Below are 124470 nucleotides of genomic sequence, written 5' to 3' on the forward strand. Positions count from 1 at the left end.
ATAAAGCTTGAGCAGAACCTCCTGTGACTTGTACTCCACACATCAAGGCGCTATATAACCTGACAATCTGTTTGCCTTCTTAATGGCTTCTAAACACTGTTGGGAAGTCAATAGCTTAGAGTCCACTATGACTCCTAAATTCTTCTCATAAGGTGTTCTCTCAATTTTCCGACCGCCCATTGTGTATTCAAACCTAACATTTTTACTTCCAATGTGTAATACTTTACATTTACTGACATTAAATTTCATCTGCCACAAATCTGCCCAAGCCTGTATGCTATCCAAGTCCTTCTGTAATGATATAACGGATTCCAAATTATCTGCTAATCCACCTATCTTGGTATCGTCTGCAAACTTAACCAGTGTTACTTATATTCCTATCTAAATCATTTATATATATATATATATATATATATATATATATATATATATATACAGTATAATAAAAATAGCAGTAGCCCTAGCACTGAACCCTGTGGAATACCACTCTTAACATCGGCCAGTTCTGATGAGGTTCCTCGCACCATCACCCTCTGCTTCCTGTGTCTGAGCCAATTCTGCACCCATCTACAAACATCATCCTGAATTCCCACTTCTTTTAATTTGATGCCCACCCTCTGATGTGGCACCTTATCAAATGCTTTCTGAAAGTCCAGATAAATAATCTCATCTGCTCCACTTTGATTGTATGCTTCTGTTGCTTCCTCAAACAATTCCAGCATTTAGTAAAACACGAACTCCTTATCCTTAATAATTCCTTCCATTCATTTTCCTGTGATGCACATTAAGTTTACTGGCCTATAGTTGCTTGGATCTTCTCCGTCACCCTTTTTATATAACGGGATAATATTTGCCATTTTTTAATCCTTTGGAATTTCACCAGTGTGACTTTCTAAAAATATATGTCAAATCTGTGCTTGCTAGCCTTCTTAAGAACTCGAGGGTAAATATTATGTGGTACTGGATATTTCTTTGATTTCAGCCTATTTATTCTGAGCAGCTCTACTCCCTCTACAATTTCCATATCACTCAGTACCTCCTTAGTAGTCCCTGTTAACACTATTATCCACTTGCCCACTTGTGATGACCTCAATGAAATGCAAGTTTAGAGTGTCCGCTATTTCACTGTCTGTATCTTTTAATTCCCCTTTAATATTTTTGATGCACTTGACCTCCTCCTTGACTGTTCTTTTACTATTAAAATACTGAAAGAATCTCTTAGGGTCGTCTTTCGCCTTATCTGCTATCTTCTTCTCCAACTGTCTTTTAGCCTCCCCGATATATCTTCTTAATGGTTGCCCTCATGTTCTCATACGCTCTACGAATCACTTTAAAGTCATTAGTCTTATTCAGCTGTTTTTTCCTTTGCAGCTTCTTTTTTAAATCTTTATTAATCCACCATGGAGTTTTTTTTTTTAATTTCCTATTAATTCCAATTTTAGGTATGTATCTGTCCTGCGTTAAATGTCAAACATTTTTAAACCTGTTCCACTGCTCCTCGACTGTCTCCACACTTAAAAGCTTATTCCAGTCTATCCTACTTAGACTTTGCCACATTTGCTCAAAATTAGCCCTACTAAAGTTCAAATTAACAATTTTAGTCTTTGCATCTGCACTCTTCCAAAATACTGAGAATTGTATTATAATATGGTCACATGACCCTAGTGGTTCAATCACCTCAACACTCTTGGGTATATCCTGATCATTTCAAAATAAAAAAAAAGCAGACAGACTTCACCCCATGTTGGTGCTTTAACATACTGCGTTAAAAAAACTCATTGATTACATCTAAAAACATCTGCTCTTGTTTTCCGCTATTTGCAAGGTTATCCCAGTTATTATTCGGGTAGTTAAAGTCCCCCGTGACTATAATATGCCCCTTGCCTTTGCTCAGGTATTTCAGATTTTTAATAGCACACTTGTGATCGAGGTTGATGTTTGCAGTTGAGATTAGCTTTCCATTGATGAAGGTAGCTTTGGCACACTTGTCAATCCCACATATCATTGTGATGCCATCTGAAAACTTTTACTAATTTTAGCTGCTCCTCCAGTTCCAGGAGTTGTACAATTTCAAATCATCAATAAAAAGGAGGCGAGTAATTATTTGGTTTCCTGGATTATTGCGAGAGCGTATATTAAATCCATGGCCAAAGATCTTTAGGAGGGTACTTCTTGGGTTTAGTGCTAAGCAGAACAGCAGGGGAGATAATGAATCACCTTGAAAGATTCCTTGTTCTATTTTTATGTTTGGGACAGTGATCCATCAATTCTCATTGTGAAGTTGTAGAGTTGATTGCCAGTGAGCCATAGTAGTTGAGATGAAGTTTATCACAACCTGGTGGTCTTTGTATAGGCATAGGCATTTTAGTATCCAGGAATGAGGTATGCTGTCAAATGATTATTTGTAACCTATCCATGCCACACTCAGGTCTTTGGCTTTTTTGCAGAACTCCATGATGACTTTGTTCAACAGCAGCTTTGGTTCCATAAGACTTTCTTGTGTTTTCCATTTGTTCTACTGCCATCAAACTGTTCTGGTCCAGATGTGTGTAAATTCTCTCTGTCTATCACTGTAAATAGTTTGCAGATGGTGGAAAGGGAGGTTATTGGGCAGTACTTTTTTGGAATATTTGTTTGGTTGGATTTTGTGAGTAGAAAGGTTATCCCTGTTGTAAGCCACTCTGGTGCAGCCTCTGGTTTCTGCATTATTGCATTTGTGCAGTCTGCCATATCCTGGTGCAGGGATGTTAGGTGCTTTATCCAAAAATTCAGAACAACATCAAAGCCAAGTGCCTTCCAGTTAGCAGCAGAACTTGTGTTTCTTACCTCTTCTGCTGTTACTTCACTCCATGGCAGTTCTTTTGCTCCAGTGATTTCTATTTCCATCTGTAGTTTGCTTATCCATTTTGCTTGCAAGTTGTGTTCTTGATCATCCTCATAGATTTTTTTTTATATAACACATATTTTATTAAAATCAAATAACATTCCACACAAGCAAGTCAAGTTTGACAAAACTAGGTTCAAAACAAATCCTTCTGCTCCAAAATTCTTCGGCCTCTTCTTTGTCTGGTGCTCAAGTTACTTTCAGAGCATCTTCCCCACTTAACTTTTTGGGGTTTTCTTTAAATAGTCAGTTCTGTACCCTCTCTTTGTGTTTTTGTTTGTAACTTCTTAATTTTTGTGCCTTCACCATAACTAAGTTTATTGTTTGCAATTGTGAAAGTGAGGTCCTTGTATGTTAATAAATAAATTCTGTAATTTCAGCTGTTCTGTTTTTGTTAGAACTTCATGTGATGTCACTCCTTCCATGTAAGCTTTAACTATTGCCACCTCTTCTTTAATTTTTTTCTTCAGTTCTCTTCATCAAAGAAGGAGTATAGTTGGGCTTTTGCGTCTTTGCTTTTATTTTTCTGTGCACCATTACTTTAGAGGTGCTGTGTTTTGCTGTACAATACTAGATCCTGTTTGCTGCAGTTAAGTCCAGTTTGTGTTTTTGGATCTGCTTTATCTTCACAATGGCATCAGTTACCTTGCTTATTGTAGTTTGCACAGTTCGGATTAGTGCTATCATTAGTAACCTCTCTCTATTGTGGATTTCTATGGACTTGTCTGTGTTAATTAGGTCCAGGAGCTCCAGTTTAATTTTCTGAACTTCTTGGCCCTCTAATTATGGTGTCACTTCTGCTCTTTCTTGGTCATTTTTATTAGCTTGTCTGCTCTTCTTCGACTCTTTACAACTTTCAGTTGTTTTTTCTTTTACTCCCTGTATCATTGGGGTTGGGTTCACTTGGGATTTTTGGGAATACATTTTTGGCTTTTTGAACTTCTATCCCTTCCAGTTTTAGCTCTTCCAAGACTTCTTTCTTTACTGACTGAATCTCACAATGTGGGAATCGATTACCTTTTAGGACATTCCACTTTTGGTGTTAAGCATTTTTCGTGTGTGTTTATTCATATTTGAGTGTTTGCTTGTAAAATTGTTGACAAATATGCCTGTTTCCGCTTCGTTGCTTAATTTGCCTGCTGATGCTTTCAAGTTGGCAAAAAAGCTGTACCATGCAAGATCTTCTTATCACCCCAGGTCTTCTCCCTTTCTGTTCTCATACCTGCTGGATTTGAGTTTTTTCATGAATGACCTCTTCTTTTGCTCTAATTTGGAGATATTCTAATTTCTCCCGAGTTATTCGCCTTCTTTCTTTAATTATTCCAATTAGAGATCTTAAATTTGCATCTGTTATATTACTTAACTTAGAACTTGAGATTATATTTCTGGATTGTAGTTTTATGCGAGTCCTCTTTGCATATCCCTTTGTTGGAAATTCAGGGTTTGTTGCATAAAAGTAGCAGTACATGATCTCCTCTTTATCGTCACTTGACCAGTGGACTTTGTCTAGACCTCTTAATTTTTTACTCAAGGTACCTTTATGTGGTCTAGTCTGTTCCATTGCGGTGGGACCAGTAACATTGTCCATCTGAACTGTCACCACATTGGAGGGCTTTTCTTCATCTGAAGATGTTGCACTATCGCTATCAGCTACCCTAAGGTTGAGGCAGGGGGTGGGCACCTTCTCTGCAGTGTGAATTCTACTGTGTCTCTGGAGATTGCTTATTTGTAAGAATTCTCTTCCACATTCATTACAGCAAAATGGCCTCTCTCCTGTGTGAATTCTGTGGTGTCTCTGAAGACTACTCTTGTAACAGAAATGTTTGCCACATTCATTACAGTAATATGGCTTCTCTCCAGTGTGAATTCTTCTGTGTTTCTTAAGACTACCCAGTTGTGTGAATCGCTTGCTGCATTCAGAGCAACAATACGGCTTCTCTCCAGTGTGAATTTTTCTGTGCCTCCGAAGATTTTTAATTCGTGAGAATCCTTTGCCACATTCAGAACACTGATGAACCTTCTGTTGCGTTTCACTCAGGTTAAACTTTTTCCTCTGTTCCTGGTTGACACTGGCAGAGCTGGAATTATTTATCTGAAGTTGACTAGCAGTCCCATCTACTGCTGTTGTCAGCTGCGATCTGTACTGAACAGAGGTCTGAGACGAGGAGGATAAGAAGAAGCTGCCATTGTCTTCTAAAACTGCAAAAAATATATGGAGTTACTTTGGAAGGAGATGATGTCAAGAGACAGTCATGTATTGTTAAAATTAACCCAAATTCATTTTATTGATTGTGATTTGATTGTTATCCAAAGTGTGAAAACAAAAAAAGCATACCGAGCCACAGAGGAGTAAAAAGCGACTAGAAATGAATTGTTCTAACTGTTAGCCACCCTGAATTAATATTTAAATCAAACTTAGACAATCTAAATAACTTGGTAATGCAGAAGGTTATATGAGAAACAATAATGATATCTGAGGACCAGGCACCAGCAAACCCATTGTGTGACTGGACCTTTGATTGGATCTTTTGAACCTTTCAATTTCTCGGAAGAGGATACAGATAAAGATAAATTGGGAAAAGCGTCATTTGGAATTTTAACGTGGCTACTGGACACAACCCACAAGGAGACAAAAAGACGTACTCTTAAACAAAAACTGTGAAACTGTAATCCAAATTAGATGAGAGGAAAGTGCAATAGCTGTGGTCTTAGATGAGATCCCGATTCTTCAAGTGACATTTAAATGTTGTGATAATGGTGACCAGCCAGAGCACTTCTGCCTGATGGGAATTGTAGTCTCTTCATTCGGAGTGGGTGGTGAGGAGAAATCAATATTGTCACTATATCAATATTGATCAATAATACTGTCAATATTAAACAATTCTCACCCTCAGTCAATGGTGTAAATTTCACTGGTCAAAAAAACAATACAGATCAACAAAATCTACCGGAGAGGCGTCAAATGACACAAAAATGAAAACTTAAAATTTATACTTATTTTATTGTGAGCATTCAACATAAGCAAAAGTTTTCTGGGTGCCACAAGTACATTTGTGCTGTACACATTTTGTTTAATTTTCTTCCTAATTTTGCATGTACTCGGGTCCCAATCCAGTTGGGTCGTCATATGGAGGGAGTGGCAATGCGCAAACAGTCCATGCCCCCAGCCTTTGCATGTTATTGATATTTTTACTCTGCCTAGCACGAAGAGCTCAAGATTATCTCTGTCACTAGCATGTCATTTCAAACACACATTACAAAACTATCCAAAACTTGTTTTTTCCATCTTAAAAATGTTAGAAAAGCAAGATGTTTTATAAATATGCAGGAAAATTAGAAATTAATGCATGCATCTATTTCTAGTAGGACTGACTGCTGTAATGTGTTATTCAATGACTGTTCAAATTGTTCTTTATGCACCTTTCAGTTAATTCAAAGTGCTTCTTCAAGAATCCTTACAAGAACTAGAGGGTATGAACACATAACTCCAGTTCTTAAATCCTTACACTGGCTCCAGGTTAAGTTTAGGGCAGATTTCAAAATCCTCCTTGAATGGCCGAGGCCCTGTGTACTTGTTTGAACTTATCATGACTTACAAACCAGAACGCACATTAAGATCTCACGATGCCAGTCGGTTTAAGATTCCAAGGACAAATAAAATAACAGTGGGAGGTCAAGCATTTATTTACAGGGCCCAGAAACTGTGCACTGATCTACCTACTAATATAAGGGATAACATATCAGTCTCACCTTTTAAATCAGGCTGAAGACTCACAACTTCAGTTTAGGACACCCTGACTAGAGCTGCTGATTAGCGGTGCATACTTTATCTCCGTTTGTTAGTCTTCTGTACAAAAATATAATGTGATATTTATAAACCGTTACTAACTCTACTCTAATCTGCCTCTCTTCTTAGAATCTTGATGTGGCCCCTTGGTGCCACTGCTCTACTACCAAACTGTCATTAAAAAAGTCATCTCAGATAAAAGGAGATTGGAATCAATGGATGGAAAGGTTCCTTAATCAGACTGGATGGCTGCACAGAATGCCCATGCTGCTAGTTGGCTGAAATCTCCAGGATTCTGACTGTGTCTGGCTTTGTCTTTGACTTTCTCTTTTAAAATTCAGATCTGCTCCACTGTCAACTGGCCATAGCTCAACAATCAGGGCTCCAGACAAAAATGGCTCTAAAAAAAAAAGAAAAAAAATGGAACCAGTAGCTTTGATTTAGGTGCCAAATTACCAGATATGTGAAATGTGAATCTTTCAGTCTCTTACCTGTCTAACCTCCATGTATGATTGCCTTATTCTTTTCCTTCCGTGAAGTGAATCTTTCCCCATGTACTATTGTATCCATCTTGATGGTTTGGGTAGCTGAATCTCAGAATAACTTTCACGCTATGCACACTCATTTAGAACAGTGTTATTTTATTCAGGCTCCGAGTCTGTGTCATCCAGTGTAATTCGGTCAAGTTTTCCTCTTGTATTTTAAAAGATTGCTGGCTCACTTTAAACATTTTGAAGACATTTAGCTGCCCAGTGTTCATTTTGCAAAGCAGCAGATAGGGGGCTTTGGTCCAGATGGGGAAATAAGTGTCCCTTCCAGTGTAGTGTAGAAAAAAGTGACAATAGATTGTTTCTAAATAGGTTTAGCTCAATGTTAGATCTCCAGTGTTCATTTTGGACCGCTATTTAAATGAAAAAGTCATCTCAATGACAAAGGCTCACCTATCCTATCCAGTGGATGAAAGAGATACGTTAGGAGCAGATGATGATACAGCACATTGCCGCACCCACCACATGACAAATCAACTCAAGATCCCAGATTAGGACCCGAGTGTAGCCATGCAATGGGTGACACCTAAGCACCACACTAGTTCAGATGGAATGGAACCAGTGTGAGGTTTGTTATTGGGGCTGGAGTGCCAATTCTGCCACCAACCCCCAGGTTTTTCCCTACAGGTTGGAGGGCCTACATGCAGGGCTGGATGCAGATTAACGTTATACCCAGGACGGGATGAGACGGAGTGGCACATTAAATAGGAAATTGATACAGAAGACTGCCTGCAATCTTTTAAAATGCAAAATGAATACTGGAGAGCTAAAATTGTGTAAGCAGCTTACAGGGGGCACATATTGCTACAGCAGAGGCTCAGCTATGGAAATGAGAGACTCCTCTGGTGGAAGGAATAGACAGGCACAGTAGATATGAATGTGCTATGGAGACTGTCTGATAGGCTCATCACAGACACTATGCGGTATTTTAACTACTAAGTGTTCATTTTGTGACAGGACACAGCAGATAAAGATTACCAATGAATGCTTTCTAGAAGTTTTAAAAAAACATTTCATCAGTTTTAATCTGCCATGATCAGCAGTGAAAGTAATAGACAGGAAAATGAGTTTTATAGGATAATGGCATCTGCTGTGATAAGGCGATAGTGCTAAATTTAAAGGGGTGGTCACAACAGGGAAAGCATTTTCTTTCTTTTCTTTTTTTGTCTTTGATAGAACTTCATCTATCCATTATCCAACCTGCTATATCCTAATACAGGGTCACGGGGTCTGCTGGAACCAATCCCAGCCAACACAGGGCGCAAGGCAGGAACAAATCCCGAACCACATCAAGATTCTCAGAAGAGAGGCAGATTAGAGTAGGGTTAGTAATGGTTTATAAATATCACATTATATTTTTGTACAGAAGACTAACAAACGGAGATGAAGTATGCACCGCTAATCAGCAGCTCTAGTCAGGGTGTCCTAAACTGAAGTTGTGAGTCTTTAGCCTGATTTAAAAGGTGAGTCTGATGGTTATCTATACTAATAAAAGGCAAAGCCTTCATTGACTCACTCACTCACTCACTGACTGACTGACTGACTGACTGACTCATCACTAATTCTCCAACTTCCCGTGTAGGTGGAAGGCTGAAATTTGGCAGGCTCATTCCTTACAGCTTACTTACAAAAGTTAGGCAGGTTTCATTTCGAAATTCTATGCGTAACGGTCATAACTGGAACCTCTTTTTTGTCCATATACTGTAATAGACTGCAGCTCGATGGCCGTGGGAGGCGGAGTTGCGTATCGCGTCATCACACCTCCCACGTAATCACGTGAACTGACTGTGAACGCAGTACGTAGAAAACAAGGAAGAGCCCCAAAGAGCGCTGAAGAAAACATTCATTACACAACTGAGAAGACAGCGAAACAATAAGAAGCAAGCGAGTGACGCATACAAGCATATTCATAAGTGCAGCTACTGCGGAAACAAAGCACGGTGTAAACCGTAAGTTTAAATTAAAGTTTATAGAAACGCTCCTGCTGCCGTTTGCAATATCATATTCGCGACATACAAGTTTAATGAGAAGACACGAGGTATAAACGAGACTTTGGATCACTTTGTAACAGAGTTAAAATTGCTATAGCGAGAAACTTTTAAGTGCCGGGTCTTAGCTAACATTAAATAAAGCCGTGGACATCGCAACATCACACAAGAGAGCGGCTCACGTGAACTGACTGAACGCAGCACTAGTGATCACTTCGATGAATCAAACCTGTTCAAAAAACACATTACACAATTGATAATGTAGGAAAAGAATATGAAGCGACTGACGCATACAGACATATTCATGAGTGCAGGTACTTTGGAAACAAAGCACCGTGTAAACCTAAAGTTTAAATTAAGTTCATAGACCTACAAAAGGTTGCCATTGATTTGAGGCAAGATTGCTTTTCTCCTGTACAACTACACGTTGCATTCTCAACAGTAAGCCTGCACGGCTTGGTCATATTACAACCGGAGTGCTGAACTGACAACGTGGTATACAAAGAGAACTATAACAATCGTAATAAACGAACAATAAAACAGCAGAGAACCCGTGGATTAAATAAAAAGGCTGCTTCCTTGGCGAAGCAAGGAAAAAGGATGGGCTTATATGGCGTTCGTTTATAAAACAGCGGAGAAACTGTGTAAAGGCTGCTTCACAAAAAAACAGCAGAGCGCCTTATATGAGCAGGCAGTCAGCTAAAGAAGGGAATCAATAAATAACTATATTCGTAATAAACGAACAAAAAATAACAGAGAATCCGCGGATTACATAAAGGAAATGGCTACCTGAACAGAAAAGTGAGTCTCGAATAGCTACACAATAACTATAACAATCGTAATAAACGAACAATAAAACAATACAGAACCGCTAAGCAAGGAGAAAGGACGGCCTTATATGGCGTTCGTTTATAAAACAGCGGAGTGGCTGTGTAAAGGCAGCTTAACAAAAAAACAGATCCTTAACAAATTGTTATTGGTATATTTTCCCTCAATTTAAAAAGGTTTTCTTTTCTTCTTAAAAAAAAATTTAAAAGCAGTACTTCACCGCTGCGAAGCGCAGGGATTTGGCTCTATATATATATATATATATATATATATATATATATATATATATATAATGTGTATATATATATATGTAGATATGTATATATATGTGTATATATATGTAAATATGTATATGTATATATATGTGTCTGTATGTGTGTATATATATATATATATATATATATATATATATATATATATATATATGTATGTATGTATGTGTGTATATATATGTATGTGTATGTATGTATGTATGTGTATATGTATATGTGTGTGTGTATATATATATATATATATATGTATATATATGTGGATGTGTATATATGTATATATATGTATATGTAGATATGTGTATATATATATATGTATATATATGTTTACATAACCTCTTTAACACACTACTTCTCCGCTGCGAAGCGCGGGTATTTTGCTAGTCCCTTATATTAGCAGGTAGATCAGTGCACAGTTTCCAGGCCCTGTAAGTATTTAAAAACAAACTATTTCATTCATTCACGCGGTTTTAATCACTCATATGACACAGGTGAAATTTGAGTTCAACAACTTAGCCTTTCCTATGAAAAACGTTCTTTTCATTTTTCTTTTTTCCCCCACCAGAAAAAGAGCAAGGCACCACGTATGGCAAGAAAGTGGAGGAGTACATTTGTTTTAACGATTTGTCTATTAAATGAGTTTAGTTTGTACAGATTTCTTAGGTGTCAAGTAATGAATTCTCCACATACTGTGTGTATGTTATATATATATATATATATATATATATATATATATATATATATATATATATATATATATATATATGCAGCTGGAGATCCACAAAGGGAGAAAATGAATCACATATCATAAAGTACTTTTTATTCCTGAGCTTTCAGCCCCTACCAGGGGCCTTCATCAGAGGATAATGCTTAGACTTACAAGAATCAAAGGCAATAAATAGCAAAAGTGACATGGAGGTGGGGGGGGGGGGGGGGTTGGAGTGGGGGGCCAGCTAAGTCAGTGTGATCAGGAGGGGGGGTATTGGTTGTAAATATTTTATTTATTATGAACATGTTCTTCTTAAGTTTGCTTAGTTTTATCAATAGGACATGCATTTAACTGGGACAATGTACAAGTAAGATTTAAGGCCAGTACTAAAAGTGCCAGAGAGCTGGGCGAATCTTGGCTATCAAACGAGAACGCCATCAACAGACATTTGGACATAAATCCAGAATATGCAAACTTAAGTAGAACATGTTCATAATAAATAAAACGTTACGACCTGTAACCAATAAAGCCCCCCTCCCGGCCACCACGCCAGTGAATTATGCTATATACAGTAAAGTCTTGCTTACTGCCATAAACGGGCCGGCAGAACATCAGATAAGCAAAAATGTCAGATTAATGGGAGGTGTTAAGAAAAAGCCTATTAAACGTCAAACTATGTTATAATTTTACACATCACGAACCTAATAGTCAAGTTTTACAACAAAACAGAAAAAATTAACTGAAAAAATGAACTTACAGTTACAGAATTGTCAGAAGTTAAATACAGTATGTACTGTACTTAAAAAGTTCAGTCCTGTGATGATTTAAAGAAATTTTTGATCGTAGTCTGCTTTCCTGACGAGTGACGTTTCTTCGCTGCCAAGTCTCGCCATCTTTGCAGCATCATTATGTCGATTCCTGTAGCTTCTTGTTGTTGCTCAATGTATTTAATTGCAGTTTCTAGATCCTTAACTCCGTCACTCATATAGTCAACATCCGTATAAGCGTATACTGTTTACTACAGCATTGTAACTGTGTGTGCGTGTGTGCTGTGACGTGTGAGTCCCCGTCTTGGACACGAAAACACGAAGCTGAGTTTCAGTACTTTAGCAACACCAGCTTTATTCAGCTTGAAACAGCAACAGCGCGGTTATTTATCGTAGCGGGATCTGCTACTCTCCTATACACAGACACAGCAGTCAGGCAGAGTCGTGGCCAAGTAGTACTGTGCCCTGCGCGTTTATAATGTTCCTTGTATCACCCATTGACGGCAGGCGCTTATAGCATGTCCGCGATCTTTTCGGATTCGCTTTTACGGTGAACTGCTACAGAGCTGCGATTGCTTTGGGACGCTCTTCAGCATGTCATCCCGTTGGGTGCAATCCCACAAGAGTTTAGAAACTCACTCACACCAGCCATGATTCTTTTCAAAGGTAAAGTGCAGGTTAATTTGTTTTATGTATTTTTACCTGTTTGTTTATTGATTTTTAAAGTTTGTCCTGTTTCACGTGGGCGGAGCCACGGGGGACAGCTAGTTAATTATAATTATCACTATTATTTATATTTTACGAAATCTGGTTTTCTATGTTTCTTTGATGAGATCCCGTTGAAGACTTTATTGGTAACAGAACATATAGTGCGGACACCAAATTGACTCAAGTAACAATGAACAAAGTGGTATTTATCAACACCATTTTAACCAAGTTTACCATCCACCATCTATCACAGAGCATCCCAGTAAAACGACAACTAATGCACCCTTAAAATGCCAACTTTATGACATCGCTATGTTCGAGAAAACAGCGGGCAGGCGGCTGTGTGTACATCTTTACTAACGAACAGGGCCGGCACTTTGCATGGGACTATGCGTTAAATCAAAAGAGAATCGGCACGCAAACTAAACACAAGGAGATCGGCGATAATCACACCTTAGGACGTGTGAGCCAAATCAGAAGGAACAACCGAATTCCACGAGGCACAGATATCTTCATAACAGGGGGACCTACAGGATGGGCAGATGAATTTAAAATGTCTTGCGCGTCTTCTTTGCATTTTGACTGCCTGTTGCGTCATTTTCAGCCCTTTTTTCATCATTCCTGCACAAGCCCAACAAGTCTCTCCTTGAAATTCACCATTTGAAATACACGGCCGCTGCATCAGCTGCACCATGTAGTTCAAAATATTTTCACATGCGCGCGCCTCCAAGTCTAACACCATTTTCGCCAGCTCATCCAGGCTTCATCAGTAACTGTCCCTCACGCTCGGTGTAAATGTAAACCAGCTTTTAGTAGAATGCGGCTCATGGATCTTCAAGGATGAACCCACCCACCGCCGAAATGAACCGGCTCAGATGTTCAACAGCAAAAAAAAAAATGCATCTGTTACAATATACGGTTCTATTCAATAAGGGCGCGCACAAAAAGGCGACCTTCAAAAGGGCGACCTCAATTGGGCGCGGAGAATAAAAGCGCACATAAATAAAAGTGATCTTCAAAAGGGCGACCTCAATTGAGCGCCGAATAAAGGCGCGCGTAAATAAAAGCGAGCTTCAAAAGGATGACCTTCGGAGCAAATTAAATTAATTGTCCTTGATTATGCTAATAGACTGCATCTCGAATATCTACGTGGCATTGCACATAATCTACAGCTTCAAGTGTAACTTGCTTTCACCTTTTTATACATTCAGTCATTGCCTTAATCTAATTTTCTGTAATTCTGAAAACAACGAAATATGTTCAGTCATTGCCTTAATCGAATTTTCTGTAATTTTGAAAACAACGAAATATAGAGAGCTTTAGAAATAGTTCGTTAGAAGTAGTTCGTTAGAAGTTCATGCATTAATTAATTGGATGTTTTAATATTCTTGCTTTCACCTTTTTATATGTTCAATCATTGCCTTTATCTAATAAATGTTCTGTAATTGTGTTGCGTTTGCCTTTATTCGCTGCGCCCAATTGACGTCACCCTTTTGAAGCTCGCCTTTATTTATGCGCGCAGTTATTTGGCGCTCAATTGAGGTCGCCCTTTTGAAGATCGCTTTTATTTATGTGCGCTTTTATTCGCCGCGCCCAATTGAGGTCGCCCTTTTGAAGGTCGCCTTTATGTGTGCGCCCTTATTGACGGATACCACAATATACCGTATATACTCACGTTTCAGTCCCCCCGCGGATAATTCAGGGCTTGATTTTACGGTATAGTTTCTGGTATTTTATAATGTTGGTCGTATAAGTTGAATACGGAAAACTCACGCTATTGGTCCAAGAGATTACGATATGCTAACACCCACCGGAAAGAGTAACCACGGAGCACACAGCCTTTATTTTCTGTGGGGGTGCGGCAATGCGCTTTATCAGCGTGTGTTCCTAACCGCTCTCTCTCTTGTGCCCACGTGACCAAACGGTGATATCAAAATGACGTTTGCACTGATTTGTGTTTTTTGTATCTCACACCTTCATGCACCTTCATCATAAGAGCACCCCTTATCTACGATGGAGCATGCGATCAGAACAACATATGAAGCTGGTTTTAAATTAAACGTCATTGAAGTGGCAAAAGTAATTGGTAACTGTGCTGCTGCAACAAAATTTGACGCGTCTGTGAAACTGATGAGAGATTGGAGGAGGCAAGAAGATGTAAAAAAAAAAAAAAAAAAAAAAATTAAGGGTCGCATTTTTGAAAGGGCATATTTTATAAGTCGGGGTCCGATTTTATGATCGATTTTTCAGGTTTCAAAACCCGACATAAGCGCGAGTTTATACTCCAATTAGTTTCAAGTTTAAATGATTTCATTCACCACTGGCGATCCTAGAAGTGGTAATCGCCAAAGCCTCTTTTTGGTGGCGGCCATTTTGGTCGCAGACCGGAGCCCTGTTACAATTAATGAGATATAGATGCTGTGGGTTTCCATTCATGTTAATCAGCTTTCACTTTATTTTCTCTCTGTTTCAACAAATCTGCACCTTTATATGTATTACTTCTGTATTTAGTAATTAGCATAATTCATACTTGCACTTTACCTGAGAGTTTGTCATAGCGTGCTCAGAGAAGAGTGCGACACAAAAACAAAACTATATCATAAAAGCAGATTGTGGTGACGTCTCTAATGGAGATATGGCCATCTGGAAACACAAGCTCCAGCTGACTACTTTAATGGAGAAAAGAAAACTCATGGGGTCTATGGTCAAGATTAAGACACAAAGTCGCAGTGATCTGATGATCTCCTATCCTGGACCCCCTTAGACGTTTATTGAGCTCATAAACGCTTACTGAACTTTATGTTATGTTCAAGGACCCCAGAATCTCTGGAGTTACTTTGATAAACACAAATGGGGTCTTGTACTCCCTAACAAGAGTTCATTTTAAACTTGCTAAGCCTGTAATTTATCGAAAAACACCTTTGTCTGCTTTTCATTATAAAATATTCTGCTCAAAAAACTTAAAAGAGCACTTTTGAATCCGAGTATAGCATCAAGTCAATGAAACTGGTGGGCTATTGATCTGGTCAGTGAAGTAGCTGAGGGGCTTGTTCATCAGTTTCAGCTGCTTTAGTGCACTAGAGGGGTAACAATGAGATGACCCCCAAAACAGAAATGAATGGTTTCACAGGTGGAGGGAGGCCACTGGCATTTTTCCCACCTCATCTGCTTTGTCACTCATTTTGCATTTGGCTACGGTCAGTGTCACTACTGGTAGCATGAGGCCATACCTGGACCCTACAGAGCTGGCACAGGTAGTCCAACTTCTCCAGGATGGCTGGCACATCAATACATGTTATTGTCAGAAGGTTTGCTGTGTCTCCCAGCACAGTCTCAAGGGCATGGAGGAGATTCCAGGAGACAGACAGTTACTCTAGAAGAGCTGGACAGGGCCCCTCGTAGAAGGTCCTTAACCCATCAGCAGAACCCACCGGTATCTGCTCCTTTGGGCAAGTAGGAACAGGATGGGCACTGCCAGAGCCTACAAAATGACCTCCACCAGGCCACTGCTGTGAAAGTCTCTGACCAAGCAATAAGAAACAGATTTCATGAGGGTGGCCTGAGGACCCAATGTCCTCTAGTGGGCACCGTGGAGCTTGATTGGCACTTGCCGTAGAATACCAGAATTAGCAGGTCCACCACTGGCACCCTGTGCATATCACATATGATAGCAGGTTCACCCTGAGCACATGACAGACATGAAAGGGTTTGTCGAAGCTGTGGAGAACATTATTCTGCATGCAAGATCGTTCAGCATGACCACTTTGGTGGTGGGTCAGTGATGGTAAATCTGGGGGGGCATATCCATGGAGGGACGCACAGACCTCTACAGGCTAGACAACAGCACTTTGACTGCCATTAGGTATCGGGATGAAATCCTTGGACCCATTGTCAGACACTATGCTGGTGCAGAGGCTCCTGGTGCACGACAATGCCTGGCCACATGTGGCGAGAGGATGAAGGAATCGATACATTGATTGGCCCTCACACTCACTCGCCTGACCTCAATCCAATAGAACACCTCTGGGTGGGACATTTTGTTTCGGTCCATCCGACGCCTCAGACTTTCCAGGAGCACAGTGATGCCCTGGTCCAGATTTGGGAGGAGATCCCCCATGACACCATCCATCATCTCATTAGGACGTTGTCAGGCATGCATACAAGCACTTGAGCGCCATACAAACTACTGAGTACAATTTGGAGTTGCTGCAATGAAATTTCGGCCAAATGGACACGCCTGCCTACTGCATCATTTATTCCCTTTGATTTCTTGGGGTGTCTTTGAATTCAGCCTTCTGTAGGTTGATCATTTTCATTTCCATCAAATGATGTGGCTGTCATCCTTTCGTTCCTCACACATCACCATATCAGTCCATATAAGTAGAGATAGCCAGCAGGATTTTTTTCCTATTGAAATCTGATGGGTTTTCAAAGTGTTCCTTTAATTTTTGAGCAGTTTATAAAACCTCATTTCAGTTTCAACCTTCACATAAAAAAGTACAAGATGGCCGTTTCAGACCCCAACAACCTACCGTAAAATTGAACTGTATTTTTATTTTACACTTACCTTCTCCAGAATAATCTGAAGGTGGTGACTGATCTTCCCGAGTTCTAACAGAGTTCTTTGGGTCAGACTGTAATGACTCAGCCCTCAGTCTAAAGTCAAAACCATTCAGAATTTCCTGTTTGTGTGTCCCAATGCTGATGGGCGTCTCCTCTGCTTTTTCTTTAATGTCCACAGTTCCCAGTTCATAATCCTCATCCTTAATGCACAGACTCTCCTGTTTGGGGTGGACAGACTCCCATTCACAGTCCTCTTCTTTAATATTTACAGTCGTTACCTCCATGGTGTTTATCTCAGCCTCACATGTCTCTTCTTTAATATTCATCTTGCAGTTACAGTAAATGGCAGCTGCGTCTTCCTCACTGTTAAAAGAACAGAATTTAACTCCATGAAAACCACACCATTTGGCTCTAAAAATATTTAACTTTGTTTTTTAAGTGCCTTATCAGCTAAGGTTTAGGTCACATCAGACAGTTTAGAAGAATCATGCTATTGCAGATGGACATGAAGAGTGACGAGTTACTATCACATTGTCAGGTTTACAACAAACTATAAAGTGTGACATGAGGGTTCAACAGGCGTGAGGAGGACCACCTCACACAGTTCCGAATCACCACTATTCACTATTGGCTTCCAGGTATCGTGTTTAAAAGTCAAAGTGCTGAATGGTAGGCCACTAGATTTGTTTCATGCATACGTTTAACTTAAGACGTGCTTATTGAATTTCTAGGATAACTTAATGGAAGTAAAAGAGCAGTGAGGGGACATCATGAGAAACTTACACTGTGACAGTCAAGCAGATGTTATTTTAGATGGCAGGAAGAAGCCATCATCAGGCACTTTTCAGGGTAAAGAACACAATACATGGGGTAACAGAACTGACCAGTACAATAAAAATAAAGGCAGCAAGTAGAAAGAAATCCAAAGGAGTTGGAATTCCACCTCACAGATTTAAAAAGTGAGCAACCAAATTAGTTTAACACATCAACTAATGAGAGGACATTCTGAGTAACTGAAGATTTTACACCAAGTTAAGCCAGCAGGTTACTTGCAGGGATGCTCATCTGCCACAGGGGGGTCTCCTAACAACGTGTTGTGTTCCTGTAATGGAGCTCAAGACAATGAGATACCAGAAAAGGGGCACACGCTTTAGTAAACTAACACCTGGCTGAGTTTTATTTAAACGTTTAACACAAATACTTGGGGGCCGTGCAGTTAGGAACCCTGCCTCGGTGAACAGCCCAGCCGTAGCTTTTTAAAGTGAAAGGACCCCCTTAATCCTTTTTTTCTTAAATATGAATGACTTGCATACACCACAATGACAGAAATGCTGACTTCACTGTTGTGAGACTCATGGCTTTGAGGTATTTTGCTTAGCAGAAGGTTTACAAGATAAGACTGTAATCACACACGTGTGCATGGGAGGCAGCTAAAGGGCTCAAAAGAAGGTAATTCCCAGTCAGACCAGGGGGTGGCAGAATGCAATAATCATTTCTCTTCTCTCCCTGCAGACCAAATGCAGGAAATTCCACCTGACTCCCATGAGGTCACTCCTGGCCCCACCCCAGAAGACGTCACTTCCAGACCAACAGGAGAGCCCACCTCCCAATGACGTAATCTCCACATCCCAAGAAATCGCAAACCTCATTTCCAGTTCCGGTCCCTCCTCTTCCTGGTTTGCAACTACATATACGCCAGATTTCCTGACCTGCTCTGTTCTGTAAAGACCATTACATTAAACGTTTATCTCGCATCAGCAGCCAATTATACAGGAGGCTGCCCCAAACCTCTCTATTTTGTGATTATTACCACACTGTCCATAAATAAATAAACAAATATGAATTATGGAGTGGAGTCACATCAAGTCAAGTTGGGGAGCGTGCACTGTTACAGTGCATTGCCACTCCACTACACAACAAAACAATTCGGGATCCCGGTTTGCAACCCCCCAGGAAGACACGCGGTCCAGTCCCACCCTCCATAACTGACGCTCCCTCACAATGCAGGTAATGTGCCTCATTCGGGACTCCATGAGCAACTGTTCAGTCGACACAAAGTCTAACCTACGGTACCCAAGGATTTTCCGGAGAGACACAGTACCAAAGGAGTCCAGTCTTTGTCTCAGGTCACTGGATTGCGTCCATGTCTCATAACCATATAGCAAGACAGGAAGCACCAGGACTCTAAAGACTTGGACCTTCATCCTTTTGCATAGATATCGGGAACACCACACACTCCTTTTCAGCGACCTCACCATGCTCTCCCAATCAGTCTACTGACTTGAATTATGGAGGACAGCAGCTAAATGGTACAAGTCTTAATGAATGTTGGCAGGCTTCTATTTAAAGTCTCTAAAGCAAAATGTGAGCTCTGTTTTCAAGAACTCGCACTGAAGTTTCGCATTTTCAGATTAGATCTTGTAGAAGTAAACACTTCCACACAGACACAGAAGTTCTTTGTTAAACTTTAGGAGAGTTATGACCACCTCTAGAATACTGATGACTTGGACGGGTGATGAACCAGCTGATCTGGTATACAAATTAAATTCTTGCAGCACTGATAAAAGTAAATATAGTTTAGTTTTTAAAAGTTATCTTCTTTTTATTATTTACCTTCTTCCCTATGGCAATATTTTCGCAAATATAACATTAATTTTCACTGTTATTCTGATGACACCCAACTCTACCTTGCTAGTAAACCCACCTCCTCTTTTCCACCACCCTGGCTTATTGACTGCATTTCTGAAATTAAATCCTGGTTTTCTTCAAATTTTCTTAAACAGTGACAAAACGGAGGTTCTCCTCATTGGTTCAAAATCATCATTATCCAAAACCAATAATCTTTCTCTTATTATTGATAACTCTGTTGTTTCCCCATCATCTCAGGTCAAGAGTCTGGGTGTCATCCTCGACAGTACTCTCTTTCCAATGTCACATTGATAACATCATCCGGTCTGCTTACTTCCACCTACGTAATATTAATCGCATTCGCCCCTCCATCACTCCTCATACCACTGCCATTCTTGTTCATAGTCTTGTCACTTCTCGGATGAACTACTGCAATTCACTCCTCTTTGGTCTCCCTAATAAATCTCTTCATAAGCTTCAGTTAGTCCAGAATTCTGCAGCACGTATCATCACTCAAATCCCATCTATTCAACATATAACTCCGGTCTTGCAGCAGCTTCATTGGCTCCCGATTAAGTTTTGAACTGATTTTAAGATTCTGCTATTAACATTTAAGGCCATTCATAACCTCGCCCCTCCATATCAGTCTGACCTTCTTCATGTTGCCATTCCATCCCGTAACCTTAGATCCTCTTCCTCCACCCATCTGACCGTCCCTCCCGCCCGTCTAACCACCATGGGGAGCACAGCATTCAGCCGTTCTGCTCCCAAGCTCTGGAATTCATTACCTGCAGAGCTCCGAAACATCAAATCATATTCGTTTTTCAAATGCAAACTTAAAACGCATCTGTTTAAAATGGCTTTTTCTTTTTCCTTCTGATTACAATGGTTTTGTTTGGTTTTAATTTTTAAATTTTCTGATTTTTAAGTTGTTTATAAGTGTCTTTTATTTATTTATTGTTTGTTTGTTCAGTGTCTTTGAGTTCTCTGAAAGGCGCCTTGTATAAATAAAATGTATTATTATTATTATTATTATTTAGTGTATGCTAAAAACGTGCGTGTAAAAAGCCATGTGAAACAGGGGTGGGAGGAGAAAAAAAAGTTGCGTCTTGTCCTGTGTTTGCTGGGCGGCGGTGTGAGTGACTAAGAAGATGAACTGTCATCAGTTTAAATTGGAGAGGAGAACACCGGCTGTTGAATTCATCCCAGTAGCAGAGCCTTGGAAAGCTTTTCAAAAGATGAGAGGTGTGCCTGTGTGCACAATTAATCCTATACTTCACTCTGAAAAAGTCCATACAAGTACTGGAATCCATCAAAACCGTCGCAATTGTTCTTTGTACTGTGATTTGGATTATTGGTCCCACCACTCACTTCTACTACCACCTCTAATGATTTCAACCTTGATATGCTGGGGGGGGGGGGGGGGGGGGTTTGTGTGCCTCAATAATGCTTAGACCTCAGCTGTCTGTGCCCCCTGATAAGGTGGGTTCACAGCAAATTGATCTAAGGGGAGGGGCCAAACAAAGAAAACTCATGAATATTCTAATTAAATAATAGAGTTCCTCCACTGATTGTGCATGTCTTTACAACTGGACTTCAAAATACTACTTATGGTATATAAAGCCTTAAATAATCTGCTCCTTCCTATATTTTGGTGTGCCTGTTCCTCTACATTCCGGTAGAGGTCTCTTTATTATTCCAAGAGCATAAAAAAGTGGTGAGGCAGCCTTCTGCTGTACTTTACCGAATCAGATACGTCAGGCGAACGCTGTAAAAAAAACTCCTAAAAGCCAACTTTTTTAGTTTGGCTTTTTCAGAGGTACAGTTTAGGGGTCTTGTTCAAAAAGCTGACGCAATAAGCCCCTACTACAAACACTGAATTTAAGGTTTGTGAGGGTAAGGCCAGGTACACCAGGGTCCCTAATCTTAAAATAGTGTAAGGGTACCTAATCTTAAAGTTGAACCCTGGTGTATACTGATGGTGTCTGCTGTTTGAACAAGACCCCAGTTTAGTTCTACTCTTAATAAGCTAGATGTGCGTAGAATTGTCATCAAAGAACCTGCAATCCTTATTAATCTTTATTTTTCTCTCACTTTCTTTTTATTTTCTTGGTGTTCTGTGCCACCACATTTGGTGTTTGAATGAAAGCAGATACCCCAGCTGGTCATCCTGTCCAACAGACATGTCATTTCGAGATTGTTAAAATAATCTAAATTTAAGGACTTGGTTTCTCTTAATTATATACCGTCTTATGAACACATGTGCATTGTTTTTATTATCTAGTGCTGAATTTGTGTTTCACTGTATATGAAACCACATCTTCTACAGAAAACACTTTGAGCTACATGGTTTGTATGCAAATGTTTTATTGAAATAAAACTAGTTGTTGAAGTTTGCCAATTATTCGCATTTTCCGTTCCATCTCAAATTATGAGCACAGAACCCCAGAATGCAAATGTTTTATTTGTGATTGGTCTGAAAATGTCAATGTCAATTTATTTATACTGTATAGCACATTTAAAACAACATAGGAATGCTGTGGGCAAAGTGCTTTACAATAACAGAAAAAAAGAAAACATACAAATAACAAATAGAAATAAAATATATGAACATAAAAAAAAAATAATAAATATAAGTAAGATTACATAATCACAATGAGGAAACTATCAGTATTACTGAAGGTCACGGAAAGCAAGTGAATAGAAATGAATCTTTAATCTTGTTCTGAACAGTTTAATTGTAGACGACTCCTTTATGTAATAAGGTAAAGAGTCCCACAGGCGAGGAGCAGCAGCTGCAAACGCTCTGCCCCTCTTAGTTTTACACTTAGTATGAGGGACAACAAGAGACAACTGACCAGAAGATCTAAACACTCTAGATGGCTGGTGTAAAGCACACAATTCAGATAAATAGGCAGGAGCAAGCCCATGTAAAGATTTAAAAAACTAGTAAGGGGTAGAGGAACTTTTTTTTTGTTAATTAATGTGCGATGCATCCAGGGTGCATCTTGTACGAAATGGAAAAATGGAAGAGTGAGCATCTCTGAGGTTTGAGAGAAACGTTTACGTGAGACGTCAGCTGTCCGTGTCTTTGGCACAAAACCGTGAGACCCACCGAACCCTGGATGAGTGAAGACAGAGAGAACAACACAAAATCGGCTCGTTTTTGCCATAATTGCGCTCTGATGTTAGTAGGAGAGGGAAGCTGTGTGTGTGTTCTCTTTTAACTTTTTTTGGAAAGGTAATGTCTGTAAAGTCATATCGCTTTATGAGAGCATCTTTGACTTAACTGCATATTGTGGTAGTTTTTTTTTTTTTTTTTTTTTTTACACTCTTAAATAAACAGAAAACCGGATATCAAAGCGCAGTGTCTGTGTGAAATCGGCTTTGTTGAAAGAACTGGGCTAGGCTATCCGACAGAAGTAAGACACGGCAAGGACGACAATGAATTGCGAGTGTCACTGAAAACACAGAAATTCAGTCAAGCGGAATCCTGTCCAGTTGTGATTCAAGGCGCCTGCTGTAACTCAGACTGACACGAAGAAAAAAAAATCTGTAAATTGACGGTCCCAAACTCCGATCACTTACCTCTTGCTACGAGCGATGCGATTCTTTTAAAGTCGATTCACTCTACAGCATTTCTCGCTAAATGCACAGCCTCCCGTTTACTGCTCATGTGCTTAAGACACGAGACGCACGCCGACTTTATTTTTGTCGCGTTTGGTGACGTCACATGGTACGCCGGGAAGCTTTAGCGGGCTCGCGCACTATGCTCGAGACGTAAAGTGGAAGTGCCGTCTGTGTTTATTAAATAGGAGAATCCGCCAGTTTGTTTAAGGGCTTATCTGCTTATTCTAATTCGTGCCCTTTTAACAACGTACTGAAGAATATATGTCACAGAGAAACCAGAATGAATGATGATAAAATCGAACAGTAATTGAAAACTGATTTAAAATCTGAGTAGAATACAGAAAGCAAAGTTCGCAGTTTTAAACACAGCCTATATATGGATTTTAACCATTTCAGACTTTCAAGCATGATCAAGCTTTCTGTCTCAAACTAAAATGTTCACATGGGACACACTTTTTATACTACCTAGCACGTTACTTTACAAATCGCTTTTCCTAATCGTTCATTCAAGGTGTTAAAAGACAGGAGAGATGATAAGGATCGGCGGTATCGCGCAGGTTCCTGTAAATCAGAGCGAGTAAATGCGAGTGCACAACGTGAGACGCGCGAGGAGCGCGCCAGGGTCAGTTTTCTCGTTCATTATGTCTCTTAATGGCGTCACAGGCCATTTACCTGTTCGCTCGCGCTGGTTAGACGAAGCTGCGCGTCCCCGCATGTCTGTCAGCTCTGCGCTCCATAAAATCGACGAGCGAAATATTAGGAAATCAGCATTAAACAGCATTACCACACAGCAGCTGCTTCAATTATTATAAATCTATTTACAACCGCTTTGGATAATTCCTCGAATGTAGTACAATACAGCCATAATCTAAATGAACTATTTAAGGCTCTGTGTATACTGTCTGAATTACTCCGGTAGTAAATATCCAGTTGTATCCCAACACACCTGCTTGGTGACACATTTAAAAATTTCCATTGAACACCTTAAATAAATCCTCGAGTTTAGTATTATTTCAAAGCATAGGCATATATACTTAAAGACTGCAACATTAGAGAGAGAAAGTCTGCCCATATAAATAAAAACATCTGCTGGCTAAGCTGCACTCTCTCCCTCTTTTTATATATACATATATGTGTGTGTGTACATCTAAGAAGCGAAAGTCCGTGATACGGTTCACATATTTATAGGTAGAAATCTTCAAAGGGATAAAATAAATCATGTATCTTATAACAGTCTTTACTTCCTGAGTTTTCGACACCTATCAGGTGTCAGTTTTTAAGCCACCTGCAATGCCCACTGTACCACATACGTAACATTACGGCGTCTCTTCCATGTGGCCCCATGATCTGCATATAATGCCAGAACTAATTCAGCACCAGATGGTTCAACAATATTATTAATAATGATATTAAATAATACAGGGCTAATGACACTGACCTGCGGTGCGCCATTATCAACTGCAAATCCCAGTGATAATTCCTACCCAACCCTGACTTTAAATGAATGACCACACAAGAACTCTCTGTATGGTGGCTTCACCCCTTCTGACAGCATTTTATGCCCCGCCCCCTTTTGACAGCTTTTTTTTTATATATAAAAAACGCTACTGATTTTTTATAATAGGAGAATATGCATAAATTTTTAAAACAAACTCAGTGTACGAATGTGAAAGTATGACATTGGATTACCCACTTTATGACAAGAAAGAGGTGCCTTTTTGTAATAATAATAATTAGTGACATTTAAACAGTGCTTTCCTGAATACTCTAAATGCTTTATGTAGAGTCTAGACTGTAGAAGGTCATAGACAGTAGGGAGACACCAAGATGATGTGACAGAAGCCATTCTTGCACCAGTGCACTCAGCACACATTAGTTATTAGGTGGTGAAGGGGCTGTGAAAGACAATAACCAATCAGAGACAGGGGGGGATTAGAGGGCCAGAATGGTAAAAAGCCATAGTGGGCAATTCAGCAAGGACATTGTGGTACACCCTACTATTTTAGAAAGATGGCCAGGGATCTATTATGACCAAAGACAGCCAGGACTTCAGTTTTATGACTCATCTAGTATGTGAATTTCCCCTTGGGATTAATAAAGTATCTATCTATTGTCACAAAAACGAGACATTACTCAGATAGAGGGTTGGGGCAGCCACCCGTATAATGTGGTATCCCGGCTGCAAAGTCGTTCTGTCACAAAATAACAACACTGAAGTGCAAACAACTGAGTCCAAAACAAGACTGAGGAATTAGGAAAGAGGGCAGGGTTTTAAAGGGGAAGACAGGAAGTGAGGTCATAAGGATCAGGGATGTGTTCGTTCTCCATTGGACCGAGCCCGGACGTGACGTCAGAGGGGTCGGAGCCAGTCAGGTCTCATTCCATTGGCTCGGTCCCGGAAATGATGTCACGAGAGCCAGGTGGAATCTCCCGGGAACGGTCTGCAGGCAAGAGAGAAAAAGAGTCAGTGCACTCTGCCTCCTCCCGGTATGTCTCAGAACTGCTGTCTCTCAAGCCCTTTAGCTGCCTCCCATGCGCACGTGTGTGACAAGGCCCCCCCCTCAGCCCAGACCCGTCGGGTCGGGCGACCCTAACCGAGAGGTCGTGAACCCCGGAAAGAGCATCAGCGTTGGCATGGAGAGAGCCACGACGATGAATGAGCGAAAACTTGTATGGCTGTAGGTCAAGAAACCACCTGGTGACCCGTGGATTCGACTCCTTGTGCAGGGCCATCCACTGTAGGGGTGCATGGTCCGTGACAAGGGTGAATTCCCGGCCCAACAGGTAGCACCTCAGCTGAGCTATCGCCCACTTAATCGCCAAGGCTTCCCTTCCCACCGCTGCATACCTGGTCTCCCGGTCCAACAGTTTCCGGCTCAGGTACATGATGGGGTGCTCCACACCATCGATGCTTTGGCTCAGCACTGCTCCCAAGCCTGTGTCCGAAGCGTCCGTCTGGAGAATGAAAGGCAAAGAAAAGTTAGGTGCCATCAAAATAGGTGCGGACGTAAGGGCCTGTTTCAAGTCACTAAATGCAGCGCCTGTCTTCTCAGTCCATGCCACAATGTTCGGGGCCCTCTTTCTTGTTAAATCAGTCAAGGGCGCCGCTCTCTCTGAGAACTGAGGTACAAACCAGCGGTAGTACCCCGCTAACCCGAGAAAGGCTTGGACCTGCCTGTGTTATTGTGCCTTACTGGCATTACCTATAAGTAAATAAAATTTGTCAAGTGTCCTCTGCAGTGTTGAGAGGCATTTGTTTGGGGAAAAAATCAGAGTATAAAGAAAGGAAACTTGCCTTTTCCTTTTGTATAGAATGCAGATGGACATCTTCACTGACCTTATTAGCGCCTTTTGGAGAGTGTCGCGGTAGGTCTCGTGTAATATGGAGAGACAGCCTTGCCATTAACCGTCCGGGATGGCATTAACGGTTTTCCACTCTTGCGGGTGCTTCCTGCGACCCCATAACTCTAAAAAGTGTAAAAGAAAGGGTGAAGCGTCATAATATTTTACCGCGGTTTCGAAAAGGGATCCCATGTGTGTAGTTGTCTGGGCAGTAGCTCAGGAGAAGGACGTGAAAAGTTAAAAGTGCTTACTGTAACTTAAGGCAGAAGCGCAGTTGCGTCTCAAAAGCCGGCACAGCTATGCGCGCGCGCGCGCCGGCTGCTCGATTTAATATAGCACTTTTGCAGGGCAAGAGACGCCACTTCTCGCCAACGAGTTCTCGTCATCGCGCGGTTGTAGAGGGATGACAATGGACAGTTTAATTGGTCGGTACAAGGGCACCGATTATAAAAGGAACGCATTGCCCCAGAGCATGGAGCTTTTCTGATTAGACCCTCTAGGAGAAAGGTACTCAGTAGAACGACTTGGATTTACCAAACATTACGGCTTGTGCATTGTTTTTGTAAATATTTATTTTTGTAAAAATATCTCTGGAATACTTTTTGGTGGAGGTATTTATTTGGGTTATGGGTTTTGGTGCACTGTTTATTTTTGTATATAGTCACTATTTTTGAACATCATTTATTTACTGTTTTTGTGTGTCTTTTGCCGTGTTGAACTGTGTTTTAATATATAAATTCCGCAGGACATTATTTTTGTTAAGTGCACCTGTAAATAAAACTTCTTTATTTTTAAAAACCCAACCCTTTTTGTGTCCGTGTCTCCCTGTCATCCATTATCATCCAGGTCACGCTCTGTCCCATTTACTAGACATCCAGAGTGTAGGCTGGTGTTTTGATTCCCACTACACGGGGTGTCACACTGCCGCTTGGTTCACGGACGGGGCCATTTCAATATGGCGTCTACTTTGGAGCACTGTGGCCTCACGGTACCCCGACCCACCAGGTAGCCTAAATACTTGGCTTCGGTTAATCCGAAGAAGCATTTCTTGGGATTAATCCTGAGCCGGCCTCACCAAGTGTCCGCAATACCGTTTGGACCTGCTGTAGGTGTTCCTTCCATGTGCCGGAATAGATGACCACGTCATCCAGGTAGGCAGCACTGTATGAGTTATGAGGTCGGAGCACTTTGTCCACCAGACGCTGGAAGGTTGCAGGGGCCCCGTGTAACCCAAATGGAAGGACACGATACTGCCAGTGTCCACTAGGGGTACTAAACGCCGTTTTTTTCCTTAGCGGAGTCCGTTAAAGGAACCTGCCAGTACCCTTTCGTCATGTCAAGCGTGGTCAAATATCGAGCCTGCCCAAGTCTCTCAAGGAGGTCATCCACTCGTGGCATTGGATAGGCATCAAATTGGGAGACTTGATTAAGCCGGAGGAAGTCATTGCAAAACCTTCAACTCCCGTCCGGCTTACCGACCAGCACAATGGGACTGGACCAGGGACTATAACTTTCCTCAATTACTCCTAGTTCCAGCATCCGCTTGATCTCAAGCTCCACTTCAGCCCTTTTTGCCTCGGGAAGACAATACAGGCATTCTCGGACAATAACCCCGGGCTCTGTCACAATGTTATGCTCAACCAGAGAGGTCTGTCCGGGGTACTCACTGACTACCTCCTGAATGGCCCGGATAACTGTATCCAGCTCCTGCCGTTGTCGGGGACTCAAGTCCGCCCCGAAGTTAAGGCTTGGGGTATGAGCGAAGAGCGAGCGGGGCTGGCCGGAGGAGGGATCAGATCCCTGTCCTTCCACGGTTTCAGCAGATTCACATGATAAACCCGCTCCTTTGGCCGACGATTCGGCTGACTCACCAAATAGTCGAACCAGTCCCTTCCTCTCCTTAACTTCATAGGGGCCTTGCCAATGGGCGAGCAACTTCGAGTGGGAGGTAGGAACTAGGACCATGACTCCCGGAGTGACGTGCCACGATTATAATAACGGGCCTGTGCTGTCTGAGCCTCCTCCACATGACTTTTAAGGAGGGGCCGTATCTTTCCAAATCTATTGCGTAACTGCGCGATATACTCTAATATGTTTGTCGAGGGAAGAGCCTCTTCTTCCCATCCTTCTTTTAAAATATCCAATATGCCCCGGGGTTGTCGCCCATGCAGTAATTCAAAAGGAGAGAACCCCGTGGAGGCTTGAGGGACTTCCCGATAGGCAAAAAGGACGAGGGGGAGGAGCTGATCCCAGTTCCGTCCATCCTCGCTGACCACCTTACGTAGCATCTGTTTGAGAGTCTGATTGAACCTCTCGACTAAACCGTCGGTTTGAGGATGGTACACTGCGGTCTTTAAATGCTTTATTCTCAGTAACTTGGCAGTCTCCTTGAACGTCTCCGAGGTGAAAGGTGTCCCCTGGTCTGTCAAGACTTCCTTGGGGATACCTACGCACGAAAAGACCCCTAGTAACTCCCGTGCGATTGCTTTAGAAGTAGCTGAGCGCAAAGGAACAGCTTCGGGGTATTTCGTAGCATAGTCCACGAGGACTAAGATGTACTTGTGTCCTCGGGTTGAGGGCTCTAGAGGTCCGACTATATCGACCCCAATTCTCTGGAAGGGAACATCAATCAGGGGAATGAGAATGAGAGGAGCACGGTTCCTTCTTGGAATTTGTCGCAGTTGACACTCCGGGCAGGAAGCGCAAAAGCGACGAACCTCCTCATTGACTCCCGGCCAGTAGAAACGGAGTTTAATCCGCTCCAGGGTTTTTTCAGTGCCCAAGTGGCCACCTAGGAGATGGGCGTGTGCTAACTCACAGACCTGCCGCCTGAAGGTCCGTGGGATTAGCAGTTGCTTTCTCTCCTGCCCGTCATGCAATGCTACCCGATATATTAGGTCATTTTCCAACACAAAGTGAGGACCCTGTGGCATGGACTGGTTGGTGCGTTGGCCGTTAACAAGGACTACTGCATTATTTGCATGTTTCAGGGAGTCGTCACTCCACTGCCTCCTTTTAAAGGGTTAAAGGAGGCCGGCGTCTCTCTAAATTGAAACCTTAAAAGGGAGAGAGGGTCGGTGCCGACCTCAAGGGGTGTGGTTTCCTCCCGCTCCGCCGCGGCACTGGTGGATGACATATTGGCACGCGACGGCCCGGGAGTAGCTACGTCACTCAGGCCGACTGCTTCATCTCTCTCTGCCGGCTGATTACACGGCGTGGAGGCAGCCTGAGATGGCTCATCCCCGTCTATAACTAGGCCTAAGTTATCCCCAGGAGTGGTATGTGACTCACCGCTGTTTATTTCAGACCAGTCTCGCCCTAGTATCACCGGGTGTGGAGGCCCAGGATGGACAGCCATGGTTAACCTCCGAACTGAACCTCCATAGCTGATGACACAAATGGCGGTCCTGTACCAGCGGATGTCTCCGTGGACACAGGCTATAGCAGTCTTATGTTTTAACCACTGTTGCGGTAAAACAAAACGGCGGGCAACAATGGATATGTTGCTGCCGGTATCTAATAACACAGATGTTTTATACCCGTTAACGATCAGCATGTCTGTATGCGGGACCGCTAACGGGTTTGTCAGAGCACACCAACCCCTCCTCCCCCTCCACCTGCATCCCCCCTTATTCCCAAGCGGTTTGTGTGCCCGCGGCGCCGGGGACGTCAGTGCAAGCTCTGGGTTGTACAGAGGGAGGCTAGGGTTTGGGACGTACTCCGGTCAGGGTCGGCCCAGGGGCGGCTCAGCTCTCCCAGGTCGGGAGGTTGTTGTTCTACGAGCTCAATGAGCTCTGCCATATTTATGAAATCTTTACCCCAAACCGGCTGGGTGAAGCGCTGGGGTAGTGAATTTAAAAACAGGTAGCAAGCCACCTGTTCAAGCATGTGGTAGGGCGTACTTTCATGTGGCCGTAGCCACAGCCCTACCTTCGTCCATAGGCTCAAGGCCTGTTGAGGGGTTGGCCTCTCTGGGTCAAACCGCCAGGCTTTCACTCTACTCACCTGCCGGTCTGGGGCACCCCTAGGTGGAATTCGGGGCTCTGGCTTTACAGGGAGGCGGGTACTCTCTCCCAAGAGAGCACAAACAGCCCTTCTGGCCTCCCGCTTCTGAAGCAGCCCAATTCTGTGAGCCCCTCCCGCATACTCCCTGGCCCTCCTAGGTTGCCTAATAGAGACTGCCGGAGGCAGAGCCTGCACCGGGTCACCCTGAACCACAGGACACCTTCCCCGCCTGGAAACTCGGTTCTGGTACACTCCCACCTGGATGTGGTGCAGGTCCTGTCCCCTTCTTTTCCAGGACTTCGCCATCCTGCCGCCTACGCCACTGTCACAAAAACGAGACATTACTCAGATAGAGGGTTGGGGCAGCCACCCGTATAATGTGGTATCCCAGCTGCAAAGTCGTTCTGTCACAAAATAACAACACTGAAGTGCAAACAACTGAGTCCAAAACAAGACTGAGGAATTAGGAAAGAGGGCAGGGTTTTAAAGGGGAAGACAGGAAGTGAGGTCATAAGGATCAGGGATGTGTTCGTTCTCCATTGGACCAAGCCCGGACGTGACGTCAGAGGGGTCGGAGCCAGTCAGGTCTCTTTCCATTGGCTCAGTCCCGGAAATTATGTCACGAGAGCCAGGTGGAATCTCCCGGGAACGGTTTGCAGGCAAGAGAGAAAAAGAGTCAGTGCACTCTGCCACCTCCCGGTATGTCTCAGAACTGCCGTCCCTCAAGCCCTTTAGCTGCCTCCCATGCGCACGTGTGTGACACTATCTATCTATCTATCTATCTGAAGGACGGTGCCATTTCTACAGCACAAGGATATCAGGATTCTCACACACACACCACAGGGTAAATGTCCCTTTTAATAATAATAATAACACATTTTATTTATTCCCAGGCACCTTTCTAAACACTCAATGACACTGAACAATAGATAAAACACAGAATAAAAACAAAACTAAAAATACAAAATTTAAAATCAGACAGAGCAATTGTAATTAAGGAGGAAAAGCAGTCTTAAACAAATGAGGTTTAAGTTTAGATTTGAAAAGTGAAAATGATTCAATATTTCTAAGCTCAGATGGTAGTGAGTTCCAGAGCTGGGGAGCAGAGCAACTGAATGGTAAGACGGATGAAGGGGACAGTCAAGTGGATGGAGGAAGAGGATCTAAGGGTACGGGAGGGAATGGCAACATGGAGGATGTCAGACAGATATGGAGGGGCAAGGTTGTGGAGAGCCTTAAAAGTTAGTAGCAGAATTTTGAATTGAATTCAGAATTGAACTGGAAGCCAGTGAAGCTGCTGCAAAACGGGAGTGATATGATGAACAGAGGGGGTTCTAGTAATGATGAGGGCGGGCAGCTGAATTGTGGACCAGCTGAAGCTTATAAAGAGATTTGCGAGAAAGACCAAAGAAAAGGGAACTGAAATAATCCAGACGAGAAGTGACAAGGCTATGAACAAGGATAGCAGTGGTGCGGGGAGTGAGGGAGGGGGGCGAATACGATTAACGTTACGCAAGTGGAAATATGCAGACCGGGAGATGTTATTGATGTGGAACTGAAAGGATAAAGTACTGTCAAGGTTGACACCTGTGGGGAAGGGGAGACAAAGGAATTATCAATAACAAATGAAAAATGGTCAGTTTTGGATAATGTTGATTTTGTACCAATGAGGAGAACCTCCGTTTTTGTCACGATTTAAGAAAATAAGAAAACCAGAATTTGATTTCTGATATGCAATCAGTGAGGGAGGAGGATGGAAAGGAAGCAGTAGGTTTGCTAGTGAGATAGAGCTGGGTGTCATCAGCATAACAGTGGAAGCTAATTTTATATTTACAGTATAAAAGATATTGCCAAGGGGAAGGAGGTAAATAATGAAAAGGAGGGGCCCCAGGACAGAGCCCACCTGAAGTAACAGCGGTGGGTTGGGATGTGAAAGTTTTAGATTTAGATTTGGGCCTTACCAGCACCTCTACCTGTAGCAGTTGGAGCTCTTCCTAGATGGTCTCCCGTCCAAATTCTGCCAAAGCCAAATATTATTTATTTATTTTTTTGCACTATTATGTTTCCACATAGGCAGCACGGTAGCGCAGTGGTAGCGCTGCTGCCTCGGACTTAGGAGACCCGGGTTCGCTTCCCTGGTCCTCCCTGCATGGAGTTTCCATGTTCTCCCCATGTCTGTGTGGGTTTCCTCCCACAGTCCAGAGACATGCAGATTAGGTGTATTGGCGATCCTAAATTGTCCCTTGGTGTGTGAGTGTGTGTGCCCTGCGGTGGTCTGGCACCCTTCCCGGGGTTTGTTTCCTGCCTGGCGCCTTGTGTTGGCTGGGATTGGCTCCAGCGGACCCCTGTGTTAGGATATTGCAGTTTGGATAATGGATGGATGTTTCCACATTGAGTCACATCTATGACATTTTTGAGATCTGTGTCAGCAAAGGCATCTTTAATGTGACTTGTGTCAGATCCCACATTTAGTTTCATTAACCATTGGCATGTTACTCCTTTCCATTTTGCTTACAGCTGAATGTGACCTTCTCAGCACTAACTCTGTGGGAGACAAGCATCAATCTGCCGACAATAAATATCTTCTGGATGTAAAGGCCTAATTAAAATGCATCCTTGATTCAAAAACTCAAATAATATGTAAATTAAGGGAACATTTAATATATCAGAGTCTATTGGTATTGTGTTATAAACAATATGCCCAAATTAATAATAATGAGTGAGTATAACAAAATCAGCATTATAACCTAGGTAGCGGTTCATTATGCATCCATACACTTACTGTGAGGTGGCTCCGTCTCTGGGCCGGCTTGGTCTCTGGTACCACATGACGTTTGAGTGGAGTGAATAATGGATTTAGACAATTCTGAGTCTACAACGCTAAACTGACGTTATTTACCAAATTTGTTACAGGCTGACCTAAACTAACACACACAGACCCAATTCACTTTAGCACTGTGTATGAGTGGGGTCTATAATGCCTGCCACTCCTTAGAACTCCATATGTGGGACTCGGTAGCTTCAGAGTGAAAACAACACACAGGTGTCCCGGAGACACACGAAGGCTCAAACACTTTGATTAACTGCACTTACCAACCAACAATGTCTGACTTCTTCTGTAATGCCTTCTTTATTGGTAAACTCTGAAGACAAAACAGTAGCCATCTTCCCACCCCAGGTATCCTGTAACTCCTTCGCACACAATCTGATTGAGCACTGGATTATAAGTGATGCCCACACTGCCAGTCACTCTGCATTACTTCACATAGGGACTCACTAGTGTTGGCAAGAACAACACACAGATGTCCCTGAGAGACACCTGGAGGCCGATATACCCTTTGGTTATTTGTCACTTACCAGCCAAGGATAATTTACTCCCACCATGCTGTTTGGGATCATCTGCCTCAGCCTGCTGAACCTCTTTATTATGAAGACTTGACCAGAATACCTCAAATCCCATACTTGGGCCACATTTTCATGTATGGTAGCTGAACTCATTGTTCTACCAGGCAATCAGAATACCAGAACATGTTAAGAGAAAAAGGTTACACATTTAAGTATTGTCAATAATATGCTGAAAATAATGTACAAAGTAGCACTTCATCTTGTGTCCATATACTATCTACCAGGTGGCTCGGTATCTTGTCCAGCCTGGTTTCTGTGGCCCCACGGCCTTTGAATGGAGTGAGTGATGGCTTGACTCCTCCATGGATGGAAAATGTCAAAGAGATAAAGGGGCCAAACCTATGACAGTCCTTTAATTTCCTGTCACTCGTTATGGACCAATGGGGCGCCATGGCTCAGAGTAACTCTCCTGATTCAGTGCCCAATCCCATCCCGCCACAAACTCCGGTCTTCATTTACCAATAGGAGAAGTGGACTTCATCCTCCGTTGTCCTACTCTGACAGACTCAGAGAATTAAACCTGTTTATTCCAGAGAAGAGGAGACTGCATGGAGGCCTAATCCAGGTATTTAAAATGATCAAAGGCATTGATAAAGCAGATCCAGATCCAGCAACATTGTTTCAACTTAAGGGTGAATCAGATAGTCAAGGACAAAAGTGGAAATGAAGGAGAAGTGCATTTAAAACTGAAGCCATGAAGCTCTTCTTTACAGAAAGAGTTGTTGGACTCTGGAGCAAACTACCGAGACATGGAGGTGAACCAGAAACCCTGACAACCTTTAAGAAGGAACTGGATGAAATACTGGGACAGTGTAGCTATTAGCTGAAAGAACAGACTTGATTGACTGAGAGGTCTCCTCTCATTTGTCAGATTTCTTATGTGCTTACTTCACACCAGTTCTTGTTTCAGCACGATCCCATTCCATCCACAGTTTCTCCAAATGTTTTTTGGTGTGCTTACCATCAAGACAGGAGTTCAACTTCTCTCACACTTCTGACTTCTCATGTGTGTTTGTTGCTTCTCTGCAGTGTGAATTCTGCTGTGTCTCTGGGGATAGCTGATTTGTAACAATTTTTCTACATTCATTGCAGCAAAATGGCTTCTCTCCTTTGTGAATTCTACGGTGTCTCTGAAGACTACTCTTGAAGCAGAATTGTTTGCCACATTCATTACAGCAATATGTTTTTTCTCCTGTGTGAATTTTTCTGTGGCTCAGAAAATTACTCCTGTGACAAAATTGCTTTCCACATTCAGAACAACAATATGGCTTCTCTCCAGTGTGAATTCTTCAGTGGCTCTGAAGGCTGCCAGTGCAGGTAAATCCTCTACTACATTCTGAACAACAATATGGCTTCTACCCTGTGTGAATTCTTCTGTGTTTTTCTTAAGACTACCTGGTTGTGTGAATTGCTTGCTGCATTCAGAGCAACAATATGGCTTCTCTCCTTTGCGAATTTTTCTGTGTCTCCGAAGATTTTTAATTTGTGGGAATCCTTTCCCACATTCAGAACACTGATGAACCTTCTGTTGTGTTTCACTCAGGTAAACTGTTTCTTCTGCTCCTGGAGGACAGTGGCAGAACTTGAATTGTGTATTTGTAGTTGACTGGCAGTCCTACCTACCATTGTTAGCTTCATCACTGACAGAGAATCATCTAGCAGACAGGCTAGCATTGCACGCTCCGATCCATGATGTTAGTTACTTTATATTTTCATCAGCTGTTGTTTGCTGAACAGAGATCTGAGATGATGAGGATAAGAAGAGGCTATAGTTGTCTTCTAAAACTGCAAAAAAAAAAAACAAAAATGGAATTGTAACTTTTGAAAGATATCTGTCAAGAGACAGTCATTTATTGTCAAAATTAATCCAAGTTCACTTTATTGATTCTAATTTGATTGCTTTCCTAAGTGTGGGAAAAAAATAACACACATTGTCAAACAGAAGTAAAAAAAAGCAACTAGAAATTGTTTTAGTTGATAGCCACCTTCAGTTAATATATTTAAATTAAAATAAAACACGAGCAGACAGAAGAACAAACTTCCATGTGCAGAGTCGCCCACTGTGTGAATTTCACTTTGTGTGTTTAAACTTCTCCTATCATGAAAAACATTCATGTAGTCAGGGAGGAGAGACAGGAATTACAAAAGGATCAGGTCCAAGGACAGACACAGCCGCTAGTGGTACAGTCAGTGGTGTTTGTGCATTAAAGGGGTCAGGGACGGCACAGGCAAAGCAGTCAATGTGAAAAATAACTCATAAAGTAAAATGACTGTGGGAAACTTATCAATAAAACGTGTACAGCAAACCTCAGCTCAGCAGAGTTACAGTATGTAGAAAATTGTGTTGTGTATTTTTTTTGTCTGTCAATTGTTTGCCAGACTCACTCACTCCATGAGCTCCTGGCCACATGGTGGTCAGCTTTACTGACGGACAGCCCTGGAGTTTTGTGTTCAAAGCATGAGGGGTATGCAGCCTGGATGTCCTTTTCACTTGTCATGCTTCACCTTAAATATGCTTGATTCGAAACTTAATGTTTTTTCTTTTAATTTAGGCATATCACAGCCAATAGCTTTTCCTAGTTTGGGCGGTGGCTGGCTGTCAAGCTTTTACTTTACTTAATGTTTACATTTATATTGTTCTATTTTTTCAGACAATAATAATGTCTGAGCATATGAAGATGCTCTGATGCCAATCAACACAGACCAGGCACCAGCACCCCAGTGTGTGATTGATATTTTAAGAAACAAATGATGTGTGAACTTCCGTATTTTGTTAATTATTTGGAAAACATGGCAGACACGATTAGCGAGGTAAGTTCAGGTAAATGAGAGAAGTCTGCATACACACACGGAGGAAAACTCTGGAATGGCCTTCTCACAATTTACTCACCAAAAAACACCCCCAGTTACGACTTGCTTCATTTCTTCATTTAGGGTGATAAAGGATAAAGATGGAAACGTACTCACAAGTGAGGATAGTGTGTTGAGCAGATGGAAAGAGTACATCGAGAGGCTGATGAATGAAAAGAACGAAAGAGAGAAGAGGTTGGATGATGTGGAGATAGTGAATCAGAACTGCAATGGATCAGCAAGGAGGAAGTAAGGACAGTTATGAAGAGGATGAAAAATGGAAAGGCTGTTTGTCCAGATTGATAAACTGAAATAAACACAATGTTTAATTGTTGATAACATTTAGTAGAGGCGCTCAGCAGCTCCCTCGCTCCGTCTTGCCCCCGAACACACACCAAAAAAAAACTCCCACACACCCCTCGCATAACCTCCACCCCCCCTTCTCCCGGAAGCACATACGCTGGGTTAAATAGTGCAGGTGAGGTGTGATATATTAACAATCTCCCATATAATTTTTTTTTACAACAAAAGAATAAAGGGGGAAACATATGTAACAAAGTCCTTGGTTACCATAGCAGAACAATAAAGGCCACAGCAAACACAACAAAACAGTAGTTACATATACAATTGAAATTGCATAAGCTTGGCATGTAGCCCCTTTATTTTTATTAAACGTTTTGATAAGACAGTTTTAGATAAGATTTCAATAGCACCATAGCCCTTCGCTGAGTACTTTTAATAACATGAGAGCAGATGCTCCCCTTTTTGTAAGACAATCAGCAAGTTGAGTTTTTGTGTCCAACCAGAGAACCTTCTTTATTTTTTTACTCTGTATGAGCTCCTTTATACTGTTTATTTCCAGTCTAAGTCATTTCTCAGTGACCTGTTTTGTTGACTTAAGAGCATCAAACAGAGAGTGATTGTCTGTCACACAGACCAAAGGGGGAGCATTCAGATCAGCATTTCCAGTAGTAAGCTCAGAAAAGAGGGTCGCCAGAAAGATAGCATTATCTATTCCATCTGACAGGGCTAGAGTTTCCCCTGCCAGAGTGCTCCTCACCACACGTCTAATTCTCTTAGACTGCCAGAAGAGGGGAGAAAACTTCCCTCTTTCTCCCATGAGACCAATTAATATACCCCCTTGTGTACCCCCATCAGGAAGATTTCCTAGGGAGGCATCACTGAAAACTGTCAGATTCAGAGCATCATTGTTTCCCAAATGCTGAAACCTGAGAGTGACTTTTTCAGATTTAAGCTTTCTAATGACCTTATTTATCTCGTGAATTGACTGAACCGTGGCATCTTTTATATTTGACCCCAATCTGCTTACATCAAACATGATATCTGGTCTGGTTTGTTTTGCAACCCACAATATCTGTCCAATTTTTGACCTAAGTTGCTCTTTTCAGTCTCATTAACAGAGGCATCTCTCTGCAGGGCACGCGTTGCTTGTAGGGGAATTGGCTGTAAGTTTTCAATGTAACTATGCTGATGAACATGAATTTCACCATTAAAAGTAACAAAGTACATTCCCACATAGCAGAAATTTTCATGTTCCTCACGCCCCACCTGAAATGCAGACTTAAGCGTAGGAATCACATCTTTCGAGAAGTTTTGTGAGCCTGCCCAAAGAAAATCATCAACATGACATGCAAGTACTCCAGTAACCTTACACTGCTCATCCAACCAGTAGAATACTGCTGGATCTACTTTGGACATTTTACCACCTGTACTCAGCATGATTTCTTTCACCTTATTGTACCAATACAGTGATGCATCAGCAAGGCCGTAAACACACTTGTTGAGTTTCCATAGAGTATTTTTCTTTTCTGCTTCAGCAGGAGGCTGGATATGGATTTCTCTGGACAACTGCATGCCCTGTAAGAAAGCAGATTTGATGTCCATGGAATGGATGTGCCATTTGTTTTGACAGATTACTGCTAACAATAGTCTAAGAGACTCAGAAGCACAAGTTGGAGAATCTTTCTGCAGCTCGTGAATATTAAACTCTTCAAATCCTCTAGCTACGAGTCGTGCCTTGGGCACAATGCCATTGGGAGTTTCTTTGAGACTACAGACCCATCTGGTAGAGACACACTTTTGACCTACATCGTCAACTTCTTCAAAAACATTGTTTTTGTACCAATTCAAGATTTCATCCCGCTTAGCCACATCAAATGAAATGTCTTTTGTTATAAGCACATCACTCTCCCTAACAGGTGATTCAATGTTAAGATTATCAACACATGATAAATCTACTGACTCCTTTTGCCCATCACTGCCATCAGGTTCAATATGTTGCAAATTATACCAGCTTTTGTATTTTCCAGTAGCTTTGCCTGCTCTACCTAAAACCCTTGCTTTCTCTAGACCACCACCATCCTGCTTCATAAAGGTCACAGTTTGTCCCTTCGTAATCTTTACACCAGTGAGAGAGGCAGGGTTATCACAAACAATGTGATCTGTTTCCATTTGTGTCATACTAGGATGAATCATTTCTCCTGTATTTACCTCCCTGTCGCCGATTGTTTCCTGTTCGCTGTCTGTATTTTCTTCACTATCTGAGCTTACTGCTACATTGCTTAAGCTGTTTTTTTTTTTTGCCTGTTGTCTTTCACATTCTGCTCATCCTTAGATTCCTGATCCTGCGTGTTTATCTTACAGAGTCTGGATTGATGCACTCTTACAAGAATCCCCCCATGTCTTATAAACACCACAGCTCCATCCTGACCAATAACTACCCCTGGTCCCTTCCACTCAGGACAGTCCCCTCTTTTGTAATATACCTTGTCTCCGGTCACATACATTTCATCAGTGGGCCTGAGCTGCTTACGTATTGCCCTTCTTATCCGCTCAGAAGACTCAGCTTCTGTGAATGCTTTCCTGGAAGCATGTAAGGCAGAAATATGTTCTCCCACTCTAGCACTCATAGTAGTGCCTTCTAAAGCAGGTGGTTTATCGACTATCACAGAAGGAAGATTAGGATTTCGTCCAAACACCAACTGATACGGACTGTAGCCATGAACGTTTAACATACTGTTCTTAGCCATGAGGGCCCAATCAAGGGCAGTGTGCCAGTCACATCCATTCTCTCGTTTGACCTTCAGGATGATTTCAGTCAGTGTCTGATTATGTCTCGAGTAGTCCGTTGCTCCAGGGACTGTATCCTGCTGTTGTTCTTGTCTCGATGTTAAAGTTCTCAGCCATGTCTCTGATCTCTTCCCTATTGAATTTACCTCCGTTGTCGCTGTACAGCCTCTGAGGGGCGCCATGAACACTAATCCAAGTGTGAATGAAGGAGTTTACAATTTCAGATGACTTCTTTGTAGTCACAATGTTTCCAGCGCTGAACCGTGTAAAGTGATTGATTATGTGAAGATACCACACACCTGGCTCTAACTCGTGTAGATCCACTGCCACAGTCTTGTTATACTCTGAAGCTAAAGGTAACCCCACAGCAGGCTTTGGCTTTGTCCTTTTGTACTTCTTGCATATTTCACAGTCATTTACTATTTGTTGTAGAATAGTACAGCATTCTTTGTCCTTATTTCCTGAACTGTGAATAAGTCTCTGTAGTCTGTCTGCTGACGCATGATCAAACTGCTTATGGAGCTTCAGAAGGACTCTGTGTTTCTCATCTGTAGACATATTTTCTGTCACTGTAAGGACCTCCTCTTCACTTTGAGGTTTTTTAGCTTCTTTGTCTCTGATGTCTACACAGTAATCTCCAGAACTAGTAAATTCAAGAGGAATGGATTGTTTGAACATCACTGCACTGTCCTTTTTCATGTCCAGAATGGTTCCTGCCTTCTTCAGTGACATTTTACTTAGCAGAAGTGGAATGTCAACCTTGACAACTTCGGTTTCAATGTTGCATTTTGTCAGTCCTATTTTAGCTGGTAGTTTCACATTTCTTGTGGAATACACCAGACTCCCATCGCCAAACCGAAATGGTGTGCAACTTGGAGTTTCTGTTTGCATCAGTTGGTTCACTTGTTCTTGAGTGAGGCCGTCAATATAGTTTTCTAGCCATTTTTCCCCACACACAGTACGAGTACAAGCTGTGTCAATAATCACCGATCCCAATGATTCAGTCATAAATATCTCCGCATCTGACATGGAGGCCTTTATGAACAATGTGATATTACACTCTTCTACATTTGCATCTTCAGTTATTCGCACTTGTTCAGTTTTCTTATGCGGACAGTCTTTAGCCCAATGAAATGTACACTGGCAAATAGCACATCTGGATCTCTTACCAAAGTTATCCAGTGGATTAGTCCCCTGTAATGGCTGCTTTTGTAGTCCACTTTGTGACATCACGTTCCGTTTCCCTCTGCCTTGCAGCCTTTGTTCTGTGAAAAACGCAGATTCTTGGTTCACTTGTATTCCATTCAATGATCCTATAGTTTTCCTTCCAAAAATCTCTGGAGAGCCGACTTCATGGAGGAGAACTTTAATTCTGTACAGGCCATCAGAGCTAGCCGTCTGTTTTTTTCATCAAGGCAAGCCGTATCCAAAAGCTTAAAAGCCAACACAGCATCAGGAAGCGTCATATTATACTTTTTCATTCGGTTATAACGCTGTTCAAAGTCAATTATGTAGTCCACCATGGAAACTGAACTGCTCTTCGTTATGCCGTCAAAATAAGAATGCGCTTCATATGCGCGATCCTTTTCCTCTTTTAGAAACACAGCGTCAAGCTTCGCCATTAACGTCGTCATACCGCTATCACTATCTAAATCTTCCGCAGGTATTTCCATCGCGGTTTCACGGGCTCTCCCTTCAAGCCCCAAAGCAACAGCAAGTGCTTGTTTCTTTCTGTCAAGGTCGGTAACTCGCGTCCAGACATTGATTTCATTTTTCCAGCACTCGTACGGTCTGGCTTCATCAAACTTCGGCGGGACTTTATAACTAGCTGCCATCCTTATCAACCATCCTCTGCTACCATGATAAACTGAAATAAACACGACGTTTAATTGTTGATAACATTTATTAGAGGCGCTCAGCAGCTCCCTCGCTCCGTCTTGCCCCCGAACACACACCAAAAAAAAACTCCCACACGCCCCTCGCATAACCTCCGCCCCCCCCCCGTTCTCCCGGAAGCACATACGCTGGGTTAAATAGTGCAGGTGAGATGTGATATATTAACACATATGACATACCTGTGGAAGAATGGAAGTGTTTAGGAGAGATGGCAGTGGAGTTTTTAACCAGATTGTTTAATGGAATCTTGGAAAGTGAGAGGATGCCTGAGGAGTGAAGAAGAAGTGTACTGGTGCCGATATTTAAGAATAAGGGGGATGTGCAGGACTGTTGTAACTACAGGGGGATAAAATTGATGAGCAACAGCATGAAGTTATGGGAAAGAGTAGTGGGAGCTCGGTTAAGAAGTGAGGTGATGATTAGTGAGCAGCAGTATGGTTTCATGCCAAGAAAGAGCCACACAGAAGTTATGTTTGCTCTGAGGATGTTGATGGAGAAGTTTAGAGAAGGCCAGAAGGAGTTGCATTGCGTCTTTGTAGACCTGGAGAAAGCGTATGACAGGGTGCCTCGAGAGGAGTTATGGTATTGTATGAGGAATTCGGGAGTGGCAGAGAAGTACATAAGAGTGGTACAGGATATGTACGAGGGAAGTGTGACAGTGATGAGGTCAGCGGTAGGAGTGACAGATGCAAGGCGGAGGTGGGATTACATCAGGGATCTGCTCTGAGCCCTATGTTATTTGCAATGGTGATGGACAGGTTGACAGACGAGATTAGACAGGAGTCCCCATGGACTATGATGTTTGCTGATGACATTGTGATCTGTAGCGATAGTACGGAGCAGGTTGAGGAGACCCTGGAGCAGTGGAGATATGTTCTAGAGAGGAATGAAGGTCAGTAGGAACAAGACAGAATACATGTGTGTAAATGAGAGGGAGGTCAGTGGAATGGTGAGGATACTTAATACTTAATAGTAATACTTGGAATCAACAGTACAGAGTAATGGGCATTGTGGAAGAGAGGTGAAAAAGAGAGTGCAGGCAGGGTGGAGAACAGTGTCAGGAGTGATTTGTAACAGACGGATATCAGCAAGAGTGAAAGGGAAGGTCTACAGGATGGTATTGTGACCAGCTATGTTATATGGGTTGGAGACAGTGGCACTGACCAAAAAGCAGGAGACAGAGCTGGAGGTAGCAGACTTAAAGGTGCTAAGATTTGCATTGGGTGTGACGAGAATGGATAGGATTAGAAATGAGGACATTAGAGGGTCAGCTCAGGTTGGACGGTTGGGAGACAAAGTCAGAGAGGCGAGATTGCGTTGGTTTGGACATGTGCAGAGGAGAGATGCTGGGTATATGCCAAGGATAGAGCTGCCAGGGAAAAGGAAAATAGAATAGCCTAATTGAAGTTTTATGGATGTGGTGAGAGAGGACATGCAGGTGGTGGATGTAACAGAACAAGATGCAGAGGACAGAAAGATATGGAAGAAGATGATCTGCTGTGGCAACCACTAACGGGAGCAGCTGAAAGAAGAAGTGCATTTATTGGCCAAGCATGCACATATAGAAGGCATTTGACGACTCTCCAAGTATAAGATAGATAATTGCTATACACACAACTGTTAATCACACACCTGAGAAAAGAAAAAAAGACAAAGAATCTAAATTTATATATACATAAAAATTGCAGAGTGCATCTCAGTACATGAAAAGCTGAAGTAATTACTGAAACACTGAAAAACAAGCATTAACAATACATAAACAGTCAAGACCCTGGGAGGCTGGGGGGTGTGGTGCCAGGCCTGATAAAGCTGAATTAACCATTTGTGAGCTTGACTGCCTTTGGGGGGAAAAAACTGTTCTTATACGGTATCTGCTTGTTTTGGTGTATATTAATCTATAATGCCTGGCTGCTGGAAGAATTTCAAAAAGGTTGTGGCCTGGATGTGAGGGGTCGGAGATGATTTGAATAATAAGAGAATAGGAATCTATGTGTACATATTTTTAAAACAAATTAAGAGTAAAAATATGAAAGCCACTCAGATGATGTGACAGAAGCCATTCTTTCACCAGTGCACACATTAGCTATTAGGTGGTGAAGGGGCTGTGAGAGACAGTAACCAATCAGAGACAGGGGGGGATTAGAGAGCCAGAATGGTAAAAAGCCATAGTGGGTAATTCAGCAAGGACATTGTGGTACACCCTACTCTTTTAGAAAGATGCCCAGGGATCTATTATGACCAAAGACAGCCAGGACTTCAGTTTTATGACTCATCTGAAGGAAGGTGCCATTTCTACAGCACGGGGACATCTGGATTCTCACACAGACCACAAGGTAAATGTCCCTTTTGGCCTTACCAGCAGCAGTCCAAGGTTTTTCCTAAATGGTCTCCCATCCAAATACTGCCAAGGCCCAAATATTTCTTTAGCAGTATTACATTTCCAAACTGAGTCACATCTATGATATTTTTGAGATCTGTGTCTGTTTAATGTGACTTGTGCCAGATCCCCAGTACTGACATGAAGTATACCGTATTTAATACTATTGTGACTTCTTATAGTTAAAAACATTTTGTGAAAAAAAAAAAAAAAACTATTGGTAGAAAGTATTTGCAGAGAAGTATTATTGGTATTTTTGTTTTAAAAATTATGCTTAAATGATCTTTTGATTATCACGGTTGAGCAGGGCTCACTTTATATGTGTTATGGTTTGTCCTACTCTAACCCTAAGTGTAACACATACTGTACAAAAGGCTGAGCCCGCTGTCCGCTGTGCCATCACGCATGCTGGTTATCCGTGAGCATGCGCACTTGTTAGTTTTTGTGCCTGAAACACTGAACTGCTGTACTTCCCAGCGCCTGCTCGTCGTTGCATTTATTTGTTAACCTTGTGCTCGTCTATTTTGAGGTAAGTTACATATTTCGTTGTAATTTCCATTATAAGTAAAACACATTTTTTATTCTGTGAGTAATGTTAAAAGATTTAACAATGTTTTACTAACATGCTCAGGACTCAAGAGCGGCGTTTGGGGGTGGCAAGTGGGGCGACCACCCCAGGGGGCCCCGCTTTTGAGGTCCACGTGTCCCATTTGAGCAGATTTGTCAAGTTATATTCTCCAGTATATCTACTCTATATACAGTTAGATTAGAAATGAACATTTTATTTCCAGTTCTTTAATTTGTCCAATTACTTTTGAGCCCCTGAAATGAAGGGATTGTTTTAAAAAAATGCTTTAGTTGCCTCACATTTTTATGCAATCGTTTTGTTCGCCCCACTGAATTAAAGCTGAAAGTCTGCACTTCAACTGCATCTGAGTTGTTTCATTTAAAATTCATTGTGGTAATGTCCATCCATCCATCCATTTTCCAACCCGCCGAATCCGAACACAGGGTCACGGGGGTCTGCTGGAGCCAATCCCAGCCAACACAGGGCACAAGGCAGGGAACCAATCCCGGGCAGGGTGCCAACCCACCGCAGGACACACACAAACACACCCACACACCAAGCACACACTAGGGCCAATTTAGAATCGCCAATCCACCTAACCTGCATGTCTTTGGACTGTGGGAGGAAACCGGAGCGCCCGGAGGAAACCCACGCAGACACGGGGAGAACATGCAAACTCCACGCAGGGAGGACCCGGGAAGTGAACCCGGGTCCCCAGATCTCCCAACTGCGAGGCAGCAGCGCTTTGTGGTAATGTACAGAACCAAAATGAGAAAAAAGTTGTCTCTGTCCAAATATTTATGGACCTAACTGTATATAAAATCATAAGCCTAAAAGTGCACATTTTTTGTCATGCTTTAAATCGGGCTTATTTTAAAACCTACATATACAGTCATATGAAAAATATTACGAGTCATGAAAAGGCTTTTATTGAAAAGACGTATATGAAAAAGAAATATAAAATAAAGGATAGGACTTTCTTATTGAGGAAAACAAGAGAAAATAAAATATGAACCTACTTGTTAGTACACCATTATAAATGTGTATTCATTCCCTGTCAGGTTGGGACTGAAAATCAATGAGATCGACCTGACAACTGGAATTAAATTCAGAAAAAAACATAGGCTTCACACAAACACCTTTTTAATATCTTTTTGTTTTTTCTGGCACTGCTCACAAAGGTGAATGTACAGTTCAATATCATGATGAGTAATGTTCTTGTATTTGGGGGAAAGTTCTTTCAACATTCTGTCATATCCTCTGTGGCCAATGGCCAAATCATGAAGTACGTTAAATAACTCAAGAGTCCGTGATGTAGAACTGGATAGTATTAACGCCTTCTTTAACAGGATAAAATTAGGGTTTTCCACTAACACCACATCATAGCGATTCAGCAGTCAATAGTCCCGTGGTTCCTTCTTAGTAGTCATCTTGGCCTTTTTCACATTCTTCACTAACTACTGGTAAGTAGTTTCCATTAGGAAAACACTGTTTTTCGCAGCATTGGCTCACACTTTAGACAGTTCATCGTTGAATTGTCGTTGCATGTCAACATGCCATGATTCCTTCTCGGACACTACACCTTGCTCTTCCACTTTCATACAGCACAGTATGGGCTACAGTCTTTGCTGAAAAAATTCAAAGTAGTGTATGCCATCACTTCCGAACAATGACTGATATGCAAATGGGGAATTCTATGCCTGAGACAAGCATCGAAAGTCACGTAACATTAGAAACATCATTAGCAGAAGCATTTTATACTTTGCCGGTTTGTCTTTTGGCATTGCATAGAATGTCTAGGAAATTAGTGAAATATTAATCGTTGCATACTTTGACGTCCAATTTTCAGCATTCTATACAGTATATTGCCTAGGCTAGTGGTGGTGAACCTATGGCACGCGTGCCAGAGGGGGAACTCTGAGCCCTCTCTGTGGGCATGCACGCCGTCGCCCCAGCACAGAGTTCGTTACTAGAAATCCAGAGGGACGCGGGTCTGGGCTGCTCCAGTCCCCCTCTCCACGTGCGCCTGAGGACATTTTTCACATCACCCACCCCTCTGCCCAGTAGCCCAAAGGGAGCGTATCCTCCTCCCCACCCCTGTCTGGAGTAAGGCATGCGGCGCATGGCTCACGTGTGGTGCGGACAGCAGCCTGTTGAGTCTATGGTGAAGGTGATTCCCGTGGTGGAGTTGGAGAGAAGCTAGGTTGGAGGGTATGTGGTATAGCGGGTCCACAGCTCAAAATTGAAAAGGGCAGTTTTAATAGATAATCGCCGCACACGCGGCTTAGAGGGGGACGTGGTAATGTGGTCGGAGCAGTTCCCGGGAGCTTCGTGATGCAGGCGGTCCTCTCTTAAGTGCTGTAGAGGATGGCCAGGGCTCATGCCTGGCCAGGACGTCCCTTCTACTTGTATTCCGGGGGAGCAGCCATGGACTCCTCAATACCTCCCCCGGGACGCTTGGTGGCTGCCTCCCTGGTTTATGCCTCAGTCTCTCACAGGGTTTCATGGGAGATGGAGTTCTTCCTAACCCTGTGGGGACCTGGGATGGCCACCAGGGGGCGAGGCAGAGATAGTTAAGACCAGCTGGTCTAATCATGGGGCCCACATGGGAATGCAATTGGGTACAGATGAGCAAGCACCAAGAGCACTCCCAGAAGGGCCATAAATGAAGCCAGCAACCACCACTCAGGGCCAGAATCGGGAGGAAGAGGTGCCTGAGAGAAGTGGTGTTGCCAAAGGAAGGATTGCTGATATTATAAAGAGGTATTTTGGGACTGTGTTATACCTGTGGGGTTCACGGGGAAGACGTGCCCCACAGGTGAAGAAAAAGATTTGTGTTAAGTGCTTGTGGGACCTGTGGGACACAGGGAAGACGTGCCCCACGCTGAAAAGAAAACAAAAAAAGTTGTGTTTAATTTATACGTGTCTCAGTGTGAGTCTGTGCCGGGTGAGACGCTTATATAGCGCCTTTATTCACAGTGCACAGGTGAGGAGTCGTCCGCATCTGTAATTGTTGCTGGGAGCTGCTAATCGCCACACCTGATCCACGTCCCCGTAATAAATAATAGAAGCGCGAGGCGGATGGAAAGGGGAAAAAAAGAGAGAGAGAACGGGAACAGAGGTTAATGGGGAAGACCTGTGTGAAACACTTGAGAAGATAGAAGGGATAACAAAGGAGAGCACAGTAAGTTCTGAGAATGAAATCCTTAAAGTGTGGAATTCTCTGCCAAATAATTTTAAGTCAATGAAAGCACTTGGGATTGCTTTCCTTACTTTGTTTGGATCATCTTATGCTTGTGAGCAGCTGTTTTCAGCTTTGAATTATATCAAATCTGACACCAGAAACAGACTAACAGATGACCTGAGTGTTGCATGTGTTGCTCTCAAACTTACAAAGTATGAGCCAAGGTTAGACAAATTATCAACATGCATACAACAGCAAAAATCACATTAATTGTTCAAAAGCATGCCAAATGCAAACTTTTACCTTTCAATAAAAAGTTGTTTGTATCATTGAAGGCTCTGTTATTGTGTTTTTCTTTTAAGACAAAAGATGTTAATGTACGAGTTGTTTTTCTCTAAACTAAAACCTCAGTATTCAGAATAAATTGCCGTGTTGGCACTTTGCGATAAATAAGTGGGTCTTGGGTTGCAGTTTGGGCACTCGGTCTCTAAAAGGTTCACCATCACTGGCCTAGGCATTCTATACAATGCCTACTTTTCATACATTGCTGGTAACAAATGCACGGATTAAAAAAAAAATTAAGGGAACACTTAATCACGACAGTCTACTGGTATTGTATTATAAATAATATGCCAAAAATAATAAAGAAGGTAGGGCAAGATCCAACCTGCAATCCAGCTCCAGCCTCACTGGGCCACATCTTTTGGGCCTGCACCAAATTAACTTCATTCTGGTCCAAAATCTTTAAATGCCAATCAGACAGCCTTGGTGTCCCAATCCATCCTAACCCACTAACAGCTGTGTTTGGTGGGCTCACAGAGCGGCTTAAAGTGGAGAAGAATAAACAAACTGTGATTGCCTTTACTTCACTATTGGTACGTAGACTTATCTTGCTCAACTGGAAGAATCCTAACTCTTCTCTTTTAAGTCGGTGGGTAACTGATGTTTTATATTATTTGAAATTGGAAAAAATCAAATTCTCACTTAGAGGATCTGTGCAGAACTTTTTTTAAAACCTGGCAGAATCTGATCATTAACTTTTTAGAATAAGCACTTATATTGGGAGAAAAGACTCCTTTCTCTCTTTACTAGTCTCAATACTTTTGCTGTGTTTGTTGGCCTTCCTCTCTTTCTCATGGGTGGGGATTGATTTGAATTTAGTTTTGTCAAGTTTGACTTGGTTGTATGGAATGTTACATGCTTTTAATAAATTAAAAAAAAAAAGATGAATAATAAAGTTAAATGAACGAGTATGACAAAATTAGAATTATAACCTAGGTAGCGGTTCATTATGCATCCATACACTTACTGTGAGGTGGCTCCGTCTCTGGGCCGGCTTGGTCTCTGCTACCACATGACGTTTGAGTGGAGTGAATAATGGATTTAGACATTTCTGAGTCTACAACACTAAACTGACGTTATTTACCAAATTTCTTACAGGCTGACCTAAACTAACACACACAGTCCCAATTCGCTTTAGCACAGTGTATGAGTGGGGTCTATAATGCCTGCCACTCCTTAGAACACCATATGGGGGACTCGGTAGCTTCAGAGTGAAAACATGAAAGTTCAAATACTTTGATTAATCGCACTTACCAACCAACAATGTCTTACTTCCTCTGTAATGCTTTCTTATTGGAAACTGTCTTTCCCCAACCTGATAAACTCTGAGGCCAAAACAGTAGCCATCTTCCCACACCAGGTGCCCTGCAACTATATCACACACACTCTATCAACTTGAGCATTGCATTATAAGTGATGCCCACACTGCCGGTCACTCTTCAGTGCTTCACATAGGGACTCATTAGCTTCGGCAAGAACAACACAGATGTACCTGAGACACCTGGAAGCTGATATGCCCTTTGGTTATTTGCCACTTACCAGCCAAGCCACCCTTTTGGGATCATGTGCCTCAGCCTTGATAAAAACTCTTGATTATGCAGACTTCACCAGAATTCCTCAAATCCATACTGTAAGGTCCTGTAGTTCAACACATCTTTCTACCAGGCAATCAGAAAGAGTACAGGAACACTTTAGAGAAAAAGGTTACACATTCATTTTTGTATTGTCAATAATATGCCCAAAATAATGAATAAAGGAGCACTTCATCTTATGTCCATATGCTACCTACCAGGTGGTTCTGTCTCTAATCCTGCTTGGCTTCTGTTACCCCCATGTCCTATGAATGGACTGAATGATGGCTTGACTCCTCCATGGATGGAAAATATCAGATAGAGAGAGAGAGAGAGATAAAGAGGACAAACCTACCACAGTCCTTTGGTTTCCTGTCACTCGTTATGGACCAATGGGGCAACATGGTTCAAGGCAACTCTCCTGATTCAGTGGCCAACCTCATTCCATCAGAAACTGAGGTCTTCATTTATCAATAGAAGTCAACTCCATGCTCCATGTCCTACTCTAACAGGCTCTTAGAATTAAACCCGTTTAGTCCAGAGAAGAGGACACTGCGTGGAGGCCTAATCCAGATATTTAAAATCCTCATAGCCACTGATAAATTGGATTCAGCAACATAGTTTCAGCTTAAGGGTGAATCAGGTAGTGGAGGACATCAGTTGAAACTAGGTGGAAGTGCACTTTCAACTGACGCCAGGAAACACTTCCTTGCACAAAGAGTTGTGAAAAAAACTACTGACACATGGCAGTGAAGCAATAACCTTGAGAACCTTTAAGAAGAATCTGGAAGAAATACTGAGGCAGTGTAGATATTAGCTAAAAAAAAGTGCATGATGGACTGAATGGTCTCCTTACATTTGTCTGATTTCTTATGTTCTTACTTCACACCAGTTCTTGTTTCAGAATGACCCCACTGCACCCCCAGTTTAGCTGCTTTGTTCAGCTGCGGCCTGTTCATGTTGTAGCCTCCTTAATTTCCCCAGGCTAACTGACCCACAAATTCCAGTTTTGGAGATTTAGCGAGGGGCTAACTGAATGCAAAGGTCTTATCTGAAAAATGGACTGACTTAAAAATTTCATATTGTTAGAAATTAATTATAAGAAATATACCAACTTAAATCTTCCTAATTCTCCCTTTGGGGATCAATAAAGTTTTATCACATGCTAGATATTGTTCTCCATTGCAATGATCTCCTCTTTGTCTTCACTCACCCACTGGACTGTATTCAAGCCTCTTAATTTCTTTCTCATGTTGCACTTCTGTGGTCTGAGGAGTTGCACTCTGGTGTGGCACATAACATTGTCCAAATGGAGTGACACCATGTTGGAGGTCTTCCTCTCTTCATCTATTGCTATCACCTACCTAGAGTCCCACAGCAGAGGATGGATGCCTTCTTATCTGGAGAGATGTTTGCCCAGTATGAATTATGTTTTTGGATCCTTTTCATGCTATAAAATTTGTTTGACGTTTATGAGATTTGGTATGTATCTTGCACAAGAAAGCCCCCCATGTGAAAGCACTATTTAAGGCTTAAGTAACTTGATGAGTTATACTTCACATCTTCCTCTGTTCCATCAAATTTCACCCTCCAACTTAATTCTTTTAGGGCTTCTCTATCGTTAATTTCTCCAAAATTGTCTTGCCATGCTTACCATCAAGACAGGAGAGAAACTCACTCTTCAGTTATGAGAGTTCCTCATCTCTCAACAATGCTTACCTATCAGGAGAGGAGTGAACCTCACTCTTGACTGCTAAAGTGTGCTGTTTTTTTCTCACCAGTGTGAATCCTGCTGTGTCGCTGCAGACTGCCAATACGTAGGAATTCTTTTCCACATTCATTACAGCAAAACAGCTTGTCTCTGGTGTGATTTCTGTGGTGTCTCTGAAGATTACTCTTGTAACAGAATTGTTTGCCACATTCATTACAGCAATATGGCTTCTCTACGGTGTGAATGTTTTTGTGGCTCTGAAGATTTCTTCTGCGATAAAATCGTTTTCCACATTCAGAACAGCAATAGGGCTTCTCACCCGTATGAGTTCTTCTGTGCTCCTGAAGGCTGCCAGTGCAGATAAATCCCCTACCACATACTGAACAACAATATGGCTTCTCCCCTGTGTGAATTCTTCTGTGGATCTTAAGACTGCACAGTTGTGTGAATCGCTTACTACAATCAGAACAACAATACGGCTTCTCCCCTGTGTGAATTCTTTTGTGTTTCTTAAGATGGCCCAGTTGTGTAAATCGCTTGCCACATTCAGAACAACAATATGGCTTCTCTCCAGTGTGAATTTTTCTGTGGCTCCGAAGACTTTTAATTTGTGTGAATCCTTTGCCACATTCCGAACATTGATGAACATTCTGTTGTGTTCCACTTGGATTACACTTTTTCCTCTGCTCCTGGTTGATCGTGGCCGAGTCGGTTGTTACTTTCATCACTGGCAGAGAATCATCCTGCAAACAGGCTGGTATCACACTTTGTGATCCAGATGTCAGTTTCTTCATATTACCATTAGCTGTTGTCTGCTGTGATCTGCACTGAACAGAAGTCTGAGATGAAGAGGTTAAGAAGCTGCCATTGTCTGGTAAAACTGAAAAGAAAAAAAGGAGTCTCAGAGAAGAATAAATCGACCAGAAATGAACCAGTTTAGCTGTTAGCCACCTTCAATTAACATTTAAGTTAAACTTAAGACAATTTACACAATATGTCATTGGTTATGTGAAAACAACAAGCAGGCAGAAGAACAAACAAATTTCAATGTGAAGAGTCTTGTCTTATCCCATTGTGTGAATTTCATTTTGTGTATTTTAGCTTCTCCTATAATGAGAGACATTCATGTAGTCAGGGAGGAGAAACAGGAATAACAATAGGATCAGGTCGAAGGACAGACACGGCGGCTAGTGTTACAGTCAGTGGTGTTTGTGCATTAAGGGGGCAGGGGGGCACAGCCAAAGCAGATGATGTTGAAAATAAGTAATAAAGTAAATGACTATGGGAAGCTGATTGATAAAATGTATAGGGCAAACCTCATCTATTCATTGCAGATTTATTATCACATCTACACAACACAATAGCGCTGCTATCTGCAAGCTTGGCCAACACAGAACAGCTGTCACTGTCCTAATCCATTGGTCTGAATCTCATACTGCAGGTTACATAACATCACAAAATATAATAGGTAGTGGATGAGCAAAACAGCGTAATCTCCTTTCCCATTCAGTTTTGTGAAACTGACCATTAAATCCATTTCACGTGCAATTTTGCCAGTGTAAAGCTCATTAAAGTCAGTTTTGTGAAGTGTTTAAATTTGGGATTGGTGGAGCGGTTAAATAAAGGAACTTTGCTTCTTAAGCATTTGGCAGCACCGTACACTTTTTGTGTACCTTTAAATTTCTCAGAAAATGGCCCAAATGAAGATAAATGGGGAACGAATAATTCGGAACTGTAACATGGCTCATCACAATCCACAATGAGACAAAAAGATGTATTCTTAAACAAAAACTGTACCCCAGATTACATGACAGGAAAGCATAGTAAATGTGGCCTTTGCTGAGATCCCGTAATTGCAAGTGACATTTAAACTTGTGATAAAGGCTACTGCCATGCAAATGCTGCCTGATAGGAATTGTAGTCCCCACATTTGGAGCGCTGCAAGGCCGGGAGATGAAAGTTTTTTTTGTTTTTGCTTATTATAAACAGTGCTCATCCTGGGTCAATGGATTAAATTAATTGATTGCAAAACTGCTTTTTTTTTTTTTTTTTTGGTCAGACTCTTATGTTTTATTGCTAAGACTGTTTGCTCATCCCTAATAATGGGTAAAAAATTGCCACAAACCCATCCCCCAGTCCCGCAGTCAGTGTTACATATACACTTCATAAACAGTTAATGTAGTCAGAGAACAGAGAAAGAGTAGTGGAAGCTCGGTTAAGAAGTGAGGTGATGATCAGTGAGCAGCAGTATGGTTTCATGCCAAGAAAGAACACCACAGATGCAATGTTTGCTCTGAGGATGTTGATGGAGAAGTTTAGAGAAGACCAGAAGAAGTTGCATTGTGTCTTTGTGGACCTGAAGAAAGCATATGACAGGGTGAAGAGAGAGGAGCTGTGGTATTGTATGAGGAAGTCAGGAGTGGGAGAGAAGTACGTAAGAGTTGTACAGGATATGTACAAGGGAAGTGTGACAGTGGTGAGGTCTGCGGTAGGAGTGACAGATGCATTCAAGGTGGAGGTGGGATTACATCAGGGATTGGCTCTGAGCCCTTTCTTACTTGCAATGGTGATGGACAGGTTGGCAGATGAGATTAGACAAGAGTCCCCGTGGACTATGATGTTTTCTGATGACATTGTGATCTGTAGTGACAGTAGGGAGCAGGTTGAGAAGAGGTGGAGATATGCTCTAGAGAGGACAGGAATGAAGGTCAGTAGGAACAGGACAGAATACATGTGTGTAAATAAGAGGGAGGTCGGTGGAATGGTGAGGATGAAGGAAGTAGAGTTGGCAAAGGTGGAGGAGTTTAAATACTTGGGATCAACAGTACAGAGTAATGGGAATTGTGGAAGAGAGGTGAAGAAGAGAGTGAAGGCAGGGTGGAATGGGTGGAGAATAGTGTCAGGAGTAATTTGTGACAGACGGTTATCAGCAAGAGTGAAAGGGAAGTTCTACAGGATGGTAGTGAGACCAGCTGTGTTATATGGGTTGGAGACGGTGGCACTGACCAGAAAGCAGGAGACAGATCTGGAGGTGGCAGAGTTAAAGATGCTAAGATTTGCATTGGGTGTGACAAGGATGGGCAGGATTAGAAATGACTACATTAGAGGGTCAGCTCCAGTTGGACGGTTGGGAGACAAAGTCAGAGAGGCGAGATTGCGTTGGTATGGACATGTGCAGAGGAGAGATGCTGAGTATATTGGGAGAAGGATGCTAAGCATAGAGCTGCCAGGGTAGAGGAAAAGAGGAAGGCCTAAGCGAAGGTTTATGGATGTGGTGAGAGAGGACATGCAGATGATGGGTGTAACAGAGCAAGATGGAGAGGACAGAAGAGATATGGAAGAAGATGATCCGCTGTGGCATCCCCTAACGGGAGCAGCCAAAAAAAGAAGAAGAAGAAGTCAGAGAACACTGTAAAACTTCATGTTGGTATTACAGTTATTGTAGCTGCGTTTCCCAGAGTTTCCAAAGTTCAGCAGCTCTAATTCAAAAAATGGGATTCAACAAAGGTCTGATGTGCAGAAATGATTCCACAGACAAAATATTTTCGTTTTTAAGTGTTCAGTTAAGCTTCAAAGTAAAAGAGAAAATTAAAATATTATAAATTTTTCCCTTTTTTTTGCTAAGAAAAATTCAGTTCTAAGCTTAATCTTGTTCCATCTTAAATCATTACTAATCACTTAGAATTTCTGAACCATTTCAAAACGGTCAGAAAACTGTATGCTTATCCCATTTCTAACTGAAAATGGGTCTTTCAAGTCCCTGTTTACTGGGACCTGTTCTAAACACAACTAGAGCTTATTAACACACTGTTTCTCAGTTATAGAAAGAAGGTTCTCTCTCTTGCTAACTTATAGGGGGAAAAGACTATACCATTGTCTATGACTATGGAAGAAATTATATTCTATTCAAATTAAGCAAACATTAATATGAGTTTAACTCAAAAATTTAACTTTCTAAGATTGGCTCTTACAGTTATAAAAGAAAAAAAAAACTACTTTTAAATCTCGGCAGAAGACTCACTACTTCAGTCTAGCATACCCCGACTAGAGCTGCTGATTAGCTGTGCATACTGAATCTCTGTTTCATAAAAAATACGAGCAGGCAGAAGAACAAAGTTCAATATGCAGAGTCTTGTCTTATCTCTTTGTGAATTTTAGCTTCTCCTATAATGAGAGCCATTCAGGTAGTCAGGGAGAAGAGACAGGAATAATAATAGGACAGACATGGCAGCTAGTGTTACAGTTAGTGGTGTTTGTGCATTAAGGGGACCGAGTGGGTTGTAAGGGTGGTTAAAGAAGTACAAACTGAGGAAAACTTATTATTAAAACATGTATAGCAACCCTCAGCTCAGCAGAATCCTGTTGCAGAAAAAAAAAAAAATGTTCCAGCATATAGAAGATGTTCTCTCTCTCTCAATTGTTTGTCAGCCTCATTCTGTCCAGTAAACCCCTGGCCACACGGTGGTTAGCTTTGCTATCAGACAACTTGCATATTATAATCTTTCTAGTTAACCAATAAAAGGTGTTATTTTGCTTAACTTCTCTCAATGTTCTCTGAATAATTTACTTTGGTAGCCCAGTTATAAAGATAAAAAAAATCTACTTTTCAGAAATAACTTCACAGGAAAATAAATGTGGAATTGACAATTTAAAGTCATGCATAGCTAGAAGGATCTCATTATGGTTCTGTTGATAATGTGCTGCTGTTTAAAATATAACTTACCTCCAGCGGGCCGCATCAACGCAGACATGAGAATGCAGAGCTGCCCAAGTCAAGGAGTTTTACAAACTGACAGTCATGACGAGGCTCGAGGGTGTCATGAAGCTAATGCTATAGGCTTTTAAATTGATTTCAATTTTTAATTTGAAGCTTCAATACAGATCAAACACATTGACAGGAACAGTGTCAAATTAGCACAAGACACCTCAGCACCACACTGGAACAGTGTGAGGTTTTTTTTTTTGTTTATTTTTTTTTTTTTTAAATGGTGGCTGGAGTGCCAATCCCACCACTGAAAAAACAACCCCCATTCGCCCCCCCCCCAAGTTTTCCCCTTAAGTTGGAGGATCCACTTGCAGGGCTGCATGCAGATTATCATACCCAGGATGGAGCAATTGCAGGTTAAGGGCCCGACGGATTAGAGTCACATCTAGTATTTAAGGGATTCGAACCAGCACTTTGATTGCTTGGACAGATCTATACCCTCGGAGCCAAAATCTACAGGAGAGACGTCCAATTACCCAAAAATTTAAATTTGAATGTTCACAATAAAATAAATATACATTTGAACATGAGCAAAGTATTGTAAGTGCTGCATGTACTTTTGTGCTATATGCGTTTTTTTTCTAGTTTTGCATGTTATTGATATTTTTACTCTGCACAGAATGAAGAGATCACGACTATCTTTGACACTAGCATGTCACTTCAAGCACACATTACAAAACTATCCAAAACTTGTTTTTTCCATCTTAAAAATGTTAGATCGTACCCTTAAATCTTCAAATGAGTGTCTGCTTATCATTCCAAGAGCTAAACTTACAAGAAGTGGTGAGGCGACCTTCTGTTGTTATGCACCTAAAATCTGGAATATCTTACTAATAGAAGTTCGCCAGGCTAATACAGTGGATCACTCTGAAACACTGCTAAAAACTTATTTTAACATGGCTTTCTCATAGCTTCATTTTAGTGTAACCCTGATATTCTGTATATGCATTTAATTATAATTTTTATCATGGCACTGCAATTCGTGCTAACCCCTACTGTCTCTGCTGTTCATTTTCAGGTTTTCTGTGGTGCCAATCTGCACCACCACCACCACCTGATCAAAGTACCATGCTGTCCCTTCATTGATGGATTGTCATCATCAAATTCTTCCATGGGAAGTCTGAAAACCATGAGGACCGATTGAGATCATTGGTGCTAGGTAGAATGTCTAGTGGGGACTGGGCAGTCTCATGGCCTTAGAACCCCTGCAGATTTTGTTTTCTCCAGTCTATGTGGAGTTTATTTATTTTCTGTCCTCCTGGCCATCGGACCTTACTTTATTCTTTGTTATTTAGTACTGCCTAATCTTTTTCATCTTGTACAGCATGATGAGCTACATAATTTGTATGAAAATGTGCTATAGAAATCAATGTTGTTGTAAATATGCAAGAAAATGAGAAATTTATGTATTTGTTTCTACCAAAAATGACTACTGTAATGTGTTAGCTGTTCAAACCATTCTTTATGCAGCTTTCATTTAATTCAAAGTGCAGCTACAGGAATTATTACAAGAACCAGAAAGTGCAAACACATAACTCCAGTTCTTAAATTGTCACACTGGCTCCTGGTTAAGTTTAGGGAAGATTTCAAAATCCTCCCTGTAACATATAAAGCCTTGAATGGTCGCAGCCCTGCTTACTTATCTGAACTTATTACTTACAAACCAGAGGGCACATTAAGATCTCAAGATGCTGCCCTCCTTAATAGTTCAAAGACTAATAAAATAACAATGGTAGATTGAGCTTTTAGTTACAGGGTCCCAATGCTGTGGAATGATCTGCCTGCTAATGTAAGAGATGTCCCTTCAAACTCAGCTTTTAAATCAGTCTCAAGACTCATGATTATAGTATGGTACACCATGACTAGAGCTGCTGCTTAGCTGTTCATAATGCATCTCTGTTTGTTAGTCATCTGAACAAAAATATAACAATTTATAAACCGTTACTAACCCTCCTCTAAACTCTTTCTTTTCTCAGTATGTTGATGTGGCCCCTTGTGCCACTGCTCTACTGCCAGGCTGTACTCCGGTCATTGGAAAAGTCATCTCCAATAAAAGGAGCTTGGAATCAGTGGGTAGAAAGGTTCCTTGATCAGATTGGATGGTCGCACAAACTCCACTACAGAATGCCCAGGAGGAGGTGAGAAGCTAGTTGGCGGAGTTCTCCAGGACTCTGACCATGTCTAACTTTGTGTTTCTCTTTTACATTTCTGATCTCCTCTGCTGTCAACTGGAAATAACTCAACAACGATTGATGGACAGATTCTGTACATTTTCATTTATGTTAATCTGTTTTTGTTTTCTCTCTGTTTCAACAAATCTACATCTTTATATGTACTACTTCTATATGTAGTAATTAGTATAATTTATACTTGCATCTTACCTGAGAATTTGTCACGGCACTCTGCATGCACGCTCAGTGAAGAGTGCAACACAAAAACAAATTGCAATGTATAAACAGATTGTGGTGACATCTCTAATGGAGATATGGCCAGCAGGAAACATAGGATAGGAAAACAAACTCCAGCTGACAGCTTCAATGGAGAAAATAAAACTCGGGGTTTGTAGGATTCAGACACAAAGTTGCACTTCTGACGATCCCCTACCCCGGAACCCCTTAGATATTAATTGATGTCATAAACATTTATTGAACAGTCGATCAACCAGCGGCTTAAATCATACCAATGTTAAGACCAAGGATCCCAGAATCTCAGATGTTAATTTAACACAAATTAGCTCTTGTACTGCCTAAAAAAAAAAAAAAAAAACTGTTACACTTGCTAAGCCAGTAATTTCCAGCTTTTCATCAGAAAGTATAAACCTTCGTTACACTTTCAAGCTTCACATAAAAAGAACAAAATGGCCATTTCAGGCCCAAACAACCTACCGTAAAACTTAAATGTATTTTTATCTTACACTTACCTTCTCCAGACCGATTTGTAGATGGTGGCTGATCTTCCAGAGTTCTAACAGGTGACATTTCCTCAGTTCCCTTTGTGTCAGACTGTAAGGATTCAGACTTCACAGTAAGGTCACCGCCATTCAGAGTTTCATGTTGGTGCGTCTCAGTGCTGATGGGTGTCTCCTCAGCCTTTTCTTTAATGTCCACAGTTCCCAGTTCATAATCCTCATCCTTAATGCCCAGAATCTCCTGTTTGGGGTGGACAGACTCCCATTCACAATCCTCCTCCTTAACATTTACAGTCATTAACTTCATGATCTTTATGCCAGCCTCACAAATTTCTTCTTTGATATCCATCTTGGTGTTACAGCTGCCTGTTCCTTGCTGTTAAAAGGAGAGGATTTAACTCATCAAAACTGTAACATCTAGCTCTAAAAATATATATATTTTTTTTAACTGTCAAATCAGCTAAAATTTAGGTAACGTCAGGCAGTTTAGATCAGGGGTCGCCAACTCCAGTCCTGGAGGACCACCGTGACTGCAGGTTTTCATTCTAACCCTTTTCTTAATGAGTGACCTGTTTTTTGCTGCTAATTAACTCCTTTTCCATTCTTTTTAATTGACTTGATCTTGAAGACACAGACTCCTTAATTGTTTCTTTTTCCTTAGCTAGCAGCCAAACAATAATGAGATACAAAATGAGCCATCATACAATATCTGACAATAAAGAAAGGTGAAGATCTAAGGAATGGTGATCTGCTCAAGTCCACAAAACATTTCAACAGAACTGTTAAAGCCATAGAATTAAAGAACGAGTTTAATTAACGACAAGACTCAGCACCACATTAAGCAACTGGTTGGAGTGAAATTGGTTGAAGTTTGAGGCCCTGACTTAGTTGGTGTTCTGTTGGCTCACTCACTTCACATTTCGTTTCTGTCTGGGTGCCTTTTAAGGAAAGAAATGAAGCAATTCAGAGGAAGGATGAAGAAATTCAGGGGAACAAATCTTAAAAAAACAATTCAATTTAAATGAATTCACAAGAAGTTAATTACAGCACAAACAGGACACTCATTAAAAAAAAAGGGTTAGAATGAAAACCTGCAGTCACGGTGGTCCTCCAGGATAGGAGTTGTTGAGAAATCCATGATCACAAGTTTAGGTGTGAAAATGGATTTCACTTTAAAACTTGATAGCCATGTGAACGCAGTGTTAAAATCTTGCTTTTTCCAGTTGAGGCAGCTGTCAAAAAAATCAAGCCTGTTTTGTCTAAACATAAGCTTGAAACAGTGATACCTGCTTTTATAACCTCTCGTCTAGATTACTGCAATGCACTTCTTTTTGGAATTAGCCAGGCCTCCATTGCTCACCTACAGCTGGTGCAAATTGCCACAGCTCGATTTTTAACTGAGGGTGGCACGGTGGCGCGGTGGGTAGCGCTGCTGCCTCGCATTTGGGAGACCTGGGGACCCGGGTTCGCTTCCCGGGTCCTCCCTGCGTGGAGTTTGCATGTTCTCCCCGTGTCTGCCTGGGTTTCCTCCCACAGTCCAAAGACATGCCGGTTAGGTGCATTGGCGATTCTAAATTGTCCCTAGTGCGTGCTTGATGTGTGTGTGTGTGTGTGTGAGCACCTTGCGGTGGGCTGGCGCCCTGCCTGGGGTTTGTTCCTGCCTTGCACCCTGTGTTGGCTGGGATTGGCTCCAGCAGACCCTTGTGACCCTGTAGTTAGGATACAGTGGGTTGGATAATGGATGGATGGATTTTTAACTGGTACAAGCAAGCATGAGCACATTACCCCGATTTTGGCTTCCCTTCACTGGCTTCCAGTTCGTTTTCGATTCCACTTTAAGCTCCTTGTATTTGTTTTTAAATCCTTTAATGGTTGTACCCCATTTTATTTGTTGGAACTGCTGCACCCTTATGTACCATCTGTCTCGTTCTCTCAGGTCAGAATACCAGATGCTTTTACGTGTTCCCAAGGCACGATGCAAAACCCGAGGTGATCAGGCTTTTTAAGTTGCAGCTCCAAAACTCTGAAATGATTTGCCATTGCACGTTATACAGGCTCCTTCACTTGCTGTCTTTAAATCTTATTTAAAAACACACTTTTACTCCCTGGCCTTTGACCAAGTGTGAGATGTTGACTATCCATGTACGGTACTTTTTATTATGAATCTCTTCAGCTCTTATGTGTTTATGTGTTTCTGTTCCTTTGGTTATTGTGCGTCTTATACTGTATGTTGGGTTTTATTGTACAGCACTTTGGTCAGCCTTGATGTTGTTGTTATAGTGCTTAATAAACAAATAAATATATATCACAATAAAAAACTGCTTAAGAACATTTATGTTAGTTAGAATGGCCAGTATTTTGGCCCAGAACCTTTGCAGATATCTTTTCCCCCTCTCTAGCTTAATTGAAGTTTTCTTCTGTCCACCCAGGCCAACTGGCCGTATCATCAGCATGTCATTTATAGTCCAAAAAATAAATCAATCTACATTTAAGGACTATTTCTCTTAATTACACATCTGTCTTAAGTAAGCATTGTTTTATACTACGTATTATTTTTATTAGTTTTAATTTGCATATAACTACTTCTTTGACATCTTGTAAAGAAAGCACTTAGAGCTACACCGTTTGTATGAAAATGTTTTATAGAAATAAGTTGGCTAATTATTCGCACTTTCCGTTCCACCTCAAATCGTAGAAATGCAGTCTTCTCCTTTTTGACATATTGCTCTCTGCTGTTAGTTGAAGCAGAATTTATGTGCGTCCTCTTTTTATTCTATCGCTTTTTTTGAAGAGGAATGGCTGTAAAGGCGTATCACTTTCACGAGAGTATCTTTGACTTTACATATTACGATAGGTGTTTTATTTTCTTAGATTAAAAGAAAGCCAGATATCAAAGCGCACGGTCTATGAGAAATCACAGACAAAAGGATGATGCAGCAAGGAAGACAAAGAATAGCGAGTCACGAAACACGCACAAATTCAATCAAGCCGAATCTTTAACACTCTTTGGTTGTGATTCAAATCGCGTGCTGAAATTCAGACTGGCACAAAAAAACACATCCGTAAACTGACGGTACCAAACTCGAATCTCTTACCTTTTGCTCTGAGTCATGCGATACTTTTAAAGTCGGTTTACTAGACAGGATGTTTTTTTTTTCGCCACATTCACAGCCTCCAGTTTACCGCTAGTGTGTTTTAAGATACCAGGCGCACGCTGACTATTGTTTTCGTCGCGTTTGGTGACGTCACAAAGCACGCCGAGAAGCTTTAGCGGGCTCGCGCACTGTGTGCCGGGTACGTGAGTTGGAAGCGATTAATGCATTCATTAAATAAAATAATCCGCCAGTTCGCTATAATGCTTATCTGCGTGTTCTGTTTCGTTCCCTTTTAAGAACAGACTGAAAAATATATGTCGCTGAGAAATCAGAATGGGTGATGATAAAAACAGTTATGGTAAAATCTGAGTAGAACACAGAAAGTAAAGTTCTCTATTTTAAATGTTTATAACAATGCTAATAAAATAATGACTCATTATATTTATATAGCTATTTTCCCACTACTCATAGATTATCCTATATAGTGATTTGAACCACTAGGAACTTTAAACCACGGGCAAGCTTTCTGTCTTAAATTAAAATGTTATGGACTACACTTTTAAAACTCCTTATCACATTGCTTTACAGAGTTTTCATTTAACGTTTTAAACGGGAGCAAATGCGAAAAACACTGGCGGTGGGGCGCAGGTTCTTGTAAATTAGAGCAAGCTAATGAGAGAGCACCGCGTGAGACAGGAGGGGGCGCAGGACAGTTTCTGTTTTCTCGGTTTTGTCGCCCTTAATGACGTCACACGTAATTTACCCGCACAACGAGCGTCTCTGTCTTCTCTGCACCCCATTAAAGCAGTGAGCGAGGGATTAGGAAGACAATGTTAATAGGATTAGTACCAATCGCTACACAGCACATTCTTGGAGCAGCTTCTTGAATTACTTTAAATCTATTTAAAACTGTTTTAGCTAATTCTACGAATACAGTACAATATAGCGATAATCTAGATTAAGTCTATATCTTCTTCTTCATCTTCTTCTTCTTTTGGCTGCTCATAAGGGGTTGCCACAGCAGATCATTTTGTTCCATAACTTTCTGTACTCTACATCTTGCTCTGTCACACCCATCATCTACATGTCCTCTCTCATCACATCCATAAACCTTCTCTTAGGCCTCCCTCTTTTCCTCTTGCCTGGCAGCTCTATCCTTAGCATCCTTCTCCCAATATACCCAACATCTCTCCTCTGCACATGTCCAAACCAACACAATCTCGCCTGTATAGCTTTGTCTCCAAACCGTCCAACCTGAGCTGACCCTCTAATGTACTTGTTCCTAATCCTGTCCATCCCTGTCACACCCAATGCAAATTTTAGCATCTTTAAATCTGCTACCTCCAGATCTGTCTCCTGCTTTCTGGTCAGTGCCACCATAACATAACTGGTCTCACTATCATCCTGTAGACATTCTCTTTCACTCTTGCTGATACCAGTCTCTCACAAATCACTCCTGACACTCTTCTTCACCCATTCCATCCTGCCTGCACCCTCTTCTTCACCTATCTTCCACAATCCCCATTACTCTGTACTGTTTATCCCAAGTATTTAAATTCCTCCACCTTCACCAACTCTACTCCTTGTATCCTCACCATTCCACTGACCTCCCTCTCATTCACACACATGTATTCTGTCTTGTTCCTACTGACCTTCATTCCTCTCCTCTCTAGAGCATATCTCCACCTCTCCAGGGTCTCCTCAGCCTGCTCCCTACTCTCGCTACAGATCACAACGTCATCAGCAAACATCATAGTCCATGGAGACTCCTGTCTAATCTCGTCTGTCAACCTGTCCATCACCACTGCAAATAAGAAAGGGCCTCAGAGCCGATCCCTGATGTAATCCCACCTCTACCATAAACACAGGCCTCCCCACTGTCCTATACAAATCTTACGTACTTCTCTCCCACTCCCGACTTCCTCATACAATACCACAGCTCCTCTTGAGGCACCCTGTCATATGCTTTCTCCAGGTCCACAAAGACACAATGCAACTCCTTCTGGTCTTCTCTATATTTGCCCATCAACACCCTCAGAGCAAACATTACATTTGTGGTGCTCTTTCTTGGCATGAAACCATACTGCTGCTCACTAATCATCACCTCACTTCTTAATCGAGCTTCCACTACTCTTTCCCTTAACTTCATGCTGTGGCTCATCAGTTTTATCCCACTGTTGTTACTGCAGTCCTGCACATCCCCCTTATTCTTAAATATTGGCACCAGTACACTTCTTCTCCACTCCTCAGGCATCCTCTCACATTTCCAAGATTCCATTACACAATCTGGTTAAAAACTCCACTGCCATCTCTCCTAAACACCTCGATGCTTCCACAGGTATGTCATCTGGACCAATGGCCTTTCCATTTTTCATCCTCTTCATAGCTGTCCTTACTTCATCCTTGCTAATCCGTTATACTTCCTGATTCACTATCTCCACATCATCCAACCTCTTCTCTCTCTCGTTCTCTTCATTCATCAGCCTCTCAAAGTACTCTTTCCTTCTGCTCAACACACTCTCCTCGCTTGTGAGTACGTTTCCATCTTTATCCTTTATCACCCTAACCTACTGCACATCTTTCCCAGCTCTGTCCCTCTGTCTAGCCAATCGGTACTGGTCCTTTTCTCCCTCCTTAGTGTCCAACTTCTCATACAACTCATCGTACGCCTTTTCTTTAGCCTTTGCCACCTCTCCTATCACTTTGTGCCTTATCTCCTTGTACTCTTGTCTACTTTCCGCATCTTTCTGACTATCCCAATTCTTCTTTGCCATCCTCTTCCTCTGTATACTCTCCTGTACTTCCCCATTCCACCACCAGGTTTCCTTTTTCTCCTTCAATCTGTCCAGATGTCACACCAAGCACCCTTCTTGCTGTCACCCTTACTACATCTGCTGTAGTTTCCCAGTTGTCTGGTAACTCTTCACTGCCACCCAGTGCCTGTCTTACCTCCTCCCTAAACTCAACCTTGCAGTCTTCCTTTTTCAACTTCCACCATTTGATCCTTGGCTCTGCCCTCACTCTCGTCCTCTTCTTGATCTCCAACGTCATCCTACAGACCACCATCCTATGTTGCTTAACTACACTTTCCCCTGCCACCACTGTACAGTCTTCAATCTTCTTCAGATCAACTCTTCTGCATAGGATGTAATCTACCTGTGTGCATCTTCCTCCACTCTTGTATGTAACCCTGTGTTCCTCCCTTTTCTTAAAATACGTATTCACCGCAGCCATGTCCATCCTTTTGGCAAAATCCACTATCCTCTGACCTTCTTCATTCCTCTCCTTGACACCATACCTACCCATCACATCCTCGTCTCCACTGTTCCCTTCACTGACATGCCCATTAAGATCTGCTCCAATCACCACTTTCTGTCCCTTGGGTACACTGTTCATCACTTCATCCAACTCACTCCAAAAATCTTCTTTCTCGTCCATCACACACCCAACTTGTGGGGCATATGCACTAACAACATTCATCATCACAACTCCAATTTCCAGCTTCATAATCATTACTCTGCCTGACACTCTTTTCACCTCCAAAACACTCTTGACATACTGTTCTTTCAGAATAACTCCTGCTTCATTTGTCTTCCCATCCACACCATGATAGAGCAATTTGAATCCACCTCCGATCCCCTGGCCTTACTGCCCTTCTATTTAGTCTCTTGCACACACAATATATCAACCTTCCTTCTCTCCATCATATCTGCTAACTCTCTCCCCTTACCTGTCATACTACCAACATTCAAAGTTCCTACCCTCAGTTCCACTCTCTTTAGTTTCCTCCTCTCCTCCTGCCTATGGACATGTCTCCCCCTTCTTCTTCTCTTTCTTTTTCTGCCAACAGTAACCCAATTTCCGCCAGCACCCTGTTGGCTAACAGTACCGGTAGTGGTCGTTGTTAACTCGGGGCTTGACCGATTCAGTATTGTAATTTGTATTGTTGTCCACTTATTGATTTGGCAAAATTTTACACCGGATGTCCTTCCTGACGTAACCCTTCCCTTTATCAGCACAAAGAAGCACCCTGGTTTGTGCATCGCCTGTGGCTGGGTTAGATTAAGTCTATTTAAGGCTCTACAGTATATTCTGTTTGCATTACTCCTCTAGTAAATCTCCAGTCATATCCCAATGCACTAGTTGGGAGCCCTATTTAAATTTATCCATTGAACATTTTAATTGAATCATATAGGTCAGTTTTATATCGAACCATAGGCCTAGATATTAAAAAAATGGGAACATTAAATAAAGCCTGTCCATATAAATAAAAACATCCATTGACAATGTACTTGTTTCTGGTTAAAACATACATATTAGATTTAGACAGGAAATATAAATCCTCAATCTAACAGCCAGTTTTCTACCGCATGTAATGCTCACTGTACCACCTGTACTATATAATTAACATTACAGTGTCTCTTCCACATAATTCTGCACCAGATGGTTCAAAAATACTGTCTACTATAATTATAAACAATACACGGCTAATGACTCTGCCCTGCCAGTGCCAATGAGAATTCCAACCCAACCCAACCCTGATTGTAAATGAATTACCACGGAAGAAATGTAACACCCAGAAGTACTTTCTTCCACCAATACTCATTCTATCTGATTTAATTAACAGGACTCATATTCCTCCATAATGCGTCACGTTTTTTTCGATATCTAGAACAACTGTCACCTCCAACTACCTGACCATAGAGGTTTTCTTACATCATTACCCAGACACATTAACTTGTTAAATGTCGATCTCACTTTCTGAATCTTCCACTGGTATGAAATCCTTAATCCTTTATTTTCTATGAAATATGTCATTTTAGCCGTTGTCATTCTTTCCATTAGTTTACACAAAGCACACGTAAGAGCAATACACTTATCGCTCTTTGCTTGTCTGGGATCTTTAACAGGTTTTGTAAACAGAATTATTTTTTCCTTTTTCCAATTTACAGGAAGTCCATTCTGCTTCCCAGTAATAATCATTATAAACTGCTGCAAAAAACTTAAAAGAGCACTTTTTAATGAGAGTATAGCATCAAGTCAGTAAAACATCTGGGCTATTGATCTGGTCAGTTAAGTAGCAGAGGGTGTTCATCAGTTTCAGCTGCTTTGGTGCACTAGAGGGGAAACAATGAGATGACCCCCAAAACAGGCATGAATGGTTTAACAGGTGGAGGGAGGCCACTGACATTTTTCCCTCCTGATCTGTTTTGTCACTCATTTTCCATTTGGCTACAGTCATTGTCACTACTGGTAGCATGAGGCCATACCTTGACCCTACAGAGTTTGGTTGCACAGGTAGTCCAACTTCTCCAGGATGGCAGGCACATCAATATGTGGCATTGCCAGAAGGTTTGCTGTGTCTCCCAAGGGCATGGATGAGATTCCAGGAGACAGACAGGCAGTTACTCTAGGAGAGTTGGACAGGGCCCTTCATAGAAGGTCCTTAACCAATCAGCAGGACTGACCAGTATCTGCTCCTTAGGGCAAGGAGGATCAGGATAAGCAATGCCAGAACCTACAAAATGACCTCCAGCAGGCAGGCCACTGGTGTGAATGTCTCTGACCAAACAGACTTCATGAGGGTGGCCTGAGGTGCTTACTATGTGGTGGCTCTATTTCTGCTACCACATGGCTTTTGAATGGAGTGAGCAATAGATTTAGACTAAAGTGATATTATTTACCAAATTTGTTACGGGTTGACCTAGTCTGGCACCTTATTCAGTTAAGCACTGTTTCTGAGTGGTGTCTATAATGCCTGCCACTCCTTAGAACTCCAAATGGGGACTCAGTAACTTCAGAGAGAAAACAACACACAGATGTCCCTGAGACACATGAAGGCTCAAACTCTTACCAACCTACAACGTCTTACTTCTACTGTAATGCTCTCTATTTGTAAATGTCTTCCCTCAATCTGCTAAGCTCTGTGGGCAAGACAATGGTAATCTTCCCAGACCAGGTGGATTTGTAACTACTTCACACACACAATCTAATTGAGCACTGGATTATAAGTGATGCCCACACTGCCAGTCACTCTTCAGTACTTTACATAGGGACTCACTAGCTTTGGCATGAAGAACACACAGATACCTCTGAAAAACCTGGAAGCTGAAATACTCTTTGGTTATATGCCTCTTATCAGTGTCAAAATTAAATTTTGAAGCCAGTCCAGGATGAGAAGAATACCTTGTGATGCATGAGTCCCTGAACCCCAAAACATGAGGCTGAGTCTCAGTACTTTACCAAAACAAGCTTTATTCAGCTTGAAACAGGAACAGCATGGTTATTTATTGTAGGGGGGTCTACCACTCTCCTCTACACAGACACAGTAGTCAGGCAGGGTCGTAGCCAAGTAATTGTGTTCCCTGCACTTATAATGATCCTTGCATCACCCATCGTCGACAGGCACTTATAGTGTGACCGTGATCGGCTCGGATTTGCTTCCTCTGCGCTTTGCTGCAGCACTGGGAGCCTGCGATTGCCCTGGCAAATGACAAGCAATCTTCCACAGACGTGGCAATCGCGCTTCGGGACACACTTTGGTGTGTCATCCCATTGATGTTGGGGGGTCCCAAAGGAGTTCAGAAACCTCACAACATTCATTGACATAATCATAGTGTCACTCAGTACATGGAAAGATATGTGACTTACAGATGTTGCTAACACTTCTCAAATACATGTGTCAATTTCAAAAGTGTGTGATTAGTTTCACACCTCATGTCATTACCAGTTACTGATAAACACGACCCTAGGAGTCAGGATTCTGTAACAGTCGATTGTACTGGTTTTCTTATCATTACTCTGTAACAGTCATCTGGAATATATGTGCACCACTGTGAGTTTGTACCTTTTCCCATTCTTGTTATTAGTGGAATGGCTTAATTTGTAAGGCTGGCCAATTGTACAGGGGGAGGAGAGCACCTGGTTTGGAGGGCCAACAGACTGTTCGGGGAGGAGCCAACAGTATGTCAATGAGTGGCAGGAAAAATGAGAAGAGAAGCGCAGAGCTAAGAGAGAAGGGGACGCCATCACAGGAAAAGGCAAGAGGGAAAGGATTGACACTGCATGGAAAATGTCAGGTGGACTCGGGTTCATTTCAAGACAAATTATTTTTACTTTCTGGTGAAAGGTATTCGGGAGAGGACCTGACGGGCCATCACAAGAAACTGTTAATCTGGACGTTTCCTGGAATAGGAAGTATGGTCGGCGCCTCATTCCCCACGGCAGACTGAGCTCGACATTCTGTACAGATAATATTTGAAGGACTACAAATACATTATTTTGTTTTCTTGTTCACATTTCTGTATTAGTAGCTTATGTGTTTAAATGTTTTGTGCCGTGATTTGTGCTGTGTGGGAAGCTCTGCAGAGTGATATTATGTATATAGGGGTTTTTTTTTGTTACAGTAAGTATGTGTATTGTCTTCCAATAATCATTTTTTACTTAACCCTCCTTTCACTGGTGTGTCTCTATACTTGGGGTGGTGTAGTAGGTAAGTAATAATAATAATAATAATAATTCATTACATTTAAGTAGTGTTGGTCACTCGTGCCCCGGATTATTTTTTTTCTTTTTTCTTTGCTGCCACTCTAAGAGGGCAGCGCATATTATAATCGTGCCGGTTCTAAGAGCGGTACAACTCGTCCTTGTACTAAAGTAGCAGCAGGACTGGGTCACAGATCAAATGGCTTTCATTAAAATGCCTTCTAAGAGTGCTAAAGGCAAAAACTGACAATCAACAAGGACATAATCATTCATTATAATTGATATATTGTATAATCAATTTGTGAAAATCATATTTATCAGTAAAAATGAACTTTCATGCCAGGCAAGGATGCTTTATCCTTTTGGGACCATCAACCTCAGCCTGCTAAACATCTTTATTATGTAGCCTTTACTTGAATGCCTCAATTCCCATACTCCTACCACACTGTCAGGTACTGTAGTTCAGCACCTCTGTCCACCAGGCAATCAAATAGAGTATCAGAACAAGCCAGACCAAAAGGTTACAGATTTATTTATGTATTTTAGATAATATACCTAAATTAATGGACAAAGTAGCATTTCATCTCATCTCCATATTCTTACGACCAGGTGGCTGTGCCTCTGGTCCTGCTTGGTCTTGGCCGTTGAATGGATTGAGTAATGGCTTGACTCCTCCATGGATGGAAAATGTCAGAGAGAGAGAGAGAGGGAGAGAGACAAAGATGCCAATCTTATGCCACTCCTTTAGTTTCCTGTCACACGTTATGGTCCAATGGGGCATCATAGTGCAGACTAACTCTCCTGACTCAGCGACCAATCCCATTCAACCATAACTTCAATGACCAACAGGAGAAGTCGACTCCATACTCCATGTCCTACTCTGACAGACTTATTGAATTAAACTTGTTTAGTCTTGAACAGTGGAGACAGCATGGAGGTCTAATCCACATAGTTAAAATCCTGGGAGGCACTGATAAAGCAGATCTAGCAACATTCTTTCAGCTTAAGGGAGAAGCAGATACTTGAGGACATCAGTGGAAATTAAGGGGAAGTGCACTTAAAACTTAAGCCAGGAAACACTTCTTTACACAAAGAGTTATGGGATTCTGTAGCAAACTACTGAGACATGGAGGTGAAGTAGAATCCTTGACAACCTTTCAGAAGAATCTGGGTGAGATATTGGGACAGCTTAGCTATTAACTAAACAAACAGACTTGATTGACTGAAAGGTCTCCTGTCATTTGTCAGAATTCTTATGTTTTTACTTCGAACCAGTTCTTGTTTCAGCATGACCCCCCATTCCATCCCCAGTTTAGTTGCTTTGTTCAGCATCGGCCTGTTCATGTTGTAGCCACGTTTATTTGCCCAGGCTAGCTGAACAGTAAATGGACTGGTTTAAACATTTATATTGGTAGTCATTAATAATAAAAAATACACACTTCTATAATAGATATTCTTCTCCATTACAATACTTTCCTCTTTATCTTTAGTCGCTTACTGGACTGTGTTCAGTCTTCTTAATTTCTTGCTTGAGTTGCACTTCTGTGGTCTGATGAGTTCCACTGTGGTGTGGCACATAACATTGTCTATCTGGAGTGACACCACATTGGAGGTCTTCTTCTCTTCATCTGAAGATGTTGCACTGTTGTTATCACCATCAACTACCTAGAGTGCCACAGCAGAGGATGGGCACCTTTTTATACTGAGAGATGTTTGGGCAGTATGAATTTTGTTTTTGGATCGTTTTCATGCTATAAAAGTTGTTTCACATTTATGAGGTTTGGTATGAATCTTGCACAAGAAAGCCCTCCATGTGAAAGTACTAATTAAGACTCAAGTAGCTTGATGAGTTACATTTCACTCCTTCCTCTGTTCCTTCATCTGTCACCCTCCAACTTAATTCTTTTACAGCATCCGTCAGGGATAATTTCTCCAAATTCTTCTTGGTGTGCTTACTATCAAGACAGGAGTAAATCTCACTTTTTAGGTATGACATTTTCAGTTCTCTCAAGGATTGATTTCACAGCAATGGTTTAGTTTGCTTACTTTCTAGGAAAGGAGTGAACCTCAATCTTGTGTCCTGAAGTCTGCTCGTTTTATTTCTCCAGAGTGAATTCTAGTGTGTCTCTGGAGACTGCCTATTTGTGAGAATTCTTTTCCACATTCATTACAGCAAAATGGCTTCTCTCTGGTGTGAATTCTTTGGTGTCTCTGGAGATTACTCTTGTAACAGAATTGTTTGCCACATTCATTACAGCAATATGGTTTCTCTCCAGTGTGAATTTTTTTGTGGCTCTGAAGATTACTCCTACGACAAAATTGTTTCCCACATTCAGAACAACAATATGGCTTCTCTCCAGTGTGAATTCTTATGTGGCTCTCAAATCCGTTCCTTTGTGAAAACTCTTTGCCACATTCAGAACAGTAATATGGTTTTTCTCCAGTATGAATTCTAGTGTGTCTCTGAAGACTCCCCCTGTCGGAGAACTGTTTGCCACATTCGGAACAGGAATATGGCTTTTCTCCTGTGTGAATTCTTCTGTGGGTCTGGAGATGGCCAGTTTGTGAGAACTGTTTGCCACATTCATTACAGCAATACAGCTTCTCACCAGTATGAATCCTTGTGTGTTTCTGAAGAGCACTCCTGTCAGAGAATTGTTTTCCACACTCCAAGCAGCAATATGGCTTCTCTCCCGTGTGAATTCTTATGTGACTTTGAAGGGCACTCCTGTACCAGAATCGTTTGCCACATTCAGAACAGCAGTGAGGTTTATTCCCTGTATGAAGTTTAAAAGAAAAAAATATAAGATTATTTCTGATCAGCTGTCCTACTATTGACATTAAGTCACATCATTCAATGCTGACTTAAAATATGGACAGCCTTTTATAAATATAATGAAACAGACACTTGGAATAAGTGACCAAGTAGTATGATAGACAGTAGGACTTTAGGGACCTTCAATTGTCAACTTGATGTTATTCTGGAGGAATTAAGTAGATAGGACTGACAAGCTTGGCTGAATGGTCTATTCTCATCTTGATTTTTCTACAAAATATATATTATTCTTTATAAATCCTGTACTGAAATCAACTCAAGCTAATAACAACCTCCACTTGTTGTTAATTTGTTACACAGTATTTCTAAGCTTTATGGCTTTCTATTCATTTACAAAAGACATTAAAGTACTTGAGGAAGTGCATGTGAAATTATACTGTCAAAACTTGCTGTAAACAGAGAGAGGCCAGCGATACTTTAGAAGAGGGGGAAGAAAAGAATATTGGCTTTTACGTTGATGAAAGTGGGTGAATAAATTGGAAAATGGGAATCTGTGGAGTCATTCTGTGCATGTTTGCTGCCCACCTGAGTTTGGAGTGAAAGTAAACAGAGGCAGGTCTTTGGCAGAAATTAAAAGTGAAGCTGCTTTAATAAGTTCAGATGTTTTGATTTTTGCCCATTAATTAAAACATGAGTGTGGATAGTGAGCGAACTTGTGTTTAGTACAGCATTTTAAATTACAGAAGAACAGATAAAGAAGAATTTGCACTTAATGCAAGAGTTGTACAGGATATGTACGAGGGAAGTGTGACTGTGGTGAGGTCTGTGGTAGGAGTGATGGATGCATTCAAGGTGGAGGTGGGCTTACATCAGGGATCAGCTCTGAGCCCTTTCTTATTTCTAATGGTGATGGACAGGTTGACATACAAGATTAGACAGGAGTCCCCGTGGACTATGATGTTTGCTGATGACATTGTGATCAGTAGCGAGAGTAGGGAGCTGGTTCAGGAGACCCTGGAGAGGTGGAGATATGCACTAGAGAGGACAGGAATGGAGGTCAATAGGAACAAGACAGAATACATGTGTGTAAATGAGAGGGAGGTCAGTGGAATGGTGAGGATGCAGGGAGTAGAGTTGGTGAAAGTGGATGAATTTAAATACTTGGGACCAACAGTACAGAGTAATGGGAATTGTGGAAGAGAGGTGAAAAAGAGAGTGCAGGCAGGGTGGAATGGGTGGAGAAGTGTGTTAGGAATGATTTATGACAGACGGGTATCAGCAAGAGTGAAAGGGAAGTTCTACAGGATGGTAGTGAAACCAGCTATGTTATATGGGCTGGAAACGGTGGCACTGACCAGAAAGCAGGAGAAAGAGCTGGAGGTGGCAGAGTTAAAGATGCTAAGATTTGCATTGGGTGTGATGAGGATGGGCAGGATTAGAATTGAGGACATTAGAGGGTCAGCTCAAGTTGGACAGTTGGGAGACAAAGTCAGAGAGGTGAGATTGCATTGGTTTGGACATGTGCAGAGGAGAGATGCTGGGTATATTGGGAGAAGGATGCCAAGGATAGAGCTGCCAGGGAAGAGGAGAGGAGGAAGGCCTAAGAGAAGGTTTATGAATGTGGTAAGAGAGAACACACAGGTGATGGTGATGACAGAGCAAGATGGAGAGGACAGAGAGATATGGAAGAAGATGATCTGCTGTGGCAACCCCTAACACAAGCATCCAAAAGAAGAAGAAGAAGAAGACTGAACAATAAACCTACAGAATGTTATTGCATAACTAAAAACTGAACTGGTAACACCGACATTCTGCAGTTTAATTGTAAAAAAATACCAAGGTTAATATTTTAATAGTGAACATAAGCTATGGAGGTGCTTAGAAATGGAAAAATACAATTTAAAAGGATAAAGAAGAAAAAAATCTGAATCAGCTAATTCTAGTAACATGAAATGAATGATCTGTGCTGGCCCTAAAAAAAACTGATCTGTGCGTCTCTAGTACTTTCACAGATTTGCAACTATAATGTATTGCCTGTAAATTATTAAAATAAAACAAACACAAACATGCATAAATATTACAAAAACTCTTTTGCAAAATAAACCCCAATGGTTAACATAACCAGATTATGACAATGTGCCTTTTGCTGGTAATAAAGATATACTGTAGATAGTGGGCACAGGAGGAGAGGAAAGAAAAACAAAAGAAAAATGGGTCTTGTTCAAAAAGCAGACACCACTTGGTTCTTATACTAATGTCTTATTCCACCTCCAACCCCCTTTATCGACTGTCTTGCCCCCTCGTTTTATCCTAACATTAACCCCACTGGAACTGGGCGCTGAGGCTAAAATATTTTATTACCTAGGGCCCTGATGTTAAGGTTACCCCTAATCTGCTATTGGCGTCCATTTTTTGAACAAGAGACGGAAATTAAACTCTGGGGGGAGTCTGTGTTTAGTATTGACAGACAAAGTTGCCCACTAGCTTATTCCCCAGACATTCTACAATATTCTACAAAGACATGCTGGACAGTCTAACAAGAGACTGCAGTTCTTTCACATTTAAATCTCAGACACCCCAAATCACTGGTGTTACGTTAGCAAACACAAATGAGTTCTTACACAGCCCAAAAATAGTAATTTACTAAAAAAAAAAAAAACTGTCCCAACCTTTTACCTTACTGCAAAGTTTTACATACATCACACAAGACCTCTTTTTTAAGCCCATAATTCTGTTCCTAAAATTAATATGGATTTTTTATTTCACACTTACTTTCTCCAGACTGAGGTGTAGGGGATGGTTGTTCTTCTTGAGTTCTAACTGATGAAATTTCCTTGGTCCTCTTTGTGTCAGACTGTAATGATTCAGACACCACCTTGAGCTCAGTACACTCCATACTTTTTTGTCTGGGTACCTCAATGCTGACAGATGTTTCCATGGCCTCTTCTTTAATGTCCACAGTTACCAGTTCATAATCCTCTTCTTTAATGCTGGGACTCTCCTGCTTAGGGTGGACAGACTCCCATTCACAGTCCTCTTTATCCTCAAAGTTTACAGTTATTATATCTGTGGTCTTTATGTCAGCCTCACACGTCTCCTCTTTCACGTCCATCTTAGTGTCACAGTATATGGCCGCTGTTTCTTCCTTGCTGTTGAAAGAACAGGATTCAATGCCATCATAACTGCACCAATTAGACTTAAAAATATTTCAGTTTCTTGTTACAGCCGGGCGGCACGGTGGCGCAGTGGGTAGCGCTGCTGCCTCGCAGTTGGGAGACCTGGGGACCCGGGTTCGCTTCCCGGGTCCTCCCTGCGTGGAGTTTGCATGTTCTCCCCGTGTCTGCGTGGGTTTCCTCCGGGCGCTCCGGTTTCCTCCCACAGTCCAAAGACATGCAGGTTAGGTGGATTGGCGATTCTAAATTGGCCCTAGTGTGTGCTTGGTGTGTGGGTGTGTTTGTGTGTGTCCTGCGGTGGGTTGGTACCCTGCCCAGGATTGGTTCCCTGCCTTGTGCCCTGTGTTGGCTGGGATTGGCTCCAGCGGACCCCCGTGACCCTGTGTTCGGATTCAGCGGGTTGGAAAATGGATGGATGGATGGATGGATGTTACAGCCCCCTCTCCATTAAAGTTGATGTGAACTCAGTAAGTTTAGAAAAATCATATTACGGTTTATCGACAGTAACTCATTACTAGTCATATCAATTTAGGAAAGTTAAACGTAACAGTTATGTTCTTCCATGACTTAAGGCACATGATGTGGCTGTGTCTGATACAGTTTAAAAGCTGTCAGTATGTTGCTATGAGGCAACATTTAGGAAACATTCGATGAATTTCCAGTCAAGCCATTGTGCTTATATGATTCCATGCACCAGTACTACAATTTAGCTGTAGTCATAGTATAATAAAAGAAAATCTTGAGACGAGACAAACTATTACCAAGAGATTTTTTTCAGGTCCCATGAAACGAGACTATTGGCAAGAAATTTTTTCAAGTCCAGCCCTCCTCTCAACCATTTCTGGTTAACGGCCCAGGCCCACGCTCCTCTCACCTCTCATTTGTGTGAATGTTTGCTTTTGTCAGACACAGTTCCTGCACTCTCAGCTCTTATAAATTTTTATGTTTTCCTCGCTTTAAGTTCCCAATAAAAGAAGACTTATTATGTCCAAATCTTATTAAAGAATTTAATCCAGAAGGTTTATCAACAAAAGAAATGAGTACACAGGCAATCCTAGCATTGAGAAACGATGAAGTCAAACGAATTAATGCGAAAATTGTCGATCGGTTAAAGGGCAAATTGATTAAGTGCATATCCATAGACTATGCTGAAACAGTTGGTGGTGATCATACGGAAGATGAAAACATCAACTTACAATATCACCAAGAACATCTACCGCCATTAACACCATCCAGTCTTCCACCAGCTGAATTACTGTTGAAGGATGTATCGTAATGTTATTGTGTAATTTATGTCTGAGTGATGGGCTATGCAATAGGACAAGATTAGTTGTATTGATAATTGGTCAAACAATTCTGACATGTAAAATTTTAACAGGCGACAAGAAAGGTAATGTAGTACATCTTCAGAGGATAACATTAGACACCAAAGAGGATCTTGATATGCCATTCATATTAAAAGTTTACCGTTTTTTGTGGTGACCTGAGGGTAATCTAAACAACGAACTTGAGGAATACAAAATGACAGTGCATCTTTTCGGTGCTACTTCGTCACCCAGTTGTGCCTCCTATGCCTTAAGAAAAACAGCAGAGGATGCAAGAGACATAGCACCAGAGGAAGCAGTTAACACTGCGTTAAATAACTTCTATGTTGATGACTGTTTAAAGTCAGTTGCTACTGAAGAACAAGCCATAAAATTGGCCAAAGATCTACAAACCCTATGCTTAAAGGGAGGATTTCATCTTACAAAATGGATAAGCAACAGCAGAGCAATCTTGCTGTCAATCTCTGAAGAAGACAGAGCAATAAATCAAAAAGTCGTGGATTTAAGTTATGACTTATTACCAGTTGAAAGAGCTTTGGGCATCCAATGGTGCACACAAACAGACAGTTTCAAGTTAAGCTGCAAAATAAGCCTGCTACAAGACGCGGTATCCTGTCCGTGGTTAGTTCAATATATGATCCGCTTGGATTTTTAGCGCCAGCCATATTACCTGCTAAGTTTATTCTAAGAGAACTGTGTAAAGAAAAATACGCTTGGGATCAAGAAGTGGAAATTAAGTACGTTCGGCAATGGAAAAAATGGATGGACGATTTGCAATTACTTGCGGATTATAATGTGGACAGGTGCATTAAACCTCCTGAATTTGGTCAAATAATGACCGCACAAATACATCATTTTGGAGATGCCTCAGAAAACGGATATGGCACTGTTTCCTACCTCCTCCTGACTAATAAGGAAAATAAGAGACATTGTTCATTTCTAATGGGGAAATCTAGAGTGGCACCACTAAAACCTGTCACTATACCAAGGTTAGAACTCACAGCAGCAGTGGTAGCAGTCAAAATGGACAAAATGTTTAAACAAGAACTAAAGATTCCTCTGAAAGAATCAATCTTTTGGACAGACAGCACCACAGTACTACGGTACATAGCAAATGAAAACGCATGCTACAAAACTTTCGTTGCCAACAGAATCGAGGTGATAAGAGAGCACACACAACCCTCGCAATGGAGGTATGTTGCATCTGCACAAAACCCAGCGGATCAGGCATCAAGAGGATTAACAATAGAAAGCTTAGTCAAAAGTAAAACTTGGATACAAGGCCCAAACTTCCCGATAAAACCAAAACACGAATGGCCTAAGAGACCAGATGAAATGGATCTGTCTACTTGTGACGATCTGGAAATCAAAAGGTGTGTAGCAAATTGTGTAATTGTTGAAGAAAAAATCGAACCAGTAAAAAGACTTGTAGAGCACTACTCCAAATGGTTCAATTTAAAGAAAGCAGTAGCATGGTTCCTTAGGCTCAAAGAGATGCTAATGCGTCTGAAAGAAGAGAGAAAGGCAATTCAATATACAGTCAGCAAATCTGGACACAGCCCAGAGAAACAAAAAACACTGATCGCAAAACATATGAAAGAATACAAATCATCAATGAGGCTAAATCCACTGTCCATGGACGACTTATCTAAAGCAGAAGACGAACTTATTCGCTTTAGTCAATTAAAAGCTTTCCCAGAAGAACTTAAAGCCCTATACAAAAATCAGCTTAGAAAAAAAAGTAGTAAAATCATCAAACTGGATCCAGTTTTACAAGAAGGAATATTAAGAGTCGGAGGTAGACTTAGCAAATCTGCTATGCCAAAAGAAGCCAAGCACCCTGCGATTATTCATAAAAGCTTGCATATCGCTACACTCCTAATCAGACACCTTCATCAAATGCACAAACACTGTGGACGTCATTATTTATTAGCAGAACCACGCCAAAAATACTGGATACCTCAAGCAAACGCAGCTATCAGAAAAATAATTTCAAAGTGCACTATATGTTGAAGATACAATGCGAAAGTAGGTGAGCAAAAAATGGCAGCTTTGCCAGAAGATCGCCTAGTACCCAACAAACCAACTTTCACTAACATTGGAGTTGATTATTTTGGTCCCTTTTCTGTCAAAAGAGGACGAAGTTTAGTTAAAAGGTATGGAGTAATCTTCACCTGTTTAACAACAAGATAATATATGATTGGGTGTGAGTGGTTCCAGATCATTAGGGTCATTTGATGTCTCTGTGAGGGGTCTGTTGTTAAGTATTGATTCTACTTCGCACATCAACGTAGGAAGATTTTGATCATCGAGGGTTTGTTGGTTTAATGTCGAATTTAAAATCTTCCTTATACTTCTGATTTGTCTCTCCCAAACTCCTCCTTGATGAGAGGCTGATGGTGGGTTAAAAATCTATTTGATTTCTCTTCGCATCATTTCGTTGCTGATTTTTTCGTGTTCCAAATGTTTTATAGCCTCCCTTAGCTCTCTTTCTGCTCCAATAAAATTTGTTCCATTGTCCGAGTGTATGATTTTAACTCGGCCTCTTCTGCTCTTGAACCTGAGTATGGCTTGTATGCAAGAATCTGTGTCCAGATTATGCGCGATCTCTATGTGCACGGCTCTTGTTTTCATTAGAATAACTTTTGCAAAGACAATTAACAAATCACAGAGACAAACATTCAAAAGAGTCGTTTTATTTAATAGTGAGAAAGAAACGATATTCACTCACGGGCAGTTAAATGTTGCATTGTCACAATGTAAGTCCAAACATGGAATCAAAATTCAATCCAATATTGACAAAATGTTAATTACAAATAATGTTTTACTGAATTTTAAAAGTGTAAATTTAAAAAGTATTTGCGTGTTAATTTCAAAGCCAAACAGAACGAAAACATATCATGCAACGAAAACCTCTAAAGCAACATGAAGCATAATTTACTGTCAAATTATTATGTTTTACTATTTGTTACTATGGTTAATTACTCACCGTAATGTAAAATAGTTCTATTATGCATATGTAACAATTTCCATGAAAATGACAATCTGTTTAAATTGTACATCTGCTTACCCATACACAAGCGGCAGAGCCGTGAAGTGGCTAGCATGTAGCACCCACTAGTAATAATATATACATCCATCCATCCATCTTCCAACCCGCTGAATCCAAACACAGGGTCACGGGGGTCTGCTGGAGCCAATCCCAGCCAACACAGGGCACAAGGCAGAGACCAATCCTGGGCAGGGTGCCAACCCACCGCAGGTAATAATATATATTATTTGTTTTTTATTTCTCGTTAAACATTGCCTCATTCTTTGCTAATCATTACAGTCCTTCCAGCTTCAGCACAGTACAACCTTGGATGTGTGTCAGTATGTTCATGTAGCACAAGAAAAGTAAACTGACTGTTTATTCTTACATTTGTATACATTGTCAGGTCTACCGTGTTTGCGAAAGTGTTCTGAGTGAGCTGCCTTCCACCACTGTGCTCGTCTCTTGTGACTTGTGCCATCCACAACCTGCCATTTTACGTGTTCTCCTTCCCCATGTCAGATCAATGCTGGGTGTGTACTTTGTATTTATAGTTTGTATGAAAAACATTGTGATGCCATTTCATCCGACTTCTGTTATTTCATTTAGTTTAAAAATTAATATGAAGTACTGTCAGTTCTCCATATTTTTTAAAATTATCTTCATAATGTGTACTGAAACAACATTAGTGATTATAAATGTGAAACTTTTTTTGATGATTATTTTCGAGTTGTCTGCAGCAGAGAGACAGCCATTCACACTTGGAGAGCAATGTCCAATAATGTGTCAGTAACAGGGGCAGGAGATGACTTGTCAAGGTAAAAAGAATGTGCAAATGTGGTCAAAAAACGTTATTCCACGTGCAAGCACCACATCTCAAATCAACTCCAGGCCTTTGATCTGCTTAATTGATAATGACATAACGACAGACTTGCCCACACCTGCCCATGAAATAACCTTTGAGTCAATTGCCCAATAACTTTTGAGCCCTTGAAATGAAGGGATTGTGTTAAAAAAATGCTTTAGTTGCCTCACATTTTTATGCAATCGTTTTGTTCACCCCACTGAATTGAAGCTGAAAGTCTGCACTTCAACTGCATCCGAGTTGTTTCATTTAAAATTCATTGTGGTAATAGACAACTTTTTTCTAATTTTGGTTCTGTACATGTCCAAATATTTATGGACCTAACTGTATATAACTAATTTCAATACTAGATACATTTTATACTTAGAAGATGATGCCTTTCACAAGGATACCATTATTTACGCAGTTAGTAGTTTCTGACGCCACCGAAACAAACAGTTAAGAAAATCTGTTAGTTTGTGAAGGCTTTTCAATCTCTAATAATTCTAACTACATTTATATACTCTTAAAATCCCATGTTTCATACTTGTTTTTCACCTTTTTATAGTGTATGTTCTTGGAACGTGCAAAGCATGCACCAAGAAATTAATTTTAAAAAGTACCCTACATGACAAGGCTGGTATAAAAAAAATCACCTTGTTTAATTGAAAGAATTCGAGAACCCCTCTTTATAACTCAGTTTGAAAATGAAGTAAAATTTAAATCGAAAGCAAAATTAAATTGCCGCTCCAATGAGTAGATATATTATTATTATTATTTAATGTGTATTTTAATGGCTTTTCTTTGATTGAATTGTCTGTTTCTGTTGCTACTTTAGCACCTTAAATTAAAAGGGAATATAAAAATTCAAGCGCTATTTCTTACTGAAGTCGTCTCCTTGAAGTCAAAGTACTCGGCGATCCTCACTGACTGAAGGAGTAAACGGCATACAATGAGCAGGAATCGGCAACGATGTGTCTAGGCGCTTTGAAGGAGAAATGAAAGTCGACAATAGCGAAGTCCACTGAGTCGCAAGTCACACACGACACAGAGACATTCGCTCGATCAGGGTCTTTAAGACCCCGCTTGCCTGTGTTTTAAATCGTGTAACACTGACTAGAACGAATGAAAAGTTCTACATCCACAAAGTGTCGGACCCGAAATCGGATCGCTTACCTTGTGGCTTTAGGTTCTGTGATAAAGCCGAGTCACTCAACGTCAACAGCCTGTCGTTGCTTTCACTGCCTCCAGTTTACTGTTCAAGTTCTGTCACAAAAAGCGGCCGCAGACTTCTGTGTTCGTCGACCTTGATGACGCCACACAGCACGTCTTGTTGCCAGTCGATTACGTGCACGCGCGTGCTGGTTTGCATGAACCTGCGCGCCCCCGCTCCTCTTTTCCCTATTTCTTTATAGAGCGATAAATGAATTATTAGGAAGACTCATTTATTAAGTAACGTGGGTGGTATAAAAGTGTAATCGACGTGAACAAGTTATTTACAAAAAAAAAACACACTCTTGCTTGAAAGTTCGCACTGATCCAATCCCAATTATAAAATGAGTGTTTAAAACTAAAAACTTTACTTTCTTTATTGTAGTCAGCTTTTCATACGTCATACGGTTTTACCGTCGCTCCGTCTGGTTTCTCCGCAACACAGTATGTTTGCAAAAACATCATTTACCAAATACAATAAACAGACAAACCCTTAAACGAACAGGCGGATTATTTTAATAAACGCAGGAAGTGCAGCCATCAGACTGCGCGAGCCTCGTAAAGTGAGAAGATTGAAATAAAGCACAGAGGGCGGGGCTCAATGGCGGAGACACTGTCAATCAAATAAACTCGTTGACCTGACGTGACGTGTGACGTCATCAAGAGCGACGAACGTTCAAGTAAGCGAGCGCCTCGTGTCTCTCACTTTACCAAAATAAACTCGAGGCAGGGAAAGCCGTTGTCGATTGTCTTTTTTTCCCCGAGAAGGCCGACACTGAAAAGCTTCATATCACACAGAAGCAGGACGTAAGTGATACGATGTTTTTTTTACTTCTATTCGCGTTAGTCTGAGTTGCAGCAGGCGAGTTGAATCGGAAGCAAGCGGTGTGTTAAGGTTCTCTGTCTGACTGAATTTGACCCGCGGTACACGCCGTTCATTGTCCTCCATGTGCGCCTCACTCGTCGACTCCCGTTTTAATAATAGTAATACATTTTATTTATATAGTGCCTTTCCCATTCTCGAGTTGCTTTTTTAAACAGCAGGGTATATATATACACCATTGGGTGCAAATATTTTTTGTATGGAACAATGCATGATATACAAAGTACACAGACACACTCAATGTACAAAAAAAGCACGTTTTCTTTTAATACTGGTAGAGTTGTACATTCGAGTAACGCGATCAATACAAAACGGCAATACTTAACTTCAGCGCTCTTCTTTAGTCCAGATACCCGGACTCATACACCAGGCAGCTTCGGTTAGACGAGGTAGACAAACTCCTGCCTCCCCTTTAAACTTTAATAAACCACTCCCGTTACAAAAAACTATAACCCAACATTAAACACAAGAACTATTTTAAAATATAGCATAAATTAAATCATAATTAACTGTGTAATTTTAGCTGCAGCGCTTCCTGGGAAGTCCGTGCCATCCGTCGCTACAGTATTAAATAGAATAAAAGAAAAAAGTACACCAGAGTAAAATACTGAGTTCATTATTAAAAGAAATGCCTGAAACAACATAATTTGTGATATAACACAGAAAAGATCCTGAGCATCTGGACAGAGGTCAACTGACAGAAGGGTCGGAGTGGCAGGTTAAGTTAGACTCCTTCCTGAACAGATGGGTTTTCAGTTGTCTTTTTTTAAGACTGAATGGAGTCAACTGATGTCATTCATTTTGAGAGGTCATCCCAAAGTCTGAGTGCTATACAGCTGAAGGCCCTGCTGTCACCCATAGAGTGCAGGTTAGTGTGGGGCACAATAAGATGGCCAGAATCGGAGGACCTTAGTGGGCGGACAGGAGTAGAGTGATGGAGAAGGTCACTGATGTAGTCCGCTGTGAGGCCATTTAAAGCTTTGTAGGTTAATAATAGAATTTTATATTCAATTGTGTTGTACACAGGGAACCAGTGAAGGCGAAGCAGGATGGCTGTTATGTGCTCGCTGTTGCTGGTTTGTGTCAGGACTCTTATAGCAGAGTTTTAGGCAGAGTGGTGGCTCTGAGGCTAGGGATCTGCACTGGCAATTGGAAGGTTGCCGATTCGAATCCCGTAAATGCCAAAAGAGACTCTGCTCTGTTGGGCCCTTGAGCAAGACCCTTAACCTGCAATTGTTGAGCGCTTTGAGTAGTGAGAGAAGTGCTATATAAATTCAAAGATTTTTGAACGAGCTGAAGCTGGGATATAAGATATGAAGGGGCACCTGCCAGTAGCAAGTTACAATAATCGATGCGGGGTGTGATAAAAGCATGGGCAAGTTTCTCAGCATTAGAAAAGGACAGGAATGAGTGAACACGGGTTATGTTACCAAGGTGAAAGTAAGAAAGTTTCTTAATGTGGTTTGAATAAGAAAGGGAGGAATCAAAAACAACACCAAGATTCCTTGCATTAGAAGAAGGTCTGATGAGATCACCGTCCAGATTGACTGAGAAGGAACTCATTGTCTTAAGTTGGGGTTTAGTGCCTATTTGCAGGAGTTTGGTTTTGTTGCAGTTTAATTTTAAAGAGTTCTGCTCCATCCAGGTTTTAATTGTGGCAAGTTGTGAGCTGAGAAAGCTCTGAAGATGTTTCACTTTTAACATTGAAATAGAGTTGAGTATCGTCTGCATAAAAATGATAACCCAGTCCAAAGATATGACTTAAGGGAAGCATAAGGATAGAGAAAAGGGCAGAGCCCCAAGGAACTCCTTGTGTGACTGGCGCTGAGCAGGACCTGCTGTTGCCAAGACTAACAAACTCTTGCCTGTCAGTCAGATAGGACTTGAACCACTGGAGGGCAGTGCCAGAGATATCCAGCATGTTCTCCATTCTGGACAGTGAAATGCCATGTCTGACCTGAGTGTCAAATGCTGCACTGAGGTCTAACAGAATTAATATGCTGGTTTGTCCAGAGTCTGCTGCCATAAGCAAATCATTGGTTACCTGTAGCAGAGCAGTTCCACAGCTGTGCCGCGCCCTGAAACCAGACTGAAAGGGTTCCATCAAATTATTAAAAGTTTGATTTGATTTGTTTTTAATTTGTTTGGTTATAAATTGATCTGTTTGTATGGAATGATTACAATAAAAATTAATAAAATATAAAAAAAAAAAAATTATTAGAAGTTAAGTAATTGGTAAGTTGGGGAGGCTACAACACGCTCAAGAACTTTTTTTTGCAGAAAGGGTAAGTGAGAAATAGGCCGAAAATTGTTAAGGTTGTCAGCATCAAGACCAGACTTTTTTTTTTAACATTGGGGCTACAGAAGTGATTTTAAAAGTGAGCGTCACAAAGCTGGTGTCAAGGGATGAGTTTATTATCATCATAACAGTCGGGATTACAGCATGAAGGCAGGATTTAAGAAGTGTGCTGGGGATGCAAGGCCATGGAGTCGGTAGATAAATTCTTCGACTCCGACTCCTTAGTTTCCGGTACTTCTGACTCCATCTCCCCGACTCCGACTCCTCTGTATTTAATATGCTACTGTATTTTCCATGTTGATTGAAGGAAGGCAACATACACGTCATTTAACCACATAACTACTGGCTAGGAAGCCGACTCTCTACCGCATTGGTCTGTTAAACAAAAAGCAAAACAAATGAAAACAATAAGCTTTTATTTATTGTTTTTATCAAGCGGCTATAAAGTAGTAGCATGCATAAAAATCAGGAACAGGAACTTTACCAGTTCAAAAAATATAAACCACATTCTTCTGTAGTTTTAAAACAAAAACAAAGCTTAACTACGTGAACAAAAAACAGTTTATATATTAAACTTGGGATACAGCTGTAGAGTAGAATAGCTGTTAAATGCAATCCAAAATTAACTCAATGCAGTGTTCTAAGAAACAGAATGGCTTCTGCCAGATCCTCTTTCATAGAAGCTCTTAAATCTGACTTGATTATTTTTAGACTTGAAAATAGTCTTTCAACACTGACTTGGGTGGGTGGCATTGCTGTTACAATTCTCGTCACATCACTAATAATCTCTGGATCAACAAGAATGGCTTCTTCTACAGTCAGTTTCGAGGAGTGATCATACTTTTCAACTTCTTTTAATTCTTTAAAAAACTCTCGCTGGAATCTCTATATTTGGACATTTACTGGTCATTTATCTGTCACGCATAGGTGATGTCGCTTTACTTTTGAAACTTTCATTTTGTCCAAGTAGGAATCAAAGTCTAATTCTTCATTTGAAGAGGATAATCCTGAGTTACCATTACTTATAGCTTCATCCAGTGGTGGTTTTTCAGGTAGTAGTGAACTGCTACATCATAGAGGGCCTTTTTTCCATTAGCAATCTGGTCACTGCTCAGCAAAATTTGGCTCATTGGATCAAGGTAAATAGCAGCTAACAAGATTTGATAATCAAGTAAGAGACTCCCTCTTTTCTTCATTGAAGATATGATACCATCAGCTATTAACCCTCCACTTTTGTTCAGGCAATATATCGAGCTCTTCCATTCCAAGAAAAATTTACCGGAAGTTAAATCTTTATATTGCAACCTCTTGGTGACAGTAAAGGGGTAAGAAAGTAGACTTTCCAGTTCTTTTACTTTTGCCCACTGGCTTTCAGTTAATAAAACATTTTCATTGTCCAGTTCTTCAAGAAAGTCTTTTAGTTCAAGCAAACGCTTTACCGTCAAATAAGTGCTTCCCCAGCGTGTTGTTTGATTCAAAATGGCTCCTTTTTGCTGCACGTCTTTTCAAAATGGCATCTTTTTTAGGAGCCCTGGCTGCAGCAGTTACTTGCCTCAATTAGAGTAGCTGCATGACGGATCTTTCAATCCATCTCTTATTGCAAGTTGCAGAGTATGAACAGCACAATGCATATGTTGAATAGTAGTAAGCTTAGATGCTTCTTCAGCAATGTTACGCAAAATTTCACTATTCTCTTCGGTTTCACTTTAACCAATACTTGCAGAACTTGCTTCCTCTAATATCTGTTTGGCACTTTCTTCATCTACTTTATTCATTTTCTCAATTGTGCTTAACATATTAGAAGCATTATATTTCACAATACATAGAATCTGTTCCTTTTTCATTTTAAAATCTTCTAGAACAGGTTGTGTGCAAAGTTATGCTAAAGTTCAGCCCTGGGTGGGAGTGGAGAGTACAGACAGAACTCCTGAACACACATATGGTCATAGCACACACCTCCACCTACATCATTATACTTGTTTACACTCAAATGAACTTGTTAAACACATTATATCTGAAATAAAATGAAAACACTTTTTGTAATGTACCATAATCCAGATTACAATATGTGAATGTCAGGTTGTATAATAGCTCAGCTGAACTTCACACTAGTAGTAACACAACTATGCACTCGGCTTTATTCTTACATCAGAGAAGTACTTAATTATGAGTATTGTTTATGAAATGGGACATTTGAACTTACTGTATTTTTTTTTTCATTACACAAAATTGTCTCTGACTTCACAGCCTTGTGGGGATGGGGTCCTGTACACAAGTAGTGGGCCTCATCTTCCAAAGCAGGTCGTTAACAAGTGCAGATGTGACTGGTGAAAATTTTGGAAAGAAGTTGGATGGAATGGGAAGACAAGACAAGATATAAACACACAATAGATTTATGTTAGTTTAATTATTTAGATGTTTAATTTTATTACGAAAAAGTGAAGCAATTTCTCAGACTTCAGTAGAGGAGTTAACTGGGTCAGATGCACGTTGAATTAGCTTATTAACTACAGAGAACAAAACCCTCAGGTTATCATGGCCACTTTCTGTTGTTCTGCCATAATGCATGTTCTGGGCTGCAGTTGGTGCATCCCCGTAAGCCCTTTGGTGGTCAGAGAAAGCACAGTGAGGCCAGTCTTGCATGAAATTGTGTGAATTTCCCCTTGGGATTAATATCTATCTATCTATCTATCTATCTATCTATCTATCTATCTATCTATCTATCTATCTATCTATCTATCTATCTATCTATCTAATCAGGCAGGCGTTGGCCACCTGCTTTCATACACCGTAATTCTGAATTGTTCCATGAGGATGAATGCTTAAAAGAAACCACATGTTTTTAAAGGAGCTCTTCTATCTACTGCTGAATGAAGGGCTCAGTTATAACAGCAGGACTATCTAGTGTTGATGGAATAGATGAAGACAGAAGCAGATCAGAAATGGATCCAGCAAGGATAGAAGGACAGATATTTTTAAGGTTTCTGAAAGAAATTTGACATTTACAGGTGAGACGAGTTAGAGGTAATGAGACAGTGAAAAGTACGGCTTTATGATCAGAGAGTCCCAAATCACTGCTGTGTTGCCAACAGATAAGCCAGGTGTGCAGATCAGGTCTAATATATGATAACCAGATTAGGAAAATCGACATGTTGCGCTAAGTCAAAACAGTCCAGCAAGGACAGGAATTCATTCCTCACTTTACGTGTCGGAGGGTCAATGTGGGTGTTGAAGTCACCAAGAACAACATTTATTTCTATAGCACATTTTCATACAAACAATCTAGGTCAAAGTGTGCTTTACATGATGAAGAAAGAGGAAAATGACAAAATAAATAATTAAAATTAGGGAACACTAACATAGAATAAAAGTAAGATCTGTTGGCCAGGGAGGACAGAAAAAACAAAAACTCCAGACATCTGGAGAAAAAAATAAAATCTGCAGGGGTTCCAGGCCATGAGATCACCCAGCCCCCTCTAGGCATTCTCTCTAACATAAATTACCTCAATCAGTCCTCATTGGGAAGAATGACTGTCTGGGATTAAGTGGGTTAAATGTTCGGTCAGATCATTTAAGAAAGACCCACTATATTTTGGGGGAACTGTAAGCAATAATGAGTAAGACAAGACCAGATTTTGTAATTAATTTAAAAGCCAGACACTCCAAAGACAATGGGCAGTCAATTGATGTTTAACTCCGACCTAGCAATTACTGCAACTCCTGCACCTTGTCTTGAGCTACGGGCCTCTGAGAAGTAAATGTATCCGGGTGGTGTTGCTTCTGTGAGAGACGTAAATTCATTTGGTTTTTGCCAGGTTTCTGTTAATCCTATGACATCAGGGTTGGAATCTGTAACGAATTCTGATATCACCAATACTTTACCATTAAGTGATCTTGAGTTAAACAATGCATTATCAGTTGAAGAGGGATTGTTGTGTACAGATCCATAGCCAGAGGTTGTTTTTAGCATATTGAGAATCTGGCACACTGACACACTTACTTTTCCTTAATATCGCTCAGACCCACTGCCCTTCCTCATCGTACATTTTTTCTGTCTGCAAAATATTTACCATTGCACACCGTTCTTTGAAATACGCGCTTGAAAACAATACGGCCATTGCGTTACAGAAAATCTAAATGAAAGAGAATACACACCGTCTTCTGCTGCCGCCACATTACAGAGCAATGTGACCAAAAAAATAGCTCACCATTTGTTCTGGATTTAAGGTGGAACAGAAAATGCGAACAAATTAAAACTGTAAGGTAGAATTCTGGCTCCTCTTGATGTTTGACTTTGTTGCTTTTTTCCATACCATATGTACTCACAAATAAGTTCTCCCACGGATAAGTCGTAAGTTGATTTTACTGCATAATTTCTGGTATTATATAATGTCGGTCGTATAAGTTGAATGCGGAAAACTCACGCTTATTAGTCCAAGAGATTATGATATGCTAACGTCCACCTGAGTGAGTAACCATGGAGCACACAACCTTTTTATTCTATGTGAGTGTGGCAATACGCTATATCAGCGTGTGCTCCTAGCTTCTTTCTCTGTCTCTATTGTGTCTACATGACCACACCATAATACCCAAACTATTCCAAAGCGACATTTGCACTGATTTGTGTTTTTTGTATCTTACACCCTCATACACCTTTATCATAGGAGCATCCCTTATCGGGCGGCACGGTGGCGCAGTGGGTAGCGCTGCTGCCTCGCAGTTAGGAGACCTGGGTTCGCTTCCCAGGTCCTCCCTGCGTGGAGTTTGCATGTTCTCCCCGTGTCTGCGTGGGTTTCCTCCCACAGTCCAAAGACATGCAGGTTAGGTGGATTGGTGATTCTAAATTGGCCCTAGTGTGTGCTTGGTGTGTTTGTGTGTGTCCTGCGGTGGGTTGGCCCCCTGCCCGGGATTGGTTCCTGCCTTGTGCCCTGTGTTGGCTGGGATTGGCTCCAGCAGACCCCCGTGACCCTGTGTTCGGATTCAGCGGGTTGGAAAATGGATGGGTGGATGGATGGCATCCCTTATCTGAGCATTCGATCAGAAGGAAATATGAAGTTGTTAATGTAGTGAAAGAAATTAGTAACTGCGCTGCTGCAACAAAATTCAATTTCTCTGAGAAACTGATGCGAGATTGGAGGAGGCAAGATGATGTAAAAAAAAATTTTAAAAAAGTGTTGCATTTTTGAACGGGTCTATAAGTTGGGGTCTGATTTTATGATCGTTTTTTGGGTTTCAAGACCCAACTTATACATTAATTTGATTTTTTATTTCACATGTTCTGGTGATGTCTGCTGTCTGTAATTCCATCTATCTTAACACTAGAATTACCAGAGCCTACGAAAAAACTCGTAGATCCGTCCCACCTTAAATCACTTCGCACCTCTCCATCAGCGTCTTTTGTCCTGTAAATGTGTCGATAAGCAGCAAGCAGCCTACAATCACATCCCCCCGCCGCTGCACAGTTTTCTTAGCTGAAGTCTGTTTACCTGCGTCAATTTCTTAGAGTTGTATAGAGTGAGAAGTCAAGCAAATTGACACCTTTTATAAATACTATATCGTTATTTGGAACACATGCATGTCATGTTTATGTAAAGACATCATTAAAACAAACATTTTTCATGTTTTAGTAATAATTGACAAAATGGAGACATGAAGTATATAATGTGTGAAGCCTGAAGTCCAAATATCAAATAAACACTTTCACAAAAGGTACAAATATAACCGAACAAGTGCGCTTCTATTCAAGACTATAACTGCAGAAAAAGAACCCGCGTTAGGGTGTGACAGTGACACGCATTTGCCACGACCGCTTCCGTGGCGCAACTGTATCAGCTGTTGACTGGTAATCAAAACTTCACTGGTTCGACCCCGGATGAGTCCGTTTTGAGAAGTGAGCTGCTCTTATTCTTACTATCTTAGAATAAAAACATACATTTGATTTCAGTCTGTAACAGCCAGTGTAAATTTGATACTTGTAAAGGTTAGCTTTGTTTTTGTTTTTTTTTTGTTTTTTTCAGTTTTATTCTCTTAGTCACGTTCATGATCCCACCCTACCCCCCCATCTGACACTGCTGTTTTCACATAAAGATGCGCTATAACAGAGGTGAACTCAGAAGATGACAAGGGTTCTGCATTGGAGCAAGAATGCATGTTGCACTTTTGCCATCACTGTGCTTTGTATATGTACATGGGAAGCTCTGCAGTCTACTTATGACTTTACACTGTAGGAAGTAAGTAAATAAATAAAGGTAAATAAGTAAAAAACATTCGATCTGGCTCTTATATACAAAGTACAGCGACGGCAGCTTCCACCTTCGGCTATAGACTCTCCACTCTAGTGTTTAGCTCTGGACAGTGCATGTGCTCAAAACATTAACATTTATATGTTACTTACATAAAAGTCAGATCAAATGATATTTACCTTAATTTATTAATTTACTTCCTACAGTGTAAAGTCACAAGTAGACTGCAGAGCTTTCCGTGTACATATACATAGATGTAGAACCATCATCATCATCTGAGTTGACCTCTGTTATAGCACGTCTTTATGTGAAAACAGCAGTGTCTGATGGGGGGAGTGGGATTGTGAACGTGACTAAGAGAATAAAACTGAATAAAAAAAACAAACACACCTAACCTTTCCAAGTATAATACATTTACACCAGCTGTTACAGACTGAAATCAACTGTATGTTTTTATTCTAAAATAGTAAGAATAAGAGCAGCTCACTTCTCAAAACGGACTCGTCTAGGGTCAAACCTGTGAAGTTTTGATTACCAGTCAACAGCTGATACCGTTGTGCCACCGAAGCGGTCGTAGCAAATGCGTGTCAATGTCGCACCCTAATGCGGGTTCTTTTTCTGCAGTTATAGTCTTGAATAGAAGCGCACTTGTTCTGTTAAACACTTTCACAAAAGGTACAAATATATTTGATATTTGTACTTCAGGCTTCACACATTAAACATGTCATGTCTACATTTTGTCAATTATTACTAAAACGTGAAAAACATTTCTGTTTTAATGATGTGTTTATTTAGATTGTTGTAGACGCGGAACACATGAAATGCATGTGTTCCAAATAACGATATCCATATTACTAACCGAGAATGCTAAACCAGATGGACGCAGGGACATCCGGCCATGGGCCGTAGCCGCAAAAAGACGTACTGCGCAGGCGCAAAAAGAGTCCGCGAGAGTCGGCTGAGGAGCCGAGAAAGGCGGGCGAGAGAGGCGGATGAGGGGCCGAGAAAGGCGGGCGAGAGAGGCGGATGAGGGGCCGCAAGAGGCGGACAAGACCACAGAAAAAAGGAGTGAGCACATAAAAAAGGAGTCAAAGAAATGAGGCGCAACAAGCACCGAAAAAAGGAAAAGGCACATAAAGTAGTCAAACGCAGGCTAAGCACGAAACACATTGCACACGAAACTAGACCCCCCAAAAAAAAGAAGAGGCGAGCGCACAACAGCAAGGCACAACAACCCACCCCCCCCCCCCCACCCTACAGGCACGGGACGGGACACACACCAAGAGGGGGATTCAACAAGCCCATGGAAGACAAAAAAAAAGAACACAAAACCACGCCACAGACCCTACAAGCAAGGGACGGGACACGCACAAAGAGGGGGATTCAACAAGACACAGGAACACAAAAAGAAAGAAGACGCTCGCGGAACAAAAATACCCCCCCCCCCCCCCCCCCCCCCCCCCCCCACACATCCATAAGAAGTGACACCCAAAGCCACATATTCTAAAGTAAACGTCGACACCTTCACACTAGGCAGCATAGGTGTCAGCATAGGTGGATCTCCTTACAATAAAGCACTATTAACCGTTCAACTGCAGAAAAGGCTCCATATTAACAGTGAGTGCGATCCTCCTTATTACTTATCCATATTTCGCATGCTGAGAAAGAAACAAGTCATTAATACACGGTCACGGGTACAAAACGATTCGGAAAGGATAACGGGAACAAACACACGAACACAAAAGAAACAAGAAAATAGACGGCGGCGCATAAAACGCGCTTCTGAAACACCGGGAGAAAAAATGTCTCGGATCAAAAAACGCAAAGCACAAGTGACACCATTACAGAGACGTGCCCAAATGGACAGACACAATGAACGTAGACGCATACAGCGCGCGTGTCAAAGTGCTGCATCGAAACAAGCACGATTTCAAACCAAAAGAGCTCGCGTCTCAGACGTACAAAAAAGGGAGCGAAGAGACAGAATAAATGAACGGAGACGTGTACAACGCGCAAATGAACTGCAAGACTCGAAAAGCAGAAAGCTCAAATGACCGACATACAAAAACGGACAAGGCTCGATACAAACAATGCACGACGTAGACTGAAACGGACTTTGCGCAAAGCGGAGGCGAATAAAATAAAAGAAAAAAATATTGCGTCCCAAATAATGGACATGCAACAAAAAGGCAATCAAACGCCAAAAGCAAAACATGCACGTCGCGGACATCAACGCCAGACACATGTTAAACGCTTACGCCAAATGGCTGAAAACGCCTTCAATAAGGAATCCACTATTGAGGAAAATTCATTGGGATTAATGAATATCATTTGCAATCATTGTCATTCACTTAACTTCACAGAAGAAACAACTGGCAATACAAATAATGAATTTACACGTTGTTGTCAAAAGGGGCAGATTAGACTGCCTCCTTTACATTCATATCCTGAATATCTACAGAAGCTTCTAACTAACGATTTGCCTAAAAGTAAAAACTTTATGAACTGCATTAGATCCTACAATAGTTCATTTGCTTTTGCATCTACCGGAGTACATATCAGGCCACCAAAAGGCAATGGCCCATACTGCTTTCGCATATGTGGACAAATATTGCATCGCATTGGAACAGTGCACCCTGAAACAAATCAACAATGCAAATATGCACAAATCTACATCCTAGATCCAGATGAGGCAATCTATCAACGAATGAACCTTCCTGAAAACAATGCACAGAGCTTATAATGAGAAACGTCACTCATGTCATAAACAATCACCCATTAGCTAAATCTATAAAAATGCTACATGAAGTTGAAAAGGAGGCAAATACAAAAGCAAATGCAGAAGGTATAGCGGCAACTACAATTGCTTTGGTCTTGATAAAGGACAAAGAACAAGATCCAAGACGATACAATCTTCCCGTCGTTAATGAAGTGGCAATTGTCTTTCAAAGTAAAGATGGTGAGCCTCCATTTCACAGAGATATTGTTCTACATTTACGTCCTGATAAAAACAACACACCTACATTCCAACGCATAGACATTTGCTTTCCGCTTCTTGATACTTTAACATACCCCATATTATTTCCAACTGGACAGGAAGGATGGAGTGCTACAATTTCAAGATTTAAAAAACATCAGGCACAGAGATGATCACGTGTATCCATGAAAGAATATTTCTCCTACAGACTCTCAGTAAGGGACGACTTTAATCTATTACTCAATGCAGGAAAGCTGACTCAACAATACATCGTTGACGTTTATGTTCGAGCGGAATCAAATGATCTGCAGTGGATAAAAAACAACCAGCCTTCACTTAGAGCCGATAAATACAAATCACTGATGGACTACATTAATCGGGATGCTGACGTCATGGAGCACCCAGCTGGAAAACCTGTTATTCTACCATCATCCTTTCAAGGCAGCCCACGCAATATGCAACAACATTACCAAGATGCCATGGCTATCGTAAGAAAATTTGGAAAACCTGATCTGTTTATCACTATGACCTGCAATCCTAAATGGACAGAAATTACAACTAATCTTAAGCCATGGCAGAGAGTCGAACATCGTCCTGATTTAGTTGCAAGAGTCTTTAGACTTAAACTGAATAACCTCCTACAAGATATCAAACAAAAATCTCTATCACAGCCATTATCCACGTTATCGAGTTTCAGAAGAGTGGTTTACCACACGCCCATATATTACTAATACTTGATGAGGATTCCAAAATACGCACTGAATCTGACATCGATAAAATAGTCAAAGCTGAAATTCCAGACCGTGACACCTCTCCACGCCTCTTTCAAATTGTTATAAAAAATATGATTCATTCACCATGTGGCGCTACAAATCCAAACAGTCCATGTATGCTTAATGGCAAATGTTCAAAAGGCTTCCCCAAAGACTTCCAAGACGTTAACACTTGGTAATATAAATGGATACCCTAAATATAGAAGACGAAAGACAAGTCAATTACAAATTCGTCCAGGTCATTCAATTGACAATAGCTGGGTCATACCATACAATCCTTATTTATGTTTACGCTACAACTGCCATATAAATGTGGAGATCTGCGCTACAGTAAAAAGCGTTAAATATCTATTCAAATATGTATACAAGGGACACGATTGTGCTAATGTCTCCATATCTGAAACGAATGATCACGATGAAACTCGAATGTATGTTGATTCACGATACGTCAGTGCTCCAGAGGCCATTTGGAGAATATTTTGCTTTCCTATGCACCATCAGAGCCACACAATATGTCGCTTGCCAGTTCATTTGGAGCACAAACAAACTGTCTGTTTTCATGCAGGTGATGAGGTACAAGTGGCAAAGAGAGCAGCCACAAAAGATACTAAACTAACCGCGTGGTTTAAACTCAATCAAAACGATCACAACGCTCAACGTTGGAAATATTGAGAAATTCCTCTTCACTATGTTTGGATTGACAATGGCAATTTCTGGAGAAAACGACATCACCACGGTGATAATGTCATAGGACGAATGTACACTGTCAGTATTAAAGAACCTGAAAGGTTTTACCTTCGATTACTTCTTCAACATGAAACCGGAGCTACATCATTTGACAACATTAGAACTGTCCGAGATGGCTGCACCATCAAACTCTGTCAGACATTCCAACAAGCGGTAAATGACAAAGGATATTTATTAGATGATACAATTTGGCAAAAAACTCTACACGATGCGATATCCTATTCAATGCCATGTCAAGTTCGATAACTATTTGCTTATATCTGTGCCTTCTCATCACCATCAGATCCTTTCACCCTCTGGAATACAAACAAAATGGGAATGATTGAAGATATTTGCCACAAGCTTCATAATACAAATGATTCCTGCATCGACTGTGAAGCCTATGCACTAAACGACATTCGATTAGCTCTTATGCTCCTTGGGTATACATTGGATAACTTCCATTTACCAAATGTTCCAGATTCCTTACCGGATATAAATTCCACAACTATTGATCTACAACAAGAAGAACGAATTGCACAAACTATGCTTTCCTCTTTAAATGAATTACAATCTGATGCTTTTCACAAAATTATTCATGCCACGGAGGACAACAGCCCTATACCCAAATGCTGCTTTCTTGACAGCCCTTGAGGAAGCGGAAAAACATACCTTTATGAAACACTTATACATTTCTTTGCTGCAAGACAACAGTTGATTATCGCATCTGCTACAACCGGAGTGGCAGCAAATCTGTTAATAAATGGTCGTACATGTCACTCCATATTCAAAATACCGGTCCCAATCACAGAGACATCAGTATCCACTATGAACATTCACAGTAGCAATGCCTGAGACATCCGTCTTGCGAAACTGATAATTATTAATGAATGTACAATGGCATCCAGTCACTTACTCAACACCATTGATAAACTTCTACAAACGTTGATGAATAATAATATTCCCTTTGGAGGAAAAGTACTTTTATTAGGAGGAGATTTTAGACAATGCTTGGCTATTGTTCCACATGCCATGCGCTCAGCTATTGTTCAGTCCACCTTAAAATACGCAGACAATTGGCATTGCTTTAAAACAATAGAGTTGGTACAAAACATGCGATGTCCAGATCCAGAATATAACAGTTGGCTAATACAACTGGGAAATGGTACACTCACCAATACAGATGGACTTCACCCAGATATTATTACAATTCCCCAATCCTTTATCTGCGACGACTTAGTAAAGGAGATATTTGGAACAGCAATCACATTAGACCAAATACCCCTTTTAACACAACGCACTATATTATGTCCAAAAAATATTAATGTTAATCACATTAATAACCAGGTCATTTCATTACTTCCTGGAGAGACACGGCTCTTTCTAAGCTCTGACAAAGTTGACTCTGATGACGACAATGAACATCTAAATTTCCCCTTAGAATATTTGAACACTATTAACCCAGCCGGATTACCACAACACAACCTTACCCTTAAAAACCGAACAATAATCATGCTATTAAGAAACCTTAACACAAAACAGGGTTTATGCAATGGCACACGGTTAGTCGTCAACACCATGACACACAATGTTATTCAAGCAACAGTTCTTACAGGATCACATGCTAACAATACTGTTCTCATTCCTAGAATTGACCTTACAAGTTCTGACCTAGAATTACCTTTTACATTGAAACGCCGCCAGTTCCCCATTAAACCTGCATTTGCCATGACCATCAACAAATCACAAGGACAAACCATGGACAAGGTTGGTATCTACCTCTCTGAACCCGTTTTTGGACATGGACAACTTTATGTTGCCTTCTCACGTGTTCGACGTTCATCTGACGTTAGAGTTAAAATTATAAATGATCCATGCCAAGGAAGACTCATTCAAGGACAAGACACCATCTTTACTACTAATGTTGTATACAAAGAAATATTCCAATAAAACATTAATATATGCCAAACACTCTATTTGTTATTTCTATGCGCATCATCCAAAGCTGCACACTATTCTATATCTAATTCATACATCTCACTCTTTGTCATGCCCCAACACCAGGGGTTGGCGAGCGAAGCGAGCAGGGGGCGGAGCCCCCTAGTAATATTTATAAAAGGCTTCATTTTGCTTGACTTCTCACTCTATACAACACTAAGCAAGTGACGCGCAGGTAAACAGACTTGAGCTGAGAAAGCTGTGCGGCGGTGGAGGGATGTGATAGTAGGCTGCTTGCTGCTTATCGACACATTTACAGGACAAAAGACGCTGATGGAGAGGTGCGAAGCGTTTTCAGGTGGGACAGATCTACGAGTTAATTCTAATGTTAAGGGCTGATTGATGGCCACAATATATTTGCTGTATGTCCCATGTTACTACTTTATTTTCACTATGTTGCTATAGAAATTCAATAAATGCATCTCAAGATAAACTAATGCATAAAGCAAATCCGGTGACCTGCTATTCAGCTCATTTACTTTATATACGTGATGTGGGTAAGCCCAGCAGTGAGTAGATCTGAATTGGTGCAGTTTTAATGGAATTTAATTGTGTGTTATTTCCACAGCAAGTAAGAAGAAGCAGTTGCCATTTACTGTTAACGCCAAGATGGATGTGAAACAGGAGACGTGTGAAGTTGACATAAATACCATGGAGATCACAGCTGTAACTGTTAAAGAGGAGGAGGATGACGACTGTGAATGGGAGTCTGTCCACCCTAAACCGGAGAATCTCTGCATTAAGGATGAAGATTATGAAGTGGGTTCGGTGGGCATTAAAGAAGAGGCTGAGGAGAAGTGTGTAAGCATTGAGACCCACCGGCATAAAGGTGCAGAGTGTGACGACTTCAAGGTGAGGGCCAAATCAGTGCAGTCTGACGCCAAAAGGACTGAGGAAACATCATCCACTAGAACTCTGCAAGATCAACCGTCCCCTTCAAATTGGTCTGAAATAAGTAAGTTTAATAAAAATACATTTAAGTGTTAAGGTTAGGGTTGTACTTTTTACATGAAACTTAAAAATTTAGTGTGGTGGTGAAAAACATGGTGAGACTGTTCTCCATGAAGAGTTCATCGGTTTGTGTGGGTTCAGGCCTTGGTGGTGGTGGTGGTGGTTGTGGTGTTGGGCTCTTTTTTTTGATTGATTAGCTGGGCTCTGTGTTGTTGAGTTATTAATCTCTTAAGGCGTCATTTTCAACTTCAAGAAGAACACTGCTGGTGAGTATGGACACCCTGCCGTTTTTATAAAAGACGTATATAAAGGCCACATCCACCCTCTTGTGACACCAGTAGTCGGTATGCATATCCTTTTTATGTTTACTCCCAAACCCAGATCTTTCCAAAATGAGAGTTTTTTGTGGAGGCTTAGAAGAGAGAAGTAAAGTAGAACATCAAGATGTGCAGTCCAGAAAGAACATGGAGGCATCATCAGGTACATTTTAAAGAAGATCTACCTGACCTGAAATTTTAGGGCAGGATAGTGATGTCACACTGAACCAATTTAGATTAACTCTTTCAGGGCGGATGTCGACTTTTGTCAGAAGGAGGGGTTGACGGTGGTTGTCACTGTTTACAGTTGATAAAAACCCTCCGTTATGTTTTAGTTGGACTCTTTTTACTAGAAGGAGAGTGTGGCAGATGGCCAGGGCCCTTACCTTGCCAGGACTCCCAAATTGTGGAAGGACTGAGGAAAAGAGGATTGTCGGGACAGTTTCTTCCCCAGGCCAATAGAGGGCAGCCCCCTTGGTCTTCAGTGGGACCACGGGTTATGAGCATGGAGGCTCAACCCTGTTGGAACCCATGACAACCGCCAGGGAGGTACCGGCATCAGTTGTTCAGTCCCCAGCTGATCATGTTGCTCAACAGGTTTGTGTCGCTAACATGCCTATGGTAACGTTTGCCACTTACAATGACAAGAGGTACAAACCAGAGTGCGATGCACAGCGATCGCCCCTGATGTGCGAAGACAGCCTGGCAGCCAGCCTGCCACACGTTCCTGGTGAAGTGGTGGCCACAGCACACAGCAACAGACATTTTAGGTTGATTTCTGTGTGAAGCCATAGCTTTGTGTGCTTTTCTGAAAACTGTGTTTTCTGTTATAAATATTCAGCCCTCAAAGGGTTAAGAGAAGGCATGATGGAATCACTAGATACAGATTGACCATTGGACTTGATATTGTGATCTGTTTATGTCAATCAAATTGAAATGGCTCAGTTTTACAGGGGGTTTAAGGTAGTTTTAGTGCTCATGGTTTTTAATTATTTTATGGTTTAGCAATTTACAATTGTTGCATTATATAATTTTCCTACTCTTTACAGAGTGCATTTTTTAATCCATTGTAAGACAGAACTGTCATTATAAAAAAAAAAAAATAATAATAAAATACCCCTGATAACAAAAGTGACACTCGGGAATGCATACGTTTTTCCCCCAGCAGTGTTGCATGATTTTACTACAATAACACCAAATCCTAGTAAAATGAGCCGTCACTTCAATAGTTAGTCATATATGTGAAGACTCACTCTAAAGTGACCTTTTCTCTTTATTAATGATTCTATATTGTGAAAGGGAAAGGTAAATAGTGAAAGCGAATGTCTACAAGACGGTAGTGAGACCAGCTATGTTATATGGGTTGGAGACGGTGGCACTAACCAGAAAGCAGGAGACAGAGCTGGAGGTGGCAGAGTTAAAGATGCTAAGATTTGCATTGGGTGTGATGAGGATGGACAGGATTAGAAACGAGGACATTAGAGGGTCAGCTCAAGTTGGACGGTTGAGAGACAAAGGCAGAGAGGTGAGATTGCATTGGTTTGGACATGTGCAGAGGAGAGATGCTGGGTATATTGGGAGAAGGATGCCAAGGATAGAGCTGCCAGGGAAGAGGAGAGGAGGAAGGCCTAAGAGAAGGTTTATGAATGTGGTAAGAGAGAACACGCAGGTGATGGTGATGACAGAGCAAGATGGAGAGGATAGAGAGATATGGAAGAAGATGATCCACTGTGGGAACACTTAATGGGAGTAGCTGAAAGAAGAAGAATGACTCTATATTGTGAGTCAATGGAAATACAACTATTCGTAAAATATTTTTGCACTTTGAAATGATTGATTTTGACAGCAGGACCACTGCTTAAATCAGGGGTGCCCAACTCCAGTCCTGGAGGGCCGCAGTGGCTGCAGGTTTTCATTCTAAGCCTTTTCTTAATTAGTGAAATGATTAAGTTCACTAATTAAGTTTTTGCTGCTAATTAAATCTTTTAAATTAATTAATTAAATATATATCCTGAATTTGCATGCCTTCCAAGAAGATTGACATAGCATATGAGACACAGATGTGTCCAGAAGTAAAAATTAAGCCATCAAAATATCTGTTGACTTTGAATGCACTGCTAAAGCCGGACTTAACTGAAAGAATAAGCATCTCATACATTAACATTAGTGTTTAAACACTGCAAACCTATCCGCAGTTGGTCATCCCCATCAATGATTGAAAATTATACTCTACACACAAGTGCTGTGTCTGTGAACATCAGTCTCCGAGCTGCTTTTTTTTCGCTGCACCAAATCTCAATACGTATCCATCCTGCCCGTTCAGACACTTTAACACGTCTTAAAGAGATTTAATGCTTTTGTGGTTGGTTGACTCATGGTGTGCCTTGGAATTTTTTGGGTTACAAAAACATGCCACTACAGAAAAACAGTTACACCTCCAGTACACCTTTGCTCCTGGCATGCTAAAAAAGATCTCTGTAGCTGCTGTCTCACTGACATTACTGGGAAGGTTATGTGGTGTTCTTTGCTTAAATTAGCAAAGATACTGCAAACTGGGATAATGGGTAGGGATAATCATTACACTTCCATTTCATAGAATTTTGTTGTTCTGTTAGTGCAGTCAGCACTGTAAGCTACTAGCAAACCAGCGAGTTTAATACGGAGGTACTAGAAACTTTATTTTGGTTTAAGTGCCAATTCAAAGATAACTTATTTAGCATGTATGTGAAAAGGCATTGATTCGATCTTCTACAGAAACATGAAATGAGGAAAAATATAAGGGAGAGTGTGAAATTTTTACCTGTGTGACTTTTCTCTAGGGCGGCACGGTGGCGCAGTAAGGAGACTTGGGTTCGCTTCCCGGGTCCTCCCTGCACGGAGTTTGCATGTTCTCCCTGTGTCTGTGTGGGTTTCCTCCCACAGTCCAAAGACATGCAGGTTAGGTGGATTGGCAATCCTTAATTGTCCCTAGTGTGTGTGCCCTGCCCGGGGTTTGTTCCTGCCTTGCGCCCAGTGTTGGCTGGGATTGGCTCCAGCAGAGACTCTTGATGCCATGTCAGTTATGTGTAAATCAAGAAAATGAACACCAGTGCCACGTATCGCTGTGAGCCGCCTAATATGAAATGTTAAACCTTTAAATGAAAATTTCATTTCATAAATTAAGGTCGTATATAAATATGGTACTGGATATGTATGTAACTCTTTAGGTACACACTTAACTTTTTTGTATTGTTTCATAATTTAAAAAAACAAAACATGAAAATGCTGGCCCGACGAAAGCCCTGTCTGACATGATCAACCCGGGATGCCAGGCTCTACAAAATACTTTGTATTTCGACTACAGAAATGTGTTGATTTCCGGGAGCAAGTTTCAAAATGTTTCAAAACTCGCACCGGGCTTAAGCAACACACCTCCGTGTGGTACAGAACCTCTCCGTATGCAGTATTCATCTCTGACAGAAAAACAAACCGGAACTTGTCTAAAGTTGAGAGCATTTGCTTGATTGAAGTTAACACGACGCCACAACTTTCATGATAGAGTCCCATAGTTCTTGCTGGTGGATCAAGCAGTGTACTGCGCCACCGTGCTGCCCGCTCTATGAGAATGAAGTACCATATATACTTGCGGATAAGTTGGGAGTTGATTTTAATGTATAATTTCTGGTATTTTATAATGTCGCTCATATAAGTCGAATGCTATTGGTCCAAGAGATGCTAACGCCCACCTGAGAAAGTAACCACGGAGCACACAGCCTTTATTTTCTGTGGGGGTGCGGCAGTGCGCTGTATTGGCGTGTGCTCCTAACCCGTCTCTCTCGTGCCTACGTGACCACACGGTGATACCCAAACTATTCTGAAGTGACGTTTGCAGTGATTTGTTTTTTGCATCGCACACCCTCATACACCTTTTTCATAAGAGCATCCCTTATCTACAATGGAGCGTACGATCAGAAGAGAATATGAAGCTGGTTTTAAATTAAACATCATTGAAGTAGCGAAAGAAATTGGTAACTGTGCTGCTGCAACAAAATTCAACGCATCTGAGAAACTGAGAGATTGGAGGAGGCAAGAAGATGTAAAAAAAAAAAATTAAGTGTTGCATTTTTGAATGGGTGTATAAGTTTAATATTATGATTACGATTTTTTGGAGTATATGCAAAAAATGTTTTTTGTTTTTTAATGTGACAATTCTTAATTGTGAGATTAATTTATTGTTTATTGGGAGTGAAAGAGAAAATAAAATTTTGCTGTGTAGTTGCAATGCCCCCATTTTCTATAAAATATGCCGGCTCTGCTTAGCATTTTAAGCAGCCCTCACAGGTTTTTCCCTGGTGCCAGCTCTATAAAGTGCGTCTTTGAACTCAGGGGTTGAATTTCGTTTCTGTATGAAGGGAATCTTTATTTATTTTCAAAATCCTGCATGATTTAATAAAACGGGAACTGGGCCAGAGTTGATGATTGATATCATCCTCTCCAATCGCCTGGACGCATCATTGATATAAATAAACCTCTTCGATTGGCTCCAGATATTTGAAGAAAGTTCCAAACTGCAACTGTCCCTTTTTTTTTTGGGGTCATGTCTGTGGTGACTTACGATAAAGCTGTCAGACACTCGTAATCACATCAGGAGGGACGAGAGGTTCCTGTTCCTAGTTTGTTTAGCAGGAGTGCATTCAGTGCACTGTAGTTTGAAGGAAGGCGACCAGACTCGGAGTGCTTGAAATGGGTGGCCGGTACCAGTGGCACTCGAAACTTCAAGGGGTCCCCTTTTGATATTATATCAAAATAATCACAAACTCTGACTTCCAAGGGTTAGCACCCCCCTCCCACTCGTGTAAAATTAATAATTAATTGGGAGGAGGAACAATGTGCTAACATTGCGGGCCATGAGTGTTACTGTCTCGGCTGTGGAGGGGCAGCACGTCTCTAAGCTTAAGTAACCGCCTCAGTGTTTGTTTTTGGCACTGGCCAGTACAGATACAGATTTACTTTTGAAAGCTACTTTTAATTTGTACCGAGGATATATACAGTGTACAGATTTATTTTTTTTTTGTTTGTTTCTGCATTTGTTTTCCAACCATGTAAAACCATTTGAATCTATCCAAAGGAAAGGATACAGTATAGAGGTGGTTTTTTGAGATTTTATTTTTACTTACTGCTCTCTTTTGAGATCTTTCCTCTGATTTTCAATGATGTTTAGGTTGGGTGGGGTGAGGGTCGTGGCAAAACTTTCAGCTTGCACTTCTTGAGGTATTCCATTGTAGATTTAGAGGTGTGTTTCAGATCATTCTCTTGCTGTATGACTCCTCGTCTTTTTAACTTCAACCTTTTTTCAGATGGTGTAATATTTGCTGGTATTAACCCATTCTTCCTCTACCAATGACATGTTCCCTCAGCCACTGGCTGTAACACAATCCCAAAGCATGATGGATCAACTCCCATGCTTTAATAGTTGGAGACGTAGTCTTTTCCTGGAATTCGGCTCCCTTTTTTCTCCAAACACACCTTTGCACATCAAGGCCAAAAAGTTCTGTTTTGACTTCATCAGTCCACAGGGCTTGTTTTCCAAAATGCATCATGTTGTTTAGAAGTCCATTTGCAAACTTCATGTGCTGAATTGTGTGGCTCAGATGCAGGAAAGGTTTTCTTCTGCTGACTCTACCATGAAAGTCACATTTGTGGAGGTGTCGCTGCACAGTAGAACAGTCACAGAACCACCACTCCAGAGTCTGCTCAATCTTTCTGAAGGTCTTTTGCAGTCAGGCACGGGTTTTTATTTGCCTTCTAGTGAGAAGTCAAGCAAAATGACCCCTTTTATTGGCTAACTAAAAAGATTACAATATACAATCTTTCGAGGCAACTCAGGCCCCTTCTTCAGGATATCAATCCAACTAGCACTTCTCTCAGGTGGTTTTCTTCGTCTTCCAGACCTCAACTTGACCTCCATCATTTCTGTTAACTGCTATTTCTTAATAATGTTATGAACTGAGGGGACTTCTATTTGAAAACACTTTGCTATCTTCTTGACGCTTTCTCCTGCTTTCTGAGCATCAATCCTTTTATTTCTTGAGAGAGCTAGGCAGCTGCTTAAAGGAGCCCATGGCTGCTGATTGTTGGGACAAGCTGTGCAGAGTTTAAGAATTTAGACAGCTTTGACATTTGCATCACCTCAGGTTTCCTAATGACGACTTTAAACAAGCCATAGTCATAACGGGATAATGAAGCTTTCAGACCTCAAATATCTTTTGCCTGGTGCTCCTTTCCTTTTTTCTGTCTACAGTTTTACAAAACAAAAGCAATACACTAATCTTGCATAAAATGAAATGTCATCTTCAACTTGATGCCTTTTGGTGATCAGTTAATCTTCCCAACTTTTGCCTCCTTAAAGTGTTTGTTACTGTGAATATTTAAGCAGAAGATGAACTGATTTTATATATATATATATATATATATATATATATATATATATATACACATACACACACACTAGCCACTTTGCGGCTCTGCAACTTGCACATAGGGATGCGGATGTACAATTTACTATTTTACATTACAGCAAGTAATTAACCATATTAAAAAATAGTAAACCATATTAATTTGAAAGTAAATTGTTTCATGTTGCATTCTGTTTGGCTTTGACATTTAACACAAAAAACACTTTATAAACTTACACTTTTACTGTAAAACTTCAGTAAAAACTATTTTTTTAATTAACTTTTCTTCAAAATCGTATTGAATTTTGATTCTGTGTTTGGACTTTCATCGTGACAATGCAACGTATAACTGCCAGTGATTGCATTTAGTTTCTTTCTCTCTATTAAATAAAACAACTTTTTTTTCGACTGTTTGGCTCTGACATTTGTTAATCATCTTTGCAAAAGCTATTCTAATGGGAAACTGTAAACATTTTAATACGAATGGCATATCAAGATCTCCTTTGGTGTCTAATGTTATCCCCTGAAGATGTACTACATTACCTTTCTTGGATACATCCTTCTTTCAACAGTAATTCGGCTGGTGGAAAACCAGATGGTGTTAATGGTTGTAGATATTCTTTGTGATATTGTAAGTTGATGTTTTCATCTTCCTCACGATCACCACCAAATGTTTCAGCATAGTCTATTGATACGCATTTAACCTATCTACCGTGTAACCGATTAACAATTTTCGCATTAATTCGTTTGACTTTGTTTCTCCGTGCTAGGATTGCCTGTGTACTCATTTCTTCTGTTGATAACCCTTCGTGATGAAATTCTTCAATAAGATTTGGATATAATACATTGTCTTTCAATTGGGAACTTAAAGTGAGGAAAACGTTAAAATGTATAAGAGCTGCATTGTTGAATATGGTTGAGATGTGGGCGGGACTTGAAAAAATCTCATGTCAAAAGTCTCATCTCGCAGGACTTGAAAAAATCTTTTTAAAAAAAAGTCTATAGTAAATGTATATGCATATATACAGTATATAAATATCTATCTATCTGTCTTTATATATATATATATATATATATATATATATATAATAAATATAATCTCCCAGCCCCTCACATTGACCCTTGCTATTTGCATGTTAAGAACTTGACAATGAAAATGCAAAGAGGAAAATGAAAATTCAGTGAACAGCAGGTGGTGCCAGTGTTTATTTGCATTTTACTTTTCATTTTTGCAGCTTCATTGTGTTTCAGGCTGAAAATGAAATTGGAAATGGGGGTATTTTATTTTTTGTAACATTCTTGCAGACAAACTCTGAAAATGAAATTGCAAATGGGTTTTTTCATTTTTGACGCATTTTTGCGTGCATACTTTAAAAATTTAATTGCAAACGTGAGACTGCATTTTCATTTTATAATTTTCATTTTCATTTCTGCAGAAAATACCTCCCATACTGCTTGTCTCCTGACTCCCTACTCAAAATGTCCTTCTGCAGCACCTTCCTTTCTCTCCTAACTTCTTCCGTCACTCATCTCCACCCCTCACAGCACAGCATGCACAATTTGTGTGTTTTTTTTTTTTGCTGCGACAGTTAATAGACTTGACGGTTGATTGAGGTTTTACTGTATGTGTGTGTGTGTGTGTATATGTATGTGTGTGTGTTTGTGTGTGTGTATATGTATGTATGTATATATAATATATATATATATAAAATATAATAAAATGTAGAATTTCAAAAACAAATGACCTCACTTTTCTACATAGTCCCATTTGCTTTTGCAATGCAATTTTCTCAGATACGACCAATTATTACTCCTCCCGCCTTCACAGTTTCTGACAAAAATATAAAAGTGCGGAAACTTTTTCAACGTCCCTCGTATATGTATATATAATATGTTTGTGTATATATTGAGATTGTGTAGAATACCATAAATACTTCAAGAACATAGAACAATTGGAAATTGGTGTTTGTAAAATTGATGAGTTATCTGAGTATCTCCACAGCCTGAACGGGTCACTTTACTCCTTCTGGTGATTTCTACTTTCGCCTCAAGCCTACTTTGTAAATATGCCATAGCCTGCGTAGCGTGTAGTGTGACATGCACTTCCTCAAAAATGTAACTATTCGTCGTGTCCATGTGAATCCTGTGTGGACCCCTTGGACTCTGGTTGACCAGTTTGGTAACTGCAAATTTCCTGAAACGCATTTCCGTTTCTCTTCCACTATTCAGAAGTAAACATGGAACAGACTGAGGAAAGACTTGCCGAAGAAGTTCGAAAATATGCACATTTGTATGATTCGTCATCACAATACTACAAAGACTATCAGATGGTGGCCAATTCATGGTCTGAAATCGCAGCCAATATCGGTTTGGATGTGGGCGAGTGTTTGAAAAAGTGGAAAAATGTGAGGGACAAATATGTTCGCCTACGGAAGAAAATTTGTAACAGGAGGAGTGGTGATCCTGGAGGACAAAAACTGCCTGCATTTTATGTTTTTCTCTCCTGGCTGGCACCACATGTGAAGCACAAAGAGATGGAGTCAAACTTCAAAGATAAACAGGTAAATGTGACATTTTACTGTATGTATTTGTAACTCCTTTGTTCTGGACCAACCACTGAGAGTGGACTCATGGTCACATGTGTGCATAGAAATATGTATGTGTTTATACTTACATAATCCAAATTTTCATTATAACCATTTATGTCACTGTCGAAATGTATGTGACATTTTGATAAAGTCTGCTCATTAAACACTTTCATAGGATGGCGAAACTGGCAGCTGCACTTCATTGTCACCACTCCCACAAGAAGAGATGTCCCAGCCCCAGGAGCAGGGTATGCTCTCCACACTAGGACAACAAAGCCTGCCATGTGTTCCCTTATGTCGGACAGCAACACCAGAACTGCCTACTTCAAGCAGTGCGAGCAGCCGGTCCCGGCGCACCAACCCAGTTCAGAGGAGAAGACGGCATCAGGAAGGCTGTGGCTTAAAACAAGAAATGGTGGAGCTTAAAAAACGCAGGTTAGAGCTCGAGAGGAGACTCTGTGACGGAAATGATGAGCTCACAAGGTTTGCCCTCTCCATGGCAGACATGCTGAGGAGGTTGCCAGAGCAAGAGAGGCCCCATGCCATGTTTGAGATACACAAACTGCTGTACGAGAAGCAGCAGCGTAGCAGCACAGCATTATAAGAGACTGAGACGCTTCTTTGGCTTTACTCTGTGTTGGATAAATTTGTCCATGTGTGTTTTTATTATTTTTGGCACTTTAACCTTTTAGGATTATTGTTATACTTTATAACTCTGTACACGTGGCACGTAAAGCACAAAGAAAGTTAAACATTCTGTGTCTTCTGCAAGCCTAGGCGCTCTGTGATGTTTTATAAGCAATTTTTTTTATTATTATTACTATTATTTGTGGTGTTATTTGTAGCTTGCTCACGCTGTCATGAAAATATGACAGAATATCTAATTTTATCAATAGTCCGTGAGTGGTAACTAAGGATGCTCTCATCGTGGTTTTTAAGGCTGATACTGATCACCGATTTCATGTTACTTGATTGGCCAATTAGTTTTTTTGTTTCTTTAGTGTAAAAAATTTTTTAAAAGGATAATCTGCTGCAAAGCCAGACAAATAGAAGTTTTATGTCCTATACTAAAGTGCATTTTTTAATTGAACTATAGACCCCAGGTGTTAACTGTTCATTTTTTTATTAACAAAATTAAATTCTGTAGGTTTATTGTTAGGTGACTATAAAATACTAAATAATTTTCTTGAAATATGTACAAAAATATTTATCCATAATATATATGGCATAAAAAATTAAATGCTTCTCATAATTACAAGCTGTCGTATTGTTTAGTTTTTTTTCTGTAATGTAACTATCTCACACACAGTTTCCACCATTTATCTAACAAGAAATATATCTTGTATATAAACGTCTACGCATGGAAGTGTGTGTGTCTGTACGGCCCGGAAGTGAGAGGTGGAGTCGGGGTAAGGGCTTCACCACCGAGGATACACAAGCGAGGCGAAACCTCTGAAGAGAGAGCCACTCGCTTAGTGGCTAATACAGGAGCGAGGCGAGCACATCAGCAAACGACATCCCTTTTACTTTTCCTCCCTCCGCTAATATGATTTTTGATTGAAGAATAAAATGAGGGAAAATAAGGTATTTCCTAATTCTACGGTAACAAATAGCAGTCATAAATCTTAAAATTACACATACGTTTCTGGATTTATTTGTGACTAGCAAAATACCCGCGCTTCGCAGCGGAGAAGTAGTGTGTTAAAGAGGTTATGTAAACATATATATACATAAACATATATACATATATATATATACATATACACATCCACATATATATATATATACATATATCAACATATATATACACATACAGACACATATATACATATACATATTTGTATATCTACATATATATACACATATATACATATACTTATTTGTATATCTACATATATATACACATATATACATATACATATTTGTATATCTACATATATATACACATATATACATATACATACATATCTATCTACATACATACACATCTATCTATCTATCTATCTATCTATCTATCTATCTATCTATCTATCTATCTATCTATATCTATATCTATATCTATATCTATATCTATATCTATATCTATATCTATATCTATATATATATATATATATATATATATATATATATATATATAGCTATAGCTGATTACCCAGTGGATTCGCTCACTGAGTGCAAGTGAAAAAAATAAAATGTATGTATAAAATAAGTTTAATTGCCAAATTTATTTTTCCACAAATAAAGGGCACTTACAATAACATAGAAATCAATATAAACAACATTAACATCATTATCATATGAGAATATGAAGTAATATATAAGAAGCACATTGCATATAAATATAAATTATTAAACAGTAAAATGTTCTTCTATAATACGCTACCGTGGCTATTCGTTTGTCTGTCCAGGATTTTAAATCACCTGTAGCTCGCAAACCGTTTCACCTATTGACTTGAAATTTGGTACACATATACTACGTCACGTGTACTATTCGCTTTCCCACACATATGAACAAATATATATATATATATATACACATACATATACACACACATACACATATATACATATACATACATAGTGCGTTGCAACACGGGCTGCGATTGTTACATGGGAGGGAGAGGACAAATCACAGCTTCCCGCTTTCTAATCGGGCTTGTGATTGCTGCTTTGACGGATGCCCAGATCCCACAGTATTTCCCCTTAGGAGAGGCGTTAGGCAAGTGTAATTGAATAGCGGTGCTGCAAGTTATTACTCTTTTTATCTTTATTTTATTTTATTGTAGAATCAACTCACAGCTGCGCGCACCAGTGCGTGCGTGGTGGATGCGTACGGCTGACGTTTTCATTGTCTACCACCTCCGCTAATCATTCTTGAGGCAGATTGAAGACTTAAGTGCCAGCTTAACTGAAAAATTAAAGAAAACATACTAAGTTTAAAAAAAAAAATCAGTTTTAACGGGAAAAGATGCCTACGAAAGAAGAGAAGCAGCGGGACGCTAGGGTGAAGAGCTGCTCATTAAGCAGCAAGCTCATCAACCTCTGAGCAAACGAATGGTAAACGTACAGAGAAAGAGGATAAATACTATGAATGGTCATGTCAAGTGTATTCACTCCACGTTATCGTGCAGTGCGCTGTTACTGGTATTTTGATAAAAGAATCTGAATAACATATAAGAAGCGTATAAATTATTAAACAGTAAAACATTAACATTTAAGAAGTAAAGATACATTGAGTACTACTGTAGTGCTTTCGGGTATAGTACATTTTTTGTTTGCCCATTACATGCATAAATGTATACATTTTTTGGTGTACCTACCCAAGAACACGCGACATGACCCGGCAGTTAAAAATTTATCGCTCCAGCAATTTTAACTCTGTTACAAAGGCATCTAATATGGTATTGCAAACGGCAGCGGGAGCGTTTCTATAAACTCAACTTAAACTTACTGTTTACACCGTGCTTTGAAGATGCATAGTATGCGACACGTGTTTCGCCGTAATTGTGGGCTCATTAGGAGTACACAGTCACTGCACTCCCTTACTGGAATCGATCCTCGGACGTAGAGGCGAAGCCCCTAACGTTGTGCTACTGCGTGTGGTTCGTTCATTTGACAGCATGTAGATCGGGGTAATTACATTGCAGGCATTCGTAGTCTGATTCACAATCTGATTGTATGGGTGGTTACCTACCAGGTAACGCTTGTGGTTGGTGAGCAAGTCGGCTAACTTCTGCCACGGTGCCCTCTTTCAGTTGCGAGAAGCAGATCATACAATGGTTAAAATAGTTTAATATATATAGCAAAATCACCACGCTTCGCAGGGGCGAATATGGTATTGCAAACGGCAGCGTTTCTATAAACTTAATTTGAAGTTACGGTTTATACCGTGCTTTGTTTCATATTCTTTTCCTACTTTATCAATTGTGTAATGTGTTTTTTGAACAGGTTTGATTCATGGAAGTGATCACTCCTGCTGCGTTCAGTCACTTCACGTGAGCCGCTCTCTTGTGTGATGTTGCGATGTCCACGGGTTTATTTAATGTTAGCTAAGACCCGGCAGTTAAAAGTTTCTCGCTACAGCAATTTTAACTCTGTTACAAAATGATGCAAACTCTTGTTTATACCTCGTGTCTTCTCATTAAACTTGTATCTCGCGAATATGGCATTGCAAACAGCAGCGGGAGCGTTTCTATAAAGTTAATTTAAGGTTAGGTTTATACCGTGCTTTTTTATACCTCGTGTCTTCTCATTAAACTTGTATCTCGCGAATATGGTATTGCAAACGGCAGCGGGAGCGTTTCTATAAAGTAAATTTAGACTTACGGTTTACACCGTGCTTTTTTATACCTCGTGTCTTATGAAGATGCTTGTATGCGTCACTCACTCGCTTCTTATTGTTTCGCTGCCTTGTCAATTGTGTAATGAGTGTTTTCTTCAGCGCTCTTTGGGGCTCCTCCTTCTTTTCTACGTACTGAGTTCACAGTCAGTTCACGTGATTACGTGGGAGGCGTGATGACGCGACACGCAACTCAGTCTCCTACGGCCATCTTGCTGCCTTCCATTACAGTATATGGACAAAAAAGAGGTTCCAGTTATGACCATTACGCGTATAATTTTGAAATGAAACCTGCCTAACTTTTGTAAGTAAGCTGTAAGGAATGAGCCTGCCAAATTTCAGCCTTCCACCTACACGGGAAGTTGGACAATTAGTGATGAGTCAGTCAGTCAGTCAGTGAGGGCTTTGCCTTTTATTATTATAGATTCAAATAATGAAAGTGTAATAGCTCAAAAACAACAAAACAGAAGCATTTTCGTTGTCTGAAACCGGAAGTGCTACTTCTGCTGTGCGATTTTTGACGACACATACGAATGGTCCTCCTCACAACACTTTGATCGACGGACGGCCTTGAAGTTACACGGGCATCAGCAGAGGATGGACCATTACGTTGTTTTTTGGAACAGTAAAAGAGTGACACTCCGGGGCGAGGACATGACTGAGTCGCATGTTTCAGGTAAAAATACAAACTTTGCATCATTAATGTACTGTAGCAGTTCTTTTATGAACGTTATTGTTGTTACTTACTGCAAAATAAAGGGCGTGTTCTCGTTTCTTGCATTTTTCTTTTCTGATGTCCGAAAGAACAAAAGGAAAATAATTGTTTTGCGTTTTTCCCTTTTAAGTTGAAAATCAAATAAGTATTTTCTGAAACAAAATTTCAAATACCAAAAAGTACACGGACCCTTTACATACATCAGAAATTATGGAGCTTACCGTATTTGGGGCTACTTTTGTAGCTGGCTGCCTCACCCTGTTGGCTTCCGCTTGAAGCTAGAACACAAAGCGTGATAGGCAGTCTCTCAAGAATGCCAGTAGGTGTATTGTGGGCAGACTGATAGTCAATAAAAGGTTGAAGGCGACACACCAAATGATTCAATCTATTCACAGACATGCGAAAATAATCTGAAGTGCAGTCAGTTTGTCAGTTTTTCACGGTTGTCAGATTAGCACAGAAAACTTCCCCCTCCCTGTGCTTCGTTATGTTCACTGGTCTAACAATCTTTTTCCATCTCTGTAGCTCAAAGCAGACCATTTCCAGTTTGCGGTTTATTAATTGAACCACCATTAGAATTGAATCGGTTCTGGTCACCATGATTTCTCCTGTGGAATGTCAACAGGAAATAGATCATTTGCTTTTCTTGTGTGTTACAACCCCCATCAGCTAGCATTGCTTGTGCATGCAGGGTGGTGCAACACAGAAATATAAAGTGCTTACAATGGCAAAGGCTCAACACAGAAGTTCAAATCAGCCTTTAGGCTTCAAACAATTAAATAATTCACCCCCTTTTTTAAATCTGATTGTCCAGTTCATTAATCCAAGGAGCGGTTGCCTGTCCCAGCTGCACTGGGTGAGAAGCAGAAATCCGCCTGTGTGCTATAATGTTCCATGAATCCCAAGAGGTAGGATGAGATTTTAGTGAGTTTACAAGCAAACAGAATTATCCAACAATGGGCCTTCACACAACCTAACCACTGCTGCTGCTACTCTAGACTGACTCGACATGTTCCTACTAAACCAACTCCGAGTATATTGGATAATGTAACACACGTGTGTTTGTGGTTTCGGAGGAAAATTTGGCAGTAACTCCAATTAGGCAGAACGAACTATAGTTATAGCACATCAAAATGGTGACAGAATTAGTTGCTGTACATACTCATTCTGAAGTAAAATGTGTTTGGTTTTTGGAAACTACCACTCTGGCCAGAAATTTGTCTTAATGACAGGACGTGTAATGTGGCGGTGCAGAATTGTGCAGTTAGCAGGGGCTGCTAAAACAGTAAAGTTTATTGCTGGAACTTCCTCAGTAAATTTGTGTGCATTTGTGTTGTTGGACGCATCCTTGAAGCCAAATTATTAATACCTAAAATGTTACTAATGTAGTGACAACATGGAAAACATATTGGATTAATTCTGAAGCATGGACAAAAGGAATAGTAAAGTCTAATCAGTTAATACAAGTCAACTAGAACAGATTTTCCAAGTTTATTTCTGGAGACCCCTTTGGCTGCAGCATGTTGTTCTGGCCAATTGCACAATCACAGGTGTGGCCCTATGTCAAGTTCTGCCTGTTTGTGCACGATTTTAATTTTCCACTACTGCTTGTTTCGCTCGCCCACCCCCAGGTTTGGTTTACCAGATACACAAATTAAGAGATTGTTAGTTTCATGGGAATTGTTACATATGCATTATTTTCACTTTAAAACTTTTGTAAAAACAATACTTGTCCTTTATTTCCGGCCCCCGGTGTGGTTAAATCTCTTTCTCGCAGGACGTATAACCCTGCTCGTGTTGTGAAGGGGGTGCGGCTGAACGTACGCTAAGGAGATGCCATTGGATCGTCTGCTGTCTTTCTGCTGCTGGCGAGCAACATGCTCTGCTTGTCTCGCTGCCCGTTGATCATTTAAAAGCCTGTACAGCAGCTGTCGTTTTGCCACTTTGTGTCTCTGCCGCTCGCATTGTGAAGGGGGTGGGGTGGGGTTTTGGTGATTGAACGCACGCTAAGGAGAAGCGGTCGGATCATCTGCTGGCTTTCTACTGCTGGCGAGCTGCGTGTTTTGCTTGTCACTTGTCGTTGTTTTAAGAGCTGGGAACAAGTTAAAGTGTCTCACGCGGGACTTCAAATTGTCTTCCGAGAAGATCACATCTCGTCTCCCTAGTCACCCACCCCAAGATTAATTTTATAATAGATAGGTATTTAATTATGAATATTTTATCAAAAAATGCATGCATTTTGCCCATTGTTAGCATTCCACTGGATAGCGTGACATGCAGAATATGCGACACGAGTAATGGGAGATTTTTTTTCGTGGACTTTTTGATATTTTGCTGTTGCCAATGCAGGTCAACATTGATCCCATACTATCAGAAACGTCTCTGTTCTCCTCAAAATATTTTATCAGCCATCATTGCAAACAGCATTAGGTGAGCAAAATATTTTTAAAATAATATATCATTTCTGGGTGGGGTATTCTTTCTAAGAATACTAAATTGAAATAGGAACATCAGAACAATTGAGGCAAGAACAGGCAATTCAGCTCAACAAATGTCGCTAGTCCTATCCACTTAAGTCTTCTAAAAAAAAACACCACATTGAGTTTTGAAGGACCCTAAAGTCATCCTGTCTACCACAATACTTGGTCACTTAGTCCAAGTGTCTGTGGTACTCTGTGTATAGAATATCCTCCAAATGATTGTGTGAAATTTGCCCTTAACCAATTTCCAACTGTGTCCTCACGTCGTTCTTGATGATCTCATTTTAAAGTCACAGTCTTGATCCAATGGACTAATTCCCTTCACAGAAGTTGCCCGGTTGCAAGTACAGTACTTACTCTTTGTGTGAATGTTATCCCATGAACACCCGCATGTGTCCTTCAGGCAAGAAATAAGCTTGAATACGCATTAAGTAATATGGAAACATTGAATTGCCTATTTTGATGAATCTCGATGTTTTAGATCTTCATGACTTACTCGTATACAAAGTATAAGGAAAGTAATGGAATTCTCCAAAAATTCAGTTTCGAGATTTTGATGAATCTCGACGTTTTAGACCTCCCCAAGTCAAAAAATACCATTTTTTGAATTTTGTGTGTGTGTCTGTATGTGAACACAATAACTTGAGTATGCTTTCACTTAGGTCAACCAAATCTTACACACAGGTATTACGTACAAAACGTAGATTTTTGTCACCTTTTGGGCTATTTCTGTTAACTGGAAGTGGTACTTTACCTTTTATTTGGTAGAACTTTGGATTTTTACACAATAGTACCGTATGTTAGATTTTTGTTCTTGCTTGTGTGCTGCACAATGCACCTTACAGAGGAGCGGTTTATGTTTATCCAGACCATAATGTTGATGCCCTGTAGTTCAATTGTGATTAGTATTTTATTCCCTTTGGATTCATGTCTTGTTTATGTTAAGGGTAAGTGTCTGTTTAAAATGCTCTCATTATAATAGTTTTGTTGGTCTTTGTGTAATTTTTTGTGTAAATCCTGTAGGCCACCTTGAAATGGTTTACTCATACTTGCACTATTTGACCTCAGTCATACTTTGACTGGTGACATTCATGTTTTTGTGTTATTTTACTTAAGTTATAAGTAAATAAATAAGACCTGTCCAATTTAACTGTTGTTTACAATAATCTGATTAGTAAGCTACAATTAATATCCTATTATCAAGACCAAGCTAGATAAATAAGACTTTTACAAACCCGTTTTTGAAGAATGCAAAATATTGTCTAATTATCGTTATTGTCAAAGTCCCTGAAAATAACAAGATATAATGTTTTTGCCAACATTGCATACCCCTATTACAGATAAGCTGTGGCAATTCTATATTTCACTTCTCTAGTTTTTCTCCCAGACCCCTGGAGGTCCTGTATACTCGTATGTCACTTTGTTTCATCTTTTGTTTTGCTTTGGTGATTTAAATAAGCCATTTTCATTTAAATGTTGAATTTCAATTGGTTAAATCTAATTGTGCAGAATTGTCAGAGCAGTTTCTAATTGTTAAAAGAGCATTTCAAGTACTTGACGTAGCGTAGAAATGAAACACTCTTGATTATTCCACTTTTCCTCCTTTGCTGAATAAACTATGAGTGATTGTGTAATTCTGAGTGATAGTTTGACTGATAGCAAAATGATGATGCGGTTCTGTAATGTAGTCGGCAAATTGTAACCAATAATCTTTCAACTGGGTCTTTCCCCACATGATCTCTGTAATTTACTATTTTGACTTTTTAGCTACATTAACTGCTCATATATTATGTTATTACTTATTGTTTTAGTGATATGTGATATTTTTAATCTTATTTTTGATTAGCCGTCCCCAGCGGCTCTGCCCATGTAGTAGTGAAGCAGGACAAACTTTAAAAATCGATCAACAAACAGGTATTTGCTAGCAGAGTGGGGGCAAGTTATGCTCCCAAACACAGAGGTAGACTGACTCCCCACCTGACCTGACGCTTCCCCCTCCCCTCGGCCCGCAGCCTCTGTCTCAGATTTGCGTGAATATATCACTCCTGCAAGTGAACTATGATACATAGCACAATGATAGAAGTCGCAAAATCAACCGGAATGTTCAAGCAAATTCTAGAAAAAAAAAACAGATCTAAATCCGTTAAGTAGTTCTCTTGTTCGCTAACTAAACGGATGTAAGATACGCCCCAAGGCTGGTGTGTGAGTGAGGAGGGCCCTGTCCCCCTCCCCTCAGGCCGCTGCTTGTCTCTCTGATTCGCTCAAATAAATTGGTTGCTTACGCGAACTATGATACTCGGCGAGATGAGAGAAGTCGCAAAATCGACCAGAACGTTCCGGCAAATTATAGAAAAAAAAGATCTAAATCCGTTAAGTAGTTCTCTCATTCGCTAACTACAGTAAGTGGAGTTAAGGTTGTGCCCCAAGGATAGGTGTGTGATTGAGGAGGGCCCTGTAGCCCGATGAGTCTCTCTCGGATTTGCACTAATAAATCTGTATCGCAAGCGAACTATGATACTTAGCAAGATGAGAGAAGTCGCAAAATCAACCAGAATGTTCAAGCAAATTATAGAAAAAAAAAAAGAATCTAAATCCATTAAGTAATTCTCTTGTGAAAAGCAGACAGACAGACAGACATTAGATTTTATATATAGAGAGATTTACTAAACTTTTATGTGAATATCATATTGCTTAATTTCGTCTGTAATGCACTTATCTGGAACAAATGAAGACCATTTAAGAAAAGCTTAGGTTGTTGCTGGAAGAGGTGTTGGTGAGTCCAGCAGGGGGTGCTTACTGTGGTCTGAATGTGAATCCCAATGCCCCAGGGCAGTGAACTGGACACTGTGCTGTAAAAACTGGTGCCATCCTTCGAATGAGATGTAAAACTGAGGTTCTGACTCTCTGGTCATTAAAGATCCCTGTGTAAAGAGTAGGGTGTATCTCAACGTCAGGCTAACTTGCCCACCACGGCCTAGGCATTCTGGCCTCTTAATCATCCCCTGCCTCTAATTGTTTGTCTCTCTCGCTACTTCACCACCTAACAGCTCATGTGTGGTGAGCATGCTGGTGCAAAAATGGCTGTGGTGGCAGCCTCCAGGTAGATGCTACACATTGGTGGTGGTTGAAGTGGCTCCCCTGTGAATATGTGAAGCACTTTGAGTAATGAGAAGAGTGCTATATAAATGTAAAGAATTATTATTAGTAGTACCTTTTTTTCTTAACTTTATGTGGTGAGTAGTAATGATACAGAGGGCAAAGCCGAGGGATTTTGTTTTTTCTTTCCACATGCATTTTTAAGATTGCGTATGCTTTTCAAAGCTTGTTCAAAGTTTCAACAAGCCTTTGTTTTTAGTATGGTGACTTAATGTCAGTAATATGGCATTGGATTGAAAATAAGCTTTTATTTATTTTATTTTTTTTTTCCAACTTCACACAGGAGACAAACCCTACTGCTGTTCTGAATGTGGCAAACAATTCTCACAAAACACCAGTCTTCAGACCCACAGAAGAATTCATACTGGAGAGAAACCATATTGCTGTTCTCAGTGTGACAAACGATTCTTTAGCAGCAGTGCTCTTCGGAAACACACTAAACTTCACACAGGAGACAACCTGTATTCCTGCTCTGAATGTGGCAAAAAGTTCTCAACAAGGAGTAGTCTTCAGAACCATGAAACAATCCATACTGAAGAGAAGCTGTTTTCGTGTTCTGAATGTGGGAAACAATTTTCTCAAAGAAACAATCTCCAGAGCCATTTAAGACTTCATACAGGAGAGAAGTCCTATTGCTGTTCAGAATGTGGCATGCAGTTTTCTGTAAAGAGTACTCTTGAGAGCCACAAAAGAATTCATACTGGAGAGAAGCCATATTGCTGTTCGGAATGTGGCAAACAGTTCTCGCAAAAGAACAATCTACGGAGACACAAAAGAATTCATACGGGAGAAAAGCCTTACTGCTGTTCTGAATGTGGCAAACAGTTTTCACTTAAGTTCAATCTTCAATGCCACCAAAAAATCCATACAGAAGATAAGGCAAAACTCAAGAGTAAGGTTCACACCTGTCCTGAAAGTAAGGAAACTAAACCATTGTTGAGAAAGTGAAGCTGACAGAAGCCATTTTGTTGTTCTGAATGTGGAAAACTATTATCAAAAAGTGGCACCAAAATTCCTACTGGAGAGGAACCACTTTCTTGTTCTGAATGTGGAAAGCAGTTTTGAAGAACTGATTATGTTGAGATTCATGCAAGAATTCATACCAGATAGAAGCCATATCGCTGTTCTGAGTGTGACAAACTATTCTCCAGTAGCAGCGTTTTTAACAGGCACATGAGAACTCACACTTGATAGTAAGAATAGCAAGATAATTTGCTGAGATAACATTAAAGACCAGGTGGAACAGCCAGAGACTGGGCAGAAGGATACGAGGAAGTGAAATTCTGTAATCACCGGCAGAATTAAACCCTTCCCGCTCCTCAAGCGCACGTTAATGGGATGGGCTTTCTTCTACAAATGCCTTATCTGTTATGGCTGCCCTCTGCCACACTAAGCATATTAGATTGCTAGGCAGTCAGAGGACTTTTAAAGCCCCACTGGGACTGTTTACTATTCAGTCAGAAAATCTAGCACTATTAGAGTAAAAATATGCCAATGCCTGTCAGGGAAATGAGCCACCTTGGACCACCAGCAAAAGGTCAGCCTAAGAACCAGTTCAGGTCAGAAGTGTACTAGTGATGCTCAAGATCTCACAAAGTTATCACACAAGCTTCTGAAGGCTCATTCAGATAACATTGAGATAGTTATTGTATTTTGTAGTTTGCTTTGTGATTCAATAATTAACACATTTTAATATTAATTTGAAATGGACTTTTGCATTTTTCTGGTCTCAGACATTCAGGTAGTGGGGCATCAACCTCAAGGGTCAAGCATGCTTACAGAACAACAGGGACTTCAGGCCTATGATGGGTAACTGAACCTGTTAAAGCGCTAATACCAGGTGCTAGGACCAGAGATGTGGAACTGCAGGGTGAACCTTAAGTGTCCTAAAGTCAGAATTCCCTCCAAATCTCTCACCCTTTACCCTGAGAATGAGAGATGGAACACCTGAGTGCACCCCAGACCTTACAGTGGAAAACAGATAGATAGATAGATAGATAGATAGATACTTTATTAATCCCAAGGGGAAATTCACATACTCCATCAGCAGCATACTGATCCAAAAAAACAATATTAAAGAGTAATAAAAATGCAGGTAAAAACAGACAATAACTTTAAATAATGATAACGTTTACCCCCCAACAGGTGGAATCGAAGAGTCGCATAGTTTGGGGGAGGAACGATCTTCTCAGTCTGTCAGGGGAGCAGGACAGTGACAGCAGTCTGTCGTGGAAGCTGCTCCTCTGTCTGGAGATGATACTGTTTAGTGGGTGCAGTGGATTCTCCATGATTGACAGGAGCCTGCTCAGCGCCCGTCGCTCTACCACAGAAGTCAAACTGTCCAGCTCCGTGCCTACAATAGAGCCTGCCTTCCTCACCAGTCTGTCCAGGCGTGAGGCGTCCTCCTTAATGCTGCCTCCCCAGAACACCATCGTATAGAAGAGGGCGCTCACCACAACCGTCTGATAGAACATCTGTAGCATCTTATTGCAGATGTTGAAATACGCCAGCCTTCTAAGGAAGTATAGTCGGCTAGATAGATAGATAGTCCATCCATCCATCCATTTTCCAACCCGCTGAATCCGAACACAGGGTCACGGGGGTCTGCTGGAGCCAATCCCAGCCAACACAGGGCACAAGGCAGGAATCAATCCCGGGCAGGGTGCCAACCCACCGCAGTAGATAGATAGTCCCCTTTGGCTTTTTACAGAAGCTCTTTAAACAATTAAATGGATAAATAGGTGGATAAGTAAGTAAATAAATATACACAGTCACTTTGATCTGAACACACACTGGAATTACTATAAAGCAAGAATAATTCAAAAGAAAGAAAAGTTCTGACTTGGCTGTCCCAGTGAGGTGCTATACAGACTGCTGCTATAAGATAAGCCCCAGTTGCATTTCTTGACACACTTCTGTTGAATACTTCATTGGTTGAAAGTCCTCAGTGTTTGGCGTAATCACAGAGAGGATGTGCAGCATTGTTCATAATGGCACTCAATTTTGTTTTAATTCTCTCCTTTGCTAGGACCTATTGGGTCCAGAGTGTGTCCCATAACTGAGCCTGCCCTTTTAATTAGCTTGTTGATTTGGTGGTCCTCTCTTGAAGTGATGTCACCAGCCCAGCACATCACACTGGCTTTGACAGAGTTGTAGAAGATGTCAGGGATGTCACTTCCCATATCTTCTAAGAAAGAAGAGCCTGTTCTGCCCTTTCTTATGTACTGTGGCTGTGTTATGAAACCAGTCCAATCTGTCATTAACGTGGACCCCCAACTAATTGTAGGAATGGACCACCTCTACATCCACTCCCTGAATAGTGACCAAACATAGAGGCTTCATGATGTGGTGAAAGTCAATAAGGAGTTCTGTTGTTTTGCTGATGTTAAGATGTGGACAATTCTCTTTCCACAGAGAAACAAGTTTTTCCACCTAACTGATCTCCTCTGTCTCTTCACCTTTATCATTACACCCTAGAAGTGCAGAGTCCTCTAAGATTTTCTGCAAGTGACCTGAAGAGATGTTATATTTTATAGACTGAGGTATACAGAGTGAAGAGAAAAAGTAGACAGGACTGTTCCTTGTGGTGCTCCAGTGTTGCTTACATCCATATCGGAAACACGGTCCTTGTGTCTCGCAAACTTCGATCTGCCAACGTGGGGTGCCAAACTGTGTAGAGCAAAGTCTGGAGATACTCCCAGGTGATCAGTTTCTGTCTGTCTCTCTCTGTCTCACCCCTTAGCTTAGGAAGGAAAGAAGAGCAATCTGAGTGTTTCCCAAACCCTGCTCTAGACACACTACACCTGCAGAAGAGTAGGCAGTGGTGGTCACATCTCTGAAAGAAGGAAAGATCTTCATTTTGGTGTCTGACCGGATTTGTGGTGGTGCTTACTGCATCAAAATGGACAAAGCAAGGCCATCAGACTCGACATTAGGCAAAAATAACTGATGAATGAAAGAGTACAGTCCGTTGGTGAAGTGAAGATAAAGAGGACATTATGGAAAGCTACATATTTGTGTAACCCGTCTTGACCTTTCAACTAAGCTGTATGCCTGAAGGACTTGTCCGCACCTGGAGGCCAGAAGAGTAATCCTGATATTCAGTTTATGTTTAATATGACTTAAAGTACAATAAAAAAAAATATTTGTTATATAAGCTTCAGCTGGCGCTCCGGTTTCCTCCCACAGTCCAAAGACATGCAGGTTAGGTGGATTGGCGATTCTAAATTGACCCTAGTGTGTGCTTGGTGTGTGGGTGTGTTTGTGTGTGTCCTGCGGTGGGTTGGCACCCTGCCCAGGATTGTTTCCTGCCTTGTGCCCTGTGTTGGTGTGTTGCTGTTCCTTGTTTTATCATGGAGAAGTATTTGGGGACACCCTTCCTTAAAACATAAACCCCTTTTTAAATGCACAGATTGTTTTTAATGTGGACCCACTCTATAACGTCTAATTCTCTGTCACTTCTTCAGTTTGCCAATTCTTAAAATTTGCCAGCCTATGGGGACATACAGTTCATAATTGCAAGTACTTGCAGCCAGGACTACAATCCACAACTTTCTGTCAGCATGTCCTTCAGACTTCACCCAGCTATGACTGCCTTCGGAGTGGGTGTGTTCTCTCTCTCTCCCTCTCTGCCCCTCTCACCCTGATTGGCCTAGCTGAGAAAGGAACTTGATTATCAGCCCCAGGTGGTTACATAGAGCAAAGGCAGGCTTTAATACATTTTCATCTTTACGCATTATTCAAATATAAAGTGCCGTAAACTGAAGCCAACTAAAATGTGAACACCTTGCAGCTTGGTACTGCTAGATTTTTAGCCTTTCCAGGGGAGGCTCATTTCTTGCATCGATTGAAGCGTCCGTAGTTAAGTCAAAGGATTCTTGCCAGGATTTTTTCCCCTTCTGCTATCTTCTGTCTGGCTAAGATTTGGTCATCCTGTCTCTAAGACTACTTTGCCTTTCTCAGAATTAAATTTCTTGTCTCCAAAAAGTGTTTTTGCAGCTCACGTGCTTCTGCCATTAGAGTTAGGAGGGTATAGTGAGGCCTGCTTGTGTAACGTTGGAACAGGGTTTGGAAGAAGCACTCTTGTGCCATCATTCTACTTTGTGGTAGATAGACATGAAAGGAACTACAGTATGTAACTGATAAGATAGATGGATGCAATTCATTAATTACAATTAATTCAAAAGAAGTGAATTAGCGGCAAAAACAGGTCACCAATTAAGAAAAGGGTTAGAGGTTCCCATCTCCTCTGGTCCTGAAGGACCACAGTGGCTGCAAGTTTTCATTCTAACCATCTTATTAATTAGTGACCTATTTTTGCTGCTGATT

General features: G+C 40.9%; 3 protein-coding genes across 7 annotated transcripts; 1 reads left to right on the forward strand and 2 right to left on the reverse strand.

Moving 5' to 3' along the window:
* Positions 1 to 3333: 3333 nt before the first annotated feature.
* LOC127527577 (zinc finger protein 3-like) lies at positions 3334 to 23413 on the reverse strand. The gene is made up of 3 exons (XM_051926684.1): positions 23268 to 23413; positions 17056 to 17414; positions 3334 to 5083 (listed from the first exon to the last, which is right to left on the reverse strand). Exons 2-3 carry the CDS (start codon positions 17375 to 17377, stop codon positions 4101 to 4103), a joined length of 1305 nt encoding a protein of 434 aa, XP_051782644.1. The 5' UTR covers positions 17378 to 17414; positions 23268 to 23413; the 3' UTR covers positions 3334 to 4100.
* A 28230-nt stretch (positions 23414 to 51643) lies between these two features.
* On the reverse strand, positions 51644 to 82451 carry LOC114669299 (zinc finger protein 431-like). Its single transcript, XM_051935445.1, has 5 exons — positions 82229 to 82451; positions 75452 to 75828; positions 71983 to 72680; positions 59336 to 59699; positions 51644 to 52530 (listed from the first exon to the last, which is right to left on the reverse strand). The coding sequence occupies exons 2-5, from the start codon at positions 75789 to 75791 to the stop codon at positions 51680 to 51682; spliced, it is 2253 nt and encodes a 750-aa protein (XP_051791405.1). The 5' UTR covers positions 75792 to 75828; positions 82229 to 82451; the 3' UTR covers positions 51644 to 51679.
* A 354-nt stretch (positions 82452 to 82805) lies between these two features.
* On the forward strand, positions 82806 to 120120 carry LOC114669025 (gastrula zinc finger protein XlCGF7.1-like). Of its 5 annotated transcripts, none has more exons than XM_051926892.1 (5): positions 82840 to 83085; positions 98748 to 99117; positions 99495 to 99593; positions 108094 to 108425; positions 108628 to 109723. In XM_051926892.1, the coding sequence occupies exons 2-5, from the start codon at positions 98772 to 98774 to the stop codon at positions 109054 to 109056; spliced, it is 1206 nt and encodes a 401-aa protein (XP_051782852.1). In that variant the 5' UTR covers positions 82840 to 83085; positions 98748 to 98771; the 3' UTR covers positions 109057 to 109723. The 5 variants fall into 5 exon arrangements, with proteins under 5 accessions (XP_028680982.1, XP_051782852.1, XP_051782848.1 ...); XM_051926888.1 differs by having other exon boundaries at positions 82842 to 83071; positions 98731 to 99117; positions 108628 to 109721; XM_051926898.1 differs by having other exon boundaries at positions 82842 to 83071; positions 98731 to 99117; positions 108097 to 108425; positions 108628 to 109721.
* Positions 120121 to 124470: the final 4350 nt, after the last annotated feature.

This window comes from Erpetoichthys calabaricus, chromosome 1, assembly GCF_900747795.2.
Source record: "Erpetoichthys calabaricus chromosome 1, fErpCal1.3, whole genome shotgun sequence".
Lineage (NCBI taxonomy): Eukaryota > Metazoa > Chordata > Cladistia > Polypteriformes > Polypteridae > Erpetoichthys > Erpetoichthys calabaricus.

Excerpts from the sequence above, each read along its gene's own strand:
- LOC114669299 (XM_051935445.1), bottom strand. The coding sequence starts at position 75,791 with ATGGACGTGAAAGAGGAGACGTGTGAGGCTGACATAAAGACCACAGAT. Across the intron at positions 72,681-75,451 it reads TACACCTCAGTCTGGAGAAA|GGAATAAACCTCACTGCTGT; the intron begins GTAAGTGTGAAA and ends AACTTCATACAG. Across the intron at positions 59,700-71,982 it reads TAAAACGAGCAGACTTCAGG|CAAGGAACAGGCAGCTGTAA; the intron begins ACACAAGATTGA and ends TCCTTTTAACAG.
- LOC114669025 (XM_051926892.1), top strand. The coding sequence starts at position 98,772 with ATGGATGTGAAACAGGAGACGTGTGAAGTTGACATAAATACCATGGAG. Across the intron at positions 99,118-99,494 it reads TTCAAATTGGTCTGAAATAA|ATCTTTCCAAAATGAGAGTT; the intron begins GTAAGTTTAATA and ends TCCCAAACCCAG. Across the intron at positions 99,594-108,093 it reads GAACATGGAGGCATCATCAG|AAGTAAACATGGAACAGACT; the intron begins GTACATTTTAAA and ends TCCACTATTCAG.
- LOC127527577 (XM_051926684.1), bottom strand. The coding sequence starts at position 17,377 with ATGAATATTAAAGAAGAGACATGTGAGGCTGAGATAAACACCATGGAG. Across the intron at positions 5,084-17,055 it reads TTCAGATTATTCTGGAGAAG|TTTTAGAAGACAATGGCAGC; the intron begins GTAAGTGTAAAA and ends TATTTTTTGCAG.